The 144179-nt window shown below is 41.4% G+C and overlaps 2 protein-coding genes across 2 annotated transcripts; one reads left to right on the top strand and one right to left on the bottom strand.

Moving 5' to 3' along the window:
• Positions 1–1190: 1190 nt before the first annotated feature.
• On the top strand, positions 1191–10368 carry CD247 (CD247 molecule). The gene is made up of 8 exons (XM_050710737.1): positions 1191–1218; positions 1486–1592; positions 3490–3543; positions 4906–4989; positions 5648–5683; positions 6711–6767; positions 8502–8543; positions 10052–10368. Exons 1-8 carry the CDS (start codon positions 1191–1193, stop codon positions 10115–10117), a joined length of 474 nt encoding a protein of 157 aa, XP_050566694.1. The 3' UTR covers positions 10118–10368.
• Positions 10369–24387: 14019 nt separating this feature from the next.
• POU2F1 (POU class 2 homeobox 1) lies at positions 24388–129943 on the bottom strand. The gene is made up of 16 exons (XM_035540454.2): positions 129838–129943; positions 68335–68400; positions 61527–61627; positions 58547–58600; positions 56789–56908; positions 54921–55100; positions 49153–49279; positions 40875–40969; positions 38361–38534; positions 34511–34652; positions 32140–32285; positions 31130–31309; positions 28398–28503; positions 27200–27545; positions 26297–26385; positions 24388–25086 (listed from the first exon to the last, which is right to left on the bottom strand). The coding sequence occupies exons 1-16, from the start codon at positions 129899–129901 to the stop codon at positions 24776–24778; spliced, it is 2301 nt and encodes a 766-aa protein (XP_035396347.2). The 5' UTR covers positions 129902–129943; the 3' UTR covers positions 24388–24775.
• Between the last annotated feature and the right edge of the window lie 14236 nt (positions 129944–144179).

Below are 144179 nucleotides of genomic sequence, written 5' to 3'. Positions count from 1 at the left end.
AAATCACATACTTGAGCAGTGCTACAGACCACCGTCGTTAGCGTTATTTCTGCAAAGGAGACTTCCTCGCGGTGCTGAGTGTGTAGTGCCTGAATGGCATCTGCAAATTTAATGAAATCTTCAGCATGGCCTGATGGGCTGGGGAGAAAGCCCAGCGTGCAGAACGGCCCTGCTCTCATCGCTGGAGTAACCGAGCACCTTGAAGTAGTACATTAAGTGGTTCAACAACTATCCATCACATGTGGTTAATAAGAATTGCCATACTTTGTTCACCTGAGGAAGGAGATGAATCATACAAATACTTTTCAATTTATCTTCCTAGAAGGGTTTCACAGGCTCTTGATCGTTCTCATCTTCCTCTTTTGAACTCCCTCCAATTCTCTGTACAAAGCACACTTTGGATTCATTTTTAAGTGATTTTTTTTTAATAGCTGTGCAATACAACATTTCCTTTGGCAGTGGTCCTGGAACTGCATATTAGATCCATGTTTACTTAGGCTTCTTGACCTGGATCGTTTTTATTTTTCAGCTACATTTCTGAGCTTCCTACACGTTTACTGATAGAGGAGCAATTTAATCAGTTCTAGCTGCTGAAAACCAACACTGTTACTGTGCTCAGCTTGATGCAGTCATGGTATAAACATGTCATGCAACGTGGACAAGGAAATTAACATCAACATCTGCTGAGTAACGATTTTATTGAGCTCTCCATTAGGGCACTAGTAAAATTATTTCTTTTTTTTTTTTTTTAATCTACTCAGAGAGACCCATCCTACAAGAGGCTGCTAGCTGAGGTTCCTGTGCAGAGAACTGAGGTCTAAAACCTCTCAATCAGAAAGCGAATCAGGGTGGCTCATGGACATATCCTGATATATGGGGTGAAAAGTCTATCCCTCCTGCCCACAGTTCCCCTCTCACATTTAAAGGTCTCCAGCATCCCCAAAACGAGAGCTGCCGTATTTTCCCATGCACCCACTTCTCAGTTGATGAAGGAATCCCCAAGCAGCCCCAGAAGCGAGCCCCTGCAGGAGATGCTGTGGGGTTTACCCAGGCAGCAAAGGCTCTGTGCGAGGCTTTCTTGCAGTGCCTGTGGCGTGACCTCGGTTATCTCCTTGCAGAGCTTGTGCTCGCTCTCTGTGCCCGGGCTCTACAAGTGGGGAAACGTCCTGTGCTGGCTGAGAGATCCGACCATGGAGCAGGTGCCCAGGGAGGCTGCGAGTATCTCTACCCTTAGAAGTGCCCTGACTCAGCTGGATGAGCTCCTGGGCAGCCTGGGCTGACGGACCCTGTTCAGAGAGGGGGGTTGGACCTCTGCTGGTCCCCTCCAAGCTCGTTTATGCTCTGACTCTCACTCAGGTTTCCAGCTCCTTCACAAGCAGACAGGGTTGGCCTCATACTGCCTGTGTTTTTACAAAGTGCTAAGGAACACTGCCACACTGATACAAACAGCCTTGTTTTGGTGATGTTTGTGGTCTTTCTGTGCAGATGCTGTAACAGTTCTTGGACTGACGGACCCCAGGCTCTGCTACATACTGGATGGATTCCTCTTCATTTACGCAGTCATCGTGACGGCCCTTTTTGTGAAAGCTAAGGTCAGTCTAACCAAACAGTGGCATATTTGGCTTTTGTGGTGTAAACATATTGGGCTGAGCTGGAAAATGGAGGTGGAGAAAGAAGCATATCTCTTAGAATAAGACATTTTGATTTTCCTTTTTTTTTTTTTTTTTTTTTTTTTTTCTTTTCCCCCTCTCCTTTTCTGGTGCCAGCCTGGGTAATTTGGGTGAGTTCTTTCTGAGGGTTCAGGAATGGAGGGGAAGTGTACACACTATGTAAGAGTATTTGATGCCACAATTATGGATGCAGTCAGAGATTCTGGATATGGTAGCTGGGAAATGGTTAGTCAAGAGCGATGTGGCTTTGCCACTGGAAATAGGGCAGAGGACATACAGAAAACTCAGGATATATAAATGCCAAACTCAGGAAGGAAGTATTAAAATGTCTCAAGAAGTCAAGACGTGTCTGATAGCACGAATGTGATGATGCAAATGATAGAACCTCAAGGACCACAGGAGAGGAGCTTGGGGATGGGATGGACATGCCCGATGGGCTGTTCCTATCCAGCGACTGGTGTGGCTGAGACAGGGTGATGCTGGGCTAGCACCCGACCTGCCCTGCAGCGGGATCATTTCTCAGGCCTGCAAAGCCAGTACCGACCTCAGAGGGAAGGATGTGTGGCGGAAATGGGCAGAACTCAGTGCTGGTGAAGGAGCAGCTCTTTTGTTGCCAGTATAAATCCTGAGCACGGGTGAAAACACTGATCTGGGACTGGAAGTCTTTCTGAGGCTGCTGGAGGGAAAAGCCACTCGGGCACACAGCGTGCGCACGGTGCCTGGCGGCAGGAGCTCCGCACCTTGCCCGTGGCGATGTTCAGGAGGGCTCAGCAAAGCTTCCACAGAACCAGAAGTGTGAACTTGGAGCAGTGAGCTGCTGCAGCAGCAGTGCTCTCACCCCCAGCTCATTCAGCCCCGGGCATGCTTGCTGCCCTGGTGCGTTCAGCTGTTTGCTGATACGGCGCGTAGCGTCGAGCTGTAGCAAAGTGAGCTGTTGCAGGAGGGAAGGAAGCAGAACGAGGGAGGAAAGCCACATCTGTGGTTACGCTGGGGTCTCTCAGTCAAAAGCAGCAGAGGCGTTGTAGCTGAAATGCCATCGTCATACAGCACCACAAGGCCGGTGGGGCATTTTCTGGGGAGGGCCCCATCTTGACCCAAACCCAGAACTTCTTATAAATCTTCCAAGCTGTGGAATCTCTCACCTCGCTTCCTGGCCCAAGGAGTTGTTTGTTGTGGCCTCTGCCAAGGGTACAACCTTGTTATGTTTTTTTTATTTATGGACTACGTGGCCGATGTGTGTGAACAGTTAGGCTCTGTTACAAGCAGCATGGGTTAGATGCTTGGTACGCTACTGGCCCTGCCAAGGGTTTAGTGAAAAGAGCGGCACTTTCATTGGAAAAGGTGTGGAGTAGGTAAACTGTAATTACTACAAAATTTGATTTAAAAAACTAAGTCTTCCAATAAGACTTCACACCAGTTCACTGTGCCCATCAGAATCCTGGGCTAATGTAAGTCTGCAGAGCTGTGAGCTGCTGTGACCTGCAAGTAAAACGGCCTGTCCTTCTGGGAGCAGCCTGGCATGCAGAGAGAAGTGCCAGTGCAGCAATGACCTCCATTGCCTGTAGCCCCATCAGTGCCGTGGGCTGGCTGGGTATGGGTTGCCCAGTTTCTGATGAAAGTAACTTGTAGGAGAGGAGGAACAAGGAAAGGTTGGATGTGGTGCTTAGGGACATGGTTTAGTGGGTGACATTGGTAGTAGGGTGATGGTTGGACCTGATGATCTTGGAGGTCTTTTCCAACCTTAATGATTTTGTGATCCTATGAACAAAAGGACTGAACGGAGCCGCTGTCTCTGCTCACGGTATGGTCTCTCTTCCAGCTTACCCAGGCTCAGGAACCACAGCAGCTGCCCGGCCAGGATGATGTGTACAATGTAAGTAACAACTGTTTTGTGTGTGTTTGTTTCCAAATCATTCTATCCAGACAGACCTTTTGGGGCACTTACATGTAGTGAATTGCCTATGGAGCTGAGAAACAGTGGATCAACCAGCTAACGAAAGCACTACGCCCAAGCAGGCAGCACAGCAGGTGTGAGGAGCAAAAATAAAACCAGACAAGGACGTAGCTCCTCTTGTCGCTTGTCTGGCTGGATGCTAGTTGTATGGGCTGTAGGTTCCTGATGTGATCCACCAACCTGGAGGTATACCAGGACCCCAGACAGTGTTGGAGGCTGCGCTGCGGTATGTAACGCCGACAGGAGCTGTGTGTGCAGACTGTTATGTATGATGTGCACACTCTGGTCTTCATGCCTGTTCCTCTGCGGGTGGTTGGGGCTCTCTGATCACCCTTCCTAAGGAATATGCCTTAGCAGCAGCTGGCGTTGCCACCACCAGTGTTTCTGGTGCTATTTGACGAGGGTTGAGGAGAAGGCAGACGCTCAGGACAGCTGCATTGCAGGCCTGGGCAACTGCAGCTCTTGTATCACCTGAAGCACGGGGACTGAGTCACCAGAGCCCTGCTGCCTCTGTCCCTGAGCTTTCCTGCTGCCCCACAGCACGAGAGCTGCTGTGTGAGGCCGAAATGGAGGCACACCCCATCTGCCATGCCCTTAATTGTAGCCAGCAATGGAAGGCTGTCCCTGCAGCGACAGAGGATGGAGACAAGATCCTGACTCTCGTTCTAGCTAAACAGCTCACTCATGGTAGCATTAAATGCTGGCTATGTGTCTGGTTGCCTTGATTTTGTTTTTTTCTCTCACGCTCTTGACCATAGCCACATCCTGTGATGAGTGCCACTGTTTAACTCTGTAATGTATGAAAACTAATGTTCTGTTTTCAGTTTAAAGTGTCACCTTTTCAATAGCACTGAATACTGGCTTACGTGCTCTGTGTACAGAAGAAATGTGCTATTCTGACCCAAAATCTCACCTTTGCCTTTTTGCAATAAGTAATTAAACTCTTATGTCTTCAGTTACCAGTGGGAGAGAAAGCATGGCAGTCAGAGTCTGTCTCTCTCACTCCCATTTTCAGCTCTGTTCTGCTTAGGAAAGGTTCTTGATGTAATGGCTTGCAGTTTTGTACTTCACAGACCACTCTTAGAGGCTTCCATAGCTTCATTGCAGACAATTTTGTTGACAGAAGGGCAAAAATTGAGGGGTAAAACCAATTTCCAGCTCACTTACAATACTCATGAAGTTGGACTTCAAGCTGGGCATACTTTCTTTTCTTGTGTTAAGTCAAGATCTGTTTTTTTATGATCTTAATGTCCATCACTGCTGCTTGCTTTCTTGTTTCAGAAACTGTCTCGTGGGCACAGAGATGAATATGATGTTCTGGGAGCAAAGCGAGGTGCAGACCCTGAGATGGGCGGGAGACATGAGGTAACTTCCTCCCACACATGCCCCTTAGTTCTTTTAATCTGGTTCCTTTCTTCTCACATCTAACCGCCGCTTAGGCACACCGGCGTTCAGCACCCACTTGCAAAGCACCAGTGCCCTCCTTGAGAGGGACTGGCACAACCTGTGTAGTAACGCAGGCAGCGTGACGGGGACAGCAGTAAAACCTCCCCTCTCCCTTTGATCTGTGCCCCTGGTGCCCCCATCACGTTGCTGAGAGCCTGCAGCCACCCAGACTGGAAGTGACACCCAGCCTGGGGCGGATGCGGAGCAGGCGAGGCGGGAGCCGGTGTTTCACGAGAGCACTCCACACGTGACGCCGCCAAACGAGTGCCAGCAACGTCGAGCAGCTGCCAAAACAACTGCTGCTGCTGCAGAGCCCGACAGCTTCAAAGGAAGAGGGAGGGGAACCCTTCTGCATCGGCACGTAGGGCTTGCCTGCAGGTGGCAGCTGTATCAAACAGAGAAGAGCTAAGTTTTTACCAATTAGTAAAGTCAATTTTCTGGAGAATATGTTGTCTTAACGGAGCCTTATGGGTGGAGGCAGGATGGGCTGTACTTGTCACTTGTTCACAGAGCTGTAGCCATGCCTTAGAGCAAATGCACAGGCACACATGAGCAACCTTCTTCCTTTCTTTTACAGCAGAGAAGAAAGAACCCCCAGGACACCCTCTACAGTGTGAGTAGAGAGAGCTAAGGGGTGGGGGTAGAGGGTGAGGATGGCTGAAAAGAGGAGTTTTTAATTCACAGAAGACTTTTTTCTCCCTGCCTTGTTTCAGCTTAGGTTCAATTTAACAGCTCCTTTCAAAGACATTCTTTTTTTCTCAAAATGCTTGAAAATTTCTGCCCCTTTCTCAGTGCCAAGAAAAAAAATGTGGGCTGCCAGGGCAGATGGAGAAAAGAATTTGTATCAACATACCTGCTGACTCCTTTGTTAACCATTAGTAGGGCTTAATTAACCAAGCTTTGTCCCATATGAATGATGATGCAGTATTTTATCTGTTTGTTCTCCACCCTCTCTGGCTGCTCTCTAACAAAGGGCAAATGCCAGTGCCGCTAAGAGCTGCTGCTTAGGAGCATCTTAATTTAATAGATTTAATGCTGGCTGAACGTGTTGGTCTGTGCGCCAAAGGACAGAAACATGGATACTCATGTCACACTCAGGGTCTTTCTGAGTGCTTGTTGAGAAATGAGTTCATTTCGAAGTCTGGCCTTCATCGTTACTGAATCAGGAGCTCTGATCACTGCTGGTTCTAAGAGCTGGGCACTGCTTCCCTGGATGGATGAAGAAAGAGCTCCTCTTAACCTTCACCCTGCCACATTACAGACTCCCCTTTTCCCTAGGCCTGAGAGGCACGTTTGGTTTTGCCTCCCGAGCAAATGTTGCTTAAAGATTTTCTTTGGAGAGCTTTGGTGTAGCATGCGGCACTAATGTTGATAAATGACTTGTTCTAGTGCAGGGTTATATTCATTTAAAAGTCTTGAGATGCCGTGGTGTTGCTAAGCAGATTTGATCGTGCATGGCTTATACTTCAAAGCGCATCAGTTGAGATCTGCCACTGTTCCTTCACTGGAAACGTGGAACTTCTGAACTGGGGTTGGGACAAGGCAAGGCAGCCCCACAAGTGCAGGAGTGGGGTGCAGGCAGCCGGGGGCTGGCTTGGCTTTTCCAGTAACACTGACTCTCTCCTCTTCTCTGCTTGCAGGCACTGCAGAAGGACAAGATGGGCGAGGCATACAGTGAAATTGGAAAGAAAGGAGACGTGAGTACTCTTGTCCTTTTTGTTGAAAGCTTGGGATGAGGCATTTTCACTGCTGCTCCCTTGCAGACTGGTAGGCCAGGCTGCTTGTAGCTGGTTGCGCAAGGAAGCTCCGGTGTTACACAGCACCTACAGAGGAGCACAGTTATCTATTTCCTGTAGCAACCAGCGTGTTAGATGCAGCAGTAAATTAGATATGTAACTACAGAGTTATAGCAGCCATGAAACAAGGTAGAGATTGGACAGTAAGGTTTGTGACCCTCAGTGTTAGAAGCACAGCCCATAGGCAAGCAGCAGTGTCCCTGAGCAGAATGAATAATATCAAGGGGAAACACTGCAACTTTTGACAGGAAAAATCTAAGTTACTGCAGTTATCCTCTAAAAGGAATGAGGAATATTTGAAGGAAATGCCTGACTTCAAGGGCCGCAAAGCTTGTGGCCCAGCAGCCCACATCAGTTGAGCACTTTCCTCCAGGGCAGCTCAGAGCTGGGGTTTCATGGTTTCTCCTATGGGCAACTGAAAGTGGTCTGCCTTACAACCACAAGTCAGAATGTGCAGGCACCTTCTTGCTCGTCTTCAGACAAGCAACTGGGGCAACATTCCCCTTCCCCCACATCCTTTCCTGAACTTTTATAAAGGAACACGTCTAAAGGTAGCAACGAAGGCATAGCTTTAGTTTAGTAGACAAAGTGCTTATGTTGAAAAGAAACTATCTTGGGATGCTGATTATGGCAAAATGAAAAATTGCTGTGACCTATACAGGTTATATTTTGAGTCAAAGTGTCTTATATATAACCTTTCATTTCCTGCTGAAAAGTGAAAAAGGGATTTCACAGGAAAGTTTACTATTGAAAAATGGAAAAGCAACGCTGACATTTAATCCCCTCCTTATTATTCTAAATTAATATGATTTGAATGATATGAATATATATCATAATTCCTTATGGAATTATATATATGTTCTTTATTATATATTTGAATATAACCATAATTCTATGATTCCATGAAATGCCCATCTGCCATATTCAAGCTCAGTTTGAGCTATGAGTTTATGAAGTCTCACCACGTTCTTGTTTAGGAACGTTTCTATTACTTGCAAGGTGGGGAGGGGAACAAAAAACTTGCCAAGATTGCACTTTGTTGGTGCGATCTGCTTGTACCATGACAGCCCCTGTACCTACTGTACTGAATCCACTGTGACTGGCCTCAGGCAGACTTACCTGTGCTTGCAATGAACTTCACCGCTCACAGAACATGTGACAGAGAATTTAATTTACTCCCCCTGCCTGTCCAAGAGAGGGCAGAGTTGCTCAGGCACCTGCTGATGTAGCAACAAAAAATACAGAGCCATTTCTTCCAGGTGTGCCCTCAGCTCATAGAACAACAGGTGTCTGTGGGAATGCTGCCAAATCTATGTACCTACAGCAAATCAAAGGAATAGCAGCGTTATAACAGGATGGCTGGAAAATATGTCAAACCTTGTTTCCCTTTTGTTTCTAGTCATCACCATTTTTACCGTCCACAGCCCTTGCAGCAAATGCTGACAGGCAGCATGTCTGGGCTGCTCCAGGCTAGAAGGTGCTTGCCAGCAAGTTTTCCCTCCTGCGCAGAGGCTGGTGACCTGGCCAAACGCAGCTGCCGACCCTCAGCGTAGCATGGGGACAGTCAGAGTTTTCCTTACTTTTGTGTAATAGGAAAAGCACCCATTAATCTGTGCTTGTTTTTCTTTCCCAAAGCATCAGAGACGGCGAGGGAAAGGGAACGATGCTGTTTACCAGGTAGGCAACACATCCAGCAGTTGCTCCCATCATCTATCTTCACAGCTTAATTGTAGCCTCCAGATACTAACCACACTGTTCACAATGCATGATGAGGCAGAGCTTTTGAAGCAGCTTTCTGAGGATATTTACTTAGGTTCAGAGCAAAGACCACACTGTTGTGACTTTATCAAAATTGGCTGCATGTTCTAAATACAACTGGCAGGAAAACTCATTTAGGAATACAGTCAGGAACCATCTCCACAGTCCTGCAGCTTGGAGAATCACCTTGGACTATGGCAGGTGATGCATATGGTCTGGGCTCTGAATTGCTTATTGCTTAAGTGGAAACCTTCAGGTTGCCAAACAGCTGTTGTAACTCCAAGTGTCAGTGGTTCAGCCCATCTCACTACAGCGTGCAGAGCACAAACTGATCAACCCTTAGTGCACTGGGGACATTGTGTTGCCCACACATAATGGAAGGCAAGGAGCCCACCATGACACCTTACTTGTGACACCATGCAAAATTGTTCCAAAATGCATTTCACATCCTGTAGAAGCCTGTACATTGCCACTGACATCACATTACAAAAATAAAACATTAAAAAAAAAGTCCTGATGCAGCACATGCCAGGGAGTTTTCCTGTTAAGGCAGTGCATTTGTAACTAGTGGTACCTTTCTTCAAAACCTGCTCTCCTGAGATAGTCACAGGTACTACTAAGATAAGGAGCACTATCTTATTGATGTACTCAACAAATATTCATCATATTTGTGAGCAGAGCTAAATATTAATAGCAGAGGCGGGAAGGGTAGCTAGAAGTTTTAAAAGCAATCACCATACCTCTTGCTATATCTTCAGTCTTGAGAGTCCCAGTTACCTTGGCTCTGGCAGCCTTTTGGGCTGACCTGTGGCTGCCCCATTTTTGACTGCTCCACTCTTGGAGCACTACGCGCACAGAGGCAGCAGGGATACACACGCGGAACTCGCACGCTTCGTAGCTGACTTACCAGCACCAGGAGCAGGCTGTCAGAAGATGGACTGCCGCAGCGCAGGAAGCGGGGTGATGGGATGCGTTCCTCAGGGTTCAGAGCCAGCTGAAGCCCCATGGCCAACTTACCCAGAGTTGCAGCTGCCCTTCCAAATTATTACAGAGAAGTCCTGAGAAAAACTTTCATGATTTGATGTCTGTTCATTTAGTTGGCAAAGTTCACTCTAGCAGCAGTTAGTTAGCACTTAGTAGTCAATAATGTGCAATTAAAACGTACTGTAAAGATCTGCATAACCTGTTAAAATGAGTTGCTGTAGTCAAACATTCATAACAGATACTTAGGATGCATCTTGCCTTTGGGTAAGAGATGGTCACTGACACCATACCAAGACAAGGGAAACACTCATGAATAAAAAAACCTCTGTGGGGAAAAGAAAAAAATCCAAACTATGCTACTGAGCCCCTGCCACCTTGTTCCTGACTAGGCAGTCATCTAGGGGGAACAAAACACTCACCTCACCTGTTTTTCTCTTTTTCAGGGGCTCAGTACAGCGACCAAGGACACCTATGATGCTCTCCAAATGCAGCCTTTGCCGCCCCGCTAAGCAGGGGTCACAGAGGGGATGGGCAAGAGTGAGAGATGCCCATATGCTCTGGGGGAGGAGATGAGTGAAGGCCTTTTTCATCCAAAACAAGCACCATGTATTTTCCTAGTGCAGCAATCTACTTTGGCTGGTGCACAGAGGGAGTATGTCTGGACTTGGTCAGTTCCTTCTCCCTTCCCTCTTGAATCATGCAACTGCAAGCTTTAGCTATTAAAATGTACATATCTGTAAAGTTTTTTTCCAATAATAGTAGCTATTAGGCTGATTTTTGTAAGATTTGTGTTGTAGGACCCTACCATACCTAATGCAGCTCTTTCTGTAGCTCTTACTTACCTTCCAGGGCTATCAAGTCATGTAATTGCAGTTTCAAGGCATTTAAAGACCCTTGTAAAGATAAGGCTGTAGTTATTTCCTACAGTATTTATCTTAAGAACATTTGACAATGGCCAGCTAAACTTTCTGCTTTAAATTTACCATTCAAAAACTGCTGCAGTGTACAATTTTTTTCTTTAACTGTGAAAAGTGACGCACTGTTACTGTAGTGAAGGACAGAGGCTCAGTGCCAGCTCTTCAGTATGAAGAAAATCAGTGCTACGCTCCCACAAAAAAAAAATCAGGTTGTGGCATCACCACTCATGCAGCACCTAGAGGTAAACAAGAGCCAGGTGACCTGTGAGCGATTTCTCAGAAGGCAGATGATACCCCTGCTGCAGTGAAAACAAGGAAGATGGACTCTGATTAAGAAAGCAATACTGGGAAAACCAGGAAACCTCACCCTACAGAATTCCATCTGGCTGGAGCATGCGTCTGCCTAACTCCTGCCCCTTCACATTCACAACACCTACAAACATCTCTGCAGAAGTCTCCCCTTGTAAGAATTTGTGCGCTGATGCTAATGTCAGAAAAACAAAACATGTCTGGGCAACAGATTCTCTGTACAAAAGCCAATGTAAATGCAGTTTTAAAACCAGTTGAAATCATCGGGTTACTTGTAAAAGATGCAGGTATCATTCCAAACTGGTAACAATTCAATAATGTAATGCATTTGTGATGAACTAATAAAGTTAGTGTCAAAGATCTGTGTGTGCGTGCATGCAGCGAACAGCTGCGGGAATGGTGTGAGCTCATTAGCTGACCCATTCAGGCTGCCTGCACCAAGTAGTAGCAGCAGCAGCACAGGCTCCAGGCAGGCTGCTGAGGATGGTGTTCCAACAGGAGCGTCTACACGCATCCTGGGAGGTGGTGGGAAGTCATGTTAGAAAAATGCTTTACGCCCAAGTATGAAAGCGACATTCACCTCTTGCTGCATCCTCAGTTTTGCCAGTGACTTACTTAAAAGACTGCGTGATGAATGCCTGTAAGCAACTCAGCAAGGAGAAAAATAGCCCTACAAAATAGAGGTTATTTTAACATAGGTCATCAGCCCAGGCAGAGGGAGCAGAGCTAAAGCAAAACTGGGGGAACAGGAGCTGCCTAGGTGGGCACTGCCTAGGTGAGGTTACACATCCACTTCTTACAAGACTAGGTTAGAAGTACGAAGACTTGCTGAAATTGCTGTAATATAAATTACAAGGCTGTGCCTAACTTCTTAAGCATTGAAACTGTATCTGCATTCAGTGCTTGTATCGCTTGAGTAATGTTTCAGAGACTGTAAATTAGTGCAAAAAAAAGAAAAAAAAAGTAAACATCACATGCCTGGCAATGAACGTCTCACAAAGAAGTTCTGAGATTCCTTACTGTTCTTTTTCTGCAGTGACAAGAAAAATCTAAGACAACTGAGCTGGTAAATTTGCTACTGCAAAGCACTCTTTCAGTACTCATTGTTCTTGCATCAAGAACAATGAGTACTGAAAATGTCTTTTTCTTGTTTTTTGTTTGTTTTTTTTTTTAAATCACTTTACCATATTTGCAAGAGTTAGAAGCCGAGAGTTTCAACAGTCTTAAAATGCCAACCACTCATCATAGGGGAATAAATTCTTAGGAAAAAAAAAAAACACCACCACCTTTATGCTCTTTTAAAGGGATCTTGATCTCAAAACACATCCAGCACTTGTTTTGGGGACACTCACCGCAGGTGTCAGCTGAGTCTTCTCTTTGCATTCAGGAAGCAACTGAAGCTGTTTTTCTTTTAGGAGAGAACTCGTAATACAGAAGTAGAAAACAGCTTCAAGCAGAGTGCAAAAAACCTGGACTCACCTACATCTTGACAAGACAGAGCGCATGAAAGACCAACCTCCTGGCCCAGTTTGGTGCACCGGGGGGAAGGGGAACTAGCCTTCCCTGACACATTTAAAAAACACGAACAAGTGCATACATGTTAAAACACTTGGAAAATGGTTTAATGATGTTTACAACAGAAATGAACTGTACAATTACAGTAAGTTTAATATATATAAAAAATTACAGCAGACAAATGCATCTACACAAAATCTACCTTTTCATTCTGATTTACTGTAATCTACACAATCTCTCAATGCCTACAGCTATCTGCAGGCAACCACTGGGAAAATAATAATAATAATAATAATAATAATAAAGGACATCTTTAAAGAGACAGCATTTCACCTTCCTCCTCACCCCTAGTGTGATCAGCAAGGTTTTGAAATGTGCGGGACTCTCACATTTCAGTCTCAAGAAAAGCTTGGGTTGCGTTTGGGTACGGGTGCTCCCACATGGCCCTCAATTTCAAGTGTTCTGCTGACCTGAAGGTACAAATGCAGTACATGAGGAAGGGCAACAGAAAAAACTCCAAGCTAGAGTAAGCAGGCGGTTGCACAGAGCAGTTACACAAGTAAGACTGAAAATGTCTTAGTTTGAAAAGAAGCGAAAAGGGACTGCCCAGACACTACAGTCATTCTCAAATCGTCTCTCTGAAAACTACTGCCAGATTTAGAGGAAAGGGCTTGTTCTTCGACTCCTGATTCTTCATACAGAGGGTTAGTTTTCAAACTAACGCGTTAAACATTTTTTTAAAAAACAAAATTTAAGCTACTTGCTCTTTGGCCCATCCCTTAAAAACACTGAAGAACCCTTTACTCTGAGAAAGAACCTCAGGTCCATGGGAAAATAATTAAAAGAATATGCTGTCTCTTTAAAAAGAAAGAAAGAATCCCAGTTGGGAGCGGCCGTCAGTGAAAATGCAATCCGAATTGGCGGTCTGGTGGAAATTCTTCATGGAATATTATGTACAGTTTAAAAACCCTTAGTTTTTTCTTTTATTATTTATGAACACCTAGGCAGTGAAAACTGTTATGTTAATACATACATAGACACACCCAAAACATACAAAAATACTATTATTTCAAACTACTAAGAATAGGACAAGTTCAGTTATCTCCATGCTATGACTTTAAGAGCATTACACTGAAACAAACAAGAATTTAAACGACAATTTTTTAATATCCCAGAAATATACCAAAATATACATCTAAGCTTTGGAATTACTGAGGTTAGACTAATGCAAGTGCTGGGTAATCGTACTTAATACACAAGTCTAAGGTTCTGCAGGAAAGAAATTATCTTTGGTATCTGCATCAGGCTAATAATATTAACATTTGGATTTTGCTTTGGGATAGAGCTTGTATGACCCTAGAACCAAACACCCCCCAATCAACTGAGATTAAAAAGATCCATGTAAAAAGTTCCTCCATTTGCAACCCCCCCAAAAAGTTAAAAAGTCACAGGCATCTACCTAGCATAAAAGGTTGAGAAATACAATGCATAGTTGCACAGTGGTGCTGCAAAAATAAAAGAAATCTAGAAAAAAGGAGCTAGAGGAGAAAACGAAAAGCTTCTTCTTCTTCTTTCAGGGATTTCTCACAACAGGACAGCCTCTTCCAAGCAGTGACGGGGGGAGGGGGGAAGCTCAGAAGTGCACCTCAGCGTGTATTAATCAACGTCACCCAGCCCCCAGAGGGTTAAAGCACCCAGCAGAGCAGCCAATCCTGCACCCAAGCCTTCAGCTCCTCAACCCACCTGCGAAGCCCCCTCCCAGCGAGGCTTCGGGAGGTGCCCCCCAGCGACCGGCCGGCCTCGCAGGTGGGCTTGGTGCTGAAGACGCCCTTTGTCTTTGGTTTGTTTGTTTGTTTTGAGTTTATACAATCATTAGGAAATCTTTGGTTTTGGCTGGAAATTTTAAAAGAACAAAACAAAACAAAGAAACCGCCCCCTCCCGACTTATAGCAGCCACCGTGACCTGACAAAGCTTCTCTCTCCCAGGGGGCAGGGGAACTACATTCAAATAAAGATGGAACGGGTTCAGGAGGCAGCTTCTGGCCAGGCTGGGCAGCGGGGAAGGGATACAGGATTGTCAAATAATAAAGAAGAAAATTAAATATTTGGAGATTTTTCTTGGGTTCGGGGTTTTTTTGGTCGTGTCGGAAAGCGAGTAGCGTGTCTGCAGCGGGGGGCTGGGGGACCACCCGCGGACTGGGGAAGGGCAGCGCGGCCCTGTCCCGTGGGGAGGGGAGGGGGGCGGATATTCACAGACTGATCAAGAGGACCCCTTGTAACCAAAGGAAATAAGATACGATTGCAATTTGCCCTCACTTTGCAGTAGCTTTTAAGCAGCGACATTCAGAGGCGTAAGGGGGTCGCTCCCCGGGCTGCAGGTCACGGGGTGCTATAGGCCAGAGTTCAGTGTTCGTCAGAGGAGGGAGGGCAGACTTGGCAACTCTGTAGGGTTTGGAGAAAGTTAAAGCAAGTTACTCGGTTACGAGTTAGAAATGAGGTATACGACAGCTCCTGTACCTGTGGCGGATAAACACCCCACACCTACTCACACCTAGCCTTAGACACTACCACAGAGGAAGGAAATGGAACAACGGCGCTGGTGGGGACGAAGAAGCTACCACGTGGGTGCTCCCCACAGCCACGGGCACACGAGGCAGGAGCCAGCGCGGCCCCAGCCCCCTTCAAAGCCCCCGCGGGCAGCTCTGCAGCCATCCCTTCCCTGCTTCAAAGGAAGGCCCGGTCCAGCTCCCTGTGAATTCGCGGGGAGTGGAGCCCAACGCCGCCTCTTCCTTGCGGCGTTGCTCCCTCGGACTCGCTCGGTGCAGGCAGCACCAGGATCACTGCGGCCGACATGTGGAGAGTGGATGGGGGAAGAACTCAAGGTTTTGTCTCAACTGCCTTGTTCTCAGGACACTGTCATTGGTGCTCTCATCCTTGATTATTTCTCAAGGGGGCTGTGGGATCGCCACCGCTTGCCCCTTGGCACGCAGTTTCCAATGTCTTAGGATTCCTACTGCTCGATAATTTTAGATTTCTATAGCACCACAACATGCCAGCTTCATCCACACTCAACATTATCACATTCAGAGAATAGGGCTTACGTAGCTGCTGCTACAAAATTCAGCAAAGGCAATATGAATCCTGAAGTGGGGCCTACCGTAGATGAAAGAATTTTGGGAGGAAAGGGGAAGCTACCTTGATAAATCAAGTATTTCATGATTTTATGTAAAGGTCTGCAGGGAGATACCCACCAGCAGACTGGAACAGTTTTAAGACAGATCAGCGTATTTTGGTCTGAGCTACTTGACAATGTCCTGTTTGGTAGAGAGGTAAGATAAGGCAGAGGGGGGATGTTCCAGTTCTGGGGCTGAGCCCCCAGAACGCCAAAGGGTCTCATCTTCCCTCGCCTCCCACAAGCTGTTTCATTTCCTTCCTCAGATTTGTTTTCCTTAAAGCACACCTTGTTTTCCACTTCTTTTGTTCCAAGTGCTCTTTTCTTTGAGAAGTCATTTCTTCAATATCCCTATTACCTACCTATAAATCTAACTAGCTCTTTGAAAAGTCACACAATATTAATACCACTTTTACATAATGTCAGAACAACAATTCTATTAGTAAAGCTTTCAGTGAAGTTCTGCAACCCGATTGGTGTCCGGAGGAAGAGTAGCTGGACAATCCGCCTCTCCCCCTTCCTCCCTCCCTTTCTTCAAAAGAGCTCACCAAGTTCACTGATAAAACAACTCAGCCCAATAGCATGATACATGAACATGTACAAGGCTACTTCGGGGAGCAAAGAAAGGAGTCTTCGAGGCCCTCCCCGTTAAGGGGAGGACCCTTTGCAAAAGCTGTTGAACAGACTCTGACCTCGGACTACACTGCTTCCACACACGAAGGAAAGAAACAGTTTTCCCTGACTGTATCCCAACATCAGCCCAAGACCTGCAGCACTGGGCAAGCCCCACACGCAGTTTGTCTTCACAGAGCCAAAGCAACTCTATGCAGAAAAGGTGGGAGTACCCACAAGAGATGAGGTCCTTACAGAAAGGGACACTGACCCAAAGCTCAAAAAACAAAACAAAACAAAACAAAACAATAAACCACCCAGCTTTTCCTCTTACCCGCTCTGAAAACAGCAGAGCTGACAACGTTATCAGTGCCTTTGGTTCCCTACGAGGCCACTGGGAATTCTCCCGCCCCAGCGGAGTCGAGCTCCTCTCTACATCGCCACACAGGGGCACGCACGCTGGCACACACATGCACTTGCACACACACACACACACACACAGACACGTGCCCCCCTCTCCCCCGTGCCATAAGCCTCGAAGGGAAATGAGAAGGGAGCCTTGGGGTCCGGACAGCGGGGCCACAAAGCCCTACCAAGGCAGCATCACTCGCTCTTCCGCTGCTTCCACCACAACGCCAAGACACGCCGGGAGAACGACCCACTCCCTCTCGAAACAACCCTCAGAGCTCCTCTCCCACGACAGTCTCACAGTACTTCAACCCGTTCAGGCACACCAGCCAGGTGTCAGGAGTAGGTTAGCTTTCACTTCTCAGTTTGGTTTTTCTTCCATAGTTTTTGGTCTAGACAGGATTAGCATTGCTACTAGAAAAGGAAGTGTTTAAAAAGTTTTCCACCTATTCTCAAGCACTACAAGCCCTACATTCAGTAACAAGACAAGGGGGATAAAAGGAACCTATTTCACTTTTGCTCTCCCAGATAGATTAAGATGCGACAACCATTCTTCGCCCTCCCCGGAGTTTAACACAATGGACCCTATTCAGCTCTGGTGCAACTCAACTAACAAACGGATTTACACCTGGGTCGGGTCTAACCCAGTATAGCCATCTTCTTTCCCCCGAGCCTCCCGAACACACATTGCCTAATCTTTAGATCCCAGCGAAGGGTAAGGGAAGGCCAAGAGGGAGCGAAGTGTGCGCACACTCGAAAGGACCCTGAACAGCAACCCAACCAGTAACCTGCATGCCACCACGTGCCGTGCTGCAGATTAGACCACAGATAAACCAACCGAACAACAATCCCAAACCCAGGAGCGACAAAATGTTTCCTTTGGCAAGACAGATACAAGGAAAAAAATTCATGAGCAAACATTTTCCTTCTAACACAGTCAACCCCCCGCTCTGCCCCGACATCCACCCGCACCCACCCGACCCTATAAAGTTGTAACCTATAAACAGGATCTCAAATACATACAGCATAATCATGTTTATCAGTCATAATAAACATCAGTTCAACTAAACTCTACAGCTAAAATTATCTCCACTATTTATAAAGTTTGCTTTTCTCTTCTGATTTTTCAGTTTAAAACCAGTTCTGCGACAATGCTAAGCTATGCTGAGGTATTTTATGAAGGTGCCAGAAGCCAGCTGCTACCCACGCGTATTGTTCTCAGAGCTGTATGGTGCTACCTTCCACAGAGGACAGATGGGGGAGGAACAAGAAGGGAAGGGGGGGATGGGAGGGGGCCCAGATTTTTCCAATGCAGGACGGTTCTTAGCAGCGCAGACTGAACAGAAAGCAGCCCCAGTGGTTGCTCCATTACTGGGAATTTGGTCAGAAAAGAAGTACCTGATATATCCTGACCGTATCTGTCTACTCCACTAAAAGGTGTCTCTTCCCTTCTCCCACGGTAAAACTATCTGTAAGTCCAGTGCAATCTTCCTAACACCCTTCTAACAGCATCCCAGGGGGCAACAGCTGTAAGCAGATACCCACTCAGAGCCTACTAGGAGAAGCGGGAGAGCTGGATGAAGATACGTATGCCGAAAGACCACCAAGCACTGTCTCATGTGTTAGTTTGTCTGCAAAGATATGTAAGTACAGGAATCTCCTCTTTTCGTCGTTCCAAACGCACTGGAAGGACTTTTGCTGGCATGCATGGAGCCCCATACTGCTTGGAACGTGTAGCGGAAGATATGAGCATTTTAAGAAACTGCAAGCCACGAGTGCACTACCAGCTCTGCATTGCTTTGCAGAGCATATGATTCTGCAGCCCAGTGACATCTCTACATAATCTCCACTCTCATTAAAAACAAAACCCAAAGGCATGGGCTGCAGCACCCTTTATGACAAAGTCTCTGTCAAAAATCTGTTCTAGTGGTCTCCCCGCTGGATAAAGAGAAAGGTTCACAAGCAGCAACAGGAGTTGGATTGGACGACTGAAAAGAGCAGAACCTCTACAACTATCTATCTTGAATCCTGTATTGCTATAGTATTTTGGAAAGGGAGGGAGAAGTAAGAAGAGGTATTGTTACAAAAATACAAAATATTCTGAGTTGGCTATGTGAGGATTGGCAACCATAAGTCCAGTGGGGAGCAGCAGGTTAGCTTGCTCGTTTGGTAACACTCCACCCTAGCCAATATTCAGATGTGAATCCAACAGGCGTACCCATGCCCTGTGGATAAACATCATGTAACCGTTTCAGGCAGAATAAGAATAGTGACCTTTAATACAGCTAACCTGGCAATACATTGACCTACGTTTTAAACTTCTCGTTTAAAACCAAGTATCATTAAACGTTTGGGCCAGACAGGCTATTTTGTCTGGCCCAAGACAACCTAATGGCCACGAGAAGCTACTTGTCTCTCTAAGAATATCATAAAGTAAAATTTTATCTAAGGTATCAATTGGTATTTAAGGTAAATCGGATGCTTTGGTTGAGTATCTATGGTATGGTTGCAGCTGTAACAGATACTGTGCTCCATTTATACTAAAGAAAGAGGGAACTTCTGTTTAAAGAAAGCTGCTCCGTAGGAACATGCAGAGTTAAGGAATTAACACTGCTGTCTCCTTCAGTAACAGCTGGAGAAACGCGTGATGAGCCAAAGCACACTGCAAGGCTTACAGAGGTGACATTAGAACAAACTAAAACATCAGGATGTAGTTGCAAGAGAAGTTAAAAAAGCATAAAAACTTTAAAAGAAATTGTTGCAATGGATGCACATGTAGAATTTTCTCCAATGCGTTTCAGTAACAGCCATTCTCTTACTGCCCCCTGAGCATAAGTGTTTGTTTGTTTGCTTTTTGGTTTCTGTTTGTTTTTAAAGGAATCAATTTTCCTAAAAGATTTTTAGAAGATCAGATGTATTCATTTTTTGTCTACATCTACTGCTCACTACGGAATTAAAATTAAATTAAATTAAAATAAAATAAGAAAAGGAGTAAAATAGAGGCAAGGGATTGCTCTTGACCAAACGAAAAGCTATCATACTATGCAAGAACATATGTTGTTGTGTGTTAAGACCAGCAGATAGCTACTTTGCTCAGTGCTGGCATCCTCCTTATTAACCCTAGAAGGTGCAACAAATCACAAGCTCTAGCTGGAAATACTTCAGGATCTACACTGTTTTTGCTGAAAATCTTTGTCAGCCTGTTCACTTAAAGATAAAATGCAAACTTGAAGCTTCTGATGTTCTAAAAGGACCACACTTCAAGCCATCAGAACGTTTGTCTTCCTCCTAATGTTCTGGCGTTTTAGTTTTCCCTTGCAAGGCAAACCTCAGTAGCACTCAGACAACTGCTGAGCAATAGCAGCAGCACACTCCTACATGGAGATCCAACTAACTTTCAAGTATGTTCTCCTTGAAGGTTCACCAGAGCACAGATTTCTCATTCTTGGCAAAATTACTTTTTCAATCCAATTTAACTTGTATTTTTGACAACTATTTACTGAAGCAGAGGATCTGAAGAAGTCGTGCTGCAACGATGGGTCATCACAAGTTACCCAAAGAAAAACTAAACAGTGAGTTGAAGTGACACGAGCCAATTGGCTGGACAAAATAAAAATCCCTTAAAAACCAGGTGCTTCTGCATGTAACAAGCATGCTATCATCCCAGCAATTTTTCTGAGTGCATGCACATACACACCACTTCAAAGCTACATGGTAAAATTAAAATCTACTCAGACAAATACATATTAATTGCTCAGAAACAAAAGAAATCCTCTTAAGGAGATTTAGACAGATATGACTCTTGTAAGCAGCAGTATCTCTGTGTACTTTTAATGATCTGTTCACCAATCATTTTACAGTGACTACAGAGGGCAGCTTCTGAGGAGTTCAACTGTGTTGAAGACAAACTGGAATAAATTTTCCTAACAGAAAGAATTTCATCACCAGCCTACAACACCTCACCCTGAAGCCGTTGCCTGTTTTTCTATTCTTCCAGACCTCCAGGGTATCTGTGGCTCTGTAAATCTCTCGCTTTTTGAGCTAACTGTCCTTGGCTATAAATGAGAGAGTTTTTCACCGTCTCTTTTCCTGCAAGTATCCTTTGGCATTGCAAATATGAAAAATAACCCTCACACCTGTAAACACGGACGCATGGAGCTCAGAAAGAGAGATGCTATTATCCTTTTCTAACACACTCCGAAATTTCTTGTGATCCTGGCTGACAAGTCAATACAGGAGCAAAGGTACCAGCACGCAGCTAAAAAACCGCCCTAGAAACTAACGTTCTCAGAGAAAATCTTCCCCTAACAAAGGAAAGAATTTATGACTGTGACCACGTAATAGAAAATCACTTCTGTTCAACATATGAACCCACTGATACTGGAATCAGAGACATTACTTTGCCTCACTGGAGCAAAAAACTGATTCTGTTTGCAAAATGTATGCCCTGTGACTGTCAGCCGGTTTGCAACAATACAAGTCCTTGACTCATTCCTGTACTGTCTACTGGGACAATAATTCTCCATTTTAAACACTGGTAAACTCAGACAAAGATCCTATTTGCTAGGTCTGTGCACAGAAAATCTCTTCAGATGCATCAGTTTCTGTTGTTAGCATGATTATAATTTTAAAAAGAAGCTTTAATTCTAGTACTTGATCTCATTCACATTCCTTTCGCGCTCTGAAGTCGCGTATGCGTCCTGTTATAACCAGACAGAGACGTACACCTGATTTCTGTCTTTCACCCAAAGACTGGAGGTTGCCAGCACCCGTGAGACAAAACACTGCTAGGGATGAGAAGCAGGCTCCAGGATCAAAAGTCAGTCACTAGGATGTTTTAGGAAAATGAACCAGAGCACATTGGGGTTTAACCAAAGCACGCTGGTGACTGATGCCAGGGGATATGTGCTGTTTGGGTTTTATGTCAGCTTCCGCAAGCAAAATCAAGCCCTTCCCGGATATGTGGCTATTCTGAGTTTCCAGTTTCTCTCAGAAAAAGACTTGCTAAGAAATTCCCTGGAATCTGGGCCCCAGAGAGGGTGACGGGGTAGAGAGGAGGAGGGCAAGGGGGTATATTAAGGTGCTCACACCAAAGCCATGTGACCAATGCAAAGGTAGTCAGGAAAAAAAAGCAGATTTTTATAATAAATAATCCATCCAAGCTGCATTAGTGTTCCAGATATGTACTCAACAAGACCCTCTCCCAGCCACAAACCAGCAAGAATGGGACATGAAAACTCATTCAGACAGCTAATGGCACAGTCTCTCTGAACTGTGGAGAGAGGATTTTATGCTGATTAAGGCCCACCCTTCTTTGAGTTTCCTAGATATATGCAAGGGCCATGCCCCCACCCTGCCACAAAATCACTAGGGAATAGAAGATACTTTGGAGAAAAGACCGACAGTATCTCTCTTTAACAAAAAAAGCTTCCTGATAAATCCTATTTTTGCACAGGTGTGAAAGTAAGTGGGAACTTTCAGACTCAGGAATGAACATCTATAGCTGCAGTCTTCCCCATCCTCTTACTTCACTGAACTCAAGCCCCATGGGACTTGCATTCCTTTGGTAGAAACTAGCCCACGCTACGGCCTCCAGACCAATATAGTGGGTACCAGCATCTCCTCTTCCACTTCTTCCCTACCTCCCTGAAGCTCACCCAGCTATACCTTTTTCTGCTCTGAAGCTATTACTATGGGAAATTTACATTTATGCAGTATTATTCATAGCCCTAAAAGTCTTCTGTGCAGCCTGAAGTCATAAAGACATCAGACACATCAAAAATATTTAGATTTATCCATACTGGTGGGATGAGGGTGGGACCTGTTAGATTAACAAACCCCTGACATTGCCATTCTATTTACACATCAAACAAAAGAAAACAAATTAAAATCAAGTTAAGAGTCTGCCCCAAGGATAATACAAATTACCAACCAAAAAAAAAAAGATTAAAAACAAGCAGCAACTTTTATATAAAATTAATAAAAACAAAAGACAAATGAAAAAGAAATTGTCAGTAGCATCTATCGCCTCTCTGCATCTGAACTGCACTTATACAAACTAGTCCATTAGTACAGCAGCTTGCTAGAAATTGACTTTGGTTCAAGCTTAGTTTTAAAAAAATAAAACATAAAAAAATCAAAAACACATTAGAAACGGTGGACGGACATTTGTTAGTTTCCCTGCTTGCAGTTCACTAGTTCTGAAGTTTTTTGGGATAATTGGTTTAAATATTCAGTAAAACAGGAAGGTGGAGATTTAGAGATGAACAGCAAAACCATGGCGGTGGGGAGGGAGAGATAAGGGATTCTGCCACTTGAGTGCAAACACAAATCCCACAATGCTGAGGTCGCAAACCAAAGCATATGTAGAGTTTAAAGTTGCTGCCTTCTGGATCTTGGACAAGAAACTCCAGGATCCCCCTGAATCATCAACAAAATGAACGTAGCTGCATTAGCTCATTATTTTTGAACACTCTAGTGACAACAGAAAAGCAGGTGGGAGGAAGGGACTCTTCTAATAACCTTGCTAGCTAAAAGAAATTTAGTTTTATACACATGGCAGAAACCTTTAAATCCATCAGGAATGGAAAGTTCAAAGTGAACTGCATTGCAGTGATCCAGTCTTCTCTTTTAAAATTATTTTTTTTTGGTTAAGATACTAGATTGTATATTTAAGAATATACAGATCTAACTTCTGTACAGTTCATTATTCTTCCTCATCCATGCAGATATTCTTTGCTACATGGAGCAGAATCAACCTCAAAAAGGTATTTATGGTGGCAGGTAAGTCCTGACGCTCCGGTCAGAGATGCTTATTGCCGTATGTTTACGTAGTTCGCAGCATCACAGCTCAGACACTCCATGAGATCACCAAGGTATGTGCAAAGCCCCAGAGTCAACTCTACTGTGTTGGCATCAAAGATGGCAGCTTCTGTTCCAATGGTTTCTGCTGCTGTGTTTTGCAGCCAGAAGCACTTTTTACTAGAAATTTCTCCTAAATGCAACGTTGGAAACATGAGAAGTAAATGGAGAGGAATACTGCTATTTTTAGCGAGAGTCTGACATTCTGAAATCCTGCACCAATTCATCTGTCAGAAATCTAGGACTGTAAAGGCTGCTTTATATACTGCCAATCAGCTTGAGTAACTCGACATTTTTAAATATTTGTGTGTGTTCAACAGCAAAATCAATTCAACAGAACAAAAGAGCCATCAGTATACCACACAATCTAGACTCCGGAGGTCAAATCCCACTCTCCGAAGGAAAGAGGGAACATGCACACAAAGCTACGAGCAAAATTTGGCCATTTCGTCTAAGTAATTGAGAGAAGGAGAACTGCAGTTCAGAACTAATTCCTACCTCTGCTTAAAAGCATAGACCAGCCTAGAAGTTTGCACACCATGATCTCTATGGCTACGCTGAGCTTCCTGCACAAGTGATGGAAATTAACTCTCCTGACCCCTTTAAGTAGCCATTAGACAAATTCAAGGATGAGGAAACTGTTCAGAACATTCCCAGAAGATTAGGACAGTCTATTTGTGCTCCATTCTTCCTCTCCACCCTCCCACCCTCCCCCCCGTTGTGGGAGCTCGCTGAAAATAATCCAGGAGCAGAAGACAAACGCGTCCAAACTATATATATAAAAATAATAATAATAATAATAATCATAATAATAATAGAGATACACCAGTAATACAGGCCTGCCTAAATTGTACCAGTTAAGAAAGGAACCCCCAACACGATTGATACGATTATAAACACCTTGTATGACATAATGGCCTGTACAACAGACCAATAAAATGATAATTAAAAAAGAAAGATATTTAGACCAAAAAGGAACAAGAAATCCCCTTCCTATGTTTGAGTTGATAACCCACCTTAACTTGTCATTGTGACTGCTGGAAATGATAAGTAGTCCTTTCACTTTTTTTGTGTTTTTTTTTTTCATTTTTTTGTTTTTTTGTTTTTTGTTTTTTTTACATTTTTGGTTAGAAAGTTCTCCGATCCATGAAGCGATCCTGAAAAGACAGTGTTTATTATAAAATTAGGCAAATGTCTGTCCCAGCTTTAAATCCTTCCTGTTTTGCTTTTGTTTTTTATCTTTTTCTTTCTCTCCCTTGTCCCCAGCAACACGGCGAGAGGATGCCCATCACATTTTTCAGTTTATAAACCCCGCTGGCAGCCAATCCCACCGCACAGTGAAGCAGGCTGCTGGCAGCACAGCTCAGCCCGGCTCACTGTGCCTTGGAGGCAGTAGTGGTGGTGGACGTGGCCCCACTCGCAGAGGCCACCGTGAGGAGAGAGTTCTGGATGGACTCGGCTGAGGTGGAGGTGGCGTGAAGGCTGGCGACTGGTCCAGAGGCCCCTGCGGAGGCTGCAGCTGCAGAGACCAAGCTAACCGGGTTGCTGGTGAGCAGAGAAAGGTTCTGAGGGTTCAGGAACAGGGGGGCAGTTACGATGTTAGGAGTACCTCCAGCATTGGCAAACACCAAGTTTCCAGTTGCATCCAGTGATGTTATTGGAAGAGAGCCACCAGATGCAAGAGCTAAAAAAGGGAAACATTAAGCAGGGAGGAGATAACATTAGCAGTAAGCAATAATGCAAAATGTGCCTAAAAGCAACAGGTCTCTGCATTTGCTTTCTCGGATGGGAGTGCTCTCTACCACTAATGACAGTCATCACAGGTACCTGATTTTTTTTATTTTTTTTTTGAAACAACAACTTTTTATGAAGAGGGGATGAGACCTTGCAGATACTAAGATGCTTCTGTCATCTGCTCTTAATTCCATCATGTTTTTCTTCAGTTCTTTAGGCAGAACACTGGTCTATGTTTTCTGCCAAAGAAAACCTGTACGCTCAGGTAACCTGTGTTGGAAAGGGTTGAGATGTGTGTTCACATGAAATGACAGGTATCAAAAGATGAACGCAAGGTCACGTAACCTTGAGCATAACTTTTTAAATGCTGACATATAACCATGGTTACAACTCACTCTCACAAGGTTACACAGTTCACTGCCTTACATTATGGTCTAGATTTAAGTGTGACACTTTATGAAATGTTTTTTTTCTTGTACCCTGCAAATAAGATTTGTTAAGCTAGTTTAGAAAACATATGAATACACAAGGTTAGCTAGCTGTTTAGGCACTTGCACCATCTAGTTTTTACAGATGACAAACTACGAACTGAGAACAACTCTTGTTAAAGTCAGTGGAAACATTACACTGCATGGCACTTCCAAAACTCTTTACTCTTCTGAATATGCATTTATGGATTTAAAGTTCTACATAAGGACTTTAGGGAGGTAGGATATTTTTTCCTCGTTTGTTTGTTTAAAAGACATATGGGGACTAGAATTTAGGATCAAGTCTTGCTCAGAACTGCCCTCCTACAGACCTCAAAACAGCATAACTACTCAAGTTTACATTAGAACAGCTGTAAAACACAGATCTCTAACCTGCTGGAAACACGTGTGTCTCTATGCCTACGCAGGGAGGATAACAAAATAAATTCCAGATCACATGCGGCATCTTAAAGGCTTCCTGTGGATCTCTACAAGATCATACATGGTTCTAACCCGCTTTCTGAAGTTGTACCTGCTCTTGAATCTGTGATACATAAAATGTATTTGGGCCTTTGAATTTTGAAAAACCTTTACTCTTATAACACTTATGTCCAGTGCTCTTTTTCGGTAGAGAATAATAAAGCACAAATTCAAGTCATACGATGGAGACACATTAAAAAGAATACTACTGACCTTGAATAGTTGCCAGTGTACTGTTGCTCATCAGGGCTGGGCTGAGAGCACCACCTAATGTCCCTGGATTGAGACTGAGTAAGGCACCTCTGCAGGAAGCAAGATCATAGAAGAAGAAACAAAGTGTTACTTTTAAGAAAAAGTGTCCATTGTTCAGAAGTACACCATCATGTTAAAAAAAAAAAGGGGGGGGGGGGTGTCAAAGATTAAGGCCTAATTCTAGTCTTTTAGTTCTTCCTTGATGATGTCTTGAGTAGATATGGCCTTTCAGCTGTGTGGTTAGCAATATGCCTGAAGTACAGGCACTGAAACTGCATGAGTTGTTTTGATTGTAGCTGTAAAATATTCTTGTAAGGTATTCTGGGGAAACTCCAACTTGTTAGAGAGCTATAATCACCTCCCAGATTCAGATAAAAACAACGTCAGTCAAGAAGAAATGAAGAAACAAAGAGTCATCTTTCACAGCAACGCTTTTTAAAACTAAAACTTCACCAATACATCTTATATATCTTTTACAGCTTCTTGATCATGACGGAGAAAAGAATACAGAGGTGAGAAGTGGATCTAGGCTAGCTCTCCACTATAGATGATTCTATGATTCATCGGTAAGTTGCAGCTCTTAAGTCAAGCTCTGCAGTGGGATGGATGACTTAGCAAATCACAACATTGCTGCAACACAGCTTTTTCATCTGTAAAACGAAAACAGTATTTGTGTACATTGACGGGAATGGCAAAGTCTACTATCTGTAAGTAAATCTTCAGAATTTCAGGTAAAAGATACTAGAATCGCCGAGTGAGCTACCAGGAAACAGCAATACATAAAAGCCCATGCAAATTATTCCAAGAATTCTCCTTTCCTCTCCTGTCACTTAACTTGCTAGAGTGTGAAAAATTCATCCTTACCCAGCTGCAAACTGCGAGGATGCCATCAAGCCTGGGTTTAGTCCTGCTGCAGCAGCCATGGCAGCGAGACTTGCATTTGCAGGCAACTGTGCAGCTCCTTGTAATGCGGCTGCTGCCGCTGTTTGCAACCCTGATGCTGTTACCATCACCTGGCTGGTCCCAAGAGGGGAGGACAAGGGAGCGGAGGTTGTCTGTGTTGTGCTGGTCTCACTGGCACTGGATGCCTCTGAAGTGGAGGCTGAGGCAGAAGGGGAAGGACTCAGGGAGGGTGATGTCACTGCTGAAGAAGCTGGAGGTGCTGTTGAAATCACTGTTGCTGTGTTGTTGGAGTTGGTTTCTGTTGTGCCTAGAAGATTGAGTCTGGTTAGATCGGTACAAAAACCGGATATAACTGAGCTGAAACCACTACCCACCTGAATCTGTATGTCCAACTGAAAAGGAGACAAATACACATTTGTGTAGGTCCAAGAAGCACCCTGAGTCCAAATGAACAGGACTACTGAGTTTGGTGCTCAGACTACGATGAAATGACACTGCAAGAAGAGGCTGAGGAGCTCTAGCAGCTAGCAATGGAAGGTTAACATCTTTCACTTCACTATCACCTTTGATTTTATCCCCAGGAAAGTCAACCAAATGGTCACGAAGACTGAACTTTCATAGTGGAGTAACAAGGAGCAATTACAAGAATGTCCTGGGATACTCAAATGACCAGTACTGAGATAAAGGAAGACTTTCTAAAGAATATTAAGGGGAAAATGGCAGAGGTTAATGTGGGGACAAGGAAACTCAGCCCAGGAGCTTTTTTTTTTTTTTTTTTTTTTTAAATTGAGAGAAGAGGAACACTTGGAACCAACATACAAAAGCCAAATGTACAATATCTCAAAGATTCTTTATCTGTCATAAAAACATTTTTCTTTCCTGTTTTCCAGTTGCAGCAAAGCAGATTATGAATGTCTGAGACATCTTCACATTATGCACGGCAATAAAGCAAAATCAAAAACCTATTTTATATGAAACTTGGGCAATAGAACCCAGAGAGTTGTAAATTTCTCCTGAATAATAAACTAGAAGAAAGGACATTAGAAATCCAACAAAATCTTTACCTTCATAAAATCTCAATTACTTGTTTGACATAGTAATTTACTTGACAACTAAGAATAAGTGAATTGTGAAGAAACAGTCATGGCATGCACCTTACCTGTGACTGACAGACTAGTTACAGCAGGACTGGTCAGAGGGAGCACAGGATTGACAGTCAGGGTAGTAGCTGCACTGCTAGTCACAAGGCTTGGCGTGGTTGCCACCTGGAGGTCAAAAAAGAATACAACTGCTAAACTGTTAAGGAAAAAGACAAAAGCAGTTAGCTACTAGACTTGGATTTCTTCCTTCTCATCCTCTGCTGAGGAAATTACCAGGGAAAATACTGCATATACACTAATTTTTTTGTAAATCCATTACTTTAGTATTCAGTGGGCCAGCCACAGTACCTTCTCTAATTACCAGCAATATTTATTCCTAATAATTCAGCATTTGAAGGGAGGTACATCCATTATACCCACACTGTTTCAGGACTGACTCTAAGTCGGCCCTCCACCTATCCCTCCCCCCAGTGACAGAATCTTGCTTTAACAAAGTCACTCTTCCAGAAAGATTTACAAAACATATTATTTATTTATGGTGTTTTCTTGTTTAAATATCTTTTCAGCTCCAAATCTCTTTCTCTGATAGAATGATTTAAACATCACAGCATTACCAAAGGTATTTAGAGTAATGTGTTTACATGGAAAAACAGTGTAACATTTCGCTTTTACTCAACCAAACTATGAGCTCTATCTTGGTAAGTTTCCTTGTGTGTGAGGAATGATTTATAAAATTAAAAAAGTTCAGATGTCATTAGCTTATTTTACTCGTGGATAGCTTAGAACAAGCAAGCTACAAATAAACAAGATAATGCGGAGAAAAACATCCTAAGATTCAAGGCTGGAGGAACTAGCTTATAAGCAAAAATTAAATATAAGGAGAAAAAAGGACTTTTTATGGACAAAAATGGTGTCCAACAGTAATATTTGAAGGCTGTTATACATCAATGAGAGAAACAAATACTTTAAAATTTCCCAAGAGAACATAGCAAAAATATAGGCTAAAACCTTCCTCCTTTCCCATCTCTTACCTAAGTTTATTATCAGAGAAATCTCCCTCATGCTGAATATCCTCTTATAGGAAGTCAAATGCTTTATGCATTTTAAACAAGGCTGGGGCAACTGGGACAGGTATAAGAGCTTTTTGTTCATCTCAAATAGTCCATGAAATAAAGAAGCACTAGATATACAATGTACTTCCCACTAACGCAGCCTACACATCACATCTGTCATCTGTCCACCAAACAGTTAAGGCCAAGGTCACAATCAATATTTCAGGGCAGTAAATGACCTAAAATTAATACAGCTAACCCTTGTGGTTATGACGACTGACTTATGCCAATACAAAAGGAGGTTGCCATCTAAAGGAGCATTCACCTCCAATCCTGTCTCACAGCTCTAGTACTTGTGCAGTCAGGATGCAAGTTAAATTGGTTATCCAGACATACTGCTGAAAATTAATCATTGTTCTTCACATGGTTAACTTGCAGTCAAGCTGGTAAACTGAGCCCAATCATCCTATAGACACATAGTCTCCAGACCTGACACAAAGAATCAACAGAGCATATCGCCAGTGAAGGCTGGGGGTGGCAGGGCTAGAATGTCCATTTGAGTGGTAGCACAGTCTTAAAGGAAGCTCACAATGAGTGAAAATGCTTAGGGAAAACATCACTGAAATAATTGAGACTGTGGTTAACATTTCAACTTCTCATATACAATGGCAGTTTATAATAAAAGAGGAATTTATGTAGGGAAGCTTTCTTAAGTTGCAGTCCAAGTACGTTTGCATGATTACTAAAATACACTATCACAAATCTCACTTTGGTAGCAAGGCATGTAACCTTGCTTTCCAATTGTGGGGAAAAAAAAAGTACTAAGTACAGTCAACACATCCCTTCCCCTCAAACAAAAAGTTGCATGCACACATCCTGAGACAAGGATGAGGGGAAAGAATGACACATCACCAAAATTAATGATTTAATGAAGTAGTGGAAGATATTAGCTACTACAATGATGAAGGTGGAATAAATACTACAAAAGGACAGCTACAGGCTACATCAATTCCACCACAGTCCTATTAGCATAGCTACTATGAAATCTAACAGCTACTGTTTCAATTTATGAAAACAGACCTCCATGGACATTGGTAGCAAAGGAGCTGAAGGAACCTTGATGCAACTGTTTTGTTACTCTTATTTTCATGAAGTTTGTGTTTACCTGAGGCAAATACAAGTTTGGGAAATTAATTACATGAGCATTAGCTATTTTTTTCCTTTGTTCCATGCCCTTTTTTTAGATGTAAACCATCCCTGATCAAAAGTGACGACAACAACAATAACACTGGACTTGTGTGACTAAAGTCTCCAAAAGATATGTTTTACTGATGCTCATCTACTTATCACTGCAAACAAAGTAAGATAGGAGGGGTAGAACTGTTGAGCAATTTTTATTACTATTATTTTATTTTAAAAGGTTTGGTCAAGAGAGAAAATCCAGAAATAAACCAGAGTTACTACCTGGCAAATTTACAAAGCAATAACCCAACTGCAAATTTGCTAGCCAGAATACTTAGTCATGAGCTGGCTAAATAAAATACTTGAACTGAAGACTGCTTTGTAAGCATTCCCTCTCTTTTGTAGTATGCAAGAAGGATATTTAAAATGCCAATAAAATATAGACTTGTGAGAACAAGTTTGCTGTACAAAGAAGGTGTAGTACGTGCAACTTCCACAGTGAGCACAGTAGAATTATCTCTTCCAGTGATCTTTGTCAACAGATTCTTGACTCTTACCAGTGAGGTTGGGCAAGGGAAAATTGCTTTGATGGGCGAGCTGCTGGTTCCACCACTGCTGGGTGGGTTGATCCTTTTCTCCTTCTGGCGCCGGTTACAGAACCAAACGCGGATCACCTCCTTCTCCATGTTTAGCTGGTCAGCTATCATGGTGATCTCCTCCGAGGTAGGCTTTTGGTTCTGAGAAAAGGAAATGGGTACTTGAAAAGCTGTGAAATTACCTTCTGAAGTTTTACATTATAGCTTTTCCTTCACTACGCAGAAATGTGGATGGGCCATTTATACCCAGAATCTGCGGTACACTCTCTAGAGAGAGACCATAATAGATACTTCTGCCCTACATTTTCAAAGTTGCAGGAAAATTTCTACCAATGGTAAGCTGTGTTCCTCATGGATGGATGATGAAGACTAAACCAATATGCTTCTTTTTGAGAGAAGGGATCTGACTTGTGAATAAATCCTTCAAGGAATTCTAGATATTGATAAGGAAATCTTTCTTTTAGCATCTCCTAAAAAGTAATAGAAAAGATTAACTACAGCACTAGCCAAACGAACCTCAATCACAACTTATAATAAAAGATAGATTGAATGGGCTACCTACAGAGGCTACCTGCACATACGGCTGCACAAAGCGCCTAACAAAAGTAATATAATGCCAGCTAAGAACTTCATATTATGTATGTTTAGACTGTCACATCATTCATCCAACCTCAGAAAAGGTAATCCTTTTTTCTTGTTTTTGCTGTGCATAGTAACAAGCTTTGAGCTATTGCTCAGTATCACTCAGTCAACAAACTGCAAGAACCGATGAGATTTTGGTGGGGTGGTTGTATGGTTGTTTGTTTGTTTTAATTAAAGTAGGCACTGATTGTGTGCTCCTTGGAACAGTCTTTGTATTCAACTTCTTTAGTACAAGCATTTTCCTAAATGGTATAGTAATAGCAGATGCAACGTTAAACAAAATTTCTTCATTGCTGTATAGGCTGAGTTGAACAAAAGTGATCACTGACCTCCAGGAAACTCTTCTCTAAGGCCACACGTATGTTGGTCTCTATGCTGGTGCGTTTCTTCCTCCTACGGTTCAAGCCTTCGCCCCCCAGCCCTGGAGAATTCAGGGCACTTGGGCTGGAGAGTGTTGAATCAGATGAGAGGTTTTCTGAAAAAAATAAAGTTAACACAAATGAGGAGATTTTATTTGAATACACTGCAATCTCATGCAAGTGTTCCTCAATTGTGCAAGGCATGCTATAACCCACTCTGTATCTACTCCGGATATATAGAGATTTCTGAAGATCACATGTATTAACTGCTGTACTTCAAAATTACAACATATACTTGAAACTTCTAAGCTACAAGTAAGTCCAGAGGCTGCTGTCTTTGCTCCTGTATTCTACCACAGTACTCCTTTTATTATATCTATACAAAGTTTCCTTCTCCCTTATCTCATTCCAACTCACACTCACTCACTGCAATCACAGTTTAAAGAAAAATGCAGTAGCTGATATCCAGAAGCCATAGCTATAAGCCACAGACTGAAAAAAATCTGAGCAGCCTGAAATTTCTCTTACCTACTCTGCAATACAGTAGAGGAAGAAGAAAGCTCACAGCCAGCTTCACAGTGTTCAACCTCTTTTCTCTGGAGATCCTAGCAGATACTCTGTGCTATGCAGCTCTGCTAGATAGCCTACCCAGCCAGCAGCTCCCCCTCTCCTTAGCTTCAGGAGGTCTTTATCTGTCAACCCCTAATCCTGTCTTTCTGGCTCCACGGAAGACTGAAGAGAGGACATACTTTAATCCACTCTGTATACGAAACTGCAAAATAACCAATAGCCAGGTTCCAACAGGAAATTTAATCAAAATGACTAATTACGGCTGCATAACACTGCAGACCCCTCTCTGCACAGTGGTTTGTGCATGATAAGTAGATGCCAAAGTTCACAATCCCTTAGACCACTGTGGTAGGCTCAAATGGGCAAGTACATTCACCACATTATTTTCTAGATTACTTTTTTTTTTTTAGTAATAGCACCCATAAATCTGCTGGAACTCTTCTCCCTTGTGAAAATCCCACAGAACAAGCTGAGTTCTATAACAGTAAATTCTCCAACACTCTGATGTAACATAATGGAAAGCATCATTAGTATGCTTCTGCTGCCTGCTTTTACCTAAAAGTAGATGAATGGCCTTTATGGTCACCTGAATCTTTCTTCCAAAGATTTTCAAGAAACTGAATGAGAGCCAAAGACAATGGTTCCTAACTTCCAGGCTGTGAAGGACCCCATCATTGTTTACAGTCCTTAACTTCACTTTACAAATCCAAGTATTTCTTCAGGTTAGAAGGAAAAGCAAATTATGACACTTGTTGCAGCACCGGACTTGCTCAGTGTTGCTGGAAGGTTTGGGGACCACTGTCCTGTGGACTAGAGCATTTGCTGCAAAGATCTTTCTGTCTTCTATCATAGATCCCAGATTACCTAAGGATAGCCTGTCAGCACAACAGAAATGACACTTCCTTCTTTCAATGTAGGACAAATTTTAAACATTGCATCCAATTAATTTCAAAATTTCAGGGAATACTGTCAGATTCAGCATTAAGCCCTCTTCATTTTGATACAAATAGGAGGGCACACACTGTCTCTGACATCTGTTTAGCAGATCCATCAGCAGTTTTATACTATGTACAGTTGTATACTTCGAAGAAAGAAACGGCTGACAGCACTCTTAAACATTTTCTGTCCTAACACCTAGCACCACCATCCAAGCTCCTTTTGCTGGCACAAAAGAAAACAAACAAACAAACAAAAAAAAACAAACCAACCAACTCTACAACACTGTCATCATGAATAACTTTTCTCCCAGGAAAAAAAATAATTCTGGAAGGAAAAAAACCCTAAGCCATAAAGAACTCTTCCTATGGGGAGAAAGAGAACATTTATAAGGACCCTTGGAGAGAGATGAAAAGAATGCACACAGGGGACGTGGGAGGAGATGAATGCAATAAGCTCTGCTTACTGAAACAACAAACCATGCAACTCTCTCTATTACACATCTGAAAAAGAAAGCTAGAAGAGGATTAGAAGTTATATGCATTAACATACACGAAGGAGGAAAACCATGACACATTATACCTCACCCCATGCAATTATTCAGCTGACTGCAGAACACAGTTCCAGAAGTTCACAGTGGAACTCTTTCAGATGTATATGGGCACATAAATAGGGAAATATGGACACTTATTCCTATACCCTTGTTTGTCCCATGGACAGTTACAAAGATTGGTGGCTTCATAAAACTGTAAGGGCACCAACGAAGCAGTTTTTCAGTTTTTCAAAATCCTACTGATTTTGGTAGGCTGGTGAAGAAATACACAGACTCATTCACCTGCATCATTGAGCCACTTTTCCAGAAGTGGCTTTAACTTGCACATGTTCTTAAAGCTGAGGTTCAAGGCTTCAAAGCGAGAGATGGTAGTTTGGCTGAAGTCATTTCCATAGAGTTTGCCCATAGCGAGCCCAACATCACCCTGGACAAAGAAAGAGAAAAAAGGGATTCACTAACACAGGTACTTCCAAAGCAAGGAATCCCGCCACACCCTTGTGTTCCTAGTGACTCCACTGTTGGGTGGGATTCAGTTTCATAGAAACTTGCTCGGCACTAACAAGATTCATGCTAAAGCAAATAATGATAAAGAAATGTCATATTTTCAAACTACAGGCAGTTTAACCATGTAACTCTTCGCAGAAATTCCCTCATGCTCTGTCTTTTTAGCATTATCACTAAGCAGAACATTCCACTGAATATTAACTTGTAATTTTTCTCTTAGTTCTTTAAAAAAATTAAAGGCCAAATGCTCTTTGGGAACAGATTTACGTATCTACATATTTCACACTGAAGAAGAAAAGTTCAAATAAGAAATGCCGTGAATTCATGTCCTTGAATTAGTAGGAAAACACTCCTGAAGAGATGAATGAGGTCTGTCTACAAACTTACATCACATTTAAATAAATGCAAAAATACTCTTATCTGAACTTTTAGTATCTTCTGTGATGTTCAAATCAAACTTTTCCCCACAGATATGCATTTCAAAGCAGACAAGAAGTTCAACCATATCAAATACTGACTAACTGTAGTCTTCACTACCATTACCCATCTGCTAAAAGCTATCCACAATAGCTTTTATGCTATACAGACAAATGATCACATCTTTACATCTGTTATTTCTTTTCAAAACTCAGTTTTAGCTAGCTTTCAGACATTCTGCTCATAGCTAATACACTTCTACGTAGTTTACACTTGGATAGCCTCATTTTAAAAAAAAAATCCATTCTTGATCATGGCCACTAAAAAACACCATAATGTTCTCTGGTTTTGTTTTAAAGCATGAAGGTCCTGCCCTTTTTGAAAACTTAGTAATTTTTTGCTATATGTTCTAAATTAGATTAATTTAGATCTTTAAACACAAGAAGCAATGAAAAGTCTAGAAGAAAAGACTGAAGAGCTTGAGCGTAGTTAGTGGAGCTTAATTGCAATTGAGTTAGTTGTATGGTGCATAAAGCTTGCTTTCTTTCCTTTAGGTCAGATCCACAACCACCGCTTGACACAAGTATACTAACAGCATGCAGAGTGGCCACATCCAAGCAAGGAAGAAAACCTTTGCTAAGCCTAGCAAATTGTGCAGGTTGCATAAAGAAAAATTCCTTCCTAGAAGGGGACCAGAACAATTGGCTTGTAAGCCCTTCAAACAGAAGAGGAAACGTGTGGAAACACATTTGTACCTCCACCCATATCCCAGGATTCTGCACATTTCAAGCCTCATAAATCATTCCAAGAGAAGTAAGTAACATGGATGCTCTAGTGAGTTTATGAAGAAGAAAACCTGGCTATGTAAACCATTTTAGAGATAAGCTGATTTATATCCTGGCAGGAAAGACTTATTAAATTTGCTCCAGTCCCCTGACCAAATTTAATTCTGGTATTTATGTTGTTCTTACTAACATTTGCCATCTGATTTAAAATAAATAGTTAACCATTTCTTTGTCAATAGTTTTCAATGCCGAAAGGTGGCAGCATTTCAGCTGTAGGCAAAGCAATTTATGTATTAGGATGATAATTTTATATTTTGAGATGGGCCACTGAAAGGATGGGTGGAACAGAGGATGAAGGTACCTTACAGATGTCTGATCTACTGAACAGATTGAATGACACTCTGGTAATGAAATAAAACTGATTATAAGGTACATCGCTCTTGTATATGTTGCTCTGCTAGGAAGCTTGGATGGACTAGCAGAGGCAGTATCTTGTAGAGAGCAACAATTACATTGTCTAAAATGTGCGTTCACATAGCTTCAATCTGTCCTGACCAAACAGTCACATATCTGCAATAACACTAAGATGCAATGTGTTCATTGTATCTCTGTATGTCAAACAGAAGAGACATTTTTAAGGAAAAACAGCTAAACAAAAGGATTTAAATACATCTGCTCTGGAGAATTTTGGGGGCAGAAGGAAAAGACACTGCTCAAATTCAAAACCTTTTATATTGCTCTGTGCAGATAAACTAAGTGATTAGTTTGCAATGCAAACTTAAATCTTTGAAAGGCAGGGGTGGGGTGAGTTTGAAAAAGCTTACAGTACTACTGGAAAATAAAAAGTATTATCCTCTGAAAGGCAATCTATTTATCCAGATATAAGAAACCAAAGAAACAGGGATTTCTAATTAACCAACTATGCAATTAAATAGAAGTTATTAGAGTTGCCTAATTATATAGGTACACACTCAATGCAGGATAGGAATGATTGAATGCCGTTTGATCACTTTCTCTAGGTTTACCTTTTTTAAGCTCAAAAAAAAAATACTAAAATGCAAGCCTGAGCAGTTATGTTCATTTTTCCTGACCATGAAAACTCACAACAGGGTCAATAAGGAAGGGTTAACCCATAGCTTAAAAACTCAAGTTGAGGCTTTAAAATCACCTCACAGTAGGGCAGATTAAACATAATAACTAAAGATCTACATGAACCTCCTCAATCAGGCTATAAGGAAGCTTTTATATTTTACTCTACTCTGTTCTGCTTTATTCTGGTTTTCATGTGTGTCCATCACTGTTATATTTCTGTACCTCCCTCTAGCGGAAGGAAAGAAGGGAAGAAGGCACACATGCCAACAAAACACACCTAATTTTACTAGCAACATTCTGTTCTTCAGTTGTAATTAAGATGCTGCCAGGAACTTTGATTATGAACCCTGACTTTTCAAACATTTAGAACTTCACCAGAAAAATAAATCTGACTTCAGAACAAACTTTTGACTAGGGTAGGTTTACTTATTCCAGGGGTGGACAAATCACATATACTGGGTTGACTGCTGAGCTCAGGCTTTTAAATACCTACTTTGATTTTTGTTTGGTATTTCTTCTGGCAAAACAAGCCTGTGCTTCACATAGGCTCCTGCCAAAAGGAATTGTTTACCTGGACAGATTATTTTGTAGGAGAACATTTAATTTTTATATTAATAAGAAAGGACTCTTGTATACAAGCAGCATTTCCCTTCAACAGAATAACAGAACACATAACTGCACATTGTACTTTTAATTGTACTCCTCATTCGACCATTTTCAATACGTTCAAATTAGTTTTCTTCATCTCTATTGGTATTTCTGAGCTTTTAAATAAAACAAAACAAACCGCAACTCCAGTTCACCTCTGTAAGCAGTGAACTTCAAAGGTAACAGCCCTTTCAGGTTTTGTTTAGGAACCTTAGCAAAAGCATTAAATACAGAAATCATTGATGTTTAATAGCAAAATACGCTTGAGAGATAAAACCCTTTGACATCCAAAGCAAATTCACAGTTGTGACATACTTTTTAAACACACAGAGCAGTTAATTGTGCTGTATGATTTTCTGGAACTTTGTACTTCTAAAGGCAGCTTTAAAGTGCTTTGTCCCATTCATTTTAAATCCTATAGAATGAATAGAGCACATGCAATGACATCTGGAGCTGGTAAATGCATGGACCTGCTGGGAAAACAGCTATGCTTTAAAACCAACAGGGATGTAAGATGGATGTATGGCTTTTTCTGCTAGTTCTTAGAAATCCCCTACATAAAGGCCAGAGCATAACCCTATTTAAGAAGGTACTCCTAGGAAAAGGTGGAATTGTAGTCTCCCTCCAGACTTGAAAGATGAGACCTCAGATTCCACACTGGCAGGCACTAAGGTACACAGTCTCACCTGAGTGAATCCAAGTTTGATCCGTCTTTGTTTGAAAGTCTTGGCAAACTGCTCAAGCTCCTCAAGGTCACTGGGCTCCTCCAAGCTGGGAGTGTCAATTCGCTTTGGTGTTGACTGGCTCTGTGGAAGTGGCTGAATGGGGGTCGCTGCTATTGTGCGTGTTGGGGTTGCTGGCTATTAAGATAGAGAGCAAGGAAAAGATGAAAATCAGACTTAAAAGAATAATCAGCAAAAATTAGATTTAGAAAAGGTACGTAAGGTTTCTATGAGAAAGATCAATGAATTTGGCATTTCCAACAATCTGAAAGTTCTTCCAATTTATTTACATTCCTCTCAAGAACAAGCAGTCACAATCCAGAAAACTGTATTAGTATGACAGTCTTTTAAAGGCTCTGTCAGAACCAATTAAAGAAAAGTAAGAGATGTTCAGTGCAGGAGATAACCAACAACTTTCACTTGCTACAGAAGCTGCTCAAAGAAAGGCTGAACACTCCTACTTCATACAGTTCTATCATTTATAGACTGCTTGGCATTCATCCCCTTTTAATCATTTTTAAATTGAATTTACTACTTGTGTGTGGTGGCAGATTGTCATCAGCCCCAAAGATTCAACTCTCCTATTCAATCTTGGAACAGCAAGCACCTACAGGGACAGCAAACATAGCAAGTTTCCTCTAATGCCATCTCTTGGGACTGACTTAACTCTTCCAGTAAGAAAAAACAGATCTCTCTCTAACCCTTCCATTTAGACTTGCAACAATAAGGGTAGATGCCCTGGTGATATGAGAAATTAAACAAAAGCAACCTAGAGAAAATAATTCCTTTTAGATCTTTTTTTTTCCCCTGCATAAAAGGCTCATTTTCCAGGAAGTCAGCACAAGGTTCAATATTCCTGAATATTAGCATACTGCTAATATTTTGCTATGCAGCAATAAGAAGAATCTGTAAAAAAAAAAAAACTGAGCATGATGGAAAATATTCACAGGTGAACAATATATATTAAGATCTGGTATTGCACAGTGCATATTTTACGTGCAACAGAAACACTGGAAATATGCTTTGAGTATAACTCTACTTTTTATGTGCAATAGATAACCTGAAATGCAGAGACAAATCTTTCACTCTAGTTAAATTCTATTCAGTTCAGTTGAATAGCTTTTATTATGCCCTGATCTGAAACTACAGGCTCCTTCAGCACAATTAAGAACAGCCTCAAGTCTATGCAACACCAGAATAGCTTGCAAATATCCAGAAATGGCTGTTCTAAAAGAAATTCCCCATACATAGCAGAGTCTTTACGTAGCTCTGTATGTTGTTTTTCTCCTGACTTAGTACAGCAGTATTGTGCAGTGCACAGCAGATGGTAGAGGAAGGTCAGCGTCTATACTTCCATTACTTGAGAAATAATGTGATCATTTATGATCTTTCCAGGATTGCAGATATGTGTGTCACACTATAGGGGTTTTTAGAGTTTTTAAATTTACATTAAACATACTGGATAATTACTGCAGTGTCTTTATTGGCTTCATCCCCATTATATAGTTTGTTTTCTCTTTGTGGTTTTGATACTTCTTTTAAATCCAAGCATAATCTTTAGCAGGGAATCATGCTGCTAACCAAAGTATGAACTCCAGAGGTGAGACAAATTCCATTTTCCACATGGTACATGAAAAATACTATAGGTGATATAACAGAAAATATAGTTTTCCAAGACTCAGACTCAGGTGTCTTATTACAGACTAAAAATTTCTTACATGTAACCAGGTTGGCAAGGAGATACTGGATGATATTACACACTATTTTAGAAACAGCATGCAGTCATGTAACTAAACTGCATAGTAAAATCCAGAGTGAAGCAAAATTAAATTTGCAGGCACGTGCAACCTTAAAATTGCTTTTCTTACAGTCTGAAAGCTTAATCAGAGCTTTAATATTTTAACATATATCTAACAGAATATTTTAATGCATTTCTGACAATACCTTTGCCTTCAGAGAAGGTAACTAATAAGATTGGCAATGACTTGGCAATAATAGCAGAACAACTAGGGTAGAATAGAAACAGATTACCACTGCAATCTTTTTTTAAAAATGAAAAAATAATAAAAAGATACCACTCTGTAATCTTCTTTTTGAGGTTTTTGGGTAGCCCACACTTTGTTCCTCTGAATTTAAGAAATTTATATATTGTTCAAGAAAACCTTACAAGAGATCAAATGCTGCTGTAGTTCCAGTAACTCAAAATATCAACCATGAAAAATTTCAGCTAAAAATAAGAATTAAGAGCATTAAGTGTAAGGGAAAAAAAGCATATCAGAGTAGAAACTTGTAAAACTGAAGTTACTGATACTTCAGTTCTATACTGAATCTATTCAGAAAGACAAACTCACTGTTATCGCTGTATTTGCAGCTATAATATAGCAGCATTTACTCCCGTAACCAATACAAAGAGTCCCCTCACTTGTAATAATTCACGGCCCCCCACAGCAACTTCTGAACTGTAGAAATAAGCCTGACCTGCGAGGCAAGGGTGATGCTTGGCTGAGACTGCAGGAGGTTGGCTTGGCTTTGCTGAGGTAGTTGCGTTAAGAGATTCTGCGCTTGCAGGAGACCTGGAAAGAAGAAAGGGTGGTTTTGGTTCGTCTGTACAGCAATGACTAGGACATGACATGAGGTGAAACAAGGCTCTTGCCAAATAATTAAAGTTATAAGAAATTTGAGAAGGAAGCCTTTATTTTTATCCCTGTAGAGATACTTCCAGACTCCGGACTTTTCAGTCCAAAATCCCCTTGTATTTTCCTGTAGCATTTATGGTGACAGACAGGTGAAATGAAGTAGCCTGTGCCACTTTGCTCTGTAGAAACTGTAATGACCTAAGTTCTCCCAGTTCTGTGTGCAGGAATCATTTATTGCCCCTTTCAGCTTACAGATGCTGCAGGTGAATTTCTTTCCGTAATCAAAGCTGACCAAGAGTCGGGGAGCAAAAAGGACTTCAGCAACTGAATATTAATCAAATACACGGACTGGGCTCTTTAATCATTCTTCACCCTCTCCATGCTACCCCATGCCAACCACCTAACAAGAAGGCAAATTTCTCTGGCAAAACAAATGTCAGAAGACGAAACAAGCCCAGATTACCTCCTCCTGGCTGAAATAAAGAAGGAATCTTTTACAAAAGTAACAAGATACAGAACACTGTTTGAATTGCACAAATAGAATAAACATTGCACTTAATATATGAAAACCCCCACTATTATGAAATGACAACATTAAAGAACAAGTGAGACTGATACAACCAACATACACAATATGCTGTCACTCTAAAAATAAACTCTTTCAGTCTGCTATTTGCACAGTTTATGAAATCTCTCTAAAATTGAGGTATATGCTTGAATCTACATAATTTAACCAGGAGTTATCTGTTTTTTTTTCCTGCATTACTAAAATATATTTTAAAGGGTAAGAATCGTGACAAAGATAGACCTACAGTTAGTCAACTCCCTTAATTTTATTATGAATAATACTGTACTCTGTATGTAACTCCTGACTACGTCTATCAACTTCCCCTATAATAATTTTAGAGCCTGACTAATTAAATCTACGTTTAGCGAGCATCTTCAATATACCAAGTTCCTAAAAACAGGGGTGACACGACAACAACAGATGGACGCTATGGCCACTCAGAGGACAGAACACCAAATAAGTATCACATAAGGAAAACTGTGCGATTTGAGTTTAACATGGCCTGTTTTGGCACATCATGTGCACCACTCACGACCAGCTATCTCTTACCAGAATACAGACAGGGGACGCAGGAATTCAGGACTTGATAAATAGCGAGTGGAAAACTGGATGTTTTATGAGGGGTTAAGGCCATAGGAGACAAATGCTAGGACTATCACGGAGTAGGAAGGAGAAAATGTAACTTCAAAGAGGGATACTGAACTACAGAATTGTCTTCTGATCTTATCATAAAAAAAGGCAACACAATGTTGAATATTTGTTTTTAGATAAAATGTGTTACTGTTAAAATGCTCAAGACCTACAGAATAAAGCTGGCTGCTTATGCAACATAATATGGCAGCATAGACAACTACATACATTTTCTTTGTGTCACGTAATCAACGTGTTTCAGCTGTTTTCAAAAGGCCTCAGGGTGGGAATAGATCACTTCAAGGAATTTCCAAGATCACTACATACTGGTAGCTATACAATACTTTTTGCAAGGCAAATATCTGCTCACTTGAAAGATGATCTCAGCTACCCAAATCTAATTATTGATCAGTGAACGGTCATCTCTACATGAAGAGTTTTTGACCTTTATTTAGCGACTGTAAATTTTAACTAACTTGAAACAGAAAGGGACAAGCCATCACAACAATGCTATAGAGCAGCTGACCAACAACGAAACAAAAAACAGGCAACTGATAGTGACCACATTTGACCCGTAATCCACCTGCTAACACAATCGATCACAAGTTACTGACTCATCTTGTGACTGTAATCAGAGTAATTAGGATTGTCCTTTTGTGATTTTTTGTCCTCAAAGAAATCCCAGAGGATATTTTTCTGGCAACAACACTTCTGCTGAAGAGCATGAGATGACTACACTTTTCCTCATTTTCTTCCCCCTTGTACATTCTGAATTAATTATCACTGAAGGACAGAATAAAATATTCTGAACCTGTTCCATACACTCAGTTTTTACATCATTTTATCCTACTTAAGAAATACCCATACAAGGTCTCTCAGGTAGAAACGGGAGAAAGAACAAGTTAGTTGAAGCTGAACCGCCAACTGACTGAAGTAATAATTGGGAAAGCAGCTGAACTGTTTTGGCAAAGCATGTCATGCATATACTTTGGGCTCCTATTGGCTTCCCTGAGAGGGCAGCTGCAGTTTAGCTTTTTTTTTTCAGACATGACTTAGATTAGCCTAAACTCCACCTTCGTTTTCTCTGAGAAGAGACTATCAATCCCCACTTTGGTCCAAGATAACTTCAGTGACAACATACAGGGCACATAGCACTGCCTTTAAATATAGTCTAAATTCAAAACTGCGCCTTTTAGGTAACTGCTGTGATATTTGCGTTGCAGACTTTCGTTTCCTCAGGGACTGATACGGGTGCCAATGCTGATTAATGTCTTTACTACAAAAATGATGGGGCAGAACAAATTCTCAGCTATTTTGTGGACAGTACCCAAAAAATGGAGAGTAGAATATGTTGGAAGCCAGGGTCTAGACTGACTGGACAAATGGTACCTCGTGAAGGTCAATGAAAGAAAATGCAAAGTCCTGGTTATGAGCTGGAATTACCCTGTACAGCAATACAGGCCGGGTACTGTTAGCCTAAAAAGCAGTTTTGCAAAAAATGACCAGGTGATGCTGGGGGAAAACACAACGAACATAACTCATCACTGTGCCCTTACGCTGAAGGAGGCTAACCACCTCCTGGGCTGTATTAGTAAGAGCACAACCAGCAGGTTAAGGGCTGTGATTCTGCCCCTCCACTTGGCACTTGTGAGATCACAGCTAGAGCATTGTGTTGAGCCTTGGGCTTCCCAGTACAAGACACAATGGCATCCATGATTACACACATTCCGGGCCCACTAGGATGGCTAACAGGCTGGAACATCCATACAAGGAATGGGTAAGAATGGGTACGAGTGCTGGATTGTTCAGCTATTGCTGTCCTCAAGGATAGAAACGGAGTCTTCTTGAGGGTGCACGCAAGTAGTAAGCAGCTACAGATTCAAACCAGAACATGAAAAACTTCAACTAGAAATCTTCCTCTTCAAGGAAGGAGGGCTATTGTTGTTAGGCGGTTATGTTTTTTCTTATTGAGGCAGGTACCTGAAGAGGTTGCAGAATCTCTAGCCTTGAAGATGTTCAAATCTCAACTACACATGCCACTGACTACCCTACTGTAACTACATGGGGTGTAACCAACACTACATGACCTCTACAGGTCCCTTCCAACCTACATGATTTTTTTTTTGAATCTGTAAGAACAACCGTACTTGCATACTTAACTTTACAGAGGTAGAGCCCAAAGCAGAGGGTCAGAAATAGCAAGAGCCCAGTAGTATTACTGCAGTAAAAATAGCAAATAAAACAGCTGTGTGAAGCTCCAAAAGAATGGCCATATGGACATAAAGATTTATGTAATAGAAGTATCATGTTTTAGAGGTATCTACTTTTGTTTAAAATAGTTAAAATAAATCCATCTACCATCACACAGGCTTTTTCCTTTAATATCTACAAACAGTGTGAATAATGACCCAAAGCCAAAAAAATCCTCCTGCCAGCCAACAGTCCCTAAGGACTGACCTGGGCTTCAGCTGTTACTGTCAAAAATGAAACCACAGATAAAACTAACATTCAAGTGCCATTTTTTAAAAGTTGGCCCAAACACACAATACATAATTCATCTCTAACTGATCTCCCTAAAAGAGGGAAATTTTTAATTGAAGAAAAACCTGACTGCTTTTTCTCCGCCAAATATGTTCATCTTCTCACTAACATATCCTGGAAGTGGGCATACAAAGCTAAACCACTACAATGTCTTAATTTGATTAACTGAAAAAAAGAGAAAGGGAAGAAGGAAGGGTATCACACTACACTTTACATAGTGTCATTTGATCAACTTTGTTGATAGCTGTTGATGCAAAAATCTCCAGGGCACTTGGGTGTACCTTGTTTCATCTAACCCAGTTCTTCCAAAGTGGGGACTCAGAACTGAAATCATACTGGGAGTGAACACCGTAGAGAAAGTACTGATTTATGGATTCCTACAAATGTGTTGCACTGAGATATTAAACTGCTGCCCCTTTTGCAGTATCCAGGCACCCTTTAACATCAGTTCAAGAACATGATGCAAATATGCTGTGCAGTTTTGAAGACTATCACTTCAGTGATCCATGCAAAGGTGCTGCCACACTACTACAAATGACAAATCAACATTTTTACCTATTGATGCCACTTGGATGGTTAGAACCAAAGACTTGATTTCAGAGTGTGCAGTAAACATTAACAATTAAATTCGTAACTTGGTAATGAGTACTTGCTGCCCAGGTGGAAGTCATTCTTTAAATTACTTTGTCCAAGTTCTTTCTCATCCCACCTTTAAGATTTTCCCTCATCTGGGGCACAAATTTGGGTCAGTAGTTGAATAAAATGTAGTTGTGTCACCAAATACACTGTCATTAAGATTCTCTTGAGAATGAAGAACAGGGCATCCTCATCTGTGTTCTGATGGCACCAAAGCCCTTACACCTGGTTCACATAGTATATTATCAACAAAATAATGATGAATCCTGGAAGGGCGGTACAGGTGCACAGTCACAAATGAGACCAACATTTGTGTTACAAATCTGATGCATCTGAGAAGAAAGAAGCAACTTTTTTTTTTAATCTGTAGTACAACTACAAAGTATCTAAGAGCAGGGCTGGATTGGGCTTGCTGTCATCATGTCAGGTATTTTTACAATAAAAAATGGAAATCATACAACACCTTTAATAATAAACAGCGATAACTTGAAGAGGTAGGACCAGATTTAATGGTTAAAGCTAAACATGAGCTTATCTTCCTTATTTGCTTTTATAAATACTTTCCTTATAAGTATCTTAAGTTGTTTCTAAACCAGTTCTCACTCCTTGACAACAATGCAGTCTTTTCTCACATCTTAACTTCTGTTTGCAAGATGAATTTAAATGAAATGCAGCACCATTCCCCCCCCCATTCAGATTTTTATCAATATAATTTTTATTGGCAATATCTTCCACATAGAAAGGTGAATGGTCATCTGAGCATATTTTTAAAAAGCAAGTACAATTACAGTAAATGATGTTGAACTGATAATTCTAGAGACATACGTATCACTTCACAAAACAGATACAAGAGGTATAAGGAGAGCACAACATGCTACCTTCTTGCATGCAACTTTAACAATAAGCATATAATGGTTTGAATTTGAAGGGACCTTAAAGATCGTGTAATTCCAATCCCCCTGCTATAGGCAAGGACATAATTGCTCTAAATAAGAAATTGTTCCAAATTTCTATTTCCATGTAATCTTCTGCTTATCTGCTGAGGCTTGAAACAATTCCTTCACGTATGACATTACCTATTAAAAGTTACAAAAAAAAACATTTTTCCTTTTTTTTTTTTTAAACATAACACTGAATAAGTAGAAATCGTGGAAATGGAATTGGACATGTGGCAGTGGATTTATGGGGAAAAATTCACATCTGCTGCCGTGATCTGTGCGTTGAAGAATGCAGAATAAACTAATATTTTTAGTATTGGATTTCCTAGAATTTTGCAGAAGTGGGATCTTAAGGGGTTAAGCCATGGGATTCAAGATTCCCTTCTAAGAATCTATAAGGCTGCTGATGATCATGTTGCTCGGCCCCCAACATCTTTTCAAGTAAAAGAAGTTTCTCTACCAAATGTTTGCATGGCTTCTGTGATGTTGCTTAGGGATACTATTCTTTACTCATTTCCTTCAATACTGTTCTCTTGTATCAAAAATAATGTCTCACATACATGACATGACAAAATATGTAGTATGGTATGTAAAGCAACAGATTTCTTCCAGAATAGATAATTGATGAATAAATCTGAATTTTTATTTAATTACTAAATGGGTGCATATATATAAAGCTGTATGCAATACCAATAAGGCATCCAAAAAAACTGAATGTCTTTTTTTTTAAAGAAACTTTTATGCTAGTTTCTTCAGATTATTTATTTTATGAAGTTGACTAATGCAGCAATAGGACAAGAACAAGGAAAAGTCAGCTCAACAGCAGAGACAAAAAATACACACTTTCTCAATCTTTCTCATAAATGATAACATGCTGTTTGAGATCTTCTAACAATAACCATGAAATACTGCAGAAAGCCATACCCAGAAAGTAAGATAAGGACTATTATGACATACATGTTACTTTACCACTGAGTGCTCATGAAGAAAATTAGATCCATTCTAGCATTCCAGTTTGGAAGGTTGTCATTACTAGTGGCTGATGGTCAGAATACAGAATATAAATTTTCCTACATTTTTGAGCTATTCAGTTGCCCAGGCTGCACATTACCAGTAAAACATGGTGTTTCCATACATACTGTGTCACTGAAGACAGCAATATGCAGGTCTTAACTGTAGTCAAGAAATCATTTTCAGAGCAGGCCCCTGGAAAATATACTATAAAAGCCTCTTCTGGTAGTTATTCTATTTCAGAAGACTTAAAACAAAAAGTCCTCCTTCCTTTCTACAATGCAAACAACTCATTTTGAGAGATGAATATAATACTCTTCTGTTAGTTTCCTTCTTTGTGAAGCATCTTCAGAGACTTTTTAGAAATACAGATATTACAGATATTTAGAAAACCCAGGAGAAATTCCCTGAGAACTGTAGGCAGACATGAATGCTGATTATTGAGTTTTTCAAAACAATGCTTTTTTTTTTTTGCCTGCTGTTAGCTTAAAAAAGTATTTTAAAGTTTGAACAATCCTGAATATCCTTGAACAACTTTGGTGAAGTTTCATGTCTTCTAAAAAAAAAAAAAGTAAAGCTTTTACGTTCTGCTTCATTTTAAGAAACTAGTACATCACTAAATGCCTCAGTCTTTTAGTCATTCTCTACCAATGTTGGTATAAAAGCTCTCCTAAATCAAATACTGTTAAAAGAAGGTTAATTTTGACTAGCCCTTTATTCAAATGTTAGAGCATTCAGATGGTAAGAGAGCTTCAGCACAATGGAAAGCCAGTTCTATCCAAGTCATAGTGTGTAAGAAGAAATGATGCATGGAACAAAATTGAAAGGAATAGAAGAAAATGAGGTGCAAAGAGCTGCTTTACAGGACAGCCAAGCTCTGGAAGACTCTTCAGCCATAACAGGATATGCCTTCTGAACAAGAACCTTTGGATTACTAGACCTGAACAACTAAGTGGAATTCATGTAGAAGAGACAGGAAAAAAAAGGCCAATGCTGATAGAATCCAGTGGAGTATATCAGCCATGGCCAAATACAGTTGTCTGAGGGTATCAAGAAATGGTGTAACCAGTACTGTGATGTATTTAAACTTGAATGCATTAGTTCTTTGAGTGACGCTCCTATACAGCATCTTAACTGGTCTAGCACTACTACCTACCACTCAATTTGCGTTTAACTTGCAAGCCATACCCAGTCTATTGCCAAAATATTCTTTACAAGTGCTGTTATATGAAATCAAGCATTCTAGCTGTTTTCCCCAAGGTAATTATTTCAGTTTATGACAACATTACCTATACTCTCTTTAGGCTTAAGGACTTTTTTAGTCTCCCACAAAAATGCTAGATTTTGTAACCTTTTTCCAGTCTGAGAATTCTGTAACCCTTTTAGCATGGATCTAATCCAGAAAGCCCAGACTCTCTCCAGGCATCTACCTCCTAGGATTATGACTGAGTTCTGGAAAGCAGTCTTCCTAGTAAGCTTCCTTCTCTAGACCCTGGCCCAGAAATTCACATGCCGCATTATTTCCCAAGAGTCCCTGCTAACTAATGTTCCCATGACATAATCTCTGGATTGATCCTTGTAGAGAAGTCAGATACACAAACTTTGATGAGGCTGAGGTCTAACACCAAGAAAGGGCCAACCTGTTAAAGAGTCTCCTAATTGCAATACTGTTATTTCTCCAAGGGAATATCAACAGCTAATGAAGGCATATAAACCTCCTCAGTTTCAGCTTTTCCTCCAAGAAGCTATGGGTTTTTTTGTTTGTTTGTTTTTTTCTTCTGGCAAGGAGCACTTACCCTGCTGCCCCTGCGGTGTTTGTGAGATGATGAACTGTGCTGGCTGCAAGTTGGTTGTTGGATGCACCAACACAAACTGTTGCAGGTTGAGATTCTGCTGCTGAAGCTGCTGCAAGTGCTGCAAATCCTTAAGGAAACAGGAGAGGGGGGGAAAAAAAAAAGAAAAGGGAAAAAAGGGGGGGAGGGGGGAAGAGAGCTGTGTGTTAGACATTTAAGTCATCCATGAATCCCAATTTAACTACATTTCCCAACCAGTTACATTATACCATTCAGAGATAAAAAGTGGATGTCAAACACAGCAGTTCTGCTACTAAATATCTTTTAGACTTACAATATGAATTTCACTGTCCTTAAAAAAAATGTTTACTAAATAACCCATCAAAGCCTTTCTAACGCTGTTCTGCTTTTAAAAAATAATAATCAGTTCCCCCCCTCAAAGTGTGTAAGTTTTCAAATACTTTAGCATACAAATACTGTCAGCACTTGCATTTCTCAGACTTGTTTTTTGCAGATGCAACTCTGCTACAACATTCATTGTTGGCAAATCAATCACATTAGCTAGGAGCTATTTTTGTTTATAACAACAATCTGCAATTACCATTTTAATTAGCAACAGGAAAGCAAAAAATTACAGATTCTTAGTATGCACTCTGGTTGTTCAGGTCAAAATTTGGGAAGCAGCTAACTCAAATAGTATACAATTGTATTTGATTAATTTTGAATGAAATTACAATAAGCTTAGTAGACACGGCTACAGCTACGGTCAAAAGGAATAACCCCAAACATTGCACTATTGTAGAACCCTGCTTTTATGTATTTAAACCATTCAGAACTGTTAATTTTCTATAATTAAATGATTGGTCTTGATGTAAACGCTAATCTCTGAGAAACTGAATCATCACAGTTCAACTTGCTGTTTAGCTGGAGAATGAAAACGAAAGTACTTTTTAAGAAAATCCCTTAAAACTAGCCCTGTTATCTTTTCCAGAAAGGACGATAACTGAAGAAAATTAAAGCACAGCGTAAAAACAGCCAGCTGAACAGTCAATATGGGAGTTATCCATACACATATGCAGAATCTTTCAGTCTTCCCCAGAAGCAGCTATTTCAAAATAGCTGCTCCCTGCCAAGCTGGTGACCAAAGTCAGAAATATCTTCCATTCTTACAAGCTCCAATTCAACAAAGCACTTCCCAAAACTTTCTTTCAAATAAGTCACTCGGATACCTGAGTATCTGTTTGTTGAATGGAGCTGCTCACGTCAACATACCTCCTAATGTACTTCAATTAAAGTGAGCCAGACTAATGAAGACCTGCTTCTTAAGGCTTATAAACTAACCCCCCATACATTTTGACTGACACAAGTTAGTGAGCTCTCACACAAGCAGCTCTGCCATCGGATGTGACAGGCCATCAACTGCCAGCAACAGAGATGGTGATGAAAAGTCAAGACATACTGACAAGGATAACTTTTTACTTAACCAACATTAAGTACAACCATTTGCAGAATACATCTACCCACCCATGCCCTTACGGTATTTTAAAGATGTTAAACTAAGACTTAAAAGCTGCAACTATCTTTTTCTGGGAAAGGGGGACAGGAGCATCAGTGGGTGGAAAGGAAGACTAAGGGGTTGAAAAGTCCCTTGATTTATGAGACCACAAACACGCATTACAAGAAAATGACTACTTAACCTGCATTATAAAGACACTGGCCATCAATCACTGAGGCAACTTCGTCACATTAAGTCAAAAGCATGCAGTGTAATAATACCGTAGACAGACACCAGATGGCATTGACCAAACAATGCCCTTTAAGAAATGGAAACTTCTATTTTACAAGAAAATGGTAAAATAATTTAAAAGTGCCCCCAGCACAAGAGAGTGTTTTTTAAGTTTGCTTTCAGAAAAATTGAGAAGTACTGCAACCATTCCTATGAAATCAAGGTCAATTTCTTTCATTAAAAAAAAAAAAAAAGCAGACTTGCTCCATTTTTTTTTCCCCAGGAACATTCTATGTTTCTTCTGGCTTCACGTCAGAGTTATATTGGACAGAACTGCTACTAAAAAAGCCTCCTCCTACTTCTTGAGCCCAGTGTGACACAGACCTCCACTCATTTATTCATTGATATTCAATACTCTACTGGTTATCTTTGCAAACTAAGCAGACCCTCCAGCACAGAGGGCCTCTCACACTGAATTGGATGTGTGTACTAGATGTAGAGGAAGAAAAAAAAGAGAGTAAGGCAAGGTGACTAAGGCAGAGAAACTTGTGTGGAAAGAGACAAATGAAGAGAGGCTGAAGGATGAAAATACAGGTGGATAAGAAAAAATAAAAGTATAAACCCAAAAGGCAGAGTTAGGAAGAAAGTTTTGAAGAAAAGAGTATGGACAGAAATATATAGGTTGAGGGCTTCCCAACACTAAAGAAAACAAACGTAAAGTCCGCAGATGACCCAGTAGATCTCACATGATTTGAAAAACCACCACAGAAGAGTTATGTACAAGAAGGAGTACAAATAACAGGACAGGGTATAGAGTAGTGTATTTCTAAGATCAAAGAGAAGGAGAGCTTTTTGTTTAAGACCAAAATATTCATAACACAGTACTCAGCTAAAACATTGCAGCTCTTATCATCAGACTCTTATACTTTAATATGAGAAAGCTGTTTTTAAATCAAGGCCTCAGGATAAATGGTATAAGCAATCATATTCTCTGCATCTGTCTCAGTAAATGGTATCTTGGCTGAGTCTTGTTTAAATACAGAAATATAATTATGTAATGTAGAATGGAAGTGATACCTCCAAGGCTAATAGCTCAAATAGCCCTACTGGTGCCTCAGATTCATTTGAAATCCAACTTTATTTCTACCTTGGGAAAGTTTTATTATTTCATTAATTGTTGCACTACAATAAATCCCCCGATAGCAACCATGCAAACAACTCCTGACATGGTTTTCCTAGGCTGTTGTTTTCTGAACTGTAAACTGTATAATACTATTGCAAGTATGTAGAAAGAGATGGACAGACTTTCGTGGAAATGTCTTCTGGTGCTTCCCAAGAAGTTAGCAAGATCAAAGCAATCCAGTTCCTATCTCAGCAAAATAATCCACCAAGAGAAGTGGAATATCTTGATATGAGGACTTTTTTATTCAAGCTAAAGTTCAAAATTTGATGCCATTATTTCAAGTTAGATCTTCGCTAAATTTCAGTATCTCTGCCACTTTGAGGTTTACACCATATAAACACTGACGATGGATCTGAAAACAAGTGATCTGAAAACAAGTTTACAAAGAACTCCAAAATTTGGTACAACTGTTTAGTGATGATTTAGCATCAGCCCAGCAGCAGCACTAACATCTTACCAGATTTCTGCAGCAGATACCTTACGTTAACTGCAGTGCACATTAAAGTCATGCTTGTGCAATTAGTTAATTAAAATAAATATGGTAATCCCCCTGCTGCAGAGACCTGCCAGTTAATCAATTATTCAAAAATCATCAAATAAAATAAACACTCAGCTATTTGTATAATCAGCTATGTGTTTACAATAGCAACACAATGCGGAGCACTGCTCATAAAACCGTGTTGAGACAGGTCAAAAAACATACTGATATCCAACTACAAACTTATACAGTAGAAGTTTTCCATAACATAACACAAACTATGTCCAACAGCTGCAAAAGTTATGCCCTGCACTTTTATTGTAAGAGGAAGCTAAAACAAATCAACCAATCTACACTTATATACCAGAATAGCCTATCCTAAAAGAGATTGTTAAACCATAAATTTAAGAAATCAGGAGCCCAAGAAAACAAATGAAATGTTAATTTGTTCCACTTGCACTACAAATACACATTATATAGTGGCAACTACATGATCACATGCTATTTTTCCATAGAGCCTCATTCAAGCGCACAAAATAGACAATGTTCACTTCAGAAGCTCCTGTTTGATGGCATACGCTTAAACATTTCAACTCTACACAAAGCCTTCTCAGAAGACTTTGCAAGTTCTAGAGAAAAACCCAGTGCTAAATAAGTCATCGTAAGTGCACACATTCTCATAACCTCCCACTGAAGAGGAAGAACAGGATAGCAACATCTCACACATGAACAAAAGTGACACCGAAAGCATCGACCATGTTGGCCAGGTAAAGGTAAAGCCAGAAAGCTCAAGGTACAGATTTAATACGAAATTTTAACACTCAGCTTTTCAGTAAAGCAGACCTCACTATCCTTAAGTTGTACACCCAGAGGATAAGAGGCACACGACTATGGATCACTTACATTTAGGTCAAAAGGATGCATAATAGCAGATGAGAACAGATGCACAGAGAGATGCAAGAAACTAACCATCAACTTCCTTGACATAGACATTTTCTATCCTTTTGTTGAAATAATGTCTGTCTTATGGCTATATACGAAGGCTTAACAAAATTAAGAGATGGTCTTGGTAACTCAGTTTCCTTAAATGTTATATCCTGGAGTCATCTCCAGATCGTGACAGTGAATTGGGATCTTTTGCTAAAAGCAGTCACATTTGGTCACGTGAGTCAAGTGTGACAGTGCACCAAGAGTCTCAGCAGGCAAGGTCAGTACTGGCCTTTGAATTTGGGCTTCTGGTATGGTATGACAGTGGCCTCTGCAGGGACTGTCAGAGGTCAGAACTTTTAGACCAACACCACAGAGCTTGGTTTCAGCTAAAAAGTAAAAAAAAAGACAGTAACAGAACCAAGCTCCACAACAGGCTTCACAAACAGCTGTGACATTTCCATTCTTAATCAGTCCTCATCTTCACTTCTTAGACACTTCACCTCAATTGAATGTAAGTGAAAACAGTCTGAATAGAAAGCATTAGAAAGCCTTTAAAAGCCGCTCATGGTAAGAAGCAGTCACCTTGGAGATTACATACCCAACGTACTTTGTACAGCTAGACTAATCATACTGAAACATTACATACCAAGAACTTTACTCTATGGAGAAATGGACCCCAACATTAGCAACACAATCACCTGTAAATAGTACTCATGATACCTGTCCTCTACATTTGGTTACTCTTGTCCAGAAGTCTAAGCAGTTTCAACAGTACTCATGCTTATTGTTGAGTCAGTGGTGCCTCATTCTCAACACTAAATTAAGCCAATACTGGAAGATTCAGGAGTATCTTTGCTGCTCCTAGTAAGTAGAATTTCCTTGGCAAGCAGTTCTTCAGAGGTAAGAATTAACAGGTCTTTAGCAGCAGGCCATAAAACTGGACAAATTCTGACAACTCATTCTGGCAAGATTTTCTCTAGACAAACAGGAATGCTAATATTCTTTGTCACTGAACTCTGAGCATTAAGCACCAAGCCAAGTTAGCACGCACATCTGTCGAGTCAAGCTGCCTTTTTATCGTTTGGACCTGAGAAGTATCTTTCATGGTATGTGGATATTTCTTCCCATATCTAAGTCTCAACAAGTGGCATTTCTATGGGCCTCTTTCTCTATCCATTTTTCTCCCCTTCAAGCTAACTACAAGGAGCGAAATACTGAAAATACTGCATCTGCTCAGATTCTGGAACTAATTCAGAAGTCCAGTGGAACTGCTAAGCAACTGGTTTACATTCTCAGCTATAGCTATCAACCTCACAGATAAGGATGAGCAAGGAAAGACTAAGAGTACCCTCAAGGATTCTGGAAACTCATTGAATAAGGAATAAAAATATTACTTCAATGATGCAATTTGTCAAACTCCTTCATTTTCCACCCTCTCAAGCCTCAAGGCTCACCTGTGCAATCTGTATTGGCTGAGATAGAGGGATCTGCGTCATCGGCGTTGCAGCAGAGGCCGAGATGGTGGCACCAGCAGCGCTGTGCTGCTGACTGGCTGAATGCTGCACTGCAGCTGCCAGCAACTGTGCCTGCGCCTGTTGTAGCAATAACTGTTGCTGGGCTGGCGTCAACGTGAGCTATAAATAATTAGAAAACAGCCATTAATATCGGGAACAGCCACTTTAGCTACATTAACTAGCCCATTACTAGTTATATTAACCAGACATTCTTAGAACTATTACTACAGTTCAGCCATTAACTACCCAATGACTTTGGCCTTCAATAAGGACAGCTGGCTACTCAAACATGCTGTATGAATCAACCTACCACAGAACTGACATAAACCAAACCGCACAACGGAAACATTGGCACTTAGTGGAACCCACTGAACCTAAATTTACTTCTAAGTTTTCTCCATAACTCTACCAAGAGGTTCAGGAAAAACGTAATTAAGTAGCAAGCAAAAGAAAAGAATCGGTAATGCCAGGACTTGAAAGGAAATTTACACCCAGCAGAACAGCAAGTGATTAGCCAGATGAATGAGAGGCAGGAATGCTGGCTATGGCTACTGAACAAGCTGATAACACCCCAGCTGCTTCACATTATCATGAATCCCTGCCATATTCCATCATTTCCATTATGCCCTAAGATATAAGTAAAGAACATGAGATCCATTTGTTTCTCTCCAAGTCTCCCCATCCGCCTTTTTTTTCATTGTTATTAAATAGAATAGAGTTGGCAACTTTACATCCCTTTCGTTTCCCAAACACGCATTATCTCTGTGAAACAGGTGGCAGCAGTCTCTCCTTTACATGTAAATGAATCTTGATGCCCATATTCGCAACAATCCATATCTGCCTAGTCCTGGAGTCCTATGTTCCACTACTGCAGACATTCATAGAACAAAACCAACATTTTTCTCATTCTCAAAAAGTCTTGAAGTTATTAAACCCCACATACTCTATTACAACAGTCTCACTTTTAAAACTTTCAAATATAATTAAGCAGAAACTACATAGGATGTTGCTTGCAATCTAGCTTACTAGAAGATTTAACAATTGAACATGAAATTAAGATATTTCATTCAGCTGTAGAGATGACCTAACTTAACACTTCAAATTATAAGTATGTTGCTAGAACTGCCCTAAATTCCTTATTAACATGTAAACTCTTAAAGCTGCAAAGCTGATTACATGGAAGCAAGCTCTCTAACCAAACCAGCCTATTCACAAAACTTACTGTTTTTTGTTGTTGATGTATTTAAACTCACTGAAAGCATTTATAACTATTTGGAAGCACCAATTAAACAGCTATCCTATAATTCCTCCAAAAACCTTGCAATTAAAAACTCAAAATTGGTAGGTTGAAATAAAAGGATTGAATAAGCTTAAGGCACAGACCATCATAAATTACTTAAAAAGAAATTTATACGAGAAGAGAAAATTAGTGACAGCAGTTCCATCATTTCTGTTCATTATCCTAACTCAGGTATCCAGTATGATTTAGTCTCATGCTTCCATGCCTCATTTTAATCTTGCAATAAAGTAAAAATCCTCTTCAAGACATCAGTGACTTCCTGATTTGCACACATCGGTTTTATTGCAGAATTTTATTTTTGGAGATGTAAACAGTTTGCAACAAAAAAAGATGACTTAAGTGTGGTTTCTTTAACAGGAAAATATTTTATAGTCCCTGTTTCACTCCAGCTTCTTCCTGTGTTAAAGGAAATGGCAGTAACCTTCACTGACAGTTCTACGGGGACAGCAACTGTGCCGTCGTTTGCCGGACAGGAGGCTTTACTACAGTACTCGTGGGTAAATCTTACCCCGGTGATCTGTCCTCCGGCCAGCATGAGCTGGGTTTGGGGTATGGCCGCCTGCACTGAAGGCTGCTGGGAAGGCTGGCTTGGCTGCTGAGAGTCCCCAGATTCTTCATTAGATTTAGACTAGGAAGAAAAAATACAACTCTTTATAGTGTAAAACAGATGTTAATGTATAACACTGCTATCTCAACACTGCACAATAAAAATCTTTCATCTGCATACAAAAAGCCCTTGGCTTTATTTTAAGAGTGGGTTTAAGCAATGGCTCTATGTGCCCACCATCTCAGCTATGATTGCTCAAATATGTCTGTAGGTAATGCAGTTTGAACAAAACAAAAAGATTCTCAGGTCTTCTGTGACTCTGACATTATTTTCAGATCTCATTTCATTTTATGCAATGCAACTGAAGCTGACACTACCTTGGCACCGTAAAGAAAGAAAAGGTTGTTAAAATTATTCATTGCCTAAAATCCTCAACAATGGAACATGGGAAAGGAGATTGTGTTTCCATTTTCTGTATTTGCATCCTGCACCTCTAAGTCATCATATTGTTTGGCTTATAGAGAACTCGTTTGAGAAATCCTCGCAGGTTTATCCACTTACAGCAGAATGCACAGTACATACAGTGCTTCTAAATAATCAAGGTTTAGCATTTAATTGAATGCTGCTTTATTTTTGAAAGGTTTGTTGTGGTTTTTTTGTGTTTTTTTTTTTTTTAAAACAGAAGAAATTGCGAAGACATGAGGGAGGAAATGCAAGTGCATGAAGAGGGGGAGAGAGTTTTATGACAATTAAAACTGGTTATGCAGAACATTAAAATTCAGCATAGATTTGCATATTTTCCACCACCTGTTTTGGGGACTGCAGAGCAGGCTAATTAACATAAAGGCTCTGATTAATTCTGCCAGTCATTGAGCAATAATTACAGCGCAGGACTGTAAACATTCTGCACTGGAGATACAGCCTGTTTGCCAACATCTCTCTCAGGGATGGAAGTTTACCATGGCAACCAAGGCAATTTTCTGCCTCCTTCCTCTCAGAAAGGAAGGTCACTATACCTCCTCTTCTTTCCAAATTGTTATTATGTATAAGTGGGACCACATTCTATTGCATTTCATGTAATGCACTACCTACGTCCTTTAGTAACAAGCAATACTGAAAACAGTTTTCAATAAAACTATGTCCCTTGCCCCTTAATATAGTACTGGGAAGAAGTGGCACGTTAACCGATACGCTGAAGTGTTCAGCATCATAAAAAGTTTGAAAGCTTTGTTGTCTCACGTACATTATTAAGCAATTACTCTGACTTATTTTGAAGTTACTGTATGTTGTTTACACAAGCAATCTATGCTAGCCATATGACACAGCTAATGTCACATTATATTCCTATATTCAGCTACCAGAAATAGGGGACAGTTTATCAAGTAATACTTGCTATGTTTAAAGGAAGTGAAGTGGAAGAACATGAAATACCCCTGGAGTTGTACAGTTTTCACGATACATTATAACAACTGACTGAACATCAGAACAAAATGAAGACCACTGGATGTTCTAACTACCTCACTTTCTGAATCCTTACAACCCTAATCCCGATTTAGAGTTGCGAAACTACTATCCCCTACACCTATCACTTGCAAAACCGGTCAAAATGAGAAAACAGAGTAACATATCAGGGGTTCAAAGGTATCTCCGACAGGACCAACAAGTTGTTTAGAAAGCAGAATGAGAGAAGGACGAACAGCAGAACGAAGCAGTCTTTACCTGTACATTTAAGGACTGAGCAGCAGCCTGTAAACTTGTTCCAGCGAGCTGGACCTACAACACAGTGCAAAAATGGAAGTGAAGTAGTGTTGAATCCATAGAAAACAGTGTAAGAAGGAAGTACCCACCCCACAAAAAACTGCCCCAAGAGCAATGCCTGCCCCTCTAACAGTTGAATCACTGAAGTATAGGGGATGAGCTCCAGACCAGAAAAAAATTAGACGTATATCTGTATGACTCAGTGTTATTTGTCTACCTCTTGTGGAAGGTATTCCTGCCTATGGACCCAGATATTAAAGTGAAATTGAGTAGAAACAGAGCATTTTGGGGGTGGACAGCCTAACCGTTCTGCTTACTGTATAAAAATCCACAGTTCAGGGGAGGGTGCTAAGCTCTACTCATCATCCTGCTAGTATTTCAGAATGGGTCTTACCCCGAATATGCACACTGCATTCACCCGCTTCCTTATACGACAGAGGAGCAATCACCTGCATAGCACAAAACCCACAGCATAAAACTCTTCCACAGATCAACCCAAACAAGTATTTGCAGTCCTCAGCCACTGAAAAGACTGTCTCAGAACAGAGGACTGGAAACCCTTCACAAAGGTGGTATTGATTTAGGTATACTCAGAACTTGAATTCAACGTTTGTGATTAACAGACAGGTCCAAAGTAGATCTTGTGTTACCAGCAAAGAGAATCTGATGTTTCAGAAACAGATTTTTAAACACTGTCATCTTATCTAAAAGAAGGATTTTCTCTGTATAACAAATGCTAAGTTTTTATTTACTGAAGACTGTTTTTAATCAGTCTCTCCTTGTTTCTACCACCACTCCTGCTACAAATAAGGAATTCTATTAATTAATTACCAACACTTTCAAAGGTCAGATTAACAACCTGTAGTGAAGTCCATCTCTAACCATGTTCGAAAACCACAGCTCATTTGTTGTGGTTTAGCTATGTTGTGGATCATTCTAATCCAAAACATAGCACCCTTCCAGCTACTAGGAGGAAAACTAACTCTGTCCTAACTGAAACCAGGACATCATTGGAAAACCAGACAACACAAGAAAAAAATAAAAAAATCAAAATCCATCACTCTGGCCTCTATAAAAAGATGTCCCCACATAACGTACATCACAAATGTGTCAACGTATCTGTAAACACAGGAAGGAGAGTTTTAATTTAAATTGAAGTATGTTAAATTAATAACTTGAGTGTTTGAACAAGTAACCCTTAAGAGTCACTCTGGAAATATTTCCTACTGCTCTGGATGAAGTCCTACTGGACTTCCTAAGCACGTTCTATATGCAAGCAAACACTCTCAGAAAAGCTCCTCCTCAACCACAAGGAAAGTACCAGTTTCCAATTAATGTAATCTGAACTTTTAACATAAATTAAGAGCAGAGAATAATCTAAATAATGATATCCTATTGTCCAAAAGAACAGACTCAGACATTTTTTTTTAATCAATTACATAATGATAAAAGACCGTAAAAGACTAAGTGTATCACACTCAGGTACAGCCAGAATATTCTTGAAAATCTTTGAGTGCAGTCTGGACACCCCTTCCACACACAGACATTTTCTAATTAGGAATTAAATTGCTCCTGAATGTTGCCTACATCCCAATATTTTGTATTAGTCTGGAGGAAAGCAGCATGTGTTAAGGCTGAATAACATCCCATAAAGAGCAGTCATACTAAAAGAGGATAGCCAGTTTTGAAGTACGGTACCACACACCCACAGGTGCATAAAAAAAGCTGAGATTTTTCTTTGAACTAGAGTTTCAAGAAATTAATCACTTTACCAAACATGAAGTTACAAAGGTCCTTACAACCGTTTAACTAAATACATTTCCGGAGCAAGATAAAGCATTGCACTAAATAAAATTACTGCCCTGTATCAACAAAACAAAGCCTAAAAACCAACCAACCAACGAGCCCCCAAAAAAAACTCTTCAGGACAGCTCTGTCTGCATGTTAAACACATACTGACGACCCACAAATGACAACATAGAAAGCAAAGCAAGTTCCCAACATCAGCCCAATCACACTTGTTTCCACCAACATTTTTCCTGCTTCTCCATAGGCATGAAATGCAAGGCCAGGGTATGCTCTTTTAGGAGGGCATAAAAGCTTCAGTAGCTCAATTATACCACAACAACTGTGCAACCCCAGACCCCAAGCATTCAAGGTCAGCCAATTAACTGCAGTATTTTTAAACTTCAAACTTGATGTCGAGGAATGGAAAGAAATTAGGGCATTTGTTTTCATATATATAAGTGTGATCAGGTTAAAAAACTACAAATACGCCCCTTATGCTCCTCTTCACCTAAGAATGCCTCATTTTGCTTCAGCCTACATCTGAAGATCTGCTTTGATTTCCTAAACACAGTAGCAGCAGAACAGAGGAATGGTAGTAGAAGCCTCAATATTGTCCTATGCACACGTACTTTTTCTTTAAAAAAACATTCAAAAAACCTCACAGAACCATATATGCTTAGTAAGTACCATCATTTCGTATTTTTAGTTGCTATGTAAGAGCTCAGAAGGTTGGAACATAGTGCTGACTACCCTTCAACACTATTTCTGTTTCCCTCGCTAGGCAGCGACAGTTTCAGAATCTTGGCAGCTGCTGGGCTAACGCAATCCTTTAGCAGAAAGGCTAAATTTGACCTTACATTTCAACTCAGTATGCCCATTAACAATTTAAAAAAAAAAATTTAGGCAGTTACAAGTCCCAAATAGATGCTTTCTGGTTCTCCCCAGTAGCTCTCACCCTGACACAGCCTACAGCCTAATGCAATGAAATGAGTGCCACAGTAAAAACTTTTCCCCAGCTAAGCTACTTAAGCATGTGGTGTGCCCACATATTCCTTTACATGACTACGCATTATTCACAGAAAGAGAGAACACAAGAGAAGTTGCATTTGTACCTGCTTGAGTCTCCCTGACTTTGAAATGGGTTTTCTCTTACCTGATGAAGGTGCCCAAGGAAGGCCTGGGCCTGGGCTGTAGAGATTGCTCCTCCGACAGGCACAGGCTGCTTTTGAAAGTCCAGGCCATTTGTTTGCGTGCCTGGAGGAAAGGAGATATTATGAACTATTAGCTATGACTTTTACTGAAAGAGAATATGATTGTACTGAGACTTACAAATATTTAAGTGTAATTTAAAAAAAAAAAAAGACACTCCAAAGGATAACAAGAATTTAAGTTTAACTGAAAAAAGCTGTCACAGATTTTGATAATATAGCTTTCCTCATCTGAACTGAATCAGCTCCATACTTTAAATTCTATCACCTTACCTACCCCGTGTACACCGTTATCCCCATCATTCTTTACCATGGTTTGAGAATCAAATGACTGCATGCTGATACAGTTGAAATATGTTTCAGTTCTGCATACACCCTCTATTCAGTACCTGAATACAATCTTTAAGTTCAGAAAGTGGCAGGAACAAGGTTCAGAGATAGTCACCTTTCATTCAAGACAGAAAAATAACACTTGAAGCAAACAGAAGTACAATGTACATAGCAGTTATGGGCCACAGTTTTACTCTTGTGATAAAAGATCTCTCCCCATTTTCATGAATATTCGTGCAGAGCTCTTATGACATAACTGACTGTGCTTACTTTTGCTCATATACTTTCATGCAACTACAAACTGATTATTTTCCTACGTTTTTGTTGTCTTCTTCCAAGAGAGCTTGGAAGACATGTCCACAAACTATCACCAGATAACCTGGTTGTGAGGAAGACAACTGCACACTTTTTCCACAAGAAATTATCACAGAACTCTCTTCTACAAAGAGGAGAACTATAAACTATACTATAAACTATACAACTATAAACTTCAAAGAATCATTCTGTGGGGAGATGATAAAAATCAGTGTTAGGGACTACCGGTTCTTTATGTTGGGTATTACTACCTACCACGGCTAACAACAATAAGGAAAAGCAAGTTTGTCAGGCCGTATGGAATTTCTAAAACAGATGATGCAATCTTAAAATCGAGTGACTAAAATGAAGTACAAACAGCTTTAGACTTGCATGCTCGTATCTTCACAACAGATCTTGTTCATTGCTTATGGACAGGTGTTCAACTAATTCCTACTTCAGAACTCTTTAATCATCTACATTTTTTCCTCCACAAAAATCTAGCTTATCTACTATGCAAAAGAGTCACAGTTGTTACGTAACAACAGGGGTTTGCTATCCCTTAGAAACATCTGCAAGAAGCAAAGAGGCATAAAACTTGATTACGAAAATATACTATCCAATATTTTACACTGCAGTTTGACCTACAGACAGCTTACAGAAATAAAATTTCAAAGATGGGGTCACTGTTCAATTAAATCCAGATATAATGTATGCAGTTAAGCACCCATGTAAGGTGTACCTAAGGTGGCCATTTGATGTATTTTTTTGGTGGAGGTGGTGTGAGGGAAGAATTGATGAACTGTGTTTAACTCTGTGCTTTGGGCCAGGTTTTACAGACTTAAAGAAGTCTATTGCAGCCAAAGATCCACAGACAAGTTAAAAATACTGAAACTTTTAACTACAAATGATTTTGCTTAGTGAATCTATAAATCCAATTCAAAGTGCATGGAAGGACTATCGCTGGCCTGAACTAATCATGAATATGAGTTAGTTGCATTTTGCCAAAGAAAGTTAGGTAAGAAGATCTGTTGGAAGAGCTAGAAGAGTCCTATCTATTTCCACTCTTTGGAGTAAGATGCAGAATTCTCTCCAGGCAAAAGTGGGATTCTCTCAATGCGAAAATGACTAGGTCAATATATAAAACTAAACTGATGAACGGCTACTGTAATTCAAGGAAAACAATCTACAACCTCCTAATTTAAGCAGATGCTTTGAATCAGCTGTTTTCAATCTGCACTAAGAAATCACCAAAAGTAGGGAAAAAAATAAAGAAAATCTAGTGTAAGACAGGTGTTCTTCATTCCAATTGGAAACTTGCAGGTTTCAAAAAAAAAATTACCCATTTCTGAGCAAACTAGCTGGAACCCTCACCTTAAATAAACAGGTGAAGTTGTTCTAGTTAATTGTCTTACAAAAAGAGCTTCAAATCATGATACCATATCAAAAAAGCACTGCTACGTGTGTGCATAGAGATGCTCCAAGCTGGCGCTTCTGCTAACTCTTGATATGGAGACTTGAAACAAGCCCCATAGGGTTGACAGTTTCAAACAAAAGCAAGTTAAAAGGCTGAGCCTTAAAATATTCGTTGGTCCCAAAAAGCAGTTTAGACAGGTACTGAGAGAAATTAACATTTTCTTTAAGTCAGTCCTTGAAGTACTATAACTCCTCCTCCCCACACCTCCCAAATCCCAACTCCAAGCAACAACAACAAAAAAAAAACTAAACCCCACCTGTTCACACTCTGTTCTACTTGCACCCTATGCTTTCTTTCATATCTGGAAGTACAGTGTCCCTTTCCCCTTTGGATGCAGCCTTAGTTTTAGAAGGAACGCTACCAAGGTTGCTTGCATTTATCACAGGATGCCCACATCTTTTGAAGAACAGCAGGGAAAATGAACTTTGAGACCAGGATACAAAAGGCTTTGCTCTTAAGGTGCTCCTAAGGATGTGACAACATGCCTGTGGAATCCAAGAAATCTGGTAAGGAGTCTGGAAAATGAAGCTGTCAGAATCAGAAGGCCAACACAGTGCAAGGACATGGAAAGACCAGAAAGCCACTTTGCTCAAGATGAGTTAAATGTAAAAAAATAAATAAATAATAATTAAAATCATGGCAGATGCAATCACAAGTACTGCAATTATAATACAAGCATTTACATCTTTTCCATCTCCTTCCTAGCTCTCATATAACTGCCAGTGATCTAACAGCTCATCAACACCAAAAAAAGTGGGAGTGGAAAATCTCAGTCTCCCCTCTCTTCTTGTTTCCAGATACATTGTCCCTGTCCTACCCCTTCTGATAGTTCATGGACACAGCAGTAAGTCAATTCACATTGTTAACTGAGTAGAAAACTATTCAGGTGAATTGTTCCTTTTCTCTTTTGGACAAGTTAATTCATATCTCACTGAACTGGCAGAAAACCATCTTAGCTTAGGGCCTGATAAGCAGTAGATGATGCAAACAAGGGGAGGCCAGAGAGATGGCAGTAGGGAAACAAGCCTCCCCCCATCTCAGAAAGTTGCTGGGTTGCACCAAGCACTAGGATGAAATTTCACCCTTATAGCCCAAGTCCAATGCAACTTAAGCACCTTTATATTCTGGAATAAATTCAGCCATGAGGTTAGCTACTTCAGGGAGCTGATTTGGATGAAGACTAATGTAGTAAGTGCAATTAATTTTCAGATGAATCATATCTTTGAACCATCTCACTCAGTGCCACTCCAGGGAGAGGAGCAGAACATGAACTACCGGGGCAGCCTGAGCTTGGATTAGTTTGTACTGTCTTAGAACCATACCTCCAGAGGACAGACACAGGACTAAACAGAGCAGGAAGGAAGCACTGCATCAGCAACCAGGAGAAAAACATGCTTTCAAAATCCTAAGACCACAATTATCAGAATTTAGCCCGATCTCACAAACTGCCAAAGAAAGCAAGAGGAGAGAAGGACTACAAGTCTGGGGAGATGTGGAATATGGTGCAAGAAAGGTCTTATGAAGGGACAGCAAACAGGGAGAAGGAAGATTTCCAAACTAACTTGAGTGGGTATCTATCTGCACTGTGCTCTGGGAGACATCTTCCAGCACTGGCATAACATTTCCCCATCCATACTGTGAGGAGACAGATCCCCAGCACCAAAAATTGTTGATTCCCTATCCACATTACTAATGAAAAGTTTAGTAGTGATGTACACGCAGCATTCTAGCAGTTCAAGAATATTTCACAGTCCCTCTCTCATAGACTTTCTTCTTCTGGAAACTGGAAATTCAATTTCCGGAAATGAGGCAATGCATACAAGAATACTTAGAAACCTTATTTCAAATACTACACTTAAATTTTATTATCTTGCTGCTATGTCAATGCATGCCCCAAGGCTACAGTTTTTAGAGACATTATAACTTTGTCTTTCATACTACTGCATTCACACAGCATTTTAAAAATATGCATTAAACAAGAAAAAAGAGGTTGAATTGTTCTGGAAAATTTTTGTACAAAAAGGAATCAAAAAAGGCTACCAGTTTTCTTTATGACAAAGTCTTACTTTCTCTCTTTTTTTTTTTCCAGTAGTTTTTCCAGTAGTTTTTTTTTTCCATCTAGCCACTGCTCACGGTTGGAAAAGAGTTGTGTGGTTCTGCAGTTCTGAAGAACAGTTTGTTAATTCATGTTCTTGTGAAAACAGCTGTCCAACAACTCTTGCACTCATTGAGACTTTGTTGTTTTTAATTCATCTGAAATATGGGTTATTTTTTCAGATGCTTACAAGAGAAGTCAAATTAGCACGCACATAAAATCTGTTTCAGGCATTTTATTGTGACTAATTTCAGCAAACTTCACTGTGTTTTCTGCAGGAATGACCTAAACAAACAGCCACCGAGGATCAAAAGATAGACGAGCAGTGCTTACACAGACTCAAGTGATTTACAAGTGTCACCAGGAAATAGACAATTACTGAAAAGTCACAAGAATCAGAACTCAGAGTCCATAATCCATAAAAATAATCTTCATGCATGTGACTTCAGAGCCTATGCTCCTTAGACAATCAATGGCATTCCCCATTCCTTACCATCTGACTTGACTTCTCAGTAGTCAAGTATGCACAGAGCCCAGAACCAAAATCAGAAAACCCTGATCAGAAGCCTAAAATTACTTTCCATGAGTATTGCTTTAAGGGTTTAACGTCTGTCAGCTGGATAACGCAGCTGATACTGGAGCCCCCAGAGAACAAACATCACAGAAGTTATTAATAACTACCTCCAGTGGTTTATGAGCACTATATGCTTGAAAACAAAACAATGACCACAGAACAAAGGACCCTCAAAATTCCAATATTGTTGTAGTCTGGATAACTTTAGAAAAATAGATCACTAAAAGTCATGACACATAAGAAATGAATGACTGGGAACGTTTAAGTTACAGAAGCAAGGTTTGCAAAAGGTCCAAACACCACTAAGAGTCAAACTTTGGTAATAAAGTTACCTTAATATTATAATATAAAAATTACATCGTAATCCCTTTTGTAATGAAAACATCTACGTGCAGCTTTACTATTCATCCTTTCTTTATACCATGACCACCATCCTTATACTGATAAGTATGTGCTAAGGGCAGCAGAGCCAGGGTTCTGCTTAAAGCAGGTGGAACACTTCTGTGATAATGGACCACCTCCGAATAAACCAAGTCCTCCTCTTTAACAGCTCAGTTGAGGCAGAAATGCTAGTTAAAGCTGCACTTAAATCTAAACTCTTGAGAAAGCATACACAGGGAACTGAGGTCAGACATAGCAGCAAGTCTGAGTTTATACAAACCCGTCAGATACGATGGTTCAATAAAAAGGGATATTTAAGACCATTATTCTCTTGATGTTATGATTATGAAATATTTCTAGCCTGTACATTTTTGAAATAATGTTATAAATCATGCTAAAGAGTATTAAATAGATAATACATCATTTTTGTACATAAAAAGTTTTGATGCTTCCCCTATTACAGATACAACTGCAAGTATAAAAATGGAGATGCCAATAAACAAAATACATTGTTAAGTGAGCTGTGAGCTGAGTTCCTTTTGACTGACCCCATCCATGACAGAAAACATCCAGCCTCTCAGATCAGTATCAGGAACATTCAGTCACTGTTACTGTTAGCTGTATTAAAATCTCGTACAAAGAATGAGGAAACACCAGCATAAAGTAAATTGCTAATTTCAGCACATCTTCAGAGTTTGAAATAAAACTTTTTATTGAGCCAAAAGGAGGAAAATAATTCTCCTTACATAAGGTAACTAAACTTCTCTCAACTCAAGAACATGTTCCTTCCCATTACAATTTTCTCTCCCCAAATGCAACCCTGAGCTCAGAGAAGATTGAGTTGGACAGAACTATTTACTGTCCATTCAGAATTGTCATTTCTCATTTCTAAAATGAACCTTAAATTACCTGCAGAAAGGAATTAAGGCATGAGATAGCATGACTGAGTTATGGTGACTTAAACTTCTTCAACGGCTTACAAATTGGCCACATCGTAATGGTGTGCCAGAAGGTACAATGGCCCCAATACACAAGCTACTCTGTCCCAGCCAAATTTCAAGGTTCTGTTCTAACACATGACAACATTACAGAGAAGACCACTAACAGTTTTTTAATGTTGAGAAGTTATGCCTTCTGCTTTTGGCCTGTACCTGAGAACTGCTGTCACTTGAATGAAGTCTAAAAATGGAAACAAGATTAGTCAATAGCCCACATCTGCCAGGGAAAATTTCAGCCCCAAAATAAACGGAGGTTAGAGGTGCCAAAGATATGTTCTGACAGGAAAGGATGGGATGACTTATGGAGAACAGTGCCGCGAGACTTTCTGTAACATCAGAAGCATTACAAATAAGAGGAAGAAGGAAGGGGGGATCTATATGAATATTGATAACGTTTGAGTAGTGCCCTGCATACAGCAGGACTAATGATTTGTTTTCGGCATAGAGACAAGCAGCATTCTCAAGTCTCTAAAAACAGTAGATGCAGGATTTTTCTGGGGTGTGTGTTGTTGTTCCTGTAAACCGGTAACGAAATTTTGCTTTTCATTTCATATCCATTTAATTCCATCAGAAAACATCTGTGCACCAATTCAGCATTTCTTACCTGTGTTCCCATCTCCACTCTCCATCGATGGTTTACTGGTTTCTGACGGATTGTTCATTCTTGAGTCTGCATTGAAACAGAAACAAAGATGAAGTAACAGGAGCAAAAAAAAAAAAAACCACAAACCTATCCATGCTTCCTTGTCCAGGAAACATACAGAACATCTGGGATTTGGTAGGTAGTTTACCCTAATTCAGCTTATTTTATAATAAGAAACGAACAGAAGCAGAACGCAATACTGCAACTTCCAAATAAATACTGTTTCAACATTGTGTCATTGTTCACATATGCGAAAGCATGAAATTGAAGGAATAAAAGACAGCATGTTGGAAGCCAAGGATAGGTAGAACTTTATTTTAAGTTCAGTGGAACCAAAAAGCAAGAAGGAAAAATAAATAAAAAGGAAGAAAACTATAAACAGATTCAAAAACACTAGGTCTGACCCCAAGGCCTACATTCTCCTTAAACCCTCCACAAGAAAAAGAAATTTCAGTCATTATAATCAAATAGATACCATTTATGTAATTCTTCATTTTTATTTTACAGGAACGTCACCAATATTATTTGGGATTCCCTATATATTCATGCAAAAACCTTACAAATATGAAATATTTCTCTTCCTTCTCCCTCTAGACGAACCTATTGAAAAGTCTGCTCTGGACCTGAAAGCTTGTCAGCTGAGTACAGTGCAACAGAGAGGGCCTCTCCAGATGGCAGACAGAGACTACAGTTTCCATACACAGGAATCCATACAGATGTTTTGTGTACAGCATCAGCTCTACAGCTTATCACCCCCTCCTTCCTAGCTACCAACCGTAGTGTGTCACATTATTGCAAACCAAATCTATGAAAAGAATCTCAAGACAGACTAGCTCATGAAATGAAGCATAAGCAAATCCTTAAGCACATTCTTCCATTCCCATAACCCGTTAAATACAAGATCAAATGACCTCAAAATGAAGTCTTTAACCTCAGGATTTCTCTTGCTAGGTGCTTAAAAAGGTTACCTCTTTCATCAAAGCAGTGATTTCCAAAATACCAGTGGGCTGAAGAGGAATACAGTAACAGCATAAACTCCTGTATCTTTCCCCAGGTATTTCCAAGAAAGCCCAGACTCTTCATTGCTCGGCAGTCTAGGAGAGTTGGAGATGAGAAGCCAGACTATTGCCATGTGCTACAATACCACCTGCTGCTGCCCAGAGGAAACCAGTGCCCTCCTTGGGATACCAGAGCCAGAGGCAAGGGCAGAGGAGGGACACACGTATGAACCAAACAGAAGACACTTGGGCAGTGTCTGAATGAAAACAGAAGTCACATTGAAGCTTGCCTGGGCATATTGGTTAACTAGATGGGGGAACTAGTTAGAAATGCAACATGTAAGAGAGAAAAAGGTAGAAGATGTTACATTTGGAAAGACTCCAGTAAGTATTGGAGTCTTAAGTCTTAAAAAACTTAAGTATTTTTAAAACTAATATAATTTTCCATGTAAACAACTGCTGCAGTGGAACCAAGTGGGGCCTAGAAAACCCAGAGGATCATAACGAAAAGGAACCTGCCCCAAGTTATTTCAGCCTCTCCAGTCTCAGCTCTTCTTAGAGAGTTCCTAGGGCTATGGATCACATCTTTTAAATGTCAGCTGTGTGTATACTTGATACCTCAACTGGCTTCAGACGCGCTCCTTTTGAAATGTTACTCTTAGTACAAAGGCAAACACATTAAACTGCTTTTTGGAACGGGGAGCAAGTGAGGAGAACCATTCCAGCTGAAAGCTCCTGGCCCACATTTCAGCAAAAGGCTGAAGTTTTGCCCTGATTTTCACAACCTCTGGGTAGCACATTCAAGGTACAAGTTTGCAGCCTAGAACAGAGCTCTGCTAAGGCTGCAGGTACAGAATCTGCTACTTCCCAGCTCCTTGCGTTGTCATTTTACACATTTGGATAGCATCATACATACAACAGAAGCAGAGAATACAGTTCCACTGACTACACAGGAAATAAGCTTTTTTCATGTTGGTTGACAGCTCAGATGGAGCTTTGAGCAACCTGGTCTGGTGGGAGGTGTCCCTGCCCATGGCAGGGAGTTGGAACTGGGTGGGCTTTAAGGTCCCTTCCAACCCAAACCATTCTGTGATTCTCTGATGTGCCACTACTCCCTGCTGATGGATCTGAGTGTAAAAGAAATAAGTCATGTTTTTTATTTAGTAGCTATGTGTACCTTAAATTGAGTTTATTGTTGTGGTAACAGCATGCTTATTTAAAATTATTACAGGCAACAATCATTTGATAGCATTAATTTGTTCCTTGACACACAGGTGGCTACTGAAATGTTTCTGGGTTCACAGAACACTTGAATAGGACTCTTCTCTTTGGACACAAACATGAAGAGTGCTCATCCAGCAGGAACATGAGCTTAAAAGCCCAATATACCCTGCTGTGGAAAGTAGGCTAACTTATGGGGCTGTTGGATGTAAGATCTCTTTTAAGCCCACAGCAAGAGAGTCTGAGCTCATGATAACGCTGATCACAGAGGGGAAGAGCACAGGCTGGGGAATCACCTTTCAACAACATAGGATCTGCTCGCTGAACACCTTTGTAAAGCTCTTGGAAAAGAAAAGCATACTGCACCCTATGCTACTACTTTGTAGCAGAAACCAAAGCACTACAGCCACCAGGCAGGATACCCATGGTAGCATCAACCAACAGCACCTGGAAGGGAACAGGTCTGTCCCATGAGCAGGAAGCCAAGCCAAGCTCTGCACTGACTCTTCCCTCTAAACAGGGATGCTCACACAACACACCTTCCTGCATGACAAGCAGGTTGGTTCAGGACAAAGGCAGAATTGTACAGGCCCCCTTTCCACAAGGCGAGACATGTTTTTCTGCCACGCTATAGTGTAAAATAAATCCTTTAAAAAAGGGGTTCCAGTGTTTGCTAGTACTAGACATACAAATAAAGTTTACTCAAGTAGCAAAAGTGTGTATAAGTGACAAATAATTTATTGTAAGGATTTATCCCTGACAAAGGCCTCAAAAGCTGTTATTGTGAAAAAGCAGCAAGTTAGATGAAGAAGCATCTTTCCAGTATTGCTCATGTTCAAACGAAGGATAGCATCCATTATTTCACCAGCTGACTGCTAGTTGTTCAGTCTGTGGGCCTTCTGCATGTAAAGCATCAAGAACAATGCCGCTATTTCCATTGCAAATGGTATGGCATACATCTGAAGCACAGAACTGCCACCAGCAGAAAAGACATATTTCTGCAGGATACTAAACCTACAGATTTATTACATCAACAAAGATTATTTGCTTTATATATACTCATCGCTGCTTTAAAGTTAAAAGAATAAAAAAATGAAGTGGGCTAATTTTATATATATATATACACGTATATGTGTGTGTGTATATATATATAATATACATAAATATAAAAGAAATCATAATGCCCTCGCCTTTTCTTCTTCCTTTAGACCTTTCTTGGGTTTCAAATAAAGGCCCTGGGCTACAGCTTAGCCAACATCATCTCAAAGTAAACTCCACAGAAGGAAGGATCGAAAGCAGCAGGTGCATGATTGAAATCAAACTCTCAGGAGTGATTCCAGTCAGTACTGCTGCTCTGCTAGCAGTGCTGAGCCACACTTTCGCAGATCCTCAGTAACATTTCAGAAGGCATTCGGAAGAAAGAAGCAGACACCGGACCAACGTGGAGTATTAGGAACTGTATATGCCTAGCAAAACAAAATCCTGACACAGAATTTCACTGTATCCTTTCATCCATTAGAGTGAAACTGGCTAATACTCCATCACAGCCAGCAAAAATGTTTCACTGATGCACATGGAAATAAAACGAAGTTCAATGTGAGTGAACACACACAGAGAACTCAACTGAAGCTTTAGAGTAGATTTAGAGTACATTTAGAGTAGAAATTCATTTTCAGAAAACCATTTCATGTTCAGAAACAAATATTCAGGTGTCTGCTTTAAAATTTACCATCCAAAAAAATGTAGTCTTTATGAACATATGTAATGCAATTTAAAAAATCTGTACAGTGAACCTCAGGGAAAGAGCCTTGAAAACAAAATCTATTGCAAAACTAGGATGATCAGTTTTTTGAAAATAACTTAAAAATACATTTAGAAGAAATTATGGCATGCCTGTTCTGTAGTCCTGATGGAATCTCAGCTCAGGAAATACATTATCCCAGTAACCTTAGGCACAGCTTGCAACGGTATCAATGGCAACCACTGTGGACTCCACCTTATTTTCTCTTACACTTTAAGAGCCCTGCTATTACATTAAAAACACACAGATATAACATACATTCTGTTGGGAATGCCTCACTGCAGCTAGTAAATTCTTTGAGACTGAGACCCCCCTCTTTCTTATTTTAATGCTCTGAAATTTAAGATACACAGATATGCAAGTCAAGTCCTAAGTCTCAATGCCTGTTAAAGGCTAAATGCTTCTCAGATTGAAATCTGAAAAGCAAAAGGTCTGTATTAATATCATCCAAGCCCAAGCTTAGCAGCATATTGCTTCAGTGCAGAGGAAAAGAATTCTCCTGGATCGAGGGAAAGTGGAAAAAAACCAACACATTTCCCTGGTATAGGCACATACAATATATACATATCATGCAGCTACTTGCTGCCGATTCACTGGTGAGCTTCAGCCTTGCAAACACCTTCTCTAGTCTCTGCATATGTGATTAAGCCTCTATGCATAGTCAACCTCACACCCTCTATTTCCATATTAAACGCTTATAAGAAAGAGCTGAGCTGGTACCCACCTAGAACGTAGTCACTGCAGTCCAGCATTGCTGTGGTATCCTCTACAGGTTCAGACAGTCCAAGGAAAGGGAGAATGGCAATTTCTATCAAATCTACACTACTGCTCTCAACGGCACAAGAAAGGGAGTGGGGAGGTGGGGGAAGAAATACAACTTCAGTTACACCATAGCAATCTTCAACTGAACAGGGAAACTTCAGTTGCTCTGTGGAGTTTTAGTCTCTCCTACTAGCTGTGTCTGACATTGTCAAGGCGACTGAAGCGTGAAAAGTTCCCCTTTTTGTAATAAAATAGAAACAAAGATTGCAGCTGGCAGTTTCCATAATGAAGCTTAATCAGTATGCGCCTGATTAGGGCCTTATGCAAATCTCCCCTCGTTAGCACAGCAGCCAGCACTTTGAAGTCCATGAACAATTCATTTGCAGAGTACACTGAAAGCGCTCCCTGCATAATTTAAATCACGGTATAAATATTTATCAGCTCATTTGCATATTAATTGGCAGTGCATGAAGGGAAAAATTATCTCCTGAGTGCCAGCATAATAATTAGGGAACAAAATGAAATTTCTTCCAATAGCTTGGCTTCTCAGCCCTAACTCGAGCACAGTACCACAGGGGAGCAGGGAGGGAAGAGAGACAGAGTTCTGTTAAAATGCCACCGAAATGACACGTACAAATTAGAAACAACTCTACAGACTTAAGCACCTTTAATCTTATTCCTGCTGGCAACAATAACTTCAGTAATAAAGGGGATTTGGAAAAAGCTTTCTACACAATCCAAATAATCCCATGAAAACAATTAGCAAGGTAGAAGCCGAACACAGAGCTGTCAAACTGGTGCTTGCACATCTGTGTGGCGTTTTCCACATCGTAACACGGACTGTCACAAGAAGGTCCTGGGCAGGAAAGAGGAACACCAGGGCAAGGAAGCAGCACAATTCTTTTTAAATGACTAAAGAGCTTGGTGATTCATTATCTGGTAATCCCTTTGCAACGGCCAAGTTAACAGCAGTGGATATGTCAAGTATTGTGTAACATTTGACACCCACTAATCTATCCCAAGTGAAATCAAAATAGATTTAGTTTTTTGCTTTCCAATGACTTCCAAGGAAGAAAAAAAAAGCTATTATTAATCCCTTCCCCAAGCAAACACAATATAGCTAAACAAAGCTTACTGCGGAGCTACGATTTTTGAAAGGGACATTTTACACCAGACTTGCAGCTTTGAACCACCCAACGATAATCAGAGCACACTTGCTGCTGTGCCCATAATACGCTGAAGGACTGGGAAATAGGGAAGAGGCTTTGGTCTACGGAAGAGTCGATCCTCTTTTCCAGAAGTGCTCCACAGAATTAAATGTACCATAGAACTATAATGCTACATTGAACCATTGCAAATAGTTTGATTACCATTCAAATACCAGTGTCCAAAACAGCAAGAACATTTACATCAAAGTGTAATGTGGACATCCCAACATATAGTATGCCATGTTCTGATCAGGAAAAGAAGTGTGATGATCAGTGCTGGTGACTACAGGGTTGGGCCAGATGTTAATGTGAATTTAAAGATTTTTTTTTTTTTAAAGCTAGCTGTACTTTTCTTCTCCTCATTTCTGAAGTGAATTCAAGCACCGCCTCTCCAAACAAGAGAGTGCGAGAGAAAAGGGACTTCTCAGTCATCTGCTACTGACTGGAATTTATCTCCATGCTTGACCTCTTCTTCTGTTCAGGTTCATATCTCTACTTAACAGAAGATGTTCCCCACTATATATTTAACATGAGTGATCTACACTTGAAAAAGACTGCAAGAAGGGAACATGTTCCCAACCACAGGGAAACTGTGTGTACAAAACAGGTCTTCCTAATACCTGTTTTCCAACTCTGTTTTCTAGAGAGTCATGTGTCCCATCAAGACCTCTGAGGCGCATCGCTGTTCACAGACCTTCACTAAACCACGTTCATCCACGCATGCTTTTGGATCACGCTGCGAGATAATCTGCTTGCTTCATCAGAGGAGTCGGGACACGAACAGTGACACTAGACAGAGCAGGTGCCAGCTCAAGCACTGGCTGAGCCCAGGCAGCCAGCAAGAGGTCAGCAGTGCCGTCCCCGGGACCCCCCTCAAACAGGAGGAGCTGGTCCCACACAGGTGCAGCATCAGAAGTGTGCGAGTGCAGGAAGCGACCGTTAAAGGCAGGCATGTGTGTAGTGACACGCGGCGTGTGGCTAACAGCACGACAGTAAAACAGTAGGCGAAGGCCAGGGAAGGATGTGCCCGAAGTAGGGCTGGCAAGTGCCCTGGCATATCCTTGTGCTGGTCAGCAACCACGCTATCAACGGTGTGCTGACAGCTAACAAGAAAAAGAAAACCAAGTTTTTGTCCCACTCCTGATCGTGCTGACCGATATTCCTTAACATACCCCCTCAGGCAAACACACGCACATTTGAATGTAACTCCCATTGACCTGCTAATTGAAATAAAGCCACATACTGCGACTATTCAAACTAAACTTGACCAAAAAAACAGTACTTCCAGTGACCACTTCATTCTTCATAATATTATCTTGCATTTTAGGTAAATTCTGAATTTTTGGCCAAAAAAAAAGCTGTTGTTCCATCTAGGCCGCACTACTCCAACATCTGATAGGCCTCGGAAGGAGGCCTGAAGACCTAAGTAGAAAAGTGCTAGGGGAAGAACAGTGTGGATCACCTGGCCTCAAAACCAATGGCAGAACATGGTTATTTAATTTTCTGTTTAGGTTCTGCCATGTCATTGACTATTGTTCTGTGGTGAATTCTCACATTAAAAGTTACTTAATACCTTGAACCAAAGTCACACCTGTGGTACCTGCATTTAAGCAAAATACCACCACTGGTTATGCACAAAAAGCTTCACTTTTCCTCCAAAGGTACCTCCAGAAAGAGAATGGTGCACACCTTGTGATCATCTGTGGAGAAGAAAAACCCTCTCCATTTCCCATGTTCTTCAAGCAATTCTACAATTGTGATATTGATGATTCCTCCCTGCCCCCAGTTCTGTTTGTATTTTTCCATAAAACCAAAGAACTAAAGCCACTGATGGAGTCAGGTATGGCAAAGGCAGATATTCTTCAGTCAAAACACTGTAGAAAGGCTTCAGGAGACTTTCTACCCTATTCTCTTCTTCTCTTTGCTTTTTGCGCATCTTACATACCTTCCCACTTTAAGTGTTTTTGCTTCACTGTCACCACCAATTTGTCACTTTATTTACAGAGTCCTAATGATTGTACTTCATACTTTATACCTTACTTTTTGGAAAGGGTATCTCATTTCCCACTGCAGCTTATGCAGCTCTTGGTTAGACCTGCTTTTGCATTTTTTCTTTTATTCCTCCTCCTGCTTCTTCCACTTATTATGCCCAATTCACTGTAACTGTAAATTCCACAAAATTATTCCGCAATGTAACATATTATAAATAAGTGATATAAATAGGGAAACTTGTTACAAACTAGGGGAAAAGGATATTTAAACCCTTATCTTGAGGTGCTTTGTTGGTTTGGGGTGTTGTTTTTTGGGGGGGAAGGCATGGGGACTACAGAAACAATGCAGAATTAAAGGGATAAAAGGCAAAGCTATTACAACATTCTTTTACTGTAACAGTTATGGAGAAAAAGCACCTCCATTTTTATATAGGCATGCTTCCGTATATTAGTAAAATGTCATTTATTACATGCTCCCAATGACAGCTAGGAAATTTCTGCCACTAGGCAGCTCTGTGACAAGCATGACCTTTGTAAACTTCCCGACATGATTTCTGATAGAACATGGCAAGATTACCCAATAAACCAACAGCACATTATTACACTGTTGTACAGTGTATTTGGAACAAAACATGGTATTAATCACAACATATTAGCATTCTGCCTTCATTACTGCATCAGTGTCTAGTATATTTTATCATGAAGAACCACTGAAGAAGACTGGTAACAAAAGCTTTCACAATGGTGCATGACTTAGCACTCCATCAACGCACACTGGATACACTCGGAGCACGGCTGCCTTCTATGTGTCTTGTCAGCCAAGACCAGTAGATACAGCTACCTCTCGTCTGACATTACACAGAGCTACTACATTTAACTCAAGACATTTCCAAGTCTCCATTCCACAAACTAAATGAAACCTAATAAAAGTTTCAAACAATTCCAATGTGCTATTAAAAAAATAAAAAATCACGTACTTCAAAAATAAACTGTGATTGAAGTTGGCACAATCCTCTTAGGGTAATTACAGACAGACAGACAGCAGCCTGTTCGTAGTTAGAGCTGCAAACCAAGCTCTAATTTTAGCCACCACCTTTGACTTTGGCTAACAAAATTGATTTTATCTGAAAATTGCTGTTTGCTCTGAAAGCCAAAGAGCAGTTTTCTGGAAAAGTCTAATAAAGTTGGCCTGTTTTAGAATTACAGGTCATTATACAATTACTATGAACTGGAATTTCAGTCTACATCTAATTTGGCTTCTCTCTCTCAAACTCAAGTCATAACTATCCTTTCAAACTTTCCATTGCAAAGTGTCTTTCATAATTCTCTTGCATACCTTTTTTGAAGACGATTAAGTACATTAAGAGACAGCAAACCATAAATGCTAATTCATCTTATCAGTGCAGGACAGCAGACATTCGTAAGCACCTGACACATTAATACAAAGGGTTTCATTTGTGCGTTTAAAAATCTCACTTATTTTTGTCCTCAGATGATAGTAGCTATAATGGTTTAAGTCATTTTTATTATAAGAGAACTGTGGTCATGAGAAACTCACAGTACAGTACCACCATATGGGGAGGGGAAAAAAAACAGGGAGAGTAGTCAGAGGCGGAAGAGAGAAATTAAACACTCTTATTCAAAAGTCACAGTATTATAGCTTTCGCAATCAAACTATGCCTTATTTGAAACCCATGTCTAATACTATCATCCCAGTGCATCATCTGAACACCTCCTCTTAAGCCATAGCTTACAAAAAGGATCCATATAATATCTACATACAAGTTTCTCTTTCATTCTGATTGTTTTCTTTTCAGAAGCACAGGATATAAATTCAGTGCAAGTTTAATAATTCTGTAGTACAGACAACCCTTTGTGTTCAAAACCACACCTTCGATCCACAAGTCGTAACATTTTCTTCAAAATCATAGAACATTTTGAAGAACAGCAAACATCAGATCTTCGCGTTTTCTGATTTAAGAACTCATGTTTCACTCATATCATGCTTTCAAGGTTTTCATACTATCACATAACAGCTTCAGACAGTTTTATTTATTTTTATACTGAGCACTACATCATAAGCACTGGCTCCAGGATCTTAATTCAAAAAAAAGTGTGCCCTATCACACATTTGAGAACAAATTTGTGTTATTTAACTAGCACACGCTGCATTTGCCATAGAACTGCTGCACAGTTGCACTTTTGAATAGTTGCAGGAAGATACTCGCTCTTAATTTAACTAAAAATAGCATGAAAATGAGCAAATCATGCTTTCATTCTGCCACACCTGGTGTGGATCCATAATATTAAAACTGATGTTCATTCCTCTACTACACTTGCACATGGAAAGTAGCATTCCAAAGTTATGCAGGAATCTTTGAAGTCTGTCAAACCATTTTCTAAATGTAAATATTTGAAGGGAGACACCTGTTTGAGTTTTTACTCACATATATGTAGGTCTCGCCTTCCTTTAAAATTACTGTTTTGTCCAATTTGAAATACTTCACACTGACAAATATTAAAACACCCAGAGCAGGTGCACATTGTTTAACTAGTGAATTTTCTTATTATTTCATTACATTTACAAGATTTTCACACCCTACATTGCTTTTCAGAAAAGTACTACAGGACACCAAGTAGAGGAAGACTGAAATGAAGACTGATGTGAAGTTACATGAACAAAACACAAGGGAGGGCTGAAGAACACTATCCGTAAAACTTCAGAATTTAATGAATAAAAAAAGGAAGCAATCCAAGGGCACAGATGTGCATAACAGCAGTACTGAAACTAAGGAAAAATAACAGCCTTGCATGCTTTTGAAAGCTTGCATGGTTTTACGGGATGAATGTTGCAGCTTGTACAATCTGGAGAACCTGAAGCACTCCCAGCCCGGCAGTGTGAGGAGCGGGGTGATTTGACTTTCCTTGCTGGGAAAGCCAGCCCATGCTCACATATCCCCTGGGGCTCACACCAGCTTCCAGGCCACACCCCACGGCGGTCGTTTCTACACTAGCCACGTGCTGGAATGACTTTTATGGGAATGCATCTGCCACACGTGCAGTGGCTGCTGAAACCACTGTGCATGTGTTTGAATGGACAATGTAAAAACACAGTCCATGCTGTGTCAGGGCACCCTCACTATTCTGCCCTGCATCCCTCCTACACCCCAAGCAAGGAAGACAGCGTAACAATTTACAATATCAAATGTTATGCCAATACACATGAAAAAAACAAGCATTTGAGTAAAATACTGGAACATGTAAATCACAACACAATTTATTTGTCTGGCACTGTATGAACACTGCTTATGCTAAGCCCAACTACTGAACTGTAATATTTGTCTTAGCAGTCCTCCGACCTGTTACATTTCTGAAATATCACTGCATGCGCATTCCAAAAGCATTACATTTGCCTCCCCATGCCCACACATAGCAGGGACAGGCACTTAGAACTGAAACACATTATTTTTAAACTCACCTGTAAATCAAAATATAATGCATTGTACAAACATGCTGTTTCTCTGTTCTCCGCTTTGATAAAGTAGCAATTACTAGTCTAGCTTGATGAATAGGGGCTCTACAAAGAATAGACTAATTCAATATATAACTTAACCATACAATTCGGCTCAATTCAAATCCCAGAACCTCCACGCTACCTGTCATTAAATACACTACAGTTCACTCTCAAAATACATAAATCAAAGTCACCAGTTTAAGTTTCTTATGATTGCTGCTGAAGCCAAGCGGATACATCAAGATCAGCCGCAGAGGTGGTATTTAGCTCTAGTTAGCATTCGGAGTGTTTGCCAAACAAATTAATAGAAAAAAGCCCATGCAAAATCTCTACAGATCATGGTATGAACTGAAGTTGCACCACTGTTATTACCATCTTTTGCAGAAGCTGCTTTTGCTCTCTTTTCCTTAATAGCTATCTCAAATCTGAAGCAGGATATTGCCTTAGTGCCCTCAACACACTAATCCAGACACTATTAACACCTGTAGTAGGAACTACAAGATATGTCATGAGAATGCTACTTTCTGAAGCTTAAATTATTTGATCTTAAAGAGGAAAAGGCCAAATTGCAGACAAGCTGCTTTGTATCTTACAAATTTAACAAAAACCTGCAAGATGCAAGGTCCAAAGGAAGCAACAGAGCTATTCACACTGCAGACACTGATTCCATCCACCCGGAAACCTACTGAGCATCTATCATTTTGGCTGGTCAGAGGTAGCATAAGATTCAATTTGCTATCCATCAAAAAGATTTCCCAGGCACCTGGGTCTTTAATTTATATTTTAGAAACAGTAGAAAGTGAAAACCTCAACATAACTACACATACAGAGTATTATCTACATCAACTCTTCCAGGAAACGTTCACAGGCAGAGTTTTGCCAATTTTAGCAGCTATGCTAAAGCAGATAAGGCATTGATTAGCTTTTCCAGGAAATAACCACAAGAACAGTTTTACTAGCAGTAATGCTGCAGGGCATGCAGTAGCACTACCACCTGTGGCTGTGTTTGCAGAGGATTTGCTGGGAAGACATGCACGTTTTCTTTACATGCACATGGACACAACCGAAGAGAGGAATGTGATATTTATTTCTAGAGCAAACTGTAGCAGAAAAACTTTTCTGAACTGTCCCAGTTTCTGTAACCTGGTTTTGATTAGAATCATTCATTGAGAGATACAAAATCCTCTCCAAAGAAATTCATGATCTAGTCCCAAATTACTGGGTAAAAAGTCAACTGAAAAAAAAATAAGTCAAAAGAAGCAACAAAAAAATTTAAAAATTGATACCCAAAAGATTCATTTTTTCCTCAATAAAAATACACTTCATACAAGCACCAAAAATTAAGAATAGGCCACCAAATTTAGGATCTCATGTAAATGTCGGCAGGCACCATACAGGGTTATGGGACACAAGTGCTGAGTCAGCAGAAGCAGCTGCAGCCCCTCTCATCCCCACTGCTCTGCTGCCTCCTCGCTCGTGCTGCCATGCAGGGAACTACACAAGAGAATTGATCTGTGTTAAAACTAACCCAACCAGAAGGAGAAAACACTAACCCAGCTCATTTTCTTAATCCATGGGGAGAAATGTTTACCCTGGTGAAGTGCAAAAGCAGCATGGAGGCAGGAACAACCAACCAGGGATCAGGCAGGACTGCTTCAGCAGCAGCAGTATTAGCTTAAAACTTTCACTGGCCACAGCTTAAATCCACTTGTATGTTACATTTTTGGTTTACAAGCTCTATCACACAACTTACATGACAAACATAAGAAATCAACATCTCACAACAGCTACTATTTCCTCTTTGGGACACTGACTCTCAGCCCTAATGCTGACGACTCAACTCATTAGTGTACTCACACATGCACGCACCCTTCCAATTCCACTCTTCAGTACATGCTTTTGATTTCTGGTCTCCCCACATACACCACTTCCATGCTCAAAAACAGAAACTCGATTAGTACACTGTACGACTTAATTACTTAATCATTTGTTTCCATCAGAAGCGTTGCAGAAAACGTTAGAACTAAAAGGTTTAGAAGTTGAGAAAATGAGGAGCGCTGACGGGTAACTAAGAGAAAGAAGCAGAGTAACATCTACAATTACACCAGCAAGACTTTGTAGCTAGACCTTGCTTAGAATGCTAAACCCCAAATTCAAGAAATTGCTTGGACGAATTTTGAAAGATACTAATTAGCTAATTCTACAGCATCAGTACAGGCTGAAAACCTGAATCTTCAAGGGAGAATGGAAATGATCTGATCTATGCTGATGTCACCTGATCTAAGAACAGAACATTTACAGGCAGGCAGCCACCCATTAACCCTCAGATTTTTATTATTAATTTATTTTTAAGCACTGAGGTTCTCCCATATTTCTCAAAGCTTCCAAGGCCACTGTTCTTCAAACAGTTTACATGCTCCAGTAAGGCATTCCTGCAGCAAGGTACCAAGGCAGTCTGCCAGCTGTGGTACGAAAACAAGAGCAGGTGAAAACTGAAACCAGCAGAGGAAATAGCACAAAGAGCACATCAGCATACAGTGCTGTTTTAACCACTTTGTCCGCTCTTGGTCAAGAGGCAAGTTGATGTAGCAAGAACGAACAAGAAAGAAGCAAAGTACTTATGTGCCAGGACGTCATAATCCACAGAAATCCAGCTACAAACAGCCTGAAAGCTGCTAGCTGACCACTGCTGCTGACTTGAATGAAAATTGTTCCGCAGCCTTTTAGGAAGTCGTCACAGTCATCGCTGGGAGAAGAGCGATTTCAGTGTTCAGGGAAAAAAAAGTCAGGCTAAGCTTTCCAGCAACACGATATTACACTGACATTTTAATATCGCAACACGATATTACACTGACATTTTAATATCGCACTGACCTGAACTAACATGCCAGCTTAAAAGAATGACCTGTGTTGCATTTTGCCTTCCCAAGCCCTCACTGTCACTGAGAAATTATTCATTACATATGCAAAGAAAGTTTGCAAATTCACTGAGATTTAACTAAGATAGAGGCAGTAACACCAAAAGGCCCATGTGCCATTACATTTCCAACAAGCCTCACAACAAAACACACGAACGGCTACGAAATTCAGAACCCTGCATGAGTCTGCAAGAACCACGAATAAGAGCAGCTTTGCTGTCCAAAGTGTCAGTCTCAAAATGACAAGCCCTTTCTGCCTGCCTACTGGCTAGTCTACACTCCTCTTTTCTTCTTTTGAATTTTCCCCAACTTAAATTGAATGCAAATAAGCCAGGTGTGGTCCCCAGAGCAGTAATCTGCAGATAGTCCCCACCGAGTTCCCATAGCAACTTGCACAGCTGGCCATGAGAAAGAGGTTGTATCTGCTTCGTTTTGGCTACAGTTTAAACACTCAGCAAGTGAAACACCAATTATGGCATCCTGTAAAGGAAACATCTACTAAAAAGCACATCCATTTTGCCTTGATTAATACAGGAAAATAAAAGTATGGATATGCTCCGAAGTTCAGCAGCCACTCAGCATGCAAAATGAGTATCTGTTATTTACAGAACAGGAGGCAATGTCTGCAAAGGAAATAGCTTTTCTCTTCTGCTGCAAAGTACTGAAGTTTAAGAAACACTACACCACTCAGAAAACGCCTGTCATCTTGTAAATCGTAATCAAGAAAATGCAGCAGAAAGAGAGAAGAGATATAAATACAACTCCTGCAGGTCAAGTTACAGGTCCTCCACGAGACGGCGACTCTCCTAAGTACTTTTTAGTATTTCCAGTTTTAATTGTATTCTTTCTGTCTCAGCTTGCTAAGTCCCCGTCTACAGATATAGCTCTCCTGTGACTGACAGGCAAGAGCGTAAGACTTGTAAGCAACAAACCGCATTCCTTACCTACGAGCACGTATCCCATCTTCTGCTCATCGCCCTCCTTCCTGTGTCCTGCACGTGTAGCTCGCTGCTCCTGCCTACGCCCGAGCACATGCTTCTGCTCCTGGCTGCTTCCCCCGGCCTTTCACCGTGTCCCCATGAGCTAACCCAGGGGTAGAAGGCCAGGGGCTCACCTGAAGCTGCAGGGGGCTGACTGGCCATATGTCCATACCTACTTGCTGGTCGGCTGAGCAGACATCAGAACAGGTAAGGACTGCACTCTGTGCTTTGCCTTTAACATCGCCATGCACAGGACATCTCCCTGCTACTCGGACTGTCGCAAAAAGCTGATACTTAGGTGAAAGTGCAAAAACACCGAAGGCACATAAGGCATCTTCCTCCCAACCCAGCTTTCTTTCTCCCACAGATTACAATTCAGACTCGTTGGGGCAGTGGATGTTTATCAACACTAAGCAACCCTCAAGGGATTTTTCTCCCCCATGAACCTTTTCAACATTCCTTTGAGTCCACGTAAACTTTTAGGAGCCATCCTGCAGCAATGAGTCCCACACCTTAAGCACACACTGAAGACCTTCCTCTGTTATTTTTTTTAATGTTTTCTTCTGCAGCATTACTCCATTCCCCTAGTTCTTGCACAAAGCTGACAATCTCTAGCCTACAGAGACATCTATAAAAGTGGAAATGGCCTCCTCACAACGATCCCCAATGCTGCTTTCTGCATTTTTTTCACGTAGGGGGAGAAGAGCTACACAGAACAACATAGCATCAGACCATGACACAACACTATTTTTTCTAATTTTGCTCTGCACTTTGTTCTTTTCCTGGTGAAGTCCTGGCATTCAATTTGCTTTTTGACTACTGTTGAGCACAACGATATAGCAGGTATTTCCATGAGAAATCATAGTATGAAAGATTTTGCACCTGGAGTGGTAAGAGCGCTTATCCTACCATACTTAGGATCCTCTCTCTGACTTTTTCATCACTTTCATGAAAGCTACAGGAGCTTGGTATCGTTGAAATATCATTTGTTTAATTTGGTTTCAGTTGGCCAATTCCTTGAGGGAGAGCTGAACAAAACAGTTGGACAGAAATGACACAAGCCTCTTTCCTTAGGAAATCTGGCTAAATATAAAAATAACAACATGATGCTTATTTCTTTCCAAAGAGTAGGCTGTTAATAGAAATAGACTCAGTATCAGTCAGTTCCATTTGTGCTGACTTTTCAGAACGCCTGTCCTTGTACCTTGTTTAACCCTCTATCTACAAGAGACCTCTGTTTTTCAAGAAGATAAAGGCAAGCTCACCCAGGAACATCCAGCTTGTAAACATATGAGAGGCCACTGTTATGCTAGCTGTCTTATATAAGATTAGGCATTTATGTGTAAAAGGGAAATAAGCAAACAGAAATAGTTTAATGTGTATCCTGGAAGTTAGCTATACATTTTATTCATCCATCAACATACATAAAACACTGTAAAGCTGTGAACTTCACCTGTTACTTCACCTGTGGGAACTATCCTTCATCCATCAATCCTGAAAGCTGCTCATTTGCTTAAGTAGTTTGAGTTTTCCTTCTCTACCCTTTCTGCATTCCCTTCCAAATTTCTTTTCAGACTAATCAGGAGCACTTCAAAGGAACAGCTGAGCTGGTGGCATTAAAATGACCAGGGAAACACAAAGCTTTAACAGGGTACAACCACTGAGCAAGTGAAACATGCCATTTAGTGTTAAAAATGACTGCAAGCCCACTCAATTGAAAGAAATTATGATTCACTGGGGGTGGGATTTGTATTTCTATTCCCATATAGCCCTGGCACAGTTTGCACTTCTAGAACCAAACACTGTATTAATGTTAACAGTCCATCTTAGATTAATAAAAGGCAAAGAATTAAAACCTGAAGTCTTTTGGCCTGTATTGCAAACAATAGGTATATACATTTTACAGAGAGAACTGAGATGGGCTTAAAGATGGCAGAGTCTGGAATTTGCGAATGTGAAAACTCAATAGATTCTGCACTGGAAGCAGAAATGGCATTTAAAAAAAATATACTACCAGCTAATACTAGTATAACAAAAATATTTAATGTCAGGTGTTAAGGAGGAGACACTCCAAATGAAGTTACAGGTATGCACACACACACACAAATACACAATCTGACTCAGACGTATCTTTTCTACAACAAAGAGGCAGGTTTTGGAAATCTCAAAACCACGAAATATTTAAGCACACATCAATTCTGTTCTCTATAGCTCTTATCTCTGCTGCAGGTTTCTATTCATGAAAGTTGATGCATGCTGAGGATAAACGTGCAATGAAATTGCCCATATGTGATTACAGTGTCATTTAGCCAGATCGGCACTTACTTATAAACAACTCAGGTGAGGGGGTAGATGGGGTTCTGGAGGAGGTAAGAGGGTGGATTGAAGGCTTTGACTTGTAAAGCATCTTGGAGATGAGCACAACATTTTTGTGACGTTAAGCTCTCCTGTGTAACTTAGGCCTCAATTTCCAGGTGATAGGAATATATGAATGATAGCGTACCCTCTGTAAAACACTCCAAGAGATGGAGCTCTATTTTCTTAGCTTCAGCTACAAACTTGAGGTCCCTTTTTTATAAATACAAGGTATGTGTCAAGACTAAAATCACCCAGAATCAGCTTCCAGCAACTGGGTCTTGTCATATACCTTCGGCTGGTTAATGAGGCTTCCTTAAACTGAAGTCTCCTTACTTATTGTGAGCAAGTCGCTTGCTCTAACTTGGGTTAATCAAGTATTCTGAATTTTAAATTCAGTTTGATAAGCTTTTCAAACTCTGAACACATCAAAACTCTTCTCGGAAGCATCTTTCACTTTGCTAGCAACTTTTCTAATACTACAAATCTCCTATTACCAACTTAAGTGGTGGTATACCAGTCTAAACATTCCCAAATTAATTTATCACAACTCGATTCATATTTGGAGTCCACATGCTTCAGAGCACAGGCTCTTCCAAAAGTGAAATCTACATGTCTTCCACTATATGTTTAGCAGGCACTATTGTGGCTAAATTAAAATACCTGGTTTGTTTCCCAGAAAGACTGGTGAATCTTAGATCTCATGGTAGTAACCGATCCGATATTTGCAACTCCACCCAGCGGTCTTTGCATCCTCTGAAAAACTCGACCGTTTCCGTATTTCTTCCTGATCACTGGCACATACAGAAGAGTACTTACCCAAGAAAAAGACAGAGCTAGTAGATTCTGACTCTCCATTAACAACTACATTGGATTTTTCAGTTATCCTGTCCTTAATCCTTTTAGTACGTGTTCCTATTGATTTTGTATCACTTTAATTTGTTAATCAATACAGCAAGCCATTCTAAATCAAATGTATTATAAAAGAGTGTGTTTTATCAATATAATTACAAAACAAAGCTTTAATCTTAACAAGAAATGAAAAAGCTTACAGCAAATTCATCTGACAAGACCTTCTCTCCTACCCCAGAAAAATCATATAAATTGACATGAGATAATTTTTGATCAATAAAAATAATCTAGTCTCTCAAGTAAGCGCAACTAGCTTCTAGTCTTTGAAACGAACCTACACATTTTTCACATTATTGACCCACTCGTTTTTCCCACCACCTCTCTGCAGCTTCCTCGACAATTTAAGATTTACTGAAATGTAAGATCAACAAATTAGAGAGATTTCTTTCCAGTCATTGTAAATTACTAAATGCAAACTGACTCATGCTGCAGATTTTAGAAATCCAGCTCAGATATAGCCTGAAACATTCCTCTCTCTCTCTCTGTATTCATTTACTTTGAGAACAGCATTTTATCTCCATTTTTAGGAAACACTTAAGGCCACTCAGAGGCAGGTAGGTATCCAACAACGCTCAAAGACTGCATTCTCACTCGTGACCCTGACGTTACAGAGTTAAGAACCTGTATGACCTTTTCCTTATCAGCAAACACTGTAGTTTTCAGTCATGCCAGCTCCAATCAGCAAGCTTATTGGGGAGAGGGGGGAAATCTCTTCAGAAAACAGGTTTAGAAGTCTGCAAATTGCCAGCTGAGGTATAATGCAGGCTCACCCTCGCACGTTTCAGCAAGTGCCTGCAGCTCCACAGGCTGGTCAGTCAACCTAACAGCTCGCTACCACTGGCAGGGGGGAATGAGAAGCCTCACTATTTCCTTTTTTATTTTTTCCTTCCAACTTGTTTTTGTTTGGTTTTGGTTGGTTGGGTTGTTCTGGTGTTTGAAGGTAGGGGGAGAAGTGCTGCTCCTTTCAACAGCAAGCTGCTGTGGTGGTTCACTTTGCCTCATGAAATCCTATCTGCAGCAATATTCATCCTTTATCAGTGACACCCAACTGAGGGTTATATGTAAATTCTGCAACAGAGGCATTTACTGGCATTGCTTGAGCTTTATCAGCTTACTAAATACAAGCAGGAAAAGCAGATTAGGGTATTATTCCAAACAATTCTTTATGCGCTTGTATTCTGATAGCTTGAGAAAGGCAGACATTGTAATTCTGTATGACCGCATCAATGTACTTCAAACCACGCCTGTCCTCCTTAGTTGCCAACCAGGACATGACCACTTTGGAGAGAAAACACAGGCTGCTGCTTCCACAGGACAGCAGGTAGCAAACTGATGAAGCTGTAGCTGGGACTCGGTCTCCCAAACCACCAGAAAGACAACTGAAGACCAGACCCCTGGCTGGACTTCTCTGCCTCATCCATGGGAAAAGGGGGAGGAAGCCATGTAAATAGTTTACTATCTTTTATTTTTTATTGATTTTTTTAAAAATCTATAGCTTCCCTTTAAATAGGGGTGTAAGGGCAGTTGTCTGTCAAGCAAGTCCTGTTGATGTAAAGTATATACCAGGTAGCAGAGGGACACCTTTAACGAGCCAGCACCTCTGAGCTTATTCTCGATTTCCTCTATTTTTACATTATTAAAAATATCAGCCATCAGTATTTGCGTATTTCACTGAGTTCTGCACCTCTCAGACTGCTTGGCTGCAATAGTCAACAGCTAGGTTCCAGGCTGAAAGCTCCTTTGAACAGTGTCCCTCGTAATTCCTCTTAAATTTTACTTCATGATGCAAGCTGGAACCTTATGGCATTACTTCAGCTTACAACTAATTTGTCCGACCTGTGCAATAAATAATCAGTTTGACTATTAAAATTCTTTTCGTCCTGCCAAACTACAGAAACATGCACATCATATTAAGAGCCCTTTTATTGGTGATTAGCTCACCTTACTGTTTTTTAATAGAGATTTTTTTACTAATCTTTTAAGATAACAACCACACTTGAAATGCAAGGTATGTTCACTTCTAAGTCATGCACCTGCTATTTTAGCTGTGCTGTTAAAATTCTCTAAGTGGTAATGTTAACAGCACCGACCTCCCCAGCATTGATTTTGCCTTTCATGTGCTCCTCCTCACTTACAATTTTCATCATACACCCCTGCTGCAAGTAATCATCCTTGCTATTTCTTTGTCAGGTTTCTGGTTCCACTTTGATTACAGCAGACCCTATCCTTTCTCCAGAGGCTCTCTCATCTGGAAAGAGATTTTGCGCATAGCAAAATTTGAACTTCGCTTCCTTAAGCGGTCTTTCCAGCTACACACTTATATTCAAATCAACAGGTAACATCTGTTTAAACAGTCATAAGAACCTGTTGCAAAGAGACGGTTCACCCACCTTAAAACTTGCCTGATTAATACTAGGTACAAGAAACCTCACAGTGGACACCCATGGAATAGCCTACTTATTAGAGAAGTTTCTTCCTAATCCCCTTTCGTTAGCACGTTATTTGTTCCCTGTTGTATAATGGTTTTTCAATTCTTTACAAAGGCTTTACAAAGCTTTCATTTAACCTAACATAATGTACTGTAAATGAATAATCCCCTTTCTTTCCTGATCCTGTTAATCTTTTGGCCTCAGTTACATCTCACAGCAGCGAGATGCAAATGTTAATTATGCAAGAAGTATAAGATCTGTATTTTGATTTCCATCTGTCCAATACAAGTCCGGCACAAGAGGCAGATAACTGAGTGCTTTCCTATCACCATGGGAACATGATTGCCAGGAACACACCAAGCACAACATCTCATATTGACTCCCAGAAGCCCCAGTCAAGTACCTTCTATCCATCAGAGCCTCCTTTATCTCTTATGTTGATTCATATTTTTCACAAACTCCTGATTATTTCCACTGTAGCTCACTCTTCCCAAGGACTGAAGAAACACCATCTTATTCTGACTCATGTAATATTTCCCCCTTGATAGCATTATGGCTGTCAATTATCTCATCTACATAATTTATGTGAATGCAGAAGTACCGGAAGCATTTTATTGGTGTGACAGTGGAAACACCCTAAATTGACAAAGCCGTAGTTGCATCCCCTCTTTCCCTGGCCATACCTTCTTTAGGGTGATACCAGCACTCGAGTGACCCCACAGTTAGCAAGTTTCATGAGTTCAGAAAACTGGGCAGCAGAAGCTTAACCCTCCTGAAAAACAATTTCTGCCTGCTCAGCCCCCTAACCTGGATGACTCTGGTGTCAGACAAGTGCAACGGAGCAAATGCTACTGAGCGTGGGACTGAACACAAAATCTAGTTTGGTTTGAGTTGTTGTTTAAATCACAGCCTCATTACATTTAGATTTTATAACTAATTCAATCTAATAGCATCCACCACAGGAACAGAAAGTTCTCCTTTTCCTTCCTTCCCCCAGTCACAACACGATGGCTCTACCTCTGCCCTCACAGTGGCCTTGGTGCCTATCTAACCAGAAGGACAAACAATTTGACCCAGTGATCCAAAAGAAAATTAACTTGATAAAAAGCTAAAGAAAATTACTTTCTTTCAAGTTAAATCAGAAACGTGTGTAAGTCACCATGAAAACAGACACAAAGGACACAGGAGAAGTGGTCTGTCCCTTCAGCGGCATCAAACTTATAAAGATTATTTTATAACTTCTGCATGAGGGTGAAGAGAGCAGCTTCAGCAGGGTGATGGCTTACCACTGTTATAAGGAGGCCATGCTCCCCATTTGGATCTGCCACCACATGTAGCTATGTTCTGCTGGCTTGCAGTAGTGAGACCCTTCCAGAAGGGTACACAACTTGCCAGAACGGCAGAAGAATTTCTAAGGGGGAAACGAGGAAATGCAAGATGAAGAGTCTAGAGGCAAGGAGTAAGGGTATATATTACTCCCCAGTTCAGCTTCAGAGAGCTCTTATGTTGACTTAACTATGCGTAGAACCACAATTCAGTACACAGACTCCTCCTTCTGAAACAGCAGTGTATGGTTATACTGTAAAGTCTGTAAAGAATGATGTTGTAATCAGATATACAAAGGAGTCACCGCTCAGGTCACCATCACACATCCATAGTTCAGAGCAGCTGCTGCTGGTAGCCAATTGCTACCTTCTTTGGCACATTAGCAGCAATACATTATAAAGTTAGCTTTCCTCTCAAGTAAAGCACCGGACTGTGATCACCCAGAAGTCTCATGCTGCAAAACACACTTGCAGTCTTACGTTCTCAGCTTCCTTCACCTACAAGGCAATGTGCAAAAACCAATGCATCAAACAATGTCAAGAGAAAGCCAGAGCCACATCAACACATTTTGTCAACACTGACTCAGGACAGTGGAAGCAGCATTCATCTCTTAGAATTACTAGTTAGATTTTATTGATCAACAGCTGAAAGATAAGCATGTTCAAGATCAGTTGATATACTGCTCTGACTGCAAAAAAAAACCACACAAGGTTGAGTTCTGTCAACTCTTTCCACCGATGGAGAATGAAAAGACATCCTGAAACTCCTCTTTTTTCTGTGTTGTTTCTACTACCTACCACGGTAATGAGGAAAAAGATGACAGAGCCCAAGCCATAGAAATATTTACCGTGGGTTGAACCAAGATCTGATACATGTAATGTTCTAATGGAGAAAGCTGAAAAAAGTTGGCACAGCACTGCTCAACTTCAGAGTTTAAGGAAAACTCTCAGTCTATTTGCACTTTAACAGAAAGAAATCCTTCAAGAAAATATAGGTGGCTAAATATCGCTCTCACATTTTGCTTAAGTTATACAAAGTTTTTTCCCCCCCTTGAAACGACACAAGACAGAAGCGTTAAGAAAACACAGGCAGTAGCAACGTAATTCAGTGGGCAATCAAACTAGCAAAAGGTTCTTTTCTAAAGTACTTGCCTCTTGCAGTTTTTTCTCTAACCAGATTATGACTGAAGTAAGAGCTTGTCCCTTTTGGTACATCAGGGACTCCACCTACAAAAAAGCTGTTCTACGTGTCCTCATTTCCAGGAAAGTTTAAATCTGCATCACCCCAGAACAAGAATCCATGTGGCAGAGAAGCCATCTTTTTGGCAAGCATTTCTTTTGGCAGCCGTGTCTTCTGCAACACATTCCATGCCCCTCCACTTGCTTCCACCCCAGCTCTACTCCCTCAGTTGTGCCTGTGTGATTGCTTGTACCGCCCCCCAGGAGCAGGATTAAAGAATTGATCCAGGTTGAAAGTAACTGTACAGTTCACCATACAGAAGAGTTGTCTACCCTAAGGGCATGTTCTATAAATACTCACTATAGATTAAGGATGAGGTTCTGATTTCATGAGCTTCTGCTGCAATAAGCATGTTTATAAAAGACCTCTTCCCTGCATTAATGTTCTGATAATTGATGCGACTTCCATTCTTACTGAATTCTTTCCCTTCATAGGAGTAGTAGCAGAATTTCTTCTATTTGACCACCTACTAGACAATGCTTAAGAAACCAGTTGCCTCCTTGAGGCATCCATGCCCCTGTCAAATGTAAACTAGTGGACAAGGGATGGAAAAAGTTATGAGATGAGATTATTTGATCATGCTGACTGTTGATCCCAACTTTCTTTGGAAATCAAGCGTAAAGATAACCCTGCCAAAAAATCCTGTCAAACTGAGGTTTAATAAAGCTTGTAGGGTTTCAGTATCATATTTAACTTAGAGCTTGTAAACAGGTTAACAATAAAAATACATTCCCAAAGAAAGAAAATCTCTTGTTAATACATCATTTTTCCCTGCCACCTGGAAACTATGTAAAGGCATACTCACTCTGCTTTTAAATCTCCTCCTATTCTCTCCCACTCTGTAACAAAATGCATATGTATTCCATAGCCACTCAACCTCAACTTCAGGGACAGGCCACTCTTAAATCTACCTTGTTTGCATCATAAATGTTCTGTAAACCAAGGTTAAGGTGCAAGAAAAATCTTGATCTCAAAGTCGATGCAAAGAATGCAAATGCTTCAAATTAGGACTGAAACAGCATGTGCTCTAGGAGGACAAGCCTCAGAGATCCAGCTTTGTACAAAGGGAAATGCTGTACTCAAATTTAATCAAAATCCGCTGGACACAGCAGTTGACTCCACAGCTCTGGTCATCTGAAAAGTAGTTTAATTAGACAGGGAAATAACTATTTTCAAGTCCTAACTTCCATTCTTCACTACTTCCCCACCTTTCCCCATGAAGGAGGAAATTTCCACAAGCAGAGTTTTTCCAGGTTCCTCCTCAGGAAATTCTCTCAGATCGAATAAGAGAGCTGCCATCTGTTACATGGAGCAACACACCTTTTTAAATAGCACATGCTGAAATGCAAAAAAAAAATTATTTTAATTTTAAAGCAGCACTGCGACTTTGAACTTCTGTGCACATCAAACAAGCTCAAAACGCATTTGAACAAACAATGTCTGCAACTTCTACACACACGTTTCCAAAAAGCCTGGACTCCAATACAGCTTGCATAAACAAACGTAGCAGGAGTGGAGGAGGCAAAGCTGTCCCAGTAATGCTGTAAGTACCTGCCTCATAACGGTTTAGTTCTGTTCAACTTTCTCCACCTGAAAATATACTGTTGTTACCACCTTATGAGGAAGGCAGGCTACATTACGTTTCATATAGTATATATACATTATGCATTGTTTCATGCACCAGTAAACACTAAGTAGCATTTGTTACTTTAATAGCATTTAGCCCATTTGTACACAGCATACCTCTATAACCTGCATAATTAGTCCTGATTTCCCTATGAGCAAAAATGGAACATTTTACGTGTTTTGCTTAATACCTATGTAGGTTCTGACTACCTGAAGTCCTATTAACTTTGCTCTGCAACTGCCTAATAAAATTGCTGAGCAGCTTACTTCAGGCAAAGCAATACAAACACTGTATACAATATATACTTGTTTTATATTTGGAAAATTGCTTGAAGTTGCATGAGTTGGGTCTTTTTTACTATGAATAACATAGATTTTACAGGTATGAACGGCATACATCACTATTCCAGCCCAGAAAGCCTTGATTTCTTAAAATTAAACAATAAAGTGAGCATTTAAAGCTCTCCCTTTACTACTACCACCAGTACATTTCAACAGAAAACAAGATACCTCTGTTAGCACAGAACACAACCAGATATGCACGTTTTCTCCAAGAAACAAAATACACATGGCTCTGCAGTCTTCTTTGGATTAATTTTTTCTCCACCTTGCCCTGTGCAAACTCCAGCTTGCTTTAAAGCAAAGACCTTTATGGTTTTAAGTCCCTGGAGATGCTGAGAAGGTGTTCTCAGTGGAGCAAACTTTTCCAGAGAAATCACACTTTGATTTGAGAGAATTCATTTCTTTTGGCCTTTGGGAGCACTGCAAGTCGCATGTATTTGTTCAAGTCTTTACCTAGCGAGAGCAGAATCCCTTCTAGGCTTTGTCAGGTTTGTGCTGATCTTGCAACATCTGGCTGTGTATGACTATATTGTTCACATTTTTAATTTTGTGCATCAAGGAGTTTCAAGCTAATCTTTTAAATAAGTGTTTATCCGTTCTTTAAAACAGGAACTTAAGACAAACCTTCAAAAAATACCAAGACACTTACAGAGTTAAAATATATCATTTTGAACAAGAAAGAAACAGTTGATTAGTTTATAACAAAAATATCCAACTAGAAAGTCGCAGCAAGGTAAAGACTGAAGTGAAGTGCTGTGTAGGCACATGAAACATTTCTAATATTGACAAAAAGATCACAAAAGGCATTAGCAGACACAAAAGGTATCCCAAGTGGCACAAAAACAATTTTATACATTTGAAATATAAAATGTTATTATTCAGGAAAAAAGTAAAAAAAGTAAAAACAAGGAAACAAAAAATAAAATACTGCAGAGGAAGGGAAAAAGCTAATTTAAGAGCAACCCTTCCATTTTGCACAGCCACAAACATCTCAAGCACCTACATTATAACTGCTCACATAATTAATTCAGCCTAGCAGTCAGAAACAGCAATACTGAGACACCCACAGTTCAGCATCAGTCTATGCTTCGCTGTAAGGAAATTTTTCCTGAAGACAGATGCCACCCGGAGGAACAAAACCAGAAAAACAATCCACTGCCTGACCAGAGGCAACGCACGGAGAGATTAGAACTGCGAGCCTTGCTCTCCTCCTGAGACTTCCAGCCTGCGCTCGCAGAACAAATCCACGCAGCCGACAGCAGTAGCAATTTTCTGAGCTGAGACAAAGCAAAGCCACACTGTGGCTACAAGACAAGCAAAAGGAAAAAGCAGAATGGCCTCTTGGAAGGGCCTCATGGAGAAAGCATACGCATCGCTCCTAATGGCAAGCACAACCGTGAACACTACTTCTCAGTACCTCGGATCACACAAGTGTTCAGTGCACACCGGTGAGCCAGGAGACAGGGGTTTTTACTAACTGTAATTTTTATTTTTGAAGTAGGTTGTCAGCAGTGGTTCTCTGTTTAGGAAACCTGTGTTCTCTCTGCTGAGAAAATTATATCTTCTGGGGAAAGGAACTGTTGGGCCGTGCCCATGCCTCCCTTGGAGAGCTGAGCGCTTACACATAACAGTTGATAAGCAGCCACAAACATGACAGCTTCATTTCCTTTCTACTTTCTTACATTGATGTTAATACACAGCAGGAAACGTAGATCTATTTGAAATAGTAATTCATTCTGTTAATTAAGCTATCCAAGTACAGATATGTCCAGAGAGGTTGCAGAGTCTCCTCCTCTGGAGATATTCAAATCAAAACCCTCCCGGATGCCATCCTGCGCAACGTGCTCTAGGTGATCCTGCTCGGCAGGCGGCTGGACAAGATGATCTTCAGAGGTCTCTGCCAACCTCAGCCATTCTGTGATATCAAAAGTATCCACGGGGCTTCAATGTAAAATTACATTCTGCAGGACTGCTCTCTTCCAGTGTGGATACTATGCCCAGAAACAGATGAGGAAGACCCAGTGCTTTCTTAGAGACTGCAAATTCCAGGCAGCAATGCCAAAGTGCAAGCCACCTATACAATACCCCTGACTTCACCACAAATAGTCAGTTACTTCAACACAGCATTACAATATATACTCATATAAATAAGTATTTTAGAAGAGAAATCAAGGGAGGAAGCTGAAGTTGGGGGATCTTCCCTAAAAGTAAATCAGAGAACTGCTAAGTGGAGACAGTTTACAGCTCTCTAGGTGACAGGTTAGGACTATACTTTAAAGAAGTACTCCACATCTAAAGACTTCTACTGAGAACAGATCTCTCCGACTTTTAATCACTACATACGTATACACATCCAAAAGTCAGTGCAACAGACTTTCCAGGGACTAAAATGAGGTTTAGACAGGCAGATACATAGACAGAAGAACGGATCTAACTTAAAGGAGTTAAGATTATGACAGTAGTCCTATCTTCTCTGTATAGACTGCTCTGTCATGGTAAGCAGAAGCAGCAACAGATCTGATTAGAATATAGGTTTCATGGCTTTCTTTGCTACTGTTGCTGCTTTTAGCATGAAATTGTAATGTAAGGGCTAATATTCCTGGAAGTGGAAAATCCTGATCTATGAAGAAAGAAATATAATGCTCATCATATTAACTTCGGGCATAGGAGACCTGGTTTCAGACATCCCCATTTCTAACGTGCAGACAAGTCACGAGAAAATCCACAGGAAATAATTAGGCACCAATTTTATCCTGATGGTACTTTTAACAAAGTAATTCCACACAAGAGAAGTGCTATATCTAAATACCTTTATGGACTTGCCCTTAGTGCCTCAGTTATTATCTGTAAAAATCCTTCCTGCCTCACAGGATATTGTGAGGCAAGATCACGAGGCTCTCAGATACTGCAGTGACAATGATCTAAAACAGAGATATATGGCTTGATTCCAATCCCAGAACAGAGAAAATCAGCTAGAAATAGTTCTGAGCATAAAGTCTTTAAAAATTTCCACATTCAGATGTGCAGCACCAGAAAGTGGAATGATGGTGAGATCAAATAGATCAGAAAGAGCAAGAATAGCCTAGACTGGGTCAATGAGAGTAGACAGGAAAATAAACATAAAAGATTAAAAATTACAGTTGGTGTGGGGTTTTGTTGTTTTTGTATTGGTGAGAAGTAACAACTAGGTTTCACTTTAAAAAAAATATGCAATCTTCAAAAAATAGCTCACTGGATTTGACACCAGTAATCTGAATTAAGATGGCTGATTATACATTGACTTTATTTTGGAGACTCCTCAGACCTGAAAAAAGCCAGAAACTGTTGAGAACAGTGACTAGAGACAAAGAACCCAAACTGAGGAGATTAAGTCAGGACTAATTTTATCAGTTACATCTAAAAGCTCCAGGACTTGATGCCACTGTCTCCATTTCAAACAATAAGTGTGTGAGGGATAAAAAGGAGGAGGAAGGGATGCTATAGCAAAACAGCAATACCAAAGTCACACAGAGGAAAAAAAGCCACCAGAGCAAGGGACAGAAGCCAGCACTGCCATGCCCAGAAGTCAAGGTGATGAACCTGTCTTAACATTCCTGATGACTCCAGAAACAGAAGTACACAGATGATGATGATTCCTTTGATCTGGTAGAAGATGGCGTGTAAAAGAAAGCCAGGTCTCCAGTACCACAAGTTACAGTATGTCAATAACCTGTGCTAAACAGCTGTGTGCCTACAGCTGCATAGAATAGCTCAGACTAGTTTTGTCCTCCATAAAAGCAGACTGCAGTCAAAACGATGTTGACCAAGTACTTGTACGCAGACAGTTACTGTATGTCCTTCAGAGTAAGTGGTTACCACGAGGTAATCTGTTTGGATGCCAAGTCCAAAGTCTCCTCTCTTCTAATGCTTAGTCAAGAAGTCCACACTATCATGGCAGAACACACAGGTAGTTCTTTCCTAAAGCACTAGAGCACAAAAAAAAAAGTCAGAGGGGGACTCTACCGAATGTGGCTGAACTGTTGCTACACCTATTTCTAATTATTTTCACATTTTATCTTGCCCATAGCAACAAAAACCTCAAGTATAAGGTACACAACTCAGAGCAGAGTAGTAATAAACCTAGCAAGTGTTACTCAACATTCAAAATCCACCAAGCAACTCTGAAACTTCTCAGAAGTTCCTATTTCATGCTGCTGCCTGAAAAAAAAAAAAAGCTAAGTAGAATAAACAAGTAAAACAAATCTCCATACTGTAACTTAGAGCAAGCTAGTAAAAAAGAGTCTGTTAAAGTGGCAGAGAATTCAGAAAGCTTCTTACAGTTCACAGTGTGTGAAGTCTTGCTTATTGTTGTCTGCAAACCAAAGAATAAGCAGCAGAAAATTTTTTTTGTTTTAACTCAATAAATTTTACATTTTGTGTGATGAGGATCAGCGTAGTTAAACAGCTTCAAAGCTCTACCAGGAATCTAATAAGAAATATTAGCCCTTTGGGAAGGAGTAGATGATGTAATGGACCATTTATCCTGGACTGACCCCGTGAGAATCTCAACGACTAGAATAACCAACCTCACATTTCAGAGCTGTGATAAGCAAGCCTTTCCTGAATGACTAAGAGTTCAAAATGAAGACAAACCTGAGAAACTTCTGGTGGCACCAACACGAAAGAAATAAATTCCATTTTCACACTGTGGGAGAGAGTTATAGATATAGAAAGCCCTTTTAATCTCAGTACCAAACATTCAATCTGTAGGGCTGAGTCACATATGGCAGCTTGGCACTAGTACTAAGGAGCATTCAGGACACCACAGACATGCAAGAAAGCTGAGATGTTGAAAATGTAACAGCAAAGTGACAATCTTAATGTCAACACAGCCCTTGTAAAAAGAACATAACCCGAAAACCTCTTTTAAAAGTCTCTTTCTGGGAGTTACAGGACTTTAGGTCAAAAACAACCAAGAAAACAGCATGGAGGCTAGAAAGGCGCTTGGTGACGGGATGGCCACCTGCTTATGGCACCCTGTGATTGCACCATTGGCTCAGGCACAGGGGGCTGCCAGATAAACCTTTTCCCCCTCCATCCCTGCAGCTCCCTATCAACTCCAGAGACGCGTGCTGTCAAGAGGATAGCAGAGATTGCTGCTCTGACTGAATAAGATTCTTCTTTTCTTAGAGGATATATTTCAGCCTTATCAGGTCAGCAGCAGATGATAACAGAACAGGCAGAAGTACACAACTGGTGGCAGAGAAGAGCAGGATCTCTCTTGAAGCAGTCAGAGCACAGTGTTAGGTTCAAATCCACCTGAATTATTATCGGAAAACCCACAGTTCCACCAGTCCTGTGCCCCAACTGTCACAATAGGAGATATAGCTGTATTTCAGTTGGTTGCAAGATTCCTATCTCCACATCATATTCAGCGCTTTTTGAAGCTAAGGCACGGATCTCAGCTGAAATCTGGTTTTACAAGCATCAGCATGGTGACACGAAAACCTCCTGAAGACATCACCGTTTCTTAAAAACATTCAGCTTATTTCAAGAACAGCAATAGAAGGAGTCTTTTCCACTGTTAGGTTCTACCTCAAGGCACTGGACACTGTAGTTGAAAATTTGGAGTTCATGTAAGTAACAAAGTCTGTTTTGAGTAATTAAAACTAAGCCTCTTGATAGTATGTTATTTCATCACTTATTTCAAGAAGGCTTCAACAGGCGAAGTCCCTACTTCTACTATGCGTTACTGGGTTTTGTACAGAACTTCCCAGATAAAACTCATAAAATTCAGGCCATAGGCCTGTTTCATACAGACATATCATTAAAAAAACATAGTGGTCCCTTCTGGAGTTTAAATATTCAGTAGAGAAGCAGAGCTCCAACAGAACAATTAAGCTGGCTTTTCACATGTATGTTGCGTGTTCTTACAGAAAAAAAGAAAGTGATATAATCTGATGGAATTTGAAAACACAAGGTTTTAAATTAGTGACAAATGGTGCACGGCAAGTGGGAGAAAACAGACAAAACAAAGGTTCATCTTCCAGTCTCAGACAGCTATAGCCACCGCTATTAATCACAGCGTCCATACTTATCACAAGAAGAGGTACTACTGCTACCTACACAGTATTCTACCAGAACATCTGAAGTTACGGATTTTGCATAAAATATGAATCAAAATAAGACAATTCTGTAGTGCAAGTACATTAAATGCCAGCCTCACTTCCCCCCAACACACACAGAGCAGAAAGCTACATGGGCCAATTACAAGTGGACAGGGAAGTGAATTCAATTCCTTTGCAGGGATGCGGGCTGTGTGCTTGTGTGGATGCGTAAAACCTTACTCCCATGCAGAGTGAAGAGAAGTTTCACTAATTACAATCAATATGACTTATTACAAGATTCCTTACGCAACTTGATCAACAGGAAAAAGAAAAAAAAAAATCAAACTTGCCATGAAAAGTCAGATCTCAAGATGGATTTTCCTTGCTTTGTAATCTACAAAATAAATCAATTAAAATCATTGTTACTTCTTTAAGTGGCCTTGTTGACATTTTGTCTGGAATTACCAGAGTATATACTCATAAAAGCATATACTCCATGAGGTGAAGTGGTAGCATTAAACAGCAGTGCCAAAAACAAAATAAAAATGCTATGGTATTTTGTTTTAATCGTTACATATTTAACTGTGTTATACAAACTACTAAAAATACTTTGTCAGTGAAAATGCAGAATTAAGAGATGCAAGCAAACAGAAATATCAAACCAAATAAATATCCTAGAAAATGATTTATTTGTGAAGAAGCAGAAGTTGGGAGAACATAAATTACAAATTCCAGGAAATACTTGTCTGGAAATCGTAAAGCATACAACTTAGGCATGAATTATGCTATCCCATACAAATTATTTATGGCAGAGTTTTTGAAAGATCAAAAAAATCAGCTCCCCAAAGGTGTCTTAGGAATTACTAGGAAATTTTGTCACTGAAGTACTAGAAAGTTTAGTGGCTGTTTTAGGCTTAAGGTACAGCATTTTATACTAGTTAAAGTTTTTGCATATGGGTGATACTTTTCAATGCTATTTTTAAGTGTCACTTGATTAAGTTCAAATTTTAAACCTGTCCAGGTCTGAACCTTTGCTGGTACTTTTCACCAAAACTATGGAACAAATTGGTGTCCAAATCTTAAAGAAAAATAAATCAATAAGGCTTAAGAAAAGATTTCTATACCTTTAAAGTCTTGTGGCATGCATTTCCTCATAACTCTGATTTAGTCCTATTTTCTTGTTCCTTTTTGAAATAAACAGGAAGAAATTATGAACTTCAATGAGATATGCAAGTGTAGCAGGGACATAGAGACAACATGTTAAGAAGAAAAGAAAACATCTGTATTTCCTTCCCATTCTCTTCCACCTGAAATAAATTCTTTGGCTGCAGTTTGTCTTCTTTTCTGGAAGCATTTACACAGTATCTAATGCTATCCACCACCATGACTACCCCTGGGGCTTTTATGAGGGTGGGAACAATCAGTATAAGAATTACTAGGGACATCAAAGAGACAAAACATTTATTGAAGAGGGAAGAGGAAGAGAGAGTGTGAGGTAACGAGGGTCCTACTGTATTTACCTTATGTGCCAAGCATGTGGACAGCAATAAAAACCATGTAGGGAGCAATTTTGGTCAGAGAAAGAACACGGCAGCCTAATGGGAGGCCTTTGTTCTTCAAAAGGGTCTCCTTTTCCCCTTTTGTGCTTCACTTAATTCATGGCATCTGAGCTGCTCTTGAACTTGACAGACAGAGAGAAGGAGGGGGGAGAGATGGAGAAAGGGGGAGACAGACACAAAGAAAGAAAAAAGAAAAAAGGACTTCAAAGAGTTTTCCTTTGAAAATTCACTTGTGCTATATGCATTGCTGAAGGTTTTGGATTCAAAAAAGGGCAGAAAACATTTCATATAATTTCATCATGGGGATAAATTGTCCAGTGCTCTTATTAAGGAGAGGTAGAAGGAAGGAACAGAACAAAAATATATAAATAAATAAGTCTCTGAACTAAGGAATATAAACACAATAGAATTATTCCCCAGGTGCTTTTTATTTATTTTCATGTTAAATCTTATTCTCAGTGGATCCCAATACATTTATCAGAATCTTATCAAAAAACATCTGGCTTCCAGTAGTCACCTGAAAAGCATACATTTTATACACAGCCCAATCAGAATTCCCAGCACAGCGATTCCTGCTCGGACAGCAGCGAGAGAGCATCAAAATAACCAGCGCCATCTGCGGGGCGAGCTCACAGCCGAATACCGCCTGCATCCCTCCAGCAGAACGCAAGACCACTCCACGCAAACTGCTCCAAAGCACCAGCTCCCCCCAAATGGTTTACCGTTACTTACAGTAGGAATCACCACATTAATTCTTCAAAACACAAAGCGGCTAGAACTCAGTTATCAAAAAAAAAAAAAAACATCAAGGTGCATCTGAGACAGACTCCCAAGTTTGGTCTCCTCCGCTTTAAATTGGTTGAGCATGCTCCACTAGCTCACCAACAGCAGTTAATATTAGCGCTCGTAATATATTCGGCTTTTCACCCTCTTTAAATATCCATGCCATAGGCAATACTTATATGAAATAATTCATAACTGCAGACTGCACTTTTCTCAAGCATCTTTTTTGTTCTCTCTAGACCACCACCTCCCCTCAGTACTGTGCAGCAACTACATGCATACAATTTAGATATTCCTTTGTGGATTTTTATCTGTGATGTATATACTGAAAATGCCAATAATATTTGTAATAAAATGAGATTGCAAAGCGTACAGACAGTCGTGTGTCAATATCACAATAAATTATTAATAGTTAATCATTAAGTTAATTCCATAAGAGACCTCTAATGCATAGGGATCTTAAGTTGTCCCTTATTGACAATTACCCTGTCTCCTTACTGATTTACATATTCTGACAACATAAATGTCTACCTACAGAACACTATTTCCAGAGTGCAGAAAGTAGCATCCATAATGCAATGTACCTACTTGATAATGCTCTTCTCATTACTTCACTACTCTAATTTGAGAACAGATCGCTTCTCCATCTGAGCAAAAAAAGATGGGATTAATTTAAAGATTTGGAGTTCGGGCACAGCTTACACCACTTTTCTTTCTTTTTTTCAAATAGCACTATGAAGTGTCTACTTTTTAAGGATATGTATTTTGATGAGCTTGCACAAAGCTAATCTTATTTCAAAATCCAAATGTGCAATTAGACTATGCAAATTATACAAACATGCACATTTATACGCTAACTCACAAACAAGTACAGCTCTAGCAGACTGCCAGTGCAGCCACGGACATAGCAGAGTTTAGCTATCGCTGTGCTCTAAGAGATTCCCTCTCACGTTGCCACCATTTTTATTGTTAAAGGCAGGAATCCATGTTACCGCTTTAGAACCTGTACAAATTCCTCAGAAAATCAGGCATCTATTAAGAACTGTTTTGCCTGATGTACAAAAAGTACGAGACTTGTTCACAGTTATCAAACTTATGAACTAAGCCAAAATGCATGCTGAGTTTAGGGTTTTTAACCCCAAGTCCCTTTTTTAAGATCATACATTTTGCCCCTTTGTCTGGAAAGAGAAAAGCTTCCTACTTCTGTAGGTTTTCCTTTATGTATGGAACTTAAGTCTAAAATGACTGATAGCCTACTACACCACCCATAAGGTAACCTGGGAATCATCATGAAATAAAACCTGTAGAAATGTTGTTTCTTTAACAGAAGCTTGCTTTGTACAATTAAGAACTGTGTTTTCTGAAGTTATTCTGCTTTAAAAGAAATAATTTTGGGGGAAATTCCACTACAGAGTTGCAGAATCTGTACCTATTATGTCAACTTTACAAGCTAGATAATGTATTTCAGATTATGGATACTAAGTAGAAGCAAAAATAGATGGAAGTAAAGAGCTTAAAGAGCAATTTAAGCAATTGAAGATAAAAATCAAATCTGTTTTGTGCAGCGGGAGTGCCTCTGAGTATTAATTACATTTATAAAACACTTTGAATACTGACAGTGTTACACCCATATGAAGCAGACAGCACTAGGATATTTACAGCGTACTAATTATAGAAATCTAAAATATCAGACTAAAACTAAACAAACTTTGGGGAAGAGTAGAAGCACTGAATCCAGAATTTCTACTGCCTTCTATAGGGTCTGGTTTGCTCCCACACTTGTTTCTTCGCAAAAGGAAGTTTACCTTTGCCACCCAAAGCTCTTACCTGAAGAGAACTGCAGTATCTGACTTGATGCTGGAAAGCATTTAAGATCTCACAGTCGGCAAAGAAAATATATTAATGATTACAGAGACTTCTGTTTCTGAGAATCCTCCTACCACATTAAAAACAAACTGTACATAAACATGTTAGAATTACTTTTATTCTACACAAACCCAGAGTCTTGATCAACTTAAATGCATCGTTCTGTGAACCCTAGCTTGTCTGCTAAGTTTTCACGTTATATTTGACTGAGTCTTTTCTTATACATTTTTAAGGACAGCTTTAATAATGTTAACTCTTGAATGCCTGTCATGAGTCCATCTTACTGTCTTCAACCCCTAGGATCCCTCTCCTCCCCTTACTCAGTTTCATGGAAACTGCAGGAAATTTTCTAAATACTTCTGCTTTTCTGTCAAATTGGTTGAAATCAACCAAGATTTTAGAAAATTAATCAGGGGCCTGGAAACAAAGACACCCCACTAAAGAAACAAAGTTAAAAAATTCTTTCATGTAATACATTTCATGTTTCAATTCCTATAGAACATTTCCTCTTGCTTAAGCCAAACAGTCCCAACAACCAGATTTTGACAATCTCAGCTAAAAGTAGGATGAAGAACTTTTCAAGTATATGAATAGAAAACGCTATAGCCAGCTAATATCTATCATGATGGTACTGAGTGGCAGAACAGTCACAAACTAACTCCTTAGCAGACTGGTCCTAAGTTATTTTATCACGTGCATACTGGAGAACAAGGTGCTAAGCACATCTTCTGAAGAAAAGATACTTCTAGAATAAAGCTAATACTTAACATTTAGGGCAACAAGCAGAGTATAGTCATATACCATACTTGAACCAGTCATCAAAAAAATAGTTTATAAAGCAACCCAAATAAAGCATACTGCATTAATCCAGCATACAGATCGTAAAAAAAATTCATTCATCATGACACTGACTGGAGGCAGCAGTGTTATTATTTTAAAGTTAAAAAGAAATCTCATCTGTTTACTTTGTTAGTGCAGCTTCCAGGCATACGCTTTCAGAAAGGGAATGCATATATTGTATAAATAACTCTTGTAGAGTCTTCTTCCTCCTGTGATGTGCACAGCAATCACCTTTCTACTTAGAGGCTTTCTATTCTCAAAGTCACTATGTAGATTATGTATTCTGTCTCCAGCTATTTACTTCTCTTAATTGTGAACATCCGCTGGGAATACTTCAGGGAAACTTCAAAGAACGTCTCCAGAAATGTTGCTACCAAAACCAGGTAATTGCTCTGGTATTTGGGGTTTAAGATACATCAGACTTAAAGGCTATACTAGATATATGAAGGGAAAAAAAAAAAAAGGAAAAGAAAAACCATACACATCACAATCATAAGAGCCCTCTAAATTCTCATCCTCTTTTTAAGTTTCTGATATCCTTTCCCAGTCAAACCAAAGTAAGAACTCTAGACTTTCTAATGCCTACAGAAATGAAAACAGAACTGGAAGCAATTAAGCCAAATATCTTCTCATGCCAAAAATACTTTACCATATTGCTTATTTCTTCTAAGATTTGTCCATTCAAAAGTCAGTATAAAAACAGTGTGGCCCAACAAGCAGCCAACAGCTATTCCCATCTTTGCAACCTTTTCCAGAAGATAAGAATGGCTCTTAAAGAAGGAAATGCTGCCTAAGCAGCTTTTCTTACATGCACATTCTCATACCGAGATAGACTTGCTACTGACATGAAGGAAGCAGAAGAACAGAGGGGAGTCGCTGTAGCAGTTCTTCCTATGCTATAAGAGCCACCAACTCGAGGTTTGTGGGCTAGAAGCCCTCCCTTTTTTGGCCTCTCCATCCCTCTCTCACACCAACTGCTGCTGCTGGAAAAAGAAAGGCTACTGTTTGAATGACAGAGCTGGGTACGCTACTGCTTATAGAAACACAGGATTAGATAGCACTTCTGTCCCCCAAATGAGGGGAGGTTTGGTACATATAGAGGACAGACTGTCAAGTAGTCTCAAACTCAGCCAGGGAGTTTACTTAAGCTTTCCTAATCTGATAAAGCAGAAAAACAAGGAACCACGTCCTTATCACAAGCTGTCAAACCAAGCTTATGAGAACAGCAGCCTTGAGACCTATGGCTTCAGTGTAATCCAGAAGCTTCAGTTAAATGGTACTGTAAAAACTACACGTTGTTTTACCATGTATTGATAACACTTTCTTTTTTTTATTTTTTGAACCAAGAGAACTCTTATCTCCTTGATACCTCCTTTAAAATCACACGAAGAGTCTATCTACTTCTTGTCTTGACATGATGCAACTTCCACAGCATCTAAAAACTCCCTTTGTGTTTACTTTAGAGTGGCCAGGAAACTAAAAAGAAACTGGAGTAGAGGGAACAACTTTGCTCATGGCAAGGCTTTGTGCACCATTCACTGATGGGTATTTAAACAAAGACTGACTCATTTCCTCTCAATTTATTCAATCTTGTCTTACTGTAGTGAAATGGCAAGAGTGAACATTTGACATCACCTTCATTTTAACAGCAACCGATTAAGATATCGCAGATACGTGACTACCGCTCCATAGAAGCGGCAGCTCACACCAGGCAGCCTATGAATGCCACTTGGGAAGAGCGCACCAAGTCCTGACAACTGATTAATTACCTTTTCCAATGCACTGTTAGTGACTCCTCACTTACCTATCCTCATGTCTTAGTAACTGATTTGGGTTAGTAATGAAGGATAGTTTTAAGAGCATTCACTACTAATTCAGTCAAAAAAGCCCACTGGTACAATAGTTTCACTATCTGGATGTCATTTCTTTTTCAGGAAGCTGACGTAATACAGAGTCAAAGCTTTCTTGGTAGCCATACTTTTTCTATTTTTACTAGTTATTATTGAGAATTCAAAACAAAAGATTCCTGTCATCAGCACTGGGTTACTATTAAGTGCTATCAGCTCCAGAATATCCAAAAAAACTATCAAAAGCTAACTGAATATCATAATGCAGATATTTGACAGCAATCAGAAAGCCAAAAGCTGAACAGATAGTGCAACAGAAGCCAAATGCTGCAAAGGCTTATTGTAGCTTGAACAATGCTCCCTGAAAATGACAAATTGAATATTGAGTAACACAAAACAGACTGGGGATTCAGAAAAAAAATCAGAATCTAAAAACTAAATTCAAGACACTTGCTATTTCTTGGGCAGGAAAAGTAAAGGAACATACCTTCGTGTGTGGAGCCATACGCAGTTAAAAGTAACATTGTCCCAGTAGTAAAAGATAAGGATTACTTATTCAAGCAGTACTTAAATGTTAGTTGAAATACTGGGGGAAGAAGGGAAAAATTCATTATCTATCACTGTATATTTATTCAGTATATTTTATCTAACGATCACAAAATACTTCCCAAACATTAAAACCTCAGGCACCCAACAAGACAAGGAAGTGTGTTTGAGTGGGTAGGTGGGGGTGTTTTGGGTGGGTTTTTGTTTGTTTCTGTTTTTAACTGGGAAAAGTGAAAACAAACCAAAGCCCCACACCCTGAGAAACATGTCAGCCTGGAAACCTGCATAAGACTCTATTCAGAGACAGTATAGACTGGTGAAAATCTATGAATTTCTAACCTCATATCTCTGAAGCTACTGTGATTATCATATTTAACAGCAGCATACTAATATTTTACTTGGTATCAACCCTTATTTTCCAGACTTTTTCCATTTTGTTTTGCCTTGTTACAGAACCTAGTACCTCAAATTTTTTCTTGCTGTGTCAGTACACAATTTAGTTGCCAAAACAGTATTACTGTTCAATTTATTACATATTTCGCATCTTATTTCTTTGCTTTCCAGTTAACAGCCTGGTATTTACCACGTTGAATTGGTTTTCTCACTTCCTAGCTCACTTACCAACAATATCCAAAACCTTACACAGCAACTGCATTATGTATATGAAATAGCTGTAGCTGAATATGCGCAAAGTAAATGCATGCAACCTTAATGGAGCCAAGAAACAGCAACACCTCGGGGTGGAATTTTGTTCAAGGGAGAAGGAAAAAATCCTGCTCGTGCTTATGAAACAAACCCCCTCAAGGAATTTCAGCTGAGACGAAATTATCCCTAAACAACAATAAAATTAAAATTTGGTGATGATAGCTAGATGCCAAGAGCTGCAATACTCCTGCAATAGGCAGTGCCTCTCAGGCGCTGGCTCCAAGATCAAAGCTCAGAGACCTTGAAGCCTCTGACTTGGAAAGCAGGAAGACAATGCCAAGACCGTTGGTTTATTGTGCCACTTTGAAAGGCTGAACCTTCCGGCTTTCAGCAAATTTCCAAAAGCACACCGAACTCCTGATTCGGAAAAGATAAAATCCTACCTCTTGCCACGGCTAGTACTGTTCTACAGTGGTACTCAGGAAATTTTCAACCATCCCTATTCATACAAGTACCAGCTTTTATTCTTTCACTCATATTTATTGCCACATTTCATCAGAATCGTGGTGACCAGGCATGCTAGAGACCCAAGATCTACATGCAAAAATAAGTTTTTAACTATTAATTAATTGTAATAGCATTCCTAGACCATCTGTTACTTTGGTAAAGTCATTAAACTGATTTGAAATATCACAGCTGAATATACATAATCTTTTTCAGGTGAAATGCAACTGGGAACTTAGTGTTGCTGCTGGATTAGACCTGCTTGTTTCCAAGTGCTGAAGGAAGCTGAAGCTGTCCAAGCTTTATAATGACAGGTTCCCCATTCTGCAAAGAATGTAATCAGAACTACAGCAACTTCATAAAAGAACAGTTTATTACCTTGTTATATAATTTCCCCTTGGTTGACGTTAAATAACACGTTAAATACAATATTTATTTTATAACATCAAGCAATTTCTACAGAAGGGCTGGCACTCCATCAAGCTGCATGAGTTCAGCAAGAATGTTCATTTCTTCTCCTTTGCACTTGAGAATTAACTGTTAGGGTAGCCTTGGTACACAGCAGCAGGCACCAAGCTTCTCAGGAAGAAAGCTCGCAAGCACGCTATCATTTCTCCATAGTGGTCAGACGCCTCTAATGAGAAGAGGATGTTCTTCCAGAATTAACCTCACATTCAAGGCTTCAGGAAGGTAGAGGGTGTCTTTGAATTGCTACTCAATTGAAAGGCAATTTAACTGCCTTCATCCGAAAACCCAGGGAAGGCTGTTCCCTACCACTGTTTTAAATACCAAATGCCCCATTTCACAGCAAAGGCGCATGAGAATCTGTTTCTACTACAAATTTAAGTTCTGTCACTCGACTGCAGTTCTGCACTGTGCTGCCAGTTTACAATCTCAATTTGTAATGCATTTACAGACTCTATTCCCACAGAGACTTTGGAAGGGCAAAAACTTTCTCACTAGGACACTATAAATACAAAACAGGCTTTTATTACTGTAAATTTGGACTACCTCTTCAAGTCATAAGTCTTTACACACCAAACTACCAGTGAGCAGAAACAAATGCATCAGTGCCCTGAGCAGTCTGGCTTGTATGGTTTCTTGTGTCATCATGTCTCTGTAACACTACCGGGTATCCCTGACCAGCCTTGTCAGGAGAACTTCTGTCTGTCTAGAAGTGACACAAGGTATTATGTACCTTCCTGTCCCAGTTCACATTTCAAAATGCTTTTTACTCTCTCGGTTAAGTAGAGCAGCAACACTGATGTGCTGAAGTCATGAAAGCACTGTATTTAGTAAAATAGTTATATATACACATGTAGTCCATCACCTGCCTTAACCACTCAATGCCTCACTAGGTAAAAATCAGACTTGTCGAATGGAAACACCCTATCCCAATGCTGCAGTCCAAGTGCACCTTACTAATGCCCACCAGTTCACTCTGAATGCTATACAACTATCCTGTGGCTGTAAACACAGCCTCTGCGTACTTTTGAGAGAAAACAATGCATTTCAAGCAACAGATTTGTCCAGGTGTTCTGATCTAGCACTGCTTCTTTCTCTCCATGATCATAGGTAAAATAGACATGACTCTTAGAGATAATGAGCAAGGTCAGGAGCCAGTCACTTCAGATACGGAGTTTTTACTCCATGAACCTGCAAGCCTGGATGGTTAACCGCTGTCATTTCGTTCTTGGGGAAGGAGAAAAGAGGGGGAAAATTTTCCTGGCACCCCTAGTAGCAACATTTTCACAGAAAAATAAAAAAAGGAGCCCTTAGCAAAACATTCAAATGATTATTTAAATGTGATCAATCCCTCTCCTCCCCATTGCTAAAAGAAAACAAGAATTGCAATCTAGCAACGCAGATCTCACTTGAGCTTTTTCTCCATGGGCTGGGGCGGAGTGCTATTGTGCAGGCACCACTCTGTCCTAAGCACCCTGCAGCCGCTACGCACGCCTTTATTTCTGCATTCAGCTTGCTTCGGCTTCACACACACAGCAAAGAATCTCACTGAAAAGGTCATTAAAACTAATCAACAGTGGCAGTGTTCCCAAAAATAAGGTGAGACATGGGAAAAGTGAGCAAAACTGAAAGGAACAGAATCAGATTGTGACCAGCAAACTAAGCTTGCGTCACAGAGAACAAACCTCAGAGGAAAGTCAGAGGGGGAATTACATTTCTATGGTAAAGATGGGGGGTGAACACCAGAGAAAAATGGGAGGAAAGCTGTGTAAGCTTTCACTCACACAAGCAAAAAAAAATCCATCTCTATTCTTTCCCTTTTGAAGTGCCATAAAGAAAATAATACTCCAGCTGTTAATTTTAAGATTGCTCTGCTTCTTCTTTTCTTTTTTGGAACTTGAAAAGTGATTTGAAACCAGTTCTTGCAGGATCCTCCCCTCATTAGAAAATTCTGATCACACAACTAAAAGCACTGACACCTGGATGAACTGAACTGCTTGCCAGTGTTACAGCAGGAAGAAAAGAAGAGAATTCATCAATTGCACTACTGAATATGAGTTCATTTATCCAGAAAAAATGCGCATCTTATTGAATGAAAGCAGTATGAAAAGAAAACGCCTCTGCAGTGGCACATCATCCCAGTATTTAAACAATCAAGTGCTCAGGCTGTCTTTTTTTAATATAAAAAGGAAATAAATTCAACACAGCTTCTCAGGCAAAGGTTCTGGAACTGAAAATATCAGACATCCATGTTCTTCCTAACAGGTCTGTGTGTTTCCTCCCTAGTGCAGACCTTGCACAAATTCAAAACAAAACACCACTGAGTTCAACCAGTTGAGGTGAGGAGTCTCTAGATTTAATTTCATTCTAGAATAAAGAACTGAACTATTATGATGTACGTGCGTCCAGTAAAACATGGCAAAGGGAAATCCTCTATCTCAAAAAAGATCCGCCACATGCACAATGCTCTGCATACTCTCAGAACTGAAATCATCCCTACAAGTCACATAGGAAACCCTGCAATCCTCTCAGAGCCCCACAAGGTTCCCCTAAATGCTGTCATCTCTGCAGTACAGGCTGCGGGCAACCTTTTTAAGGAGAACACTTTGAGGGTACTCCCCTCCAGTCTGACTAAATAACCGCCTTGTCTGTTTATTATTCCCATCCCACAATTAATGTTTGCTGTCTACAAATGAAAGATAAGTGTTTATTGTAAACACCCTCTTTTTTTCCCCACACATTTAATGCTATCTGAGAAGCTAACAAATGAGAAGTGGAAGCCAATGCAAATACCACAAACTCAGAGCCAAAAAAATACTAGTCCCTGCCTGAAATCTCAAGGTTGCTTTACTTAAACGCTGCACTTACTCCAATTGCTTTTTTTAAATGCATGTACTAATAGGTAATTGAATGAAAAAAAGAGCAAGTCCACCATCCTAAGATTTCTTCTTCACTTGGAGACTTTTCTCTCAAGAAGCATTTACTCCAACAACACTTTGCAATTACAACCAGGCAAGTATCTCTTCATACCTACTACACCATAGGCATAGACACGAAGTTCACCCACATGCTCCACTGCTCACAGATTGAAGTGCATGTGGAGTATTATTTTCCTCCAGAGCTGTTCTTTTCCTGCTTCTTTCTCCTGTTTCTTTAGTTTTTGCACTTTTTGATAGCTTACTCCCCTATCTTCATGCTTCTTCCCCCTCTCCCCCAGTTTTTTCCTCCACCATAGCACTGCAGCAGAAGCAAGCATGTGCGCGTGTTGTGAGCAAGGTGAGGAACATGACACAAGACATGAAAAGGGTGTAAAAATATCACTTCCCCCACCCCCCCCCAAAAAAAAAAAAAAAGGTTTGTCTAGAAAAAGCAAAACCATACAAACCCACAAGCTTAATCATAAAAGCCATCGTTAGGTTACCAAAATTAACCTTTCGTTCTCTCCATTTACTACAGAGGCAGCCTACATTTTACAGCAATTTCAGTGTTTTTAAAAAATTGGATCACCTGACATCATTAAACAGAGTCACCTTGTGCGAGGCCATCACCACTGGTTCTCATTGGTGATAATACAGATTACAGACTAATCTTGGGAGGTTCGTTCTGATGTGCCTGTTGTGCACGAGGACCTAGATACACAGGGTGTGCTGCTTCAGGGCTACAGCTTGGAGCCATCAGCTACACTGACTGTAGAGGGAGCCTCGGGAGTTGAATCTCAGGACGTTCAAATTAGTTAGGAACACAAAATTCTTCAAATAAATACAAGCAAGTTAACTGTACCTATATTTTCAGGTTTATACAGGTAGCTTTATCAAACTTCATCCTGTCAACCATGTATATTTTTGCTTTTAAAATATCATTCACATGTGTGTCAGTGAGCAAGCTATTTCTCAAGATTTACATTCATTTTTAAAGGGAAGTTCTGGACTCGGAACTTTATTTGTCCTAAGACCATTTACGTAATGGACTGGAAATCCCCCAAGGGCTATAGCAAACCATCACCCTTTCTTTCTGAGTGTGTTATTACAATAGCTTGTTTGCTCAGGTTTGTGCCTTGAATACAGTACCTTCTACTGTGCTTTGGGACAAAATAAGATGCATGGGAACACAGCACTTCAACTGCTAATGGTATGTTTGTTTCAGTAAAATCAGGGCTTAATGTCAAAAGGACAGACGAGCTCTGTATTAACGAACTACTGAAAAATGCCTTTTATTTTTTTACTCCAGCAAACACACCTTGCAGACAGAAAACTAAAAAAAAAAACAGGGATACAGGGGAGTCTCGCTGTTAAAACAGACACAGTAATTTCCTAAACTGATGATTCAATATCTGTAATTTAATGATTACTGCTGAAACATGTATCATTTCATTATCAATTAATTTAACATCAATATAGTGAGCAAGAAGAAACAATAGCTGAGGTCACCAGGAAAGCATCCGCACGTAGCACGGATGCTGGCAGTTAATAGCAAGTCAAAAAGTACAACCATGCTATCACATCTGATGATTAAACCCAAAGAATGTCAAAGAACACTCTGGCAGTAATACATGAAACGAGGAAGTGTTATTTTTTTGCTTTCCCAACAATGAAAAAAAGTATTTTTATTGTCATAGCACTTCCAGCAAGTTGATATTAAAAAGGAGATTTCATGCCAAAGTTGGCTGTTTAATCAGATAAAAAAGGCTTTCCTATTTCCCATTGTATAGATCAAGTTGGCTACAGGAGCCACACAGAGCTTTGAGCAGCACATTTTTCCGCGAGCGCTGTATCGTTTGATCATAGCGAAGCACAAGGGCTGCCGGGTAATCTGAATGAGAGCTGCAGAAAGAGTGAGCCAGGCGGCCTGCTGAGGCCGAGATAACCGTGTCACCCCGGCACCCTGCAGCACTCCCAGCTGCAGACCTAGGTGTGGGGGAGAATCCCACACCTCCATTCACAAGCTCGTCATGGACGTTCCTGCAAAGCTCCCAATTAATGCTGCATGTGTTTTACAAAAAAAAAAATCCATGAGAACTTTGAAAAACCTCGGCAAGGCCAGCCTCCCTGCACTGAGGAAGACTCTCTTGATTGCTTGCAAAACATTAAGTTTCAAGCCCTTACTGCATCATAAAGTGATATATAGAATTTTCTATATAGGTCTTTGCAAGACATGTAGCAATTTATGAAGCCAATAAAACCCTGTCCTCTAAAGACAGATTTCATTATTAGAGGACAGGACACCTTTAAAGAGGTGTCTTTCTACCTACGATGTTGTCCATCGCATCCAGAAGCGGCACAGGACTGGTGGGTAACATCTCCTGATATGCAGAATCATGACGGAGAGACCTATTGATAGGTCGGGCAGGACCCCTGAGCAGGATCAAGTTTAGAAGCTCAGCTTTCTACCGAGCAGTGTCCCCGAACACCTCCCTGATACCTGCAGCCTCCTAACCTTTCTGCAGTAGCGAGCAGCCTCCCTCAGTCAAGCCTTTGCTTTCCTCTGTTAACTCCTCTTTCACACATCCTGATTCTGAAGCATGCTTGGTTCCGGGCTGTGCAACAGGCCAAGTGACCTACACAACAAGCAGGTTAGCTCTTTTCATCCAAATCCTTTTGTAGCTGCTGACCTGGGGAAAAAAGTCTTCAAAGCTGCAGCCAGAAGTACCAAACCACCACCATTATCCCCAACCCCTGAACAAAGGCAAACTCAAGCCACTTTTAGCCACTGTATCATGAAATGCAAGCTAATTACTTCGACATACTTCCACCAACATTACCACTCTCTCATGCGATTCCAGCGCTGGCAGTAAATTGCAAGATGGATTCTAGACTCCGTATAAGCCCAGCATGTAGAAGTCTCTAATGTGAATAAGTACTAATGTACTGCTTCATTTTTATACTGTATTTTCACATAGAAGCAACAACACAGAACTGAGGTCATTCCAACTAGCTTATTTATTTTCTAAATAAATAGAACATAACTGGCCCTCATAGAATAATCTGTAGCGGAATAAAGAGCATCAACAGTTTATGTTGTTTAATTTATTAGTTTAAAAAAACAACAAAAACACACACACACAAGGGGGAGGTTGTTGTTGCTTCCTCCCTACCATGACTCTCATCATCCTGTTCTCTTAGAAGTTAAGTTTGAAAGAAACAGCAGCAGGTTCCTTTCTGGTCTATATATTGCAGACAGGCCATAAGCCTGGACACTAAGGACAGTAAAAAGACTTGCACAGTAAAGCTGATTTTTTTTTTCCATTCCAAGTTGTCATTCTTTTTCAGACTTCAGTTTAAGGTGATCATTTTTCCCAAGCATTCCAGAAGAACTTCCTACGCTCCCCTTTCACTTCAGAAGAATTTTCACTGCCAAGACACCTGCAGTCCAGAGCTTTAAATTCCACATGCATATAAATATAATAAACAATATATTAAAAAAATAATTAAAAATAATTAAATAATAAATTCCACACGCATATAAATATATATTCATATATTTATTCAGTCTAGCTTTAACTGCCACAATACTATTTCTAAATGTAACACTAGTTCATGCATACACTGCTGGGAACTGAATGATCTAATCTCCATGTGACTAAAAAGTTTGAGTTTTGAGTTAGCAATTTTTCATGCATAGTTAGTTACGTCAGTGTGTCATTAAGAAGCTGTATTCCTTCCAGTGCTTTAGTGTTTAGAAATGAATAGAAAGAAAGAAATTAACAGCTAAATTACAAAATGCTACTCTGAGAATCATATAAACCTAGCCTTAAGACCAAAAGCTTTAGCAATCAAATCATACCAGTACTCTCAAATTAATAAAACCCTCCATGTGCACAGGCATTATAACACGATAAAAATGTTTGCGTTTTTCAAAAAGTATTTAGAGATTTTAACACAAGCTATCCTAGCAATAGCACATTTATGGTGATTAAAGAAAAAAGCTACTAAGCACAACTGTTACCAACATAAACCAGCAAATCTTCAAGCACAGGACCTCTGCACTTAGATAATGGGAACAACAGCACCTGCAACAGCATTTTGCAGCCTGCTCTGTATTAGGAGCTCATTACAAAAACATCTCAATCACATTTTTAACTCCAGTTGCAGCATGCCAGAATTCAACTTCCATGATATGCTCATCAGAAATGACAGGCTACACAGGATATCTTTTTTCTCGTCTGCAGAGAGACAACTGCAACTTTAATTTTCCTGATATGTTTTTCATCTTCCTTACAGGCTGTCCGTGACATCCTCCCATTTGCTAGTGGATGTGTTTCAAGTCTCCATCTTTCTTCAGAGGAAGAAAAATGTGAAGAGGTCATTTAATTCTAACCTCACCTAAATGGATATATGCTCAATACAATTTAATGCAAATAACTGCAGTAGTAAGCCACAAGAAGAAATCCACACATCCTACATTTTCTGTTGTTAGAAGTGCTGAAAGCCTTTCTAATAACAACAAACTCGGGCCCTATCTATACACAGAAACCACCTTTGGCAAACTAAGCCAAAGGTGAAGAATCTTTTCCTTGCCAATGCAAAAAGGCTGTAAAAAAAAAAATACCTGGCATGCCACTCTAATACGCTTTGTGCTATTCACTGATAATGTAAGAAGTCAGATGGCCTCGAAGTCTCAGGCAACCTTTGAGTTAAGCCATTAAGCCAGCTCTAAACAGATACACAGTTATGTCAACAAAATAAATGCACCTAGTTAAGCTCGATGTTTTTATTCACATTTTATTGGGGCTAAACGTGGAAATCATATCTCTTTACAAATACAGGAAAAATGCTAAATACTCCTTCGGCTCTCAGAAAGCAATGGAGGATGGGCGAGAGCAGGCAGCGAACAGCCAGCCCTGCTACCTGGGAAATGGAGGTGCGCGGCCCAGTGATAAATGGGAGCGCTCGCGGAGCAGAAAGCAGCTGACCATTTCCAAAGGCTGATGGGCAGGAAGTTTCCTGGTGCAATTTGCAGGTCAACAAATCCTTGAAACAAGACTAGGAAAATACTTCACCTGCTTCAGAAAAGAACAGGACAAAGAAAGGCAAGCCAGAATTGAACAAAGTCCTCGGGGAGAAGAGACAACTGGCCACTGCTACATTGCGTTTTCAGGTTTTAAAGGTTTGATTCTCCTCCTCGTTCCTAACATATCAGCAAATTTTTCAGGCTAATAGAGCTAAAGGAGTTGAGAAAAACACAAATGCAAGCTGTCAGTTTCCCAGACTTGGGGGTAAGCGGCAATCAGGGTTAATTGGAGCGGCCTAGATGACGTTAGTGGCCATTACATTTAACAACCCAGCCAGAGCATCGCCCAGCAATGAGGCTGGGGATGAAGATAAAGCAGACCGCAGTGAAGTCACCGCTCTGAATTCATGACATCATACTAGTTGCCATGGCAACCTGGCCAGTCTCCAGCCCAGTCCTGCCTCCCCTGCAGAAGCCGGGAGCACCTGGGCTGCCACAAAGCAACACGCTTACTCCAACACGCAGCGATTCAGCAGCGCAGGCAATCAGATATTGCTGTGAGTAAATGGCCTTTTCAATACCTCACGTCTCGTTCACCTGGCGTGAGACTTTTTAAACGCTCAGGCACGTATAAAGAGGCCTGGTAAAGTATACACGTGATGAAAAGGGTCTAATTGAAAAACTGATGGGTTTCTTCCGCAGCGCTCATCGGTTTTTTCAGCGCGGAGCAATTTTTCTATTTGTGCTTTCCTCCCCTACGCACGCGTCTGCAGGCATATACAACAAACCTCTGTTCCAATAGGAAACACGGGGTAAAGAAAGACTCCAAGGGGGGAAAAAAAATCTAAAGCAGGGAGCCTACAGCTCCTTTGTTTAAGGGCTGCCCCAGCAGAGCCTTCAAACACCAGTTGGGTGGTGTTCACGCGCTCGCTAAATGCAGTGCATCAAATCCGCAGGCTTCTACAAGCAGCCGCAGAGCAGTCGTCTTGCGAATAAAAACTTCACCCCTTTCCTCTAAACAGCCCTTTTCCATGAGGAATAGCTGCCATACCCAGTCCACCACCGCTTGCAAACAAATGTAAAAGCTTCAGAAATTAAATCTTTTCCAAAAAAGCTAGGCAGTCAATACAACGATTTATCAGGTCACGCTTAGCTTTCTGACTTACAGTTAAGTATTAAAGGCACAAGTATTTGAAATTGCAGCATCAGTTGTGGTATTTATTAAAATAAATCTCTCAGCATTAGAACAGCACATTAACTTCTTCTTAATAACTCGCTGAATAAAAATCTAGGAGCTTTAACATCACATACTCAGGTCAGTAATACCACGTACAACATTTTGTAGTTCAACCTTGAGGAGAGTTGATTAGCACCAAAGCAGTCATTTCAAAAGGAATTTTAACGAACAGACCACGCTATATAGCGAAGTACAAAGTACATTTATTTGCTACCTCAATGGTTCTTACAGAGCAATCTATAAATTTCTGCTGGACCCGAGAACACTTCCACACAACCGTATGTAATTAGTCACCCTGTCGGCACCGTTTCAGTATGCACCTGATGTTTTCTGTCAGCTTTAAGAAAACAAAACTGTCCAGGTTACCAACTAAACAACAGCACCACGTTTCTGTCCCGGCTTCATGCCTTTGTTGGACCCTTCCTCTCTTGCTATCAAGCACCCTGATGACACCAAAAGCGAAGGACAGAAGTACAGAGGTAATCTGCCTCTGCAGTCCCCGCTCTTTATAAAGCTCGTCTCAACAAATGAGCGTTAGAGACAGCAGGGAACGCAAACAAAGCAAGGAGTTTCAGAAACAGATGATTAGCAGACAGCTGTATCCCACGTGTTTATCTTCATGTTCTGCTAATACAATCACACATAACCAAGAATGATGGCCGCTACCAGAACGAGTGCGGCAGGAAGATCCCTGGTTTAACTACCCATCCACAGCATGAAGCGTGCTCAGGAAACAACTGCCCACACTTGACTGTATATTACACAAAAACTGTCCAGCACAGAAATGAGCAAAGAAATGAGCATGCCTTCCGAATGTTTTTAAAAGCCTTAGGAACAGATGCTACCACTGGTGATAATCATTGGTGTACACAGGCATAAATCCTAATACACCAAGTACAGTTAATACAACTGCCACAACCTTGGAAAACTGAAAGCAGCAAGTAAGTTGATAAAACCTCAAGCAAGTTACGCCAGAAACGCGTTCAGATTTCTCAGCTTCTCTATAATCCTAAATTTCTTGAAGTGTCTGTGCTATACAATTTACAGACCTACTTGTGATGTGAATACACGACAAACGGCAGTGAATTCCCTTCCTCATTTGTAAATAGAGCGTTTCTAGCTCAGCCCCACATCATATGAAATCACTACCTCAGTAAATAATGAAAAGATACCACTCTGCCCGCAGTTAATTTTGCTTTTTGAGAGATTGACAGATTAACTGATCCCTTGAGCAACTAAAAACGAATGTGTCTTCTCTGAGTGCACACAGAAAATTACGGATTGTCTCAAGACTTCGGAGAGCTTTTTATGCAACTTTTAAATGAGCTTGTGGAATGAGGTTTACCCCTTCTGTCAAGCCTAACATTTGCTTACATTAACCCTACATATGGGGAATGAGACAGAACTGCTGGCACATCTTTGTATGTGGTATTTTTTCCTCATATTATTCACTTGTCAATACCGTTAAAAGAAGCACCAACTGATTTATTTATTTTTAAGATCTTTAGAGACGCCCACACCACCTGCAATCCTGACAGAGACGCCACAATGCAAAGAAACTCTACCTGCCCCTCCTTTCTCCCCAGCAAACCAAGCTGAAAAGCTCTAGCAGCTTTAAGATGCAAAGCAACTGTTCTAACTCTTCATGCCTTTATTCAAACTTCCACACAGCAAATCCTTTCTACTGCTGCAGAGTTCATCATCTAAAAACATAGAAAAAATGATAAGCATTCAAATTCAATGCTATACACTTTAAACTTTGCTGTTAATACATAGTTGTGTTTGCTACAGATGCTGTTAAAAGTGTTACAGAACATTCCTGGATCCATTTTCTATTTTAACTATGTTGGAAACAATATTAACAAAGTAGTTTTTCAGCACAGGCACAGCTCAGTCGCATTCTCTGGAAGTTTTGTGACAGTGGGCTTTAGTCAGTCCTCAGCAGATTTTGAGCGAGTCCCTGCTGCACCACAGAACAGAACCATATAAGGTGCAACTGTGCTGCAAGTAGGTTCCCAAACAAATTAAATCCTATCACTGATAGAGCACAGCATTTCTACCTCTCAAAACTCTGAGATATTCTTTACAACACCATTGTCTCCTGCTATAATGAGAGAAGAAGTAATCTCCAAGTAAAACAAAAACCAAAATTCTGCAGATTTCTGAAGTCTCTGCCCATAGGCTAGCTCTAGAATACGCTCAAGACCCTCAGTGGGTCTCACAGAGCTGAGAATCTGCTCAGCTGTGGATCCTTGCCATGCAGTAGTAACAAATGCTGAATGTTTAACACCCACCCTCTTTTCTTTCCCGTATCTTCACAAAGTATGGGACATCAAAAAGAGATTCCAGTTCTCTGGTTCCCATGCAAGCAATTAGTAGGGAAGACCCAGGGGCAAGCCCAGATTGCTCCACAGAGCTGGAAACATGCAGAGCATGCACAGAACATCATGTTTCCTGAACTCTTTTGTGATGCTGATGAGCACTTCGGGATAGGAAGAGAACCACCCACACAACCTAAAATGGACTGAGAATTAGTAGGAAAGTGTCTCCTATTTGTTTGAAAGAAGAAAATACCAAAATCACCATGGACCGAAGATCTATCTGACCCTCCTCCAACAGCAGTCAACAGCAGACACCCGGGTACAGGTGTAAAAGCAGGACAAGCACAGGGATAGTGCCTTTGGTTACGCTCCCAAATGCCAAGAATTTGCAGCTCTGTGCTCACCTGAGCCAGAGGTGAAGAACAACATGCAACTGTCTGCTTAGCCCGTCTTTGTAGTAGCGTGCACAGACAGAAACATGTAAGCAGCTGAGGTTTGAAAACAGTTTAGAACTGAGATGTAAAAAAAAAAAAAATCTGTAGCCCTAGGAAATCGTTGTTTTTTTCAAAACTGAGTAAAGACAACATTGGAAAATTATAAGGTTTCTAGTTTACGCTTTTCCAGTGGATGTCTCCTCTTTCGATAACTCACAGAAGTCTGACCTACAACTGCTGCTACTTCACCACAGTCTTCGAGGGCAGTGCTTGGCTAAATCTGGTAGGAAGTGGTGCACCCTGGCAGCCGAAGGCTTCTTCCTTACTGTGGCACATCCAGCCTAACCAAAGAGTAGCTGTGTTGGCAGTAAAATAATAGTCGGATAAAGGTTAGCAACGATGTGATTCGAGCAACTTGCCACGTGTGACTGATTTGAAGTCAGAAGCTGCTAGACCTGGCCTAAGCAAATACACAAAAGAGTAGATTCTCAGCTGTTCTGAAAGGTACTCCTGAGGTCCCATGTTCAACCAGCTTTGTTGCCAAAAGCTTTCCTAAACAATATTCAGACTGAAGTGAAACAGCAAGTAAAGATAACCTTATGACAAAGCCTGTTTAAGGGAAACTAGTAAGCCCCCCGTTTTGCTTGAGGTATTGGACACATTCATAATTTACATTCTGTAGTTCAGATCAACAAAAAGTCAATTAAAAAAGTACCACTGGAAAGCCACATACTTCCAGCCCTTGGAACAAACATTACAAATGGAAAGTTATTGCTCCCTTATCCCCCCCTACCGCCTGTTTCTCCCCAGGATCCCACCCCGTTTCTGCCAGTTTTACATAGGCTTTATTGAAACAAACAATAGTCCAAAAAGTGACAGCCCCCTACTCTTCCTGCCTCTGTTCCTACTTCTTTTTGGCAGCAACCCACCCTTAAATTGGATTAAGTGTAACATGAACTGTACCCTCAGGTATGATGACAAAGCAACTCAGCCGATCCCTCACTCACAGATTTCAATCAGAATTATCTGGGTGACTCCAGGCAGCTTCGACCACGGTCCCTGCTAACCCAGCTTATTTTAACCCAAATGGATTAGACAGCACCCACACGGGCAGCCCCATCAACAGATGCAAGGGAACAACAAACTCCAGCAGTCAGAAGCAATGATGACTCTCCTGCTACAATTAGAGCTAGAAGAAACTGTCCGCAGCCCAAGCTTTCCCATACGTTTTCCAAAGCATCTACAAGCATGGGTGTGTGTATGTGTGCTGGAGGACAGGATGGGAAACGCTTGTGTGGGTTGGGAGGGAGAGGGGCAGCATTTCCTGGCATTGCTGTATCTCCGCAGCCTTAGAAATAATCAAATTCAATTACCTGTTTAAACCTACCTTTGAAAATTGAAACAGAAGAGATAAGCTGCTGTACTAAAGATCAGCAGGTAAGAAAAGAATTATGGATAAATAGAAAGGCATCTTTGCAACAGGACTCCTGAAAGAAACTTAAAGCACATTTCTCATTCAGCAGACCATATTAACTAATAATATAGAAATGAGTGATTCATCAAATGTCTGAGTCATTTCTACCTTTATTCACTGTATACTCCTCCCCTTGGGCTATATCCAAGCAGTAAAAAGCTACAACTTCACACTGGTATGGTCAGGCACAAATTACTAAGTCACATGGTATTTTTCAAATAAAACTGAATCATCAGAAGGACAAAGAGAACAAACAGCAAAGGAGCTCACTGCAAAAGGGATGGTGGCTTCCCAACAGCCCTTGAGCCTTAAAGAAAAGGAGAAGGGAAAAAAGAAACAAGCTACATCTCCACCATCATTCAACAGGTTTTTGTGCATGTATTTTTTAAGTCTTCCACAGTATTTACTATTTTAGTAATTTAGCTGTTCACGTCTTCATTTTCCAAAAAACTTTGTGCCATGCCATACAGTGTCAAACACTGTCATTTTACAGAGACTGCCATATGCTACTTCATTTCTATACAGCCAAATCTAATTTCTGGGAAGAAGGGGGAAAAAAAAGGATGATGAGCAAAAGGTTCGTTGTCACTATGTCACAATTTATAGGAAAGATCATGTCTCAGACTGATCATGTTAAATGGCTGAAGCAGGGATATCAGTCAGAAATTTAGCAAAAGTAACAGTGTGTGTAACTTCCCAGGTACTTTTGTTAGTATGTCCTTTTGAGCCACAGTCTTTTTAGGGTTGTTTTAGTGCTGCTTGCGGTGAGACGAGAGCCACTTTGAGGTCTCATTCACAATTTTTATTTGAGCGTTTCTGCCATGACTACCATTAATGCAATCATACCTGCAACAGCATAAGCCATGCCAAACTGTCGGCATCTGTTGGTCTCTAAGCCACTCTTTTGCTTAAGTGCAGTTTCATTACCAGTTTCGGACATCTCTGTGCAGCCTGCTCCTAGAATAGGAGGTGCTGCACAGCACCCATGGCCCTACGCCCCATTGCTTCCCTTAGGTCAGCACCACTGGAGATCACCTTGAGCTCATCAGCTGAGGTTTCGCAGTAGTTTACGTCAACCTAAAGGTGAAGCTATACAACTAAGCTAACAAAAATACTCGCTGCTGCTTCTGAAAAGAGGAAATTTCACTTCTCTTCCTTCTTTCCCCTTCTTCCTCCACTTTCACCCACACTGCTCACCCACCCTCCCTCCTGCACTGGCCTTAACACAGCTTTAGGTGTTTGTTGAGCTGATTTCAATCCACTAAAGCAAAGATCTAAAATTATCTTGGGCTAGTTTTCCACCAGGTTAGCAAGTTAAACTTGAGCATCCTGGAAATCAGTAGGCGCCAGGACCGGTGCCAAGTAAGAGGTATGATCATGCTGCTGAGAGCATGACTCCCCGTTTCTGCCAACGGGAAAGCCATCAGATAGAATGAAATTACGAGAAGACTCGAGTCAACATATGTGCTTCTTGTCCCCTTCCTTCATTGGCCCTGCTATTTGTCTAATCGCATTGTAAGCCAGTTCAGAGAGCTAAACCAACAAAAAACCTATTCATTATTTTTGGCAAGGGTTGTTTTCTGCCCATTTAATTCCCTGAACTCGCTCAGCAAAGGAGTCAGGCAAGCATCTGCACCAGCGCAGAGAAGGGGGCAGGAACACACAGGGAGAGGAGGCCAGACTCAGGCTGATTTAAATTGTCACCGAACTGCATACCCTACAGCAGATCTACATCACGGCGTAGTTAGAACTGACAGTAATCTGTGCCTTTACAACAGGAGTCCTCCACCGCTGATGAGGGGACACAAACGTGTCGGCACCGAAACATCCTGAGCAAAGTCTAACCTGGGCACAAGCTCGCACAATCACACGCACAAACAGAAGAATCACAGTCCTCTTATCTTCGGAAGCGCTATAAAACATTAGCTAATTATTCCCCTGGTAACACCCCTGTGAAAAGGTTCGCTATCATTCCCATTACATGGATTTAGCCCAGGACTGCAAAGCAAGCAAAGCTGGTGGCAAACTCGGGATTGGAACCCACTAAATCCTCTATACCAAACCACCACCTCGTCACTCAGCTGCGCTGTTTGTTAACCCCAAACTGATTCAATTAGCCAGCAGCAGTCTAATAAAAAAAACCCTTTTGCAAAGACTTTGACCTTTCTGGTGCATTGTAGTTTCTGACACAGTTATGTTAGCAACAGCAGGTATTTGCTAGGCAGTTGTGGAATAAGAAGCTAGAGAAAGGAATAACACTGAAATTGTAAGTAATTATTTCTACTTCTGGGGAGAAAAATAAGCACACATGAAGCATCGTGAGGGTCAATTCATAAAACTCAAGAAATTTAACACAAAGAACTATAGAAAGGAAAATGTATTTATGTGCATTTTTTTCCTCAATTAACAATTGTCAAACAATTTCAAGCAAAAAAGAGCAATTGCTCAATATACACTAACCAAGACTGGTATCTTCCCTTAATTTTATCAACCCTCCCACACTCAGTCCAGCGAAACCCACGCTTAACTCGCCTGTATTGCAATGCAGCACAAAAGGAAAAGGGGTGGGAAAATTTGTCAACAGAGAAGCAAATCTCTGCAGCAGCAGCCAGCCAGCACTGTAAGTCTATCCAGCAACATGAGCTGGCCTCTCATTCACATACTAGCTTAAGCACCCAAACCACGCATATCACATTTGAAGTCATGCTTAATTTTATTCAACCCCTTCTTTTGACAACAACTTCGTCACAGAAATTGAAAATGTGTCATGAAACAGTCATTTGCCAGAACTGCCACTGATTCTCTCAAGATAAAAATAAGAAAGCCATAACTGTAAGTAACTGCCTAATTGTCAGCTGTATAAAACATCAATATCAAGATTGTCTTATTGGCAACAACACTTTGAGGGGAATTGAGAGTACTGCTGGGGAAAAAAAAACAGTACAAAAATAAGCTGACTAGATACATACACATTAAAAATGCTGCAATAGTTTTGAAGTCTTGAACTCTAAAATTTGAGGAAGGCAAATGAATACATTATTTCATAGTACAAACAAGTACTGCAATTTTTCCAGAGAATCGGGAGATAAAATAAACGTGTCTCTGGAAAAAAAAACACTATTTAAAAGAAAGAGGCTGGATGGCAGATCAATCAACAGCATTCTGGACAGGATGTTCTATGCATCTTTGCATATTTGAACAGAACGAAAACAGCAAAAACAGCCTGCTTTAAATGTGGGATTTACCATCTAAACTTTGACGATAATTATTTAAGTGACAGTAGCGGTCAGGATGTCATTTTTCAGGGTATTATTGGGATTGACCACAAGTAGGAAGAACAGTTCCTCACACAGCCGAAGAGGCTCCTAACAGAGGATATGCCGGTGCTTCGTAGGCCTAATGGACAGACGGAGCTGAAGGTTACCTCACTGATTCCGTCAACTGAGGCAACTCCAGACATCATCACCATTACTTGCTAAGACAAGCATTCAGAAGCTATCCACGTTCAACATCAGGAAGTCAGTATAACACTTATTTGCTTGAATTATTACTGCAGGGTAATCTCTGAGAAATTGCTAGTGACAGCAAAACCGAGATTTTTCCCTCAAGATGACAGGGTGGGAAGCTCAGGTTCTCTCCTTTTCCTTCTCAGAAGGGAGGAGTTAAGCTCTAGCTCCCACAGCTGATGGTGTTACCACACTGACACATATCCACACATCTTCCCAGTTCTGCTCTTCATGTGGCAGCATGGCTACTGACACAGCTTAACCTTTTCTTCCAACCGGCTGCTAGACTGGTCAGTCGTGGTCAGTTTTGAGGCGAAAACAAAGAGGCAGAACCACCTGAATAACTAAGCAGAGGCAATCAGCCAGTAGAACTACTTAATGGGGAGGATGAGCCTTCCTGCTTCTGTCCCTGATAAAATAAAAGCTTAAGAGACAGCCAAAGTACCAGAACATACCCCCCTTGCAAAAATTAGCAAGCACTAAACCAGCAGTGTGACCCTCCACCCTCACCACAGCCAGGTAGTCCATAGGGAAGAAAAAAAAATGTTTCTTTTATTCTCCTACCAGTGACAGAGAAGACCCAAGAAGCAGCTTAAAAGCCGACACACATCGGCAGGAAAGTAACATAGCAGTCCTTGCTCAAGACTGAGGAGCAGTACCCCGACACTGGCCGTAGCACCTTCCAACAAGCAAAGATGAGGCCAGGGTTTGAGAAAAGGGACTTCGCACTAGCACGCTGCCTATAGGCTTCACTGCTGAAGACACATTTCTATGCGCATCAACTGGGATGTTGAAGTAAAATTTTAAGCTACGACACAGGCACACAAATGTATGTTGGAGAGAAATGCATTCATATTTTGGCATGTAAATAACTGAATTTGGAGTCAAACCCCAGCTCAGCTGTAAGACTGCACAAGGCCACTGTCCAGTATTCTGTTCTATAAAAATTACTAAAACGTCAGGGACAAAGAAATTTTGTTTGCAAGACGCAATGTACATTTTTATCATCCTGGATAAAATATCTACAGTCTCAGCAGTGGTTAAATTGCTGCTATAAAGGAAATTGTCCTCAGATAAATGGTTTCCCTATGAGAAGGTTTCAGTGCTACACCTCACCCCAGGTCAATAAATCAAATTAACTGCACCTTGTCCTCTGGCCAATGACATCATCGGCTTGACCACATCTTGTGAAGCGAGTGCAAAAACATATGCTATTTAAGGCATGAAATCATATTACTGCTTTTTGTCCAGCCAGCCTTGTGCTCTTGGTCTGTGAAACAGTCAGTCACCTGAACAGTCTCATTACCGCTTCCGCAGATTTTTTTTTCCTGTAGTATTCAAGGCCTGTCTTCACCAAGGGTGAAGAAAAAGGATAAATAATCTGAGCTATTATTTTTTGAAACCAAAATGCTTTTCATTAGCTGCAGCTTAGTATTTTGATACAAATTAAATTTAGTACCAGACTGCAAAACACACTGCCTGCATTTGTACGTGAACTCTCCCTGGGCATGTTTCAGAAATGTTTACATGCTAATCTGGCTCAGTTACTTTGAAGAACCCTGTTGATGGGTCTTTTTCTCCATGGGGAAAAAACAATGGTCATGAATGAAAACCTTTGTTTTTTTTTTTCTCTCAGATCTGAAACCCATACCTGCATGAATAAGAATTACTGCTTCTTCCTAATAAAGTAGTCCATTTGTTTTCTAAGTAGCCTAATATCTGGTTTAACATTGAACTACTCTAGATAATTTAAGAGGATTAATTTCAATTTTCACTTGGTGGTCTTAGGGCACAATCACAGCAAACTTATCTTCCTTTCTACACCCTGTACTGCCTAGTAGCATCTTCTGTCTTGAAAGCCAAATCTAAATGGAAAAAAAAAAAAAAAAAAAACAACCAACCAGAGCAGTCAGAGATACAAGCAGCGACAAAAGCATCTGACACACAGCACTGTTAAACTGAATCCACACTAAGCAAAAAGGTGAATAAGATTATCCCCAATGTATTCAATTCTGTTTGTGTTCAGAGGGAGGAGGAAAGCTGTTTAGATTTTGAGTGTGTCTTCCACAGCTCCCTCAGTGCCAGGAAACGTAAATTAGAAGCAACTCTCCTTTAAGGAAAAGAATCAAGGACAAAGGGACCAAAAATGCCCAAGCCTCTGAAAAGCAGATATGAAAGGAACAGCTTTACAGTCTTGAGTTGCTATAAATTAAAAATAAGCTTCTTATTTAAAAGACATGAGTGTTTGAGAATCTATGAGCAGATCTGATGCTGCTCGAGCCCCAGGAGGGTTTTGTTTTTGCTGGCAGGGGTGGAGAAGAGATGGGGGGGGGGGGGGGGGTCATTTTGGTTATTAGTAAATAAATCAAGCAGCAGAGAGTGAGGCCTAGGCGCCTGCCAGAGGAGCCAGGGCCTAGCTCTCCCCCCTCCTCTCCTCGCACAGCCTGGGTTTGATCTCGGGGCCCTGTGGGTTGCCAAGAAAATTTTTAAAAAGCGAGAGCGAGAAAGAAGAATCATATTGAACCACAAAAGCACATGGGGCGAATGTAAAATATAAACACGGCGTTGGGCTCTGAGTGGCTGTTATTAAAGGTCTGAATTACTAAACATGAGAGGCGGGGAAAGCCGGGCAGCCATTTCAATAATATAAACCTCCCCGAATTAGACATTATTCAAATGAGAAGGGGAAGCGGGGGGGGGGGGGGGGGGAGCCGGGACCCGCACCCCCAGCGCCAGCCCACCGCGGCTGCCGGCACCACGCAGGGAGGGGATGGAGGAAAATGGGGCAAGAAGGGGAAAAAAGGGGGAAAGGAGGGGGAAGGAAGGGGTGCGGGGGCTGCGGGGGGAACAGGGAGACGAGGGGAAATAGGGTAAAGAGCGGCTGGGGGGCGACGGAGGGGGGCACGGAGAAACTCCGCGCACCCCCCCCACCCCAAAAAGAGAAGTCACCCCGCGCCGAGCCTGCCCTTTGGGGGAGGGGGGGCGGCTTTAAATAATAATAAAAATAATAATAATAATAAAAGCGAAGCACGCCGCCGCCCTCCCCCCTCCTCGAGGCCATCCGCACCCAACCACCCCCCGCCTGCAGGCCCTGGGGGAAATAACCCCGGCCGAGGGGGGGGGGGGGGCGGCTCTCCCCGGCCCTCCTCCCTCCGCCCAGCCCCCCCGGGGGCCCAGCACCCCCGGCCCCCCCGTGCTGCTTCTGCCCCGCTCGGGGCACCGGCGGCCGCCCCCGGGGCCAAGCGGCTTTTAGAGGGGGGGCGTGCGGGGAAAAGGGGGGTGAACCCAGGAGGGCTGGGGGAACCCAGGCGGGTTGGGGGAGCAGGGACACCCCCCCCCCGGCCTGCCTGCCTTCCTCCCTCCTCCTCCTCCTCCTCCTCCTCCTGGCTGCCCCCCCCCCCCCTCCCCGACCCCACCGGCGGCGCCGCCGCCCCCCGTGTCCCCGCTGCCCCGGCGGTGCGGGGCGGCTGCGAGCCCGGCTCGGTGCGAGGAAGGGAGGCAGGAGAGGGAGGGATGGAGGCAGGCAGGCAGGCGGGCGGCGTGTGCGTGTGTGCCCGTGTGTGTGTGCGTGTGTGTGTGTGCGCGCGCGTGTGTGTGTGTGCCTGCCCGCACGGGGAGGCTGCTTTCCTTCTCCCCCCCGCGCCCCCCCTCCCGCTCCCTCCTGCGCCGTTAATTATAATAATCCGGAGTACTAATAAATTATGCTAAGCGGGGCGGGCGGGCGGCGGGGGGGCCGCGTGTGCGAGTATGAATATGAATATGTAAAACGCAGTAATGATTACCTGCCGCTGCCGCCACCGCCGCCGCCGAACTCTCATCTTGACTCGCTGCTCCTCCGTCCGCCATTTTGAATATTTTAACCAAAATCGGCCGCCCGGCGGGCCCTCCCCCGCCCCCCCGCCCTCCTCCCCTCCCCTCCCCCCGCCGCGCGCGGCCCCCCCCCCCGCTCCCTTCCCCTCCTCCCCTCCGCGCCCCCACTGCGCAGCCGCCAAGCCACGGCGCCGCCGCCTCGCTCTGCGCCTGCGCGAGCCTCCCTCCCCCTGCCCTCCTCCCTTCTTCTCTCCCCCCACCCTCGTTGCTCTGCGCATGCGCGCGGCCCTCCGTCTGTCCTCACCCCCTCCCTCCATGTGCGCCCCCGCGCAGGCGCGCGGCCGCTGTCCCTTCACCTCCGGCCCTGGCGTCGTTAAGGGGCGAGCCGCGTTTCAGCTGCTTCCCCCCCCTTGTTCTGCCGCGAGTGGGTTGACCTGGTCTCCGTCCCGGGGGACGGGTTGACCTGATCTCCTTCCCCCCCCCTCCGGGGTGCTGAGGGGACGGAGGCTGCCGCCCGTTAACGGCCGGCGGGAGCTGTTCCCACCCGTTGGCCGTTTTGCCGCCCCAGGGAGCGGTTAGCCCGGTGTAGGGACGAAGTGCAGGAGTCTCGGAATAAAAGCTGTATGGAATAAAGGCTTTAGGCTGAGGAGGCGCTTCCGAAAGACCTGTCTGTGCAGGTGGCGGGGTGGAAATTAGTGGAACCGCCTCCATGAGACAGGTGCGCCCCGAGCTCCCGGCGAAATTAATCCCCTATGAATAAAAAGGAATTGAATACGAGGAAAATGAAATAACAGCCGTCGGTCCTGCGTGTGAGTGGCAGTCTGTTACTCCATCAGAAAAGAGCAATTACACAAGGAAACCAGTCTCCAAGGAACCCCTCACAACGCACCTCACAACGTGGGCACTGCCACGCTTACAGGGCGTCTTTCGCCAATGAGCGTTTTGCCCTCTTCCACCTCAAATTTCACTAAACCCAAAGGAAAAAGGAATCAGGCTTCGTGCCCCCATCATTTAAGAAGCATAAATAACAAGAGGCTAGAGAGCCATTCAAATCAAATCAGGTTTAGATTCAGAACTTCCAAATTCCAACAAGCAATAAGCCAAGCAGGCTGAGTGACAGAACTTTGCTGGCTCTTGACAGATTTGGCAGAGCAAAAATAAAACTTGCTAATATTCCTAGCCTTAATATTGCACCACATATACGCTATCGCCAAGCTTTGTAACGTGCATTCATAAGAAGAGCAAACAGAAGGTGCAATAGTGTTCATTGAGGACCGGGTCTTAACGTTTTCCAAGGGTCATTAACTTCACCGGGTCAGAGTCCAAGCTGAATTTTCTGCTGGGGCTCAAGATGTTATGGAATAAGATCAACCAGCAAGAATCCATTCTTGCAGGCTGTTGCTGAAGAAATTATGAACTGTATCAGAGGCGGTTGCTGGAATTTTTCATTGCAGGGAAGAGCCCAAAAGGAAAGGCTGAGGGAGGGACGCAGCATGGTTTCTCTGGGAGATCCGAATCAAAGAGGTAATCTTGGCATTTTCATTTAAAATTAAGTTCCTCTGGCAATACTTTTTGTGGTTTTCCTTTTGTTTTATTTTTGTTTGTTTGTTTGTTTCTATTATAAAATAACCTCTCAATACTGCCAAAAGCAGAAATGGAAATGGACTGTGCTATGAAACAGCAAAACCCTTGCCCTAACGCTGTAATTCTACACTTGCACATTCATTAGATGATATTCCCTACCGGTAATTAAGCACTTTGTCATGCAGAAGATCTATGCTTAACTCACAGGAGTGAAAATGTAAACAAAGGCATATTGTCATGCCCCTCTAATGCTCAGCCATGATCCTCCTGGGCCAGTTAATCCAGTTTTATGGCCAGGTTATACCAGCACTGCAGCACACAGTGGCTGCACCGTGCCAGATAAAGGTGTAGAGAAAGGGCCGGCTAGATTAAGCCTCTGCACAGCTCTAATCCTGCCTACGCCACTTATTCTCCCGTATCTTCCCATCTCACCCACAGACTCTTCTCAGTCCTGCACGCTGCTTCCGAGTCACCTGCAGGAGCTTCTCTTCAGGAGCATTTGCTCCCAGTACCACATCTGGTTTAGTCCTTGCCCTCCCGCAGCTTCTGCATGCTTAGCTAGAACCCACAGCCACCGAAAAAATGCTGTCTGAAAACAAATAGTTACTGGTTTTTCCAGTAGCTGCTAACCTGCTCTGTGTTTTCTAATTGGCTCTAAGGAGAACTTCCTTCTATTTGGCCACAGGTCTGCTTGCCCTCTCTGTTTGAAAGTTGCTCCAGGTCTCCGTCTGCATCTTCTCCAGTTTGGTTCAAATGCATCTCTACCTGATGCCTTCCCCAACATGTCATACATCCGTGTGGCTATATATCGAAGAAAGCTGGCAAATCATCTGTGATGAATAATCAGTCAGGTAAATTTCACCTCTATTTCAATTGTGAGTTATCTGCAAACAGCTTGTGATTTCTACAGACCTATTATTTGACGGTATTTGCCATAATGCCCAACCAGCGGCTTATTCATGAGCTAATTTCTGGAAATGTTTGAGACAACTAGACACAAAAATGATAAGAAGATTACTCCTATGAGAAGCTGAGCACTCCAGATTCATTTCACAGAAAGACTGAGGTGCAAAACTTGGAGTTGTTTGGCCACAGTGAGTCTGCAGTTTCGCACATGCTTACATGCTTTGCTGAAGCAGGGCCTGAAGCGGTGAGCATCTTGCAGGACACCCTGTTTCTGTTCTCTGACTGGAGTTGTCTGCTCCATAAAATGATTTCCTTCAGGGATTTTGCTTTAGAAATACTTCCTGGCAGTGAAAAACAATACAGCGTTCAAAATTAATACACCTGCAAAGGGAAGAAATAGTATTTCAGGATCTTTTAAAGCTCAGCAATAAATCAGTGTCTGTTGTTTTGATTTTGATTCAGATATCTCCTAATTCATAGCCCTTCTTGGCCTGCTCTACTTGTGTCTATAACCCCAGATTTTCCATGATGGCTATATTGCCTCCTCAATTGCAAATCTCCTGCCAGAATTAATTCAGTACTGTTTCAGAGAGAAATATATACATATTTTTATTAAGGTATGGATGCAGGGGATGAAAGAAAGACAGTTTAAGGTGGGGAGACAGGGACAAAAGAATCCTACGATTTAAGCAGAAAGCAGACTGGGAAGGAAAGGAGCCTTTTCACCACACAGCTCTAATGCATAGAGAAATTAAGAACAAACTTATCTGCTCTGCTCCAGCTCCACTACGCCACTCCAATCTGAATCCCTGACGCTGCGTTTCTCACACAATGTCCCTTTTCTCCATCATTTTTTCTTCCCATCAGATTTCTCTCTTTCTCAGGGCGCTTCAGTTTCTAGAATGATGTTGGCTGCAGCTTTCTCTTCTGCTCTCCATGTTCCTTCTCTACACTGCAGCAGAGTCCTCTGCTTTAAAACAGCCTATCTTTGCCCCACACGTGTTCAAGCATACCTACCCCAAACCTCCCCATTCCTTTCGCTTCCAGACGGCTCAGATTGTCTCACCTTCAGTTAAACCTGTGTGCATGCCTCCTTTTACCGCTTTTCATATGTAATACACATCCTTACAGAGAGCCGACAGCCTCTCTGCTGCAGTCTCTGTTGCAGTTACAGAGGACACAGTCTCACTTTTAACACAATGCAGAGACATACAGCAAAAGGCAGCCTGTGTCTCAAAAAGCTTGCAATTTGGAGAGATGGCAAGCAGAGAAAGAGGGAAAAATAGGAGCAGTAGCTCCTTAGTTGAGAAGGAGAATGCAGAGATCACGCACAGTTTCTCCGCTGTCACAGCACAGACACTGGTGGGACTGGGACCTCGGCCAAGGTGCACTTGGGGCTATGTGGTGCAGTCCTTCCACCACAAAGCTGTTGGCCTTTCTCCCCTGTGTTGCTCCCCATCCCCGTCCTGTTCCTCAGCACGGAGGGGAGAGTCCCACCAGTCTCTGCCCGCTCCCGTGTGATGAGCATCAAGAGCAGCAGAGGGGTGTGGACTGTCCATTGCACGTGCAGGCTCTCATTTTCCCCTGCGCACTCCTCAGGCTTCCTCCGAGCAAACTGCTTTCTAGCTCTGTTTCTGTCCCTCTTTTGTTGCCTCTGGATTGGAGAAAGGATGACTCCGAATCTCTCACTGCTGAGAGCTGTGACTGGTCCTGTGAACCTCCCAGCTAATGAAACTAGCAGAGAAGTTGTGCTATCTCATAAACCTCTCAGGTTTATAGCTAACTGCTAGCTATACTAGCAGGTGCTAGCTAACTGCTTTTTTGGAGATAAGAATTGGGGCACAGACAAAAAAAAAACCATGGTTTTAATTTTCATATTAAAAAAAAATAATTCAGAATAATTCATCCTCAGGAAAGGGAGAGGTAATCACTAGGAGGTCACTTATCTTTTCAGGTGGGTTTTTCAATCCGTTTCTCCCACTCTGCTGCTTTGGCTGCATTTACTTTCTCTAGCTTGATTTTTTTATGCATTTCAGTGTCTGTCATCAATGCAGTCTCTGAGTGCCTTCCAGTTTCCATCAATTACATCTTACAAATCACCGACTCCGAAGGTTCAGGAAGTTATCACTGTACCTTTTTATCAACGCTAGACCAGGGCAGGGGATCCAGGAGCGTGTCCTCAGCCGCCTGTGTGGCAGGGCAGCACAAGAGGAGCCCCCGTCTCTCCATGCTCTGCATGATGGAAGGACCCACTTCAGCTCGCTGAGATCCACAACTTGTCCCTCTGCCCGCAGAGGGACAGGGATGGGTCCTGCAGCTTGATTCAGAGCTCCTGGGGAGTGGGATTTCCATTTGCCTGATCCACGTTGCTGCTCAAAACCGCCACGCTTTTCGGTGCTTTTTTGTGCCCCCCCACCTCACTGCGAAGGAGCACTTGAAAATTTTTCAAGTTTTTAATTAACCCTTGGGAAGTGCTCAGAGATCACAGTGATATATTAGCGAGGCTGCAGCTTGGCAGACCCCATATAGAAGTGATACCGTGTCAGAAGGAGGTATGGTTCTCTCCCTGATAGAATAATAGGACCAAAATCTGAAATGTTTTATGAACAGATAGGCCAAACCTTTACTATGCTAAGTTAGACGGAGGGGAGTTTAGAAACTTTGTATGTGTAAATAGTGACCCGGGCCTGGAGGATGTGTCTGAAAAGATCAGGTGAGGAACTCATGGTATGCGTATGCCCTTGGACGTGTAAATGACTTAGCTTAGTATGCATGCCTGAGTTGGCTATTGACGACCAGACCACCCGAAGACCCCGAAAGACCACCATTAGAAACAAATGTGAATAGTCAGGGGTATTTACATACTTTAATGAGTTCCGGGAAATAGTGTGAATAAGTGAATTATTTCTTGGAAACCCAATGAATACGTATGGTTTGATCGTATATAATCCCTGTAGCTTGAACAATTCCGCACGCACACTAGGTATAGTGATCCCTTGTGCGTCCGGCGCCACAATTAAAGAATGCCTGCTTTCTAAAACTCCAAAGTGAGAGTTTCTTTGACCGACTTTTACAGTAACAGAAGGACAAACTGCATTTTGCACCTCTATGAAAAAGTGGGCTGCACTTGTTCCAGCCAGCCCCAGAGCGCGCTTTCTGCTGCAGCCCTCGGGAATGCTTTGGTGCTGCTTACACGAGGAACCAAATTGTTTTTGACCTCAGCGAAGAGGGGGCCAAGAGGGATGCATCTGACACCTTTTAGCAACCACAAGGTTTTCTGTCGAATAGACACAGCCCGCGAGACAAACACACAGCTGGAGTTGGGGTGCTTTTGAAAACATTGTCTTTATTCTCTACCTCCCTTTCTTCCAGGACAGGCGCTTTGCTTATTCCCTCTTCAGAAAGGACTTTTCTGGCACACAGCCTAGCCTGGCTGGAGATTAGGGATTCTCTCTGCCCCTTCATCCTTGAATATTTCCTTTTAATTTCACAGTTTAAATTCCAATTGTGTAATTATATTCTGCCTACCCCAAATTCCTCTGTAATTTCAATTGGACACGGTGTCCTTCACTCTCTAGTCTGAACTCTCGCAGTGCTGTGGGGCGCTGCTAAAAGGCTGCCACGCTCCGCTCTGGTCCCATTTCACGTATATGGAGAAAGAGAATGGACCTAGATCCCTTTGAACTGAAACTGCTGCTCCATATAGGCAAGACAGGGCTTGCTGTAGAGTGACAAGGCAGTCTTACCCCATGGCAATACATCGGGTGTTTTTCACAATGCCTCAGTCTGAACAAATTTTTGGAGTAAAAGTCTGTCTGGAGGTATTTCTCCCCCACAGCGCATACCCTTTGATCTCAAATAAAGCTGTACGGGGACTCCCCAAAACACTACTTTGCTGAATTTATGTGGCCTGAGAGTACCTGCTTACACCATTTAACACGGCAGAAATGCCATAGTGAATTAATTTAGGTTCAGGGAGCTATGTAGCAACAAAAGGGTAGGCAGCACAGATGCCTAATTCAGTAAAACACTTTCCAAAAGCGGGCAAATCCCAAGCATTTTATGACCCAACCCCAATATCTCTTGCAGATTTTGCTCTGCCAGCATTTTCCCTCAATCCCAACCCTGGTGCAAACATCCCGATTTATTTCATCACAGCGTTTTACATCAATGTGAAAATATTTCTGCTCCTTCTGTCTCCTCTTGCTTTCCTCTTCCCTCCTTACTGTGGTGCAGCTGCTTTGTCGGTGTGCCCGCATGCTGCCCTTCAGGTATCAGAGAGATTCACCCTGCATATTTCCACCGCCTCCTGCTGTGGTCTTCTGTGGAAGCTCGTGGGGAAGAGGGAGAAGGGGAGGCAGCGTGTTTTGGTGGGAGAATCCTCCTCGATCAGTCTGTCTGCCTTTGGAACAAACTTCCTCTCTAAGTACAAGTTCTGTGGCGGGCTCATGACAAGGAGCCGCTCACCTGCTTTAAAACCTTTATAGGCAGCTCAGCAAAATGCAGTGGGTTTACTGGAGAAACGGGAATTATTTCATGCAGGTCCTTGCTGGCAGTGCTGTATCTACATGAACCTCTGTCACTTTGACTTTTGATGGGACTTCGGCTTCATATATACTGCAGATTTGGTCCTGCTCCCGAGGGAAGCCTTTATGCCTACTCCCATGGCAGCAGACCTGAGGCTGCTGTTTGTGTCTCTGGCAAGCAGCAGATAGATCGGGTGAGATCAAGTAGACCATATTTCCATGTTTCCTTGGTTAGCTTATACTGTTAAAAGTGAGTTGTTGTTAGGAGGAAACAGAGCATGTAATAACTAGAGTTGGGTTTTGTTTGGCTTTGAGTCATAAATCTTAAAGGAAAGGAAAGAGCCATCACGTTCATCCCCAAGTTTGTCATACAATCAGCAAGGGGCAAGGCAGTAGTATGGGCAAGAAAATGAAACATGTGAAGGTACAAGTGCCAGCGGGGGGAAGTCACTGTTGCTTATTGTCAGTTTTGGTGTGACACAGAAAGTTCAGCTAATCCTCTTAGTTACAGAGACACACGGGTGGGGGGAGATTGTTATCTCAAGCAATTTGCTGGCTCTACTCCTTTTTTCCTTCGAGTTTCTTTTCGCCTAATTGAGCAGCATTTCTTCCCGGGACTGGTTTGCAATAATCCTGGGGCCTCATCAGGGAAAACGCTAACAAATATAGAAGGGAGGAGCAGCCTGAGTGGGGCTGCTATCACCACGAGTTTCTCTCTTTGGAAGGGCATCAGATTTGCCTCCAAGTGGTGAGGGTGAAAAATGAGATAAAGATTCGAAGCAGTACAGAGCATGTTGGTCAGAGCCAGCAATCACTAGGAGAGGCGTGTCTTGGTTCGAGCTGCAGGGACAGGTAATGAGCAGCACCCAGGAGCTGCAGGGTCTGAGGTGGAGCAGGGTGAGGGCTTCACCGGCGCCCATCACAAACGCGTGGGCTCCACTTTCATTGCCAAAGGGAAGTGTCTGCGGTAAATCTAATCAAGAGTCAAAAGGTGAAGGAGAACAATAATAACCCGGGAGGTTAGTTTTTATTTATCCAGGAGATAAGGATTCAGCTACAGGCGTAGAATGAGAAAAAGCCACCTTGTTCGGAGCAGACAATTATTCCACCCACGCTCTCTCATCATCAAGGTTTTAGTATTACAATACTAAGAGTATTTAAAAATTTCTCAGCCCGAGGGCCGGCAATGTTTGTGCAGGTGCTCTGCCAGTTGCCACAGGTGTCATTTTACAAAAGAACTGAATAATTACACGGTATAGTCCTGAAGATGGCAGCAGCTGGGAGCCATTCTTCATCAGCTTCCCAACATCATGATGCAGGAGCAGGGTTGGTGTTACCAGCAGGACGACACATTTGAAAATCGCAGCCTTAGCTCCTGAAGGGCTTCATTCATTTCCTGAAGGCTTGAGACTGTTTCCAGCACTGTGATCTTATGTCCCAGGAAAGTGAGAGCTCTGGTTCCCAAGCCCTAGTGAGTCACCCTGGAAAAGTTGAAGACACTGCTGTCTTCAACCCGCCTTGCTGAGGTGCCGGAGGGAGTTAACTCAAAGAAGAGGTGGCTGGACAAACAATGTGTCCACTGCTGACCATTTCGGCTCATAGCCTGATGCACCAATGTAAACCACCACTGGTACCACTTCACTCCGATATCCTGGACCAAGAAATGCAGAAAGGAGTGATTTAATCCAGGATCATATCAACATATTTCACTGTGGAGAATAAAGAGTTTATTGCCCCCAGCTGGGGAGATGGGTTACCTTGCCAGCTAGGGCAGCTAAATCCAACAGACTGTTAGTCAGAGCTGTCAGACGGAGAGAAAGGGCCAGAGCAGACAGCACTCACCAAGCAGCTCTAAAACAAGCAGTGTAGTGCTTTTAAGAGAAAAGATGTTCTTCCGATGCCCTGCTTGCACAGGACAAGGAAATGGCAAGTTTGCTGTGTACATCACACCTTTCTGTTTTAGTGTGAGTTCGGCAGTCTCGCTCTAGCTGTGGCTAATGTGGGGCCTGGGACCACCCGTGGGCTCGCAGATCTGCAGGGTACCTGTCCATGCCTGGATTTGGCCCAACCATGTTCCCGTGACACACACTCGGTGCCTGTGCGCTGGTTTCCAAACAAAGGAAACCTCAGGGGTGGATCAAACAAGAGTCATGGTGCATTACGCCAGGCTTTTGGCTCAGATGCTTGGAGGGTGAGGGCCGTGTGGTGTGTTTTGTGCCTTCAGGTCACTTTGGACAGAGCTTCTGAGACTCTACTGGATGCCTGCATAATGGTAATAACTGCATTTCCTTATTTCACGTAGATATTGTGAGAATAAATGCATTTAGCACTCTAATTACCAGATGCTACAGAGATGAGGGCATCTTCAATAGGTTTCTTTCAGTTCTTTTGTTTCTTTAAAGATATGGGTAAAAAGACATGGACATTTGATCAACACCAGAATTTGCTTTTCCAGACTGTTCTAGTTTATGGTTAGGTTGTGTAGGGGAGCAGGGGCAGAAAGACAGCAACTTGCATCCATGCTTCATGTGTCCAGCATGCGTGATGACCTCCCTGGGAGCCTGCAGTGCTTCACACGGCGCAAGAGGCAAGGAAAGGGCAGGAACTGCTGCATTGAAGGATCCGTCCCTTCCTCATGCAGGTCTGCACAGCTAGCTAGTTGCATGCGGGAGTACGCTGTGCTCTTTAACCCTATCAGCGAGCGTTTGGGTTTGTAATGCTGAAAACGCTTGGGAAAGTCACGTGTGTCTTAGCCACATGGATACGCTTCCTGAATCCTACTCTGTAGCATCAGACTGCAACTCTGACAATGATGGAGCATTCACAGTTGCAGAGAGCGTAAAGCGATTATAAGCATATTAATTATACGCATAATGACTTTTTAAATTGTGTTTAATAAATACTTTAATAAATACCCTGTGTTTCAGATATACGACTGTTTTCTGTTAATCAGAAAACCAATGTCTAAAGCTGCTAGAAGAAAGAGACAGAATTGCCAGCTGAATATCATGAATGAAAAAACATTCACCACTGTGACCAGGGCCAACATATTTCCCAGTGGCAGCTCCCTGTCTTCCCCTAATTCCCTCCTCCCTGTCCCCTCCCTCCTCAGACGCACACACAGGCACTATGGGAGGAATGACAGCTGTTCTTCATGGAATGACAGCCCAGGGATATTGCATCCTCCCTTAAAAAAAAAAAAAAACAGGCAAGGTACAGAATAAGGTCAGTGAAGGGAGACAAAGGGGTCTCCCAGAGATGGCAAAGGGTAATTTATTGACAGATGAGATAGACGTTACTACAGAAAAATATTAAATGGATTCTTTTCCCCTGTCTTTGGAAAGGAAAAAAAAAAAAAAAGTGGGAAGGGTTAGGAAGGACAGATGCCAGAAATAGAGACAAATTTCCCAGGAGAGGAAGGAGAAATCCTGAAGGAAATTAGGATCATGACACAGAAAAAAAAATAATAATAATAAAAAAAAATTGAAAAAAAAAAAAAGAGCATCTGAAAAGCTAAGAAATTCTGCATGGAAACAACAAAAAAGGGCAGTGGAGAAGGAACACCACCACTAACGGCGGCACCGCTTCAAAGGCACTGTGAAAGAAGGAAGTGCTGGTAAAACAGAGCCTGATTAAAAGCCAGCGTTTGAAAAGGGCTGTCGGGAAATTGCAGAGCTGTGCACGCACCCAACGTCAGCCGTGAGGAAGACTGCGGGAGCGCTAATCAAAGTGAGGCTGAGGGAGCATATGGAGCACAGAGATTTTATTAAGGACAGTCGTGAACCAGGGCTCGTATAATGGGAGCAACCGAGCTCAGGAGATGGGAGGGAAGAAAAGGCCAGGTCTTCTGGTGCAATAAACCGGCATAGCGCTGTCAACTTTGACAGTGTGTGAGTCCCTGCTGCAAGGAAAAGATCTGAGTGGAAAGCTTAAACAGTGGGTGTTGTTATTGTAGTTTCTCTGGTCTAGAGTAGTAGATTTCCCCAAAATAATTGTGCAGGAGAGGACAGGAAAAAACACTGGACCAGCATGCTCTAGTTGGGGTTCTCTAAATCCATGCTGCCCCTGCTTGAGACAGCAGGATACCAAGGACATGTGACATGAGAAGAACTTATGATTTTCACCAGTCAGGGCCTGATGAACACCGGAGGAGTCACCAGGGAAAGTTTCCACCGAGATAAGAGCAACAGAACAAAAGAAATATGACGTAGAACAGATTTAACTTACATTCACAAGCAGGCTAGATTTAAGCCAAACAGTTTCTTATTCTGCTCTTCTGGCAAGGAACATGTTTTTTTATGGTGTGTAACTCAGTCCGTGTGGTAGAATAAGGGAATAGGAAGAGCCTTCACATGTCCACTGCCATGTGCTGTGCCTATCCTGTCCTGTCGCTGCCCAAGTTGAAAAGTGACAGAATTAGTACTAGAGCCTGGTTTTAAATGCTCTAGAGGGGGAGCACTCATCCCCGCCCTGTGGCTGCCATGCTCAGGGCTGAGGGAAATAGAAGGCAGTCTACATTGGGCTTGGAGGTTTGGTACTCCAGAGGCATTAGCAGGCTTTTTGTGAAAACAGGACAAAGCAAAAAAAAAAGACTGAGTCTGCTCCAGTCTTACGGTGGAGTTTTACACTGGTGCATCTGAGGGTTCACCCAAGGCAGAGTCCTGATGACTCCTTCATCCTGGAGACAGTGATTTGGGTGGCCACAGTGTGGTCACTAACACCATGCCCCCACCTCTACTAAAAGATTAATTTTCTGTCAAATCAACAAGCTGATCTGACATGCCCCATGCCCACGTTGCTGCTAGATGTGATGTCAGAGGTGTGACGTCTGCGTGCTGCCTGGAGGCTGGGGAGGGCACGGTGAGGGAGTGCCACTGCCGCTTCCTGACGTTATCCTGGATTAGTTCTAAACATGAGACTGCTTCTTTCCAGCCTGATCCCACAGCCCTGACCTCTACCTGAGCTTCTGACTCCAACCCTTTCCCACAGACAGGACACGGCCTGTGAGCAACAGCTGGCGGCAGGCGCTTTTCCCGCTCAGGATTCAGGCATCTCAGAAGATGGCAGATGGAGCTTTAACATGCCAGGAGAAGCTGAATCTGTGTCCGTGTGGACACGGAAGGCTCTTTTCCTTCACCATCAGCTGTTCTGGGGTGCTGCTAGCGAGTCCCACATCAACTGTTTCCCTTGGAATGGATTATTTCAGTGGTCTTTGGGCCAGAAAGATGAAGCGCGGCTTGGCGGTTGGCGGTCAGGAGCGCTCACATGGGAGGGGATAAGCCTGCACTAATGAACCCTTAACTCTCTCACATTGTATATTCTCTGGAAAAAGGCCTGGAACATGTCTCCCCCTCTCCGGCGAACGCCTTAATCACAAGTTTAGAGTCACGCTTGTGTTCTCTTGAGGCCAGCGAGTATTTAATTGTGCCACATACAGCTGAGTGATTGCTCAGGGAGAATGACTTTGTTAGTGAGATGAATTTTCAATCTTTTGAACTTTTCCAACAGACTTCCTCTATTCTTGCACAACCTTGGGCTCAGCTTCTGGGTCTCACATACTCTCAGATGCATCTCTTTCTCCCAGCCTGGGCCCATTTCGTTCATTTAATTTGTAGCTCTTTTAGGGTGAGAACATCTTGAATTGTGCTGTGTGCCATATTATTACAATGGAGCCTGGGTGCTGGTGAAAACCTCTGGATGCTAATGGAGGAACAGTACATAACAACATCCTTAGCTGTTACTCTATCACATAGAAATGTCCAAAAGGATGCCGAGACATTAAAAGAGGTCGTAAAGGGGAAATATCTGGAAGCGCTGAGCATGGATATCAGGAAAAAGAAGACCTTCCCCACAAAGGGGATAAGTCTGTCTGCATCAAGGCTAGAAATGGTCATCAGGCACAGCTCTTCAATAATGTTACGATAGGCAGAGGTGGCCCAGTTTTCTTCATGAAGAAGGTTTGTGGTTGTAAGGGTAAAGTTAACCGCTGGTTTAAAATGCTCATTTTCTGTGTGGCAAAGAAAGTAAAACATTTATTGAAAAAAGGGGGGAAAATGAGCTAGAAGCAAAAAAAAACACCTGTTCCTGTTCCCCTATGTATAAAATGAAGGGTATATTCCCTATTAACTTCAGCAACCAACACTGAAAAAAAATATTTGACATCTTCACATAAAAAATGCCACTCTATCTTTGAAATTCAACATAAGTACTTTTTTCTTAATTGGACAAATTTTTTGAAAACATGGGTCTGACTTCTCAGAAATACTTTTGATGGTCTCTGCCTTTTTCTAATGCTTTTGTAGTGGAATAGCTGTGATTTCCTTTTTGCAAAACAGAGACTATTTCACTGAAAATTTCTAGGAGAAAAATCATTTCCACTTAGCAATAGCATTAAAGCCCTTGAATTGGGCCACATTTTGCTGCCAATGCAGTTTCAGGGACACTTGGAAAATATTTTGAACAGCAGGGAGGAAAACTGATTACCAATACACAGTCTCTAAATGGTGTGAATACTATGAGTTATTTTCCCTTTGACTGTTTATGGCCTGTTTACAGTATAATCACACTGAATCAGGTCATAACACGGCTCTTCTTTTTTTTTTTCTTTTTTTTTTCTTTTTTTTTTCTTTTTTTTTTTTGAGTGAAAATAGAATCTAGCATCATTTTTTATTTACTGCAGCTCCCCCAAAGAGCTAAGGAATTTCCAGGTGCTAAGCAAGGATGTTCTCTTCTCCAAGGCATTCATAACTGAAGGAGGGATGAGGAGAAAGGTGACTAGGAAGAATAATAGGCAAGTTATTCACAATTTCTATGCACTTGAAATAGCTACATTGTTGTCATCATGGCAGAAATGGAGTTATAAAGGGGACTTAGTTGTGGATAGAGGAGAGAGATTGCAGATGACGTGAGGGGTTATTTTATGGTATATAGCTGTCATCAGACCGAGCTGTGGACACATGTATGAGATCAGTCCAGAGAAATAATATTCCTATCACCCCATCCATACCAGGCAGTGGCACTGTGTTATAGGATTAGAAGAAAATACTTAGTTGTTTGAACTTGTAAATGGCAGCTTAAAAGGGTAACAGCTCTGTTGTGCTACAGATTGCCTGTTAGATTGTTCAAGTAAAAGCCTCACCCACATATCTGCTCAGCAGAGAAAATCTGGCATGAGAAATAGCCAGCAATAAAATCCTACATTTCTAGCATCCCTTGTAGCCAGTGGGGGGGAAATCTTTTAACTAGCGCTGAGAAAGCCTGGGCATGGGTCACCCGAGGAAGCAGAAAACGCAAAGCTC

The sequence above is a fragment of the Cygnus atratus genome, chromosome 1 (assembly GCF_013377495.2).
Source record: "Cygnus atratus isolate AKBS03 ecotype Queensland, Australia chromosome 1, CAtr_DNAZoo_HiC_assembly, whole genome shotgun sequence".
Lineage (NCBI taxonomy): Eukaryota > Metazoa > Chordata > Aves > Anseriformes > Anatidae > Cygnus > Cygnus atratus.
The sequence above is the reverse complement of the archived record's forward strand: the minus strand, read 5'-3'. Positions and strand labels throughout refer to the sequence as shown.

What these genes read in the sequence shown, in the direction of transcription:
- CD247 (XM_050710737.1), top strand. Translation starts at nt 1,191, where the DNA reads ATGGAGCAGGTGCCCAGGGAGGCTGCGA. An exon ending in GGTGCCCAGGGAGGCTGCGA is followed by an intron (nt 1,219 to 1,485) that starts GTATCTCTACCC and finishes CTTTCTGTGCAG; the next exon opens with ATGCTGTAACAGTTCTTGGA. An exon ending in CCCAGGACACCCTCTACAGT is followed by an intron (nt 5,684 to 6,710) that starts GTGAGTAGAGAG and finishes CTCTGCTTGCAG; the next exon opens with GCACTGCAGAAGGACAAGAT.
- POU2F1 (XM_035540454.2), bottom strand. Translation starts at nt 129,901, where the DNA reads ATGGCGGACGGAGGAGCAGCGAGTCAAGATGAGAGTTCGGCGGCGGCG. An exon ending in AACTAGTCTGTCAGTCACAG is followed by an intron (nt 27,546 to 28,397) that starts GTAAGGTGCATG and finishes TCAATCTTCTAG; the next exon opens with GCACAACAGAAACCAACTCC. An exon ending in TACACTGGCAACTATTCAAG is followed by an intron (nt 25,087 to 26,296) that starts GTCAGTAGTATT and finishes TCCCTTTTTTAG; the next exon opens with CTCTTGCATCTGGTGGCTCT.